The sequence below is a fragment of the Heloderma suspectum genome, chromosome 16 (genome assembly GCF_057233095.1).
Source record: "Heloderma suspectum isolate Gila_16-S chromosome 16, 16-S_ref, whole genome shotgun sequence".
NCBI classification, from domain to species: domain Eukaryota; kingdom Metazoa; phylum Chordata; class Lepidosauria; order Squamata; family Helodermatidae; genus Heloderma; species Heloderma suspectum.
The window spans coordinates 21,097,073-21,234,757 of record NC_139473.1 but is presented as its reverse complement, the minus strand read 5'-3'; the positions used below and the strand labels follow the sequence as shown (position 1 = coordinate 21,234,757).

The window sequence follows — 137,685 nt, the reverse complement described above, 5'->3', positions numbered from 1 at the left end:
GTCTCCCCTCTTTCTTCTCCCGTATTTAGGAGAATGCAGGATCACACCAAGAAGTTGATTGGCAGCAGGTGCGGGACTGGCCCTAAGCATCGAGTGCCGTGAACTTGTGGGATTCACCACCGTGAAGGCTGACATCCGCCCGCTTAGGGGGTCCTTGGAAAGAATTAGATCCATTCGGGGAGGTGCCCTAGCTGACGACAGATAGGAGGCATGGGAGCTAAATGGGCTGTCCATGTGCGGAGGCCTTGCATCAGCCTTCACTAGCCTGGCGCCCTCTGGATGGTTGGACAACAACCCCCAGTATAGTGTAACTGGCCGAGGATGCTGGGAGTTGTAGTCCAACCATCCAGAGGGCGCCAGGTTGGAGGAGACTGCATTATACTATATCTGACTACCAGGGACAAGCCACAAGGGTGCATGGGAAAGGGTGCCACCTTCCGTGTCCTGCTGCTAATCAGCTTCGTGTCGTGTCCCCCCCCCCCCCCCCGTTAGAAACAGAATCCTGGTCCAGTTGATCCAACAAGGCCATTCTTAACGTTCTCAATTTACATGCTTTCAGTTCTGAACCAACGAAGCAATTCTTATTGTTCTTAAACTCGCCTCGCCTCGCCTTATTTCTTTTCACCACCGGCACACAGCCCTTTCTGTTCCCAGGCCCCATGTCAGATTTTTCCCTGGCACCCCTTTCGCCCCAGTCCCTCCTTTCTCAGCTTCTGCCTCCAGCTGTCATTCTGTTGGCCCTTTGCTGTTTCTCCTATTCTTCAGCTGGTGCTTCTTAGACCACTCTCTGCTCTTCTCCCCTTCCCTCAGGTATTCTAGGAACACTGGAACCTGCCTTATACTGAGTTAGTCCCTTGGTCCATCCAGCCCAGTATTGTTGACCCTGTCTGGTAGCAACAGCTCTCCAGGGCTGCAGGCAGGATTCTTTCCTAGCCCTACCTGGAGATGCCGCCAGGGATTGAACCTGGACCTTTTGCATGCAAAGCACGGGCTCTGTGTGCTGAGCTATGGTTCCTCCTATTCTACCTCTGGGCATTTCAGTCTCCTTAATTCCTTGGCCTGCTAGACTCTTTTCTCCCTCGGCTTTCCAGAATCTACATTCTCTCCTTGCCTTGAATTCATTTGGACTTCGTCGAAGCACCAAGGACCTGGTTTCCATTGCATCATTTTGTTTACGTGCAGAGTCGGAGGCCTCTGTTGCCAGTTGGGGGTGTGTTTTGCTGCAGGGCATCTCTTTCAGGACATCCGTCAACGTCTGCCCGCATCCTGTACATGGGAACACCATGGGCCTTTTGTGGATGTTTGCGCTTTTGCATTTGCAAAAGCTGTGCAAAGGAAGGAAAGCGTGGAAAAATAAGCAGAGGTGTGATTTAATGTGGGGTGCGTACTTTGTTTATTCAGGCAGCGATAGGTATTATTGGAAGCACCTTATCAGAACTCGGCAGTTAATGTTTAGGAGCTGCTGGTGCGCGCAAGAGCAATCCCTGAAGCAAAATAATTTCTTAGCCATGTGGAATTCAGTCTCATAATCCCTTCGCCTCCTGGAACGTTCCTGTACGGCTTTTTGTGAAGGTGGAGTTTGCACCTGCAAACTAGCAGAATTTCGCGTGAGGAAGCGCCCCCTGCTTCCAGCTGTGGGGTAGGTATGCACGAATAGCTCCAGGGGCAGAAAGACTCTAGACTACTGCTTCAAATGGGGCCCTTCCCAGCCCACAGAGCAGCTGTAGCCTTCGGTCCGATGTTCTTTATCATCGTACATCCCGTCAAACGTTGTGGGGAAGGAAGCCTCTCTCTGATGAAGGGCCCTCTTTCCCGCAGCCAGATCTGCAGGCCCAGAAGCAGTGTAGAAGACACCAGCTTTTCCTGGGATGTATTCCAGGGAGAAACATCGGTGGGAGCTCTGGTGCAATTGTTCCCGCTTCCTTATGGCTGAGCACGCATCTGTAGCTGAATTAGTTGGACGTGTGCCACTTATACGCCCTCGGAGGTGTCTTGTGTGAATACTGGAATGAGCGCGCACAGAGCCCTCGTAGGTTTCGCCATGTGTCGCTGATCTGAGCACGTCTCCTGATTGAAAGAAGGTGATCCCAGGGCGGGTCGTCATGTATGGATGGAACAGGGAAGCCTCCCCTGAAAGGGGCTGTTTGTGTTGCTTACACGTTACTGATCAAAAACACATCAACTGCAGTAGCACATGATCCCATTCATAAACAACCCAAATGATTCATTTCACTAATACTAACATAGCATTTAAATGAATTACAAAATGAGAAACATCAACAAGTACAGCACAATATCAATTATTATTTATCAGTAATAAATAATAATTGATATTGTGCTGTACTTGTTGATGTTTCTCATTTTGTAATTCATTTAAATGCTATGTTAGTATTAGTGAAATGAATCATTTGGGTTGTTTATGAATGGGATCATGTGCTACTGCAGTTGATGTGTTTTTGTGCATTCCTGTTTATGTATTGCTCTTGTGTTGTGAGCCACTTGGGCGGCTTTTTGTGGAAAGGCGGCCTGCAAATGAAATGAAATGTTGCACTTGAATTGCAAGGGATTGAACAGCCCTACTGCAGCGCCGGGGGATTGACTTATTCAGCCCTAGCAAAGGTGGAGTGGAAGGTGGCAAGCTTAGAGCAGCAAATCATACAGAGAGACAGCAGGTAGCCTCCTCTGAGGGTTTGGGCTTCAGGCTCATGGGAGCTGTTAATTAATTTCTCACGTTGAAGGGCCATAACTCAGCGGCAGAACGTTCTGGTTCCAAACCATCAGCACCTCCAGGTATCTTTCTTTCTTCCAAATCAGGTAGCAGGTGATGGAAGAACACCACTCTGTGTGAGTCCCTGGAGAATTGTTGCCAGTTGAAGTAGACCGGCCTTCCTCAACTTGGGGCCCTCCCTATGTGTTGGACTACAACTCCCAGCATCCCCCAGCCAGCCCTACCAAGGCTGCTTCCTGTCCTCCTAATTACTGCTCCAGTTCCCAATAGGGAACAGAAATAGTGATGCCTCTCAATATATATAGACCCCCCACACTGCACTGCAGAAAGTTTCCCAGGCCCCGCCTCTGGGGATTCTCCCAGGGCCGTTGCTGGATGCTCTGCAGGTGCAGCAGTGGTAATAATACTGGCCAGCAGATCTGTCACCAGGCCCTCCGGGAGCTGTCAGTTAATAGGCCTGACCCTCGACACTTGGCATTGCTTCCCCGTCTCCCCCCACAACTCCTCTTTCCTTTATTCTCCAAGGTTTCCCATTTTTTCCCACCATCTGTCGTTCACTTGCAGATTCCCCCTGGCTGGCCGTGGTTGCCTTAGCTTTTTGAGCATGGATCAAGAGCTGAATTCTCAAGGGGTGATGGATGGTTCACTCCTTTCACCTGTCCTTTTGCTCCCCTTTTTGTAATCCATCACTTTTAAATTTTAAATCGCAGAGCTCCAGGGGTGGGAGTTTTGCATGGGCGGCGAGCCTTCATATTTATTTCTTTGTGAATGTTTGAAAAAGATCACGACTTTCTGTGTCTCCCAAATTGCAACTTTTCAGAGAAATCGCGACTTTTAAAAAAAGCGACTTTCAGAAAAATTGTGACTCTTCAAAAAACAAACACCATCCTGTATTGCCATCCCGTCTGTTTCCACACTATTGGTGTGTTTCCACACTATTGCCGTGTTTCCACACTATCGCCTTCACAATGTTTCCCCAGGCGCATTTTCCTTTTCCTGTTTCCACAGCCCTTAAAGACCCGGCTTATCCTCGCTGTAGCCTGGGGCTCTGTACTACTTCCACTGAGCTCTAATCCAGTTGTTTTCTTGATGGCTGGGTGGCGTCTGGGTTGGGTCGGATGACCTCATCTGTGTTCCCACCTTGGCCGTGTTTCCAGGACAATGGGAGGAGAAGCTAATGGAGGAGTACCGGGGTTTTCAAAAGGAATTAGCTTTGCTGTCAAGGGAGGCTTCCTCCCCCTTTCCCCTGAAAGTCCAGATGCAGCTGCATTTCAGGAGCAAGCCTCATTGAGCACGATGGGAGTTACTTCTGAGTAGACACACATATGCTCGTGCTGGGAAAGTGGGGTGGGGACACAAAGAGGGAAACCAGCCCCCATTTTAACCCAGAGGACCTCATTGTCCACAATGGGAGTTACTTCTGATGAGACAGTAATGGGTTTGTTGTGGGGAAGAGAGCAGTAAACACAAAGACAGAAACCAGCCCCAGTCGAAACCTGCAGGATATCTATAAGAAAGTGTGAAGTACTTACTTCCTAGGGCAATGAACCAGGGCCTCCAGATCGCGCTTAATCGCACTGAAGGAATTGGACTTTAACATGTGCCATTTCAGTTGAGGGGGGAAACTTTTAAGTTCTGATGCGGGCATTCAAAGCCAAGCCTCATTCAGCACAATGGGAGTTACTTCTGAGGAGACACTAATGGGTTTGTTGTGGGGAAGAGAGCAGTAAGCACAAAGACAGAAACAAGCCCCCATTGTAACCCTCAGGATCCCTATAACGAAGCTGTGAAGTTCTTTCTTCCTAAGGCAATTCATTGGAGCGTCAAGATCCTGCTTGGTGGAGACCCTGCTTGGTCACTTAATCGCACTTGAGGAACTGGGCTTTAAATTGTGCCATTTCAATGGAGGGGGAATCTCGGCCTCAAAGGGAGTTACTGCTCAGGAGACACTAATGGGTTTGTTGTGGGGAAGAGACCGAAACCAGCCCCATTTTAACGCACAGGATCTCTGTATGGAAGTTGTGAAGAAGTTACGTCCTGAGACACTGGGCCGAAGCCTCGAGATTGCGCTTAATCGCATTTAAGGAATTGGGCTTTGGTGTGTGCTGTGTCAATTGAGGGGCTTCTCTATTATTTCTGCGGCCGCTGAGAGGGCTCAGCGCAGTGGGAGGGGAAAAAACCTTGACTGGGGTCACGGGCTGCGTTCTGGTGCTTATTTTCAATGATGTTTTAAAAGTTGGTCCCTCGGCATCCAGCCCCAAAACGGCGATGAAACTTCAGGAAAACAGGGAGGGAAAGGGTTGGGGCACTGAGGTCAGAGCGACTTCACACCCACAAAGGCCGGGCTACACGCCCCACGGGCAGGACTGTGATACCGGACCCAGTGCAACTGTGGAAACGAGGCAATAATGGAGCTGGAAAAGTCGGACTACAAGCAGTCTCAGAAGAAGCGGTTTTTCAGCAATAAAACGTTGGGCCGGTGCTGAACGGCCACAACGTCATGGAAACACAGAGACCTCACCACGCAGCCTGGTTGGAGTAAATCGCTGGTGGAAACAGCCTGGCTCAAAGACGCCCAATGAGCTTCATGGCCGAGTGGGGACTTGAACCCAGTTCCCACAAGTCCCAGTCCATTGCTGCAACTGCTATGCCACACTGGCTCTCTCTGATGCTTCCCTTTTGTATCGGTGGCGCCATTTTGGCTAAATAAAGAGTGGTGCTCACCCTGTGACGGTGGGAAATAGAGGGAGGGATGATTGGGCGTAATAACTTTCAGTGTTAAAAATCTCAAGTATTGAGATTGGTGGAGTGCTTTGCATGGGTTTCATCTTAAAGCCCATGTGGTTCAGTTGGCATTCGCTTGATGATTAGTCTGTTCTCTCCATTTTCCTTTTTTAATGCTTTATTTCAGATAATCAGAGAAATAGCTTTTGGGGTGGGAAATAGCTTTTGGGGTGGGCTTTGATGCCTCTGAATCTCCATATGCCACGTTGTTGTGACAAATAACACTTGTCGTTATATTGCCATTTATTTCTTAAGGTATACCTCTTTGGCCAGCCCAATGCTCTGCTGTTTGCTTAACAACCCAGAAGTGATTAACAGTTCAGCTCTGTGCATGTTGACTCAGAAACCAGCCATATTGAGTTCATTGACTCCTTGTGCTAAGTGAGTGAGCATAAGGACTGCGGCTGTAGATATTTTTGTGGGGGGGAAATAATCTGCCGTGTCTTTTCTTGCTTTAGAGCCTCCAAGGCAGCCCGTAACAAGCTAGAACAACCTAAACTGCAACAACAAAACCAGAACATAAAACCACCAGAACATTATAGTTGAATAGTTGGTGTTTTAATTTCAGCAGCAGTAAAATCAGTCATCACAAGCTTGGAATTAAAATGACTAAGGGCACAATCCTATGAATGTTTAGACAGAAAAAAGTCCTACAGTCCTATGCATGTTTAGGCAGAAAAAGTCCTACAATCCTGTGCGAGTTCAGACAAAAAAATCCTACAATCCTAGGCTTGTTTAAACAGGAAAAAAATGTCCTACAACTCCCATACTGGCTGGGGAATGCTGGGAATCTTGGGCCTTTTTCCTGTCCAGATTTGCCTCGGATTGTGCCCTTATATTGTTTCCTAGACAATAAATGTGGCACCATTTGGATCTGTCTGGGAAGGGAATTCCCAAGATGAGGTCCCCAGTTTTGAATGGTGACATTCTGAAACATTGTCTTTTAAAAACATTGTTTTGTAGCGTACTAATGAAAATATACACACTGAGGCCACGTAAATATGAAAAATGGAGACCCCTTCAAGGACACTGTGGGCAAGGCATCATAAATCAATGCACAACAGCAAAAGCATCTACATACAAAGATTTTGGAGATGTAGACAGATGCATTGCTTTGTTGATATCATTGGTTTATTATTAAACTCTCTTTAAAAATTTTGTTTTGCTGTTAGAGAGAGTGCTTCCTATTAGGGCTCCCAGGTTCAGCCATCATAAACCCACTTTCCTGGGAGTACCCCCCCCCCCCGGAACTCAATAGGGCTAACTTCTGAGGAGTTAGTCCCTACTCAGGTGTGTGCTGTTAATCATTAATCCATCTGTCCTAAACTGATTACCTTGACTAAAAAAAATTCCCCCTCTCATTAAGCAGGCGGTAGGTTTTAAATGATTTCCTCCCCTCTAAAGACGAATACGTATAACAAACTGTAAAGTTGAGGCAGGGACCCCGTGGCCATCCAGATGTTGGACAACTTCCACCATTCCTGACTTGGCTGTGTGGGCTGAGGCTGATGGGAGCTGGAATCCAACTAAGGCTGGGTGGCCACTTCTGCTGTAGATAGGATGGGAGGCTCTATTTTGGAAAAGACTTTCCCTTCTGGGTGACAGAACTGGGGACACATGTATGCTTCATCTAAAAATACAGCAAATATGCTTCCCCCCTTTAAAACAATTGCTTTCCCCCTCATATGTAAATGGATGCAGGTTTTATTAATTGATAAATCAATTTAGTGTGCAATCCTGTGCATGTTTATACAGAAAAAACCTCCACATTTCCTAGCATTCCCCAGCCAGAATAGCTAAACATGCTGTCTAAACATGCACAGGATTATGCCCTTAATGTATGTTTTTTTTTTAAAGCTGATTGATTATATGAGCTTTAGGCTACAATTTTATGCGCAATAGTTTGCATAGGAGCAAGTCCCATTGAATGAGGTTTGCTTCTGAGTAAACATATGCAACAGCCTTCCCCGATGCCATGCTGGTTAAGGTTGATGGGAGTTGTAGTCCTGTATTTGTGGAGGCTGCATGGTTGGTGAAACAAGAGCTATAGAAGTGTGCTGTGAGTCAAACAATAAACGAAAACCATATGATTTTTTTTTTTAACGACAGCCCTACTTTTTTTTTTTAATTATGGGTGCATTCTGTGTGTGTTTTTACCCATACTGGCCATTGATCATAACAATAAATGACTGTATTATTTCTGCATCAGTAAAACCACCTTAGATGCCTTTACATATCTTATGCTTCCTCCCGTGTTTAGCCTGGAGAAGTGTAAGGGGAGACGCGATGGCGCTCTCCAAATATCTGAAAGGCTGCCATGCAGAGGAATGAGCAGACTTGTTCTCTATTCCTCTTAAGTGCAGGTCTAGAACCAACAGGTGGAAATTGCAGGGAAGCAGATTTTGGCTAAATATTAGGAGAAACTTTCAGCAAGAGCTGTTCAGCAGATCGCCTCAGGAGGTGGTGGGCTCTCCTTCACTGGAGGTATTTAAGCAGAGGCTGGATGCCCATCTGTCAGTGATGCTGTAGCTGCACCTTGCAGTGCAGAGCCTGCTTTGAGCAGTGGGTGGACTAGATGATCTCTGAGGACCCCTCCAATGCTATGATTTTATTCTTAACACTTTCAGCCCTGAAAACTGGGGAGAAAAAACACAGCAATGGGTAGGAGTTGATCTGAGAATTAAGAGTGTGAGCATGTGCGTGCATGCGTAAGAGAGAGAGAGAGAGAGAGAGATGAGCTCCCCAAGAGGGAGGCCCAGCTGACCAACTGCAAAAGATTCCAAGAAAAATACCAAGGGAGACGCCTGTTTCCTCTGGAAGGTCGCTGAGTGCAAGGATTTGTAAGGCTTAATGGCGTCCAAGTTGGCGATGCCTTAATCAGGTTGGAATTTAGGCGAGGAGTCAAATGCAGCCTCTGTGAAAGATCTGTCTTAATCCCCGTAATAACTGGATCGCATTTGTAGCCTTCACACTTACTGGGAGAAGTCCAGGCTGGACACCAGAAAACTGCTTTTTCAGAGAGCTGAAGGCAGTGCAAAAAGAGAATCATGGCTGTGGGGCCCCAGTGCACCCTCCTATTTTCACCTCACCGCAATAGGTTGCACAAGCTGCTGTGTGAAATATTGCAAAAACCTCTCTGGCCAGAGGACCAGAATGAACAACTAAATCACAATCTACCTTAAGAAGCTGAAACAATTTCTAAGCCTGGTTGAGCATCTTTGTCATATTTTGGTCTGTTTTTAACTTCACTAGGAATAGTGAAGGAATATGGGCTTCTCTACATGAGGCTTTTAGTGTGCGCTTGCGACTGGTCACTCACGGTCCTTTATACAACATTGTCAACCTCTAGGGCCTCTCCCTTGCTTTCTGACCGTTATTGTGGCTTTTTTCTTAACGGGGAAAATGCAGCATTTAATTTAAACATGGACTGATGTGGCTTGCATACTTCTGCTATACCACACCACCATCTAGTGGCTGTATAATGAAACATAGAGAACTTGCAGAGAAAGGAAATCCCTGAAAGAATGCATGTGTAAAGGACCCGATCTTAATCCCTCAAAGAATCTAGAAGCAGAAGCCCCAGTAACGGTGCGGGATAAAAGCCCTATAGCTAGGGGTAGCTCTTCTCTCAGGCTGTAGTTAGAAAGCAGAAATTCATGCTACACTGGGCAGTGATGTTCCAGTGCCAGGTTGTTCCAGCATTTTTTTGGCAGGATATAAAATAAATATCAAAATGAATACGCTTATACGTATCTTCAGTGTTTCCACCAGTTATGTCCAGACATGCATGATCCAGAAACCCATCCCTTCAAAATAATTGGGTGTACGGGTGCACTTCTTCAAATTAAGCATTTAAGGGCACGATCCCATGCATGTTTAGCCAGAAAAAAGCCTTACAATCCCATGCATGTTTACACAGAGCTGGGAACTGCAGGACTTTTTTTCCTGTCTAAACATGCATAGGATTGTGCCCTAAGATGTTTAGGGTGGGGGAAGATGCTAACTATAACCTCACAGCGGTTTCTAGGCAAATGCTTCTCTTGATTTTCCTAAGCTTTGTGTGTCAAACCTTTGGCTGTTCCTCGAAAGCTACTTGCTAAAAATAAAGAGGAGCGAGACAGCACCAGTTGTGCACAGGCCGTTGGCATTTGCTGCTGCCAAGAGAGGTGCCAGGATTAGGAGAATGTCCTGGTGTTCCTGGCTGCCTGTCTACCTGGGTGAGTCTCTCCCATGTTCCAGACACACAGGGCTGGATTTCGGAAATAAGAGGTGCTGCAGCAGAGGCTCAGGTCTTCCTGGATGTCCTGGAATTTTGCAGGCCATCCTTGCAGAAGACGCTTATGTCGAAAGGCACAGTGTATTTCGGCTGGTGGTGGTGGTGGTGGGATGGAATCCCAGAGCCTCCAAGTTACCCGGGGAAATGATCTGTGGGGGACGTCATGCCCGCTCCCACCCTTTGGGGCAAGGTGGTCTGGGGTTTGGAGACAATTGTCTGATTAGGGAACAATTACAGACATTGGTTCATCATCCAAAGGACAGAGGTGTACATAGGTGGCCCTTGGGGCAACAGGGTCTGGGTGTGTGTGACCTCCCCTCATCAGCCGATTTTCAGCACTGGGGCTTTCCTCTTCCTATTAAAACCAATGGATGAATTGCTCCATTGGCTTTAATAAGAAGGTGCGGGGGGGGGGGAGAAAGAGAGAGGGGGGGAAGAGAGGATCTAGAGGGAAGGAAGGAAGAAGGCAGAGAGAAAGAGAGAGAGGAGTTGAAGGAAAGGAAGAAAGAAAGAAAAAAGCCAGAGAGAGAGGGAAGGAAGGAGCAAGCCAGAGAGAAAGAGAAAAGAGCCAGAGAGAAGGAAGAAGCCAGAGAGAGAAGGAAGGAAGGAAGGAGAGAGAGAGAGAGAGAAAGAGCCAGAGAGAAGGAAGAAGCCAGAGAGGGAAGGAAGGAAGGAGCAAGAAAAAGAGAGAAGAGCCAGAGAGAAGGAAGGAAGAAGTCAGAGAGAGAGAAGGAAGGAAAGAGGGAGCAAGAGAGGGAGAGAGGTGTGTGGGGGGGAGAAAGGATCCCAAGATGCACACACATACATTGGGGGTGTTCCCAACATTTTTGTGATTGGCTGCCATAGGGGAGTGGAGGTCCAATTTGTGGTGGTGCCCAGAGCAGTTACTCAAAATGCAAAATGTGCCCACAGGCGGAAAAAAGTTGGAGACTACTAGAGTAGTCTCCAGCTTTCACTAATTGATGTCCCACTTTTCCTGACCATTCAGGGCTGCTAAAATTCATAAAATACAAACACATGGCCATAAGAACAAAAAATTAAAAACCCAAACAATTTCCTTCTTGAAACATTAGAACAGTTAAAAACCAGGGGTGGGGAGATAGAAACCCTTAGAACCAGTCGCGGAAGAAAACCATCCAGTAAAACCAACAGCTAAAAAAGAAACAAAACAGAAGGCCAAAGGTTTTCCTTAAAAGAAGTCCTCTCCATTCAGTGAATGTCCAATCAAACGGAGGGCAAATGAGCCCCTCTCTATAGCCTCGGGGTGAAGGTCGAGAAGCTCCTTTCCCTGGTCTTGGATGCAGATGCATTTGTTATTAGGGCACTCTTGCAACCAGCTATCAGGGCTGGTGCCAAGGGGCGACAGAACTGGGCACCTGCCAAGGGCCCATGCCATGGCAGGGGGCCACTGACAAACACACCTGCAACCTGCTTGCTCCCCTGCTGCCTCTCGCTGTGGCCCAGACAACCGTGGTTGGTGAGGAGAGGCGGCAGCAGGCACAGCTTTCCTGCTCCCTGGCTCTCCGCCTGCCAAGCACGCAAGGAGCAGCTGATGACAAGGCTGGCGAGGAGGGAGAGGGGCTCATTGGGGGTGTCTTGCCCAAGGGCCCTCCAAAGATTGGAGCTGGCACTGTCAAACGTACTTCACTACCTTTATTGATCTCTGCTCGTGTTATCCCCATATCACCCATGGGGGGCTGTGGCTGAGAAAATGCTGCTTGCCTAACGCCTCTCCCACCCTGGTGAGTTTGTGGCTGGAGCCAAATTGAACCCACCCTCACGGGGAGGAGAGTTGCTGAGAGAAACATATGTGAATTACTCTGAGCTCGCTAAGGACGACCCCTCGCTTTCCATCGTTTGGAAACACCTTGGGGCAGGGACCAGGCCCTCTGTTTCTGCCGCGCTGGGCCATGTCCCCAGGCGGTGCTGTGTAAAGCAGATATTAACTCCAGGAGTCCCGAGCCAAAGGCAACTACCACAGCACCTGCCCGGGTCTGCTACGGCTTATTTTCTCCTCATGAGTAAATTGCAGGGAGCAACAGAGACAGACAGGGAGGGGTCACTAAATCTCACCCCTTCAGCTCTTCAAGAAGCTGAGAAAGCACCTGGATTAGTTCTCTTCGAAGTGTGCAAGAGATGAACATCTTAATGAGCTCCCAGGCTGCAAGCAGATGCAAGGGAGGGAGCGGCGGCGGCGGCGGCGGGGGGTGTTTATGTACATGCAGCCGCCTTCCTGATTATAGTTCCTGCAGGCCATAATTACGCTGCAGACTTAAAATCTGGTTCAAAAAGACATTCCTTTTCACCAGGGAATCCTGGGGAAATCATAGCACTGACGCTACAGCGGCACAGAGGGACACACCGCCTAAATGTTCAGTACAAATCAGACGCCGTCAGTGGCCTGATCCCCGATGGGCAAAGCGTGGCATTAGGCACATCAGAAGCTGCTGTATACCGAGTCAGACCCTGGGTCCATCTAGCCCAGCATTGTCGACACTGACTGGCAGCAGCGGTTTTCCAGGGTTTCAGTCAGGAGTCTTTCCTCACCCTACCTGGAGATACCGGGGATCGAACCTGTTGCCTGGGCCAAAGTGAGAGGCAGGAGAACGAGCAGGTTGCAATGGGGAAGAGGAGGAGCCACCCCACGGGGCTCTGGTCAGCGGGCCCCTGCTGGGGGGTGGGCCCTCGGCAGACGCCCGACCAGGCCGACCCTTGATGCTGCCCTCCAGAGCAGGGTCAGCTCTTCGCTTTGCAGCAGGCCACCCTCCCAATTAAAACCGGTTATTCATTTTAATAACATCAAGGATCAGGAGGGCCAGGGAGCCTGATGGGCACCCAGAAAGGTGTCAACAGGTGCCATGCTGGAGACTGCAGTATTGGAGGGTCTGTGTGCTGATTTATTGGCGCCTCTTCAAATCCTGCTGCCCCCGATGCAGCCTGGGCTGTTCCGGCAATTCCGCCAGGCCCAGCTCCACAGAGCTGCTTTTTGGCTTTGTTCTTGTCTGGGCGCTTCCAGATGAGGCTTTTATCGCGCCATCGCTTGCCTCGTTCACGGGATTTTATAGGGGACGCAGACGTCGCCGCCGTCTCCCACTCGTAACCCTCCAATGTTTTCCCATCGCTGCTTCGGTCTTTTTTCTTAACGCAGAAAATCTGTCAAGGAGAAAAAGACGGGATAACTGCACAATTGGAAGCGCTAGGAGCCCTCTGTCTGGAAGCACCCTCTGTATTTGCTCTGCGGGTCTGACGGTCCCATGGAGGAATCAAAAAGAAGGAGCCTGTGCCTAGAGGCGTTGCACAGATGGGGAAGCGATCAGCTTCTGAAAACACAGCTGGAACTTTAAAACGGCTTGCCAGCTGGAATAAACGGACAAGATGCAAAATGATATTTGCAGCCTGTTGTTTCAAGAGGTCGGGAAAGCCAGAAGGGTCATGGAAGCTGTCGGCCTTAACTTGTTCAGGCCTGCATGCCGATAACCAAATGGGAAATGCAAGGAGGCAGCAATTGTGGGAGCAATTAACATCATGAGTCTTCCTTTAGCTGTCTCTTCTGACCCCTTCAGCCTTCTGCATCCATCCCTGTTCCTAGTAGCTCTTCCCACAGCTTGTCTTTCCTCAGCCCCCTTTTGACCCCAAGACCTCTGTCACCCTACCTGCCAACAAGCCCCTCCTGCCCCTGTGGGGGTCTTCCCCTCAGTCAAACTGACCTTGCACTTTTTCGCAGTGGCTGCGCCAGCAGTCAACCTTCTACACCTGAGCCTTTCCTCTCCACAGTTGGAATGCTTGGGAACATTCTATGATGTCACAAACAGCTCAGCCAATGGCTAGAGGAATTTCAGAGCTGGGCAACCATTGTGGGTTAGCCTATCGGCTGCATGCAGTGGGTACCTACACACTTATTTCCCCACAAAGTACTGGGATCCCAAAATGCCTCTATCAGGATTCCACTTATGTCCTGGACACCTGAACAACCCCTTATGGATCTCTTGCCTCCTTCAGAGTCCCAGCTCCCTTCTTTTAAGTTTCCCCTTCCCAGTAACGTGGGGTTTAGGCTGTAGACATGGGGTGACTGACACACTAGGCACAGGGTTGAACCACAACAGTTTACTGGTAAATTTAAAGCAAACAAATCACAACTAAAGATACTTACACAATAGAGCTGAGCGATACAAAAAGTATTAAAAGAAAAGTAAAAGTTGCAAAACGCAAGTTCCTTCACCGTAGCCGTCCTTAGACTTTTCTGGGCTGCTTCTTCCTGCTCACTCTTCAGACTCTGCTCTCACTTCAGGCTCTGGCTGTCTCTGCTCTGACTGGCTCTCTCGCTCTCTTTATATAGCTCCTCCCTCAGAACGGAAAGTACTGCTTCAAACCTGAACAAATGAAACTTAAGCTGAGAAATTAAACTGACACTTAGCTGGAGAAATGAAACTTCTCCTCTCAGGAGTTTCCTCCTCTCCCAACAGAAGACTTGAGGCCTGTAAGCCTGACCTTTTTTCCTTTTGCCTCTGTAGGCCTCAAACCTTCACAGCCTCCCTGTTTGTGTTCAGGAGGTGGGCCATGCATAAGAAACACTTCACTAGAAGTTTGACCTATGGGCTTGCCTCCCATTTTGGTGACAAGTGTTCAGTGCAAGGTGACAACATGGATCACCCAAGATTATCTTTCAGCTGTGCATATCATCTGTCTATCATCTATGTAAACTCTGCTTTAGGCATTCAAGAAGAAACCTTTTCCAGGGTTGTTGTAAACGTGATACATTTTGAATGCCTTTTTTTAAAGCAGATAAACACTAAAAACGATCTGAAAACAGCTGGTGAAGGGGTCTGGAGCAAACACAGCAGATCAGATCTAAGGTGGCTCAATAGAATATTTTTCATGACTGTCATCTGTCCCAAGACAATTGGCAGTAAATAAAATTTGACCCACTCACTAAAATCAGTATACAACGAGGTCTGAGGCTGCTTGTTTTGCCCTACCTGTTCTCTCTAAAGGGAATGCACAGTAACTTTGAAACACTGATGACACGATACATCAGGCACCGAAAATTATGTGTGTTCAACAATTACTGAAAACCTGACTCGTTTACTCTGGCTTTTCTTGATCATTAACCGGTCTAAGGGTGCAATCCTGTGCATGTTTAGACAGAAAAACGTCCTACAGCTCCCAGCAGGCTGGCTGGGACATGCTGAGAACTCTAGGACCTTTTTCTGTCCATCCGTGCACAGGATTGTGCTCTAAATGTTGTTGTTCTTTTATAATGATTTCTTGCTTTATGATTTGTTGTAAACCGCTTTGGGATTTTTTAAATGGGAAGAAGTATATTCATATCCTAAAATATAATACACATTTACTCCACCCACCCCGACCTCTGCTTTGACTGCTAAAGCTGGCCTAGAAGCTGGAAAGCGTGTGCAGGCTTCCTGGGTTCACAGAGCTAATCTCTGCATGCCAGCAAGGCTAAACCTGAGACCGAGGACGTAATCCTCAAAGGGCGCTTCCAGAAGGAAGGTTTAGCCCTGGGTCATGTTGCAAATGTCTCAATTACTGTGAATTAGTAAATGGATTTCAGTCATACTCATGGCCTAGACAGCGGGTCCAGAGAGTGCCTTCTTGTCTGTGCTAGGCCTTCAGCGCCACTCCCAGGATTTTACACATCTGACCAGTAAAACAGTGCTGAGGGAGAAAGCAAGTGGTGAGATCTGAAAGCCAACACATACAGGATGTGTTTGGCTCTGCTCATCACGCCCTGCAGCCTCCCAGACTTCACCTGGGCTACAAGTTCTTGGCTGCCCTGACCTGCACTGGCTGTACACTACAGGGGTCATATTTTTGATAAGAAACACCAGCAGTCCTGTGTTGGCTGCAGCAGACAGCGAAGGGGCTAACCACAGAGCAAAGTAATGAAACAGGCAACAGTCAAAGCACAGGCAAGCTGTCAGATACATGCAGTCAGGCTAAAGCAGGAGCGGTCAAGGCAGCAGACGGAGGTCAAAGCACAGGCAGTCAGAGATGTAACACTCCCCAGTCCAGAAGCAGAGTCACGCGGGAGTCCCGGGTCAGTAGCATGGCAGTTCAATCATGCGGTAGGGGGCCCAAAAACAAAGCAGTCAGACCTTGCTTCCAGCAGTGGCTAGGCAGACACTGCAGGCTTTTATTAGCAGAGCTGGTTGAGCCCCACCCAGGCTCAGCTGCAGTACATTAGGGTTCTCTGGCCAGAGCCCTACTCACAAGGAGTTGCTTTCTCCTGAGGAGGCCTTCTTGGCGAGCAGGCACTCTTTCGCCTGGCCACGGTCTGAGCCTGGACCTTCAGGCACCGGTGTTCTCAGGGGCCAGGTGGTGGCTCAGCATCACCCCTCCCCGGCTCGGAAGCAGAACTTTCCACCTTTCAGGGGGATGGGGCACAGGATGGCCTGAAGTCCTCCCTCCGGAGGGCCCAGGGCCTTCTTGGCCAGTCCCAGGATCCCCTGAAGTGTCTTTTTCCCCAGGGACATTTGGCTCAGAAGGCTCCAGACCGTCATCTGCGGAGGATTCCTCTGGCAGCAGGGGGCTGACAGGTAGCCCTTCCTAATGCTCCTTGCCATTTTGTCTCTATGCCTGGCTGTGGCCCATCAAGCCGGCAAGTGCTAGCCCCTTAAGGCGACGGTGCCGGCTTTGCAAGACCAGCCTCCGCTAAAGGAGGCTGTAGGGGGCAAGCACGCCCGTGTTCCGGAACACCCCACAGTGATGGGGCCTCCAGATGTGCTCAGCCAGGGCCGCAGGGCCGCTTTCAGCTTGAGGGCTGACTTCCACCTCGGAGGCGCTCTCGGGGGCTGCATTCCAGGGGTGGCTGGGCGGGCCAAAGGCAAAAGGGGCAGAGCCAAAATGCTAAAGATTCAAGCCCTTCCTGCCAGTAACTCAGCCCTACGGAGGACATTTCCACCTTTTAGAATGGGGGGGAAATTGCACAACAGTCCAGAAACCACCCAACGGTCGGTGGTTGGGGGAAGGGGGCGTGGCCATCTGGGGAACCCTGGAGGGCCGGATTGGGACCCCGTCAGACTCAGAGGTCCTGCACCCTTGCGCCAAGCCGATCTCGCCTGCACCCGAATGCAGTCGGGGCAACACCCTGCACCTCATCGCATCGGCTGTACCGAGAGCGCTGTGGCCAGGTTGCCTTGTCCCGGCAGGGCCCCCATCGCGAAAGGAGCCTCCCGTCTCTTCCCTTTTGTTCCCCAGGGCAGTTTCTCTACAGCTAGGCTTCCCTGTTTGTGCAAAACCCCGATGGCTGCTTTCGGACTCCTCGGCCTGCTTTCCAGCGCCGCCTTCATGGCCTGCTCCCTAGAAGCGCCTGGCTGGGTGCCCACCTTCGCACCTCCGCCCCCTGCGTCCTTGTCCGGTTGAAGCCCCTTGGCGGCTGCGAACACTGATTCTTCGGGAGTCCTTGTGCTCCTGCCTGGCAGATGCCCCACTGCGGCCTGATTTCCCTGCTTTTTGGCTTTAATCCATGGTTGAGGTTCTTCCCCGTCTGTCTCAGCGGATTAAGGATACATAAAAGCCCCATTTATCTCCCTCCCTCCCTCCTCCAGCTCATCACCCTTTTTCTCATGGTCCCCCTCCGCTGCCTTCAATTCACTGATCTCCTTTTGGGATAGTCTCCCAACTCCTGTTTTGTAACAAGGTATTTCTAAACAGGGTTGTCTTCTTTCCTTTCCTCTTAACTAACACTCTTTTCTTGGGTCACGTCTTGAACTCTCGGCTCTTGTCTTTCATTCCTGGAAACCCGAAATGCTGCAGAGCCTCTTTCAGCCCCAATTCCATTTCAGAGAAACTCTCAGGGGCTGCATTCCGGTGGTGGGCAGGGCCAAAGGCAAAAGAGGCAGGGCTAAAAATCCCCCAAAGAGCCACATGAAAAATCCTCCGAAGAGCCACATGAAAAATCCCCCGAAGAGCTCAGAGCTCTTCCTGCCAGTCACTGAGCCATAGGAGAGCCATTTCAACTTTTAGAATGGGGAAAAAATGGCGTGAAAGCCAGGAAACTACCAAAAGATTGGCGTAAAAGGGGTGTGGCCAGAGGAAGGGGCATGGCAATCTGAGAAACCCTGGAGGGCCGGATTTGCCCACCTGCTGTGCCCATGGACCGGATTTGGCCCTTGTGCCTGATGTTCCGCACTTCTGCTGCATGGGGACGTTCCACACTCTAGAGATCATTGTCCTCGATTACGCACATTCACTCTTGTGGATTTGGCGAAGGGACTAGTTTTCTCAGGCCAGGAACAGAGCCTGGCTCTGCAGAAGGAAATGGTTCCCCTAGTACCAGACCAATTCCCCCATCATCTGTTGCTCCCAAGGTAAGAACTCTCAAGAAGTGGAGTTGGGTCTGGGTGCATGTCAGACACAAGCGTCATCCGCAGGCAGCTGTGGTCGTGCTATCCATCACCAGCTTCCAGGAGATCTTGCAGGCGATCGAAGACCTCTGGGACTTCGAAGATCTCTATCCAAGTCCAGGAGACCTTCTTCGAGACGCTCTTGCAGTGTCCGGGATCACGGCATTTTTTCTGTCTCCATTCTCTCGCTTGGCTTTTCACCTTTGTGACATTTTCATGCTGTTTGCCCACATCGGCAGGCAAACAGGGGCCTGTTTGCGTTGGGAAGTGCCTGACGCCCTTTGGTTCAAGTGGCGTTTTGTGCGGCCAGCGATCTCCTGGGAAGAGCTTAAAGAAATCCTGACCATGTGAGCAAAGGTGAGATGCCTTTTAAAAATTATTCCCCCCACTCCCTGGAGATTAATCCCACACTGGACCCTGTTTGCTTCTCACACCAGTGATGTGTCCACTGCAGCCAACTGATTCTTGATGTGGATTCACATCAGGGACCTTGTTGGGTGTCAGATATGAATAGGGGACACACCTTTTCTCCTGTGCCTTGAACAGCTTGCGTGAGGGAGAAATCCGACAGGTGACAAGTTGCATCTGGGCACTGCACTTTGACAAAGATGCAGACAAGCTGGAGAGGGTTCAGAGGAGGGCAGCAAAGATGATCAGGGGGCTGGAAACAAAGCCCTGTGAGGAGAGACGGAAAGGACTGGGCCTGTGTAGCCTGGAGAAGAGAAGACTGAGGGGAGATAGGATAGCGCTCTTCAAGCCCTTGAAAGGTTGTCCCAGAGAGGAAAAACTTCCGGACCATTAGAACAATATGACAATGGAGCCCATTCCCTAGGGAGGTGGTGGGCTCTCCCACACTGGAGGCGTTCAAGACGAGGCTGGACAGCCACTTGTCAGGGATGCTTTGCCTTAGATTCCTGCACTGAGCAGGGGGTTGGACTCGATGGTCTTGTAGGCCCCTTTCAACCCTACTATTCTATGATTCTATGATCTCCCTGCCAGAAAAGAACTGCTTACCTGCTGAATCCTTTTGATGTCCAACTGGGTACCAGAATTTTTAAAAGATGGCACCCTTGATAGGTCCATATTTAAAACTCTGGGATTGATTTGGGATGAAAGGGAATACTGTGTGTGTGCGTGCGCGTGTATAAATGCTTATCCTAGAACTGACAGTGATCCATATTATTCCATCTGTTTATCGATCTGCCCTGTAATCTTCCAAATCCAGGCAGTTTAATTCTGTGCCATTGCTGACTCATGCCTTTGATTCCGGTCAAATATATAGATTTTTGAGTAGGGTGTGATCCGTCTGCTGTTGTTCTTGGGCGTGCTAGACCCGCTTTTAGGAACACCCACTCACCTCTGTGCTGTGCCATGCCACAGTGTTCAGCCAGGCGCAAAGTTTGGTACCAGCTCTAGCCAGATGCTAATCTGAGCTTGAGCTCATAATCCATTTTAGTTATTTTACGCGTGGCTTAATCCCCCAAGGCAGATGTCTAGGATGGGGAGGGGTTCGGGGGAGAAGCGAAGGAAGGAGGTTGGCCATGCTTATTTTCTAAATATGAGAGAGGAGCAAAGGCCAGGTTTCTTTGGGACTTGAATGTTTTGAATGGTTTCCTGAAGCCTAAATAACTGGCAGTAGCCGGATGCATGGGTGGGGTGGGGGGAGCTTTTCTACACATATCTGGTGGCGTTCTCCTTTCTGGCCAGCCTGCAGTTTTATGGACAAAAATGCCCCGAGTCGATTGCTTGACATAGAAACCTGGAACTCTCATGCACAACCTGAGCCTGGCGCAGTGAGAGTTCAGTTTGTACTGGGTCATGAAGTTTAGCCCCGGAGCGCCTGTGCCTCTGAACATGTGCAGGATGCATTGTGCTTTCCCCGGGAAAACACTAGCTCCAGTACAGATGAAAACCCACATTGTAAAAAAAATAATACGAACCAGGGATATTGCTGAGCACTGAAAAGGGTTGGGACCCAGTCCTGTAGGACAGCGGTCCCCAACCTTTTTGGTGCCAGGGACCAGTCCAATTTTTCCATGGACTGGGGGGGGAGGTTCCACTGGCGGACTTCCGCTGGCGGACTTCCGGCCGCCATTTGCGTCCCTATTCTTTGAAGTAATTGGCTACATAAAGATTTATGTAGCCTATTACTTGTAGAACAGGGACACAAATGGCATCCACATAGCGGACGCCATTTGCGTCCCAGTGGCTGGAAGTCCACCAGCGGTCGGAGCCGGCCGGCAGCTCCGCAGACTTGCTGTGGAGTGGAGCCGGCCGGGGCCGGCAAGGATTCCCCAGGGGGGAGGGACAGATCGCCTCCCCCCCCCGTACCCAAGGTGAGGGGGTTTCGCACACCCCTGCGGCCCGGTTGCTGATAGTCCATGGACTGGTCCCGGTCTGAGGCCCGGAGGTTGGGGACCCCTGCTGTAGGAGACAAATCTGCGTAAAATTGGCATATCCTCATTTATAGTATGCAAATTTAGAAATAGTTCCTAGGGTTTATTTACATTTCACAGGAGGCAAAATCAGTCAATTAATTTCGCATCCAAATGGCTGGCTGGCAAACACTGGAAGTTGTAGGACTTTTCTCTGTCTAAACAAGCATAGGATTGTGCTCTAAATTTTTCAGTTAATTTTCACCCTGATCCATATCATCCCAAACCAATTTCCATCCACCCTCAGAGCTTTATTGCCGTGCAGGCAAAGATGAGGGGGGGGGATGTTGCAACATGTGGGAAAGGAATACGCGGGGCAGGTGAAACGCCTCCTCCCTTCCCAGCTGCAGTTCTCCTTGAAAATTGCCCCCGCATGGCAATTAAGCTGACCCCCCCCCCCATGAAATAGCATCAGGGCCCTGGGAAATAGATTCAGGCCAGGAGCTCCATGGGCCAAGACGTGGCAACGCCCTTGAGAATAACCAAAAAAACATACACCCCCATTAATTAAAAAGTGATAAATGAAACGTTGAGCCATAAAAATAAAGACTGCGATCCCAAATGCTTCCTTGGCAGTACGTTTGGTTCAGTTCACACCTAAGATTGTGTTGCAAACTGTACAAATGCCAGAAATGATCAAATCGGGGTGAAACTAAAAATCTACAGGTGTCTTGTTGAAAACAGACCTGGTGGATTCTCCTTTTAAAGGAGAAACGGGGTGCAGTGGAGCCAGATGTTCAAAGCAGGGTCCAGGGTCAGCACCTGTCCCAAACGACCACTCCCTCCATTCCAGGTGTGCCAAGAATCCATTACTGTGGAGTGTCTTCTCGCTCTGGTTGGGTCTGCCTTTCCCTCGATAGTCTTTCTGTCTGGCCTTTCTGTGTTGGGAGCCCTCTCCCTAGTCTTAATACATTTCTTCCCTTCTCTCTTCCTTTTAAAAAACAAAGCTGCTTCTTCTGTGCTGATTTTTCCCTATAAACTCTGAAGCTCTTTTTGTTTTCAATTCCATTTCCCCATCATTCCTTTTGCTTGCTTCTCTCTGTCTATCCATCTGCCTCACCCTTCTTAATGGAGTTTTAAATTCTGAGTCGCAAGCTGGGAATCTTCTATTTATTAAAAAGGAGCCTATTATTTAAATACAGAGCCTATTTATTTTTATTTGTCATTACATGAATATCCCACTTTTTCCCCTCAAAGGACCCTGAGGCAGTTTACACATTCCACTCCATTTTATTCTCACAACCCCGTGAAGAAGCCTAGTGATTTTAGGTGCGTTATAAATGAAACATAATAATTATTAGCAGTGTTGTGATGCCTAATAGATGACGGTGATAACGGTAATAGTAATAAGTTGGATGTAGTTATGCTTCCAGTAAATCCATTGAAATCAATAGGGACTTTAAGCATGGTGTACTTGTTCCATTGATTTCAATGGGTCTACTCTAAGCATTGAATAAGCCTGGATCCAATCTAACAATAACATAAAGAAGCGTTGCTTGATGAAATAGGGGTTGAAATCCTTTTCACCTCTGCAAGGAAGGAAGTCCAATTGATATCAGTGGGGTGTACTCCCAAGTAAATGTGGGCAAGAATGCATGGCGTGTTATTGGGAGATTGCATCCATATTGCCAGCAAACAAGAACCAAGGATGAAATAAAACTACACCTAGGGAACAAAGAAACAGGTCCTCCATGAGTTTCAAAGCACCTGTGAACCTAACATGCCCATTTTTACAAGCCACAGCATTTGTGGCAATCAGTTTTGTTCTCCGTTTGTGTGAGATAAGGATGGAGAACTCTCTGGGTTTAAACACATCTCTCTTGGTTAGACAGCAGGCAAATTGTGTGAACTTTTGTTATATGGGGTGGCCTATCAATAAAGTCAATATAGAATCAAATAAATAGAAAATTTATTTATTTATTTATTGCATTTATACCCCGCCTTTTTTCCTCTTGCAGGGAACCCAAGGCAGCTTACATTATCCTCCTCCTCTCCATTTTATCCTCACAACAACAACCCTGTGAGGTGGGTTGGGCTAAGAGTGTGTGACTGGCCCGAAGTCACCCAGTGAGCTTCCATGGCCGAGTGGGGACTAGAACCCGGATCTCCCGGCTCCCAGTCCAACACTCTTGCCACTATGAATGAATAAATATTTTGTTATATGAGGCGCCCCATCACTAAAATAAATAAATACATAAGCAAACATTTTAACTAGACTAACTAAATCGCCCTTCCTCGCCCTGGGGCCCTCCAGATGTTTTAGACTGCCACTCCCTTAGCCCCAGCCAGCATGGCCAATGCTCAGGAATGCTGGGAGTTGTAGTCCAAAACATCCAGAGGGCCCCAAGTTGGGGAAGGCTGAACTAAATCATTTATTAATTATTGTTACATTATTAGGACTCAGCCACAATATTCAGCCTGCCTCCCCCAACCTGGCAACTCTCCCCTCTGATGACATCTCAGACTACAGCTCCCACATTCCCCCAACACTATGCTGGCAGAGATAATAGAATCCTAAAATCCTAGAATAGTAGGGTTGGAAGGGGCCCACAAGGCCATCGAGTCCAGCCCCCTGCTCCATGCAGGAATCCAGGTCAGAGCATCCCTGACAGGTGGCTGTCCAGCCTCGTCTTGAGCGCCTCCAGGGTGGGAGAGCCCACTACCTCCCTAGGTCAGTGGTTCCATTGCCGTATTGCTCTAACAGTCAGGACGTTTCTCCTGAAGTTCAGCCAGAATCTGGCTTCCTGTAACTTGAGCCCATTACTCCATGCCCTGCACTCTGGGATGATCGAGAGGAGATCCCAAGAGACTGATGGGAGTTGTAGTCCAACACATCACCTAGAAGGGCCGTGGGTTGGGGGTGGTGCTGGCGTGATTATCGTTTCTAGAGGGGTTCTTATGCAGGAAAGAATCTTGGGAGGCTTAAAGAATCAATGACAATGAGTAATAATTAAATAATAACTTATTAATTATAATTATTATCAATATAATCATTAATAATGATGATGATAGCGACAGCTGCAGGTTAGGTGCCCTGACGGCAACCCAGCCTCCTCCATGCAGATGCGACTTTCTCCCCGCCAGCTGTGCAGCCAGACCCAGATGTGCGCCGCCCACGTGGTGTGGGGGCAGGGGAAGCCCAGCCTTTTCCCCGTGTAAGGAATTGGGGGGGGGGGGAGACCAGGGAAGCCCTTCCCCCTCCCGCCCATCAACCGAGCGCGGCCAATGGGGCGCGGCGACACATCGTCCAATCCGGGGGCGCGTGTGATTTGCATGGCAGCGCCTCTGCGGACAGAGCGGACTAGCAGCCTGGCGAGGCTTGGAGGCGGCGCTGGCGGCGGAGGAGAGCCGGAGCAGGGAGTGCAGGCGGCGGCGGGGCCATGGGGCCCGCGCGGAGACCCCCGGCAGGTGAGGAGGAGCCCCGCTTTCCGCGCCATGCAGAAACCCGCAGCAGCCGGGTCCCCACCCAGCAGAACGCAGAGCCCGCGGACCCCCAGCCGCCGCTCTGCGTGGGTGGCTGCTTCGTGGATCTCCTTTCTCTCCTTCTTTTCGCTCTGGGGTTGGAAGAAAAAGGAAGGCCAGAAGGGAGTGCCTCTGAGCATGCACAGAGGCCCCCCCCCAGTCTGTGGCGTGCGTATGCTTTACATTTGCGCCTGGACAAAAGGGAAATGAATTCTGCATTTGCCCTTACGCCGCTTAGAAAATGTGCTCCTTGTCAGATAGGGAAGGCACTCTGTATGCGCGCAGAGGCACTGCCCTTAATTTAAAATAAAAGCTGCCACCAGCTAGCATTTAGTTTTCTTCTTCCTCTAAGTGCCAGAAGATGAAGAATGTAGAATCAGGAAAATTGAATTCTCTCTCTCTTTCTCTGCTTGTTTGATGTTTTCCTTTCTGTTTATCCACTTTCTTTTAGCTGTGAGTTGGGGGCGGGGAGTGGAAATCGGTGTTCGAAGCGAGAATCTCTTAGCATGCACAGAATTTCCCCATCATTTTTTTTTAATTAAAAAACCTCTTTCTGATCAAAGCGGAAAGGTATCCTGCATATGTACTGTATCCATACACAGATTTTCCTAAGAGTATCTGCTACTTGTCAGATAGGAAAGGTGCTCTGCATGAGCTCAGAGGCACCGTGTTCTTACTTACAAAAAAGAAAAAGTTTTACTTAAGATGCCAACCCCAGAGAAAGGCAGTCAGCCAACCAACTGCAACCCAGAATTTTGGCTGACCACAACCCCACCTGGCTAGAATTGATCTTCCTATCTACTGTCCTGAGCTGGAGGATTGCTAAACCAGAAGAACAAGATTGTGCGTGTGTCTTTGACGTTTTCCTTGCTATTTTCTGTATGTTGTGTGTGTGTAAATGTATGTTGGAACAAAGAGTAACTGAGCTTCCGCAGTTAAACTCCCCAATTGGTTTTTTAAAAAAATTTGGCCCTGCACATGCTCAGATGCACTTTATTCTTTGTTGTTTTTTCATAGTGCAATCTTATGCAGGTCTACTCAGAAGTAAGGCCCATTGAATTCAGTGGGGCTTACTCTCAGGAAAAGTGGTATGGGATTTGCAGCCTACCTGTGCTTGCTAATGGGAAGGAAAGGTGTCTTATTAATTCCCAAATATACTATGTCCATATATATATGTGTGTGTCCTTTTTAAAAAACAAAAATGTGTGTCCTGTTGGAGAGGAGAGATACTCTGCACATGCTTAGATGCACAGTGTCCTTAACTCCATTTTCTTTTTTAAAAATTAGAAGCTGGTTCCCTTTGCCAAAGGAATCTATTCTGCAGATGCTCAAAGACAGTTGACCCCACAAGTAGGACAGGAGGGCAGTAACCCTCCCCTGTTATCTTCCCCTTCCTAGCAACAAGAGTTCAGAGGTAGACTACCTCTGAACATGGGGGTTCTGTTTTACATGCCATACCTAATAGGATGAGATGAAAGCAGCAACTTTCTCCTATGGTCTGTTTCCATTCTCTGGTTCCACAATTCCATGCAAGATCAGTAAAATTGTGGAATGTGTTCCAAGGCACAGAATCTTTTTAAAAAAAGGGAAATAAAGTTGCTAGTCCGTGTGATGATGAAGAGAAGCCTGAAAGGGTATGGGCCCTCCTCATGAAATCTCAGCAGCCAGAGGTGCATTTTTCTATGTATGTGTCTAATCCCCTTTCATGGCTATCAAAACCAGTGGGCCTCACCGCATGTTCTGACAGTGAGTTCCAGTAAGTTAAATTATGCGTAGGCCTGTCCTGAATCTCCCACCCACCAATTTCATAGGGTGAACCTGGGTGGGAGGAGCACAACCCATAATATGCCAGTACCTCTAAACTACTGCTTAATTCGTCCCATGTGGTCAGTGGGACCCTTGACTCAGGCCCAGCCTCAGCCATGGGGTTTTTGCCAAGACAAAAACAAGGTGGCTGCAGGGTGTGTCTGCACTAGAGATAAACCGGGTTTATACCAGTTTGATGCTCGTTGCTTCTCTCAAAGGTTTCAGGGGAAGTGGAATTTGGGGTGGGTACTTGCCATAGTTCCCTAGAACGTTACTTTCAATTTGAGGAAGCAGGCAGGAATCCCTGGTACGTCTCTGGATCAAGAGTCCAGACTGGGGGCAGGCAACTGCAATGGGGTGTGGGGCTCGATGACATCACGAGGTGTGGTCCCGCCCCTGACATTAAAGGGACGTGGTTGTCCCTGACCTCATTTCGTTTCCAGCAACCGTGGAGCAGATGCGGGGCAGGTGAAACGCCTCTTCCCCAGTCCCCTGGGGATTTCCGATCACAGATCGGATGGGGAGTGCTAGCAGCGTGCAGGGAAACCCCCTTGTTATCTCCGATCCAGAGATGACAAGGGGATTATTCTCCCCACCTCTTCCCAAAGCCCCCAGTAGCCTCTTGGCCAGGGGGTGGAGCTTGGGGAAGGGAGTGGGTGGGGCCTGCGGAAGAGCCCAAGCATCTGCGATGTCAGGGTGGACACTGAGCCCATAGAATCCCAGAGGAGTTCTGATTCTGAGGAGGAGCAGTTGCTCCTGGGAGAGGAGCGCGCTCCTTTTTCCCAGGGCCAACAGCTGATGGAGATTCCTCCCACCAGCATTCCTAGCTTAGATAGCAGTCCTGGGAGTGACAGAGCGCGGGAAGCAGACTTGATGGACGCACGACGCTGACACAGAGAGCTGCGCCAAATGGAGGGTGCGGAAAGGAGGCGTAGTGCCCGGTTGGCGCGCAAACAACGGTTGCGCCCAGAGGATCCAAGGGAAAAGGGGAGGGACTCTCCCTAGCCCTTAAGTTCAGGGTCTGCCAGTAATTCCCTTTCAAACGGGGACCAACTGTTCCCACTTAGGGCATAGGTACTCTGCTGCTCATATCTAGTTGCTAACAGTAGAGTTGTTAAGTTGTAAAAGAGGAATAAAGCTTTGAAAGGAATCCCTTTGTCTGTGTCTGGACTTGGCTACTAGATTAGACTGAGAGAGGCCTCCAAGGAGCCCTTGACACGCGGGCCAGATGGGCAGCTTCCATGGTCCGTGTGCGGCCCGTGAGCCGGTGGTTGCCCTCCCCTGGCCTAGATGGTGTGTTGATGCAACAGTCGCTTTAGAGCGGGGAGCTGTCAGCACCTAAGATAAAAGGTGGCGCGGAATGTCTGACGCGTGGATTTCAGGTCTGCCGCTCGTTGGGAAGCTCACCTGTCTTACATCTGTTGAAACTGCGGTCATTTGAGATGCCCGTCTGGCAGCTTGAGCGAGGAAATGGCTCGGAAGCCTGCACGCCTAGCAAGCTGATCGCTTCTTGTCTTTGCGATACAGGAGAAGCTGGTGTTGTGCCCAGGGCTGCAGTCCTCCGCACGCCTCCTTGGCAGGAAGCCCTGTTGCGCTCAGGTTTGTGCTGCGTGTGTGTGAAACGGGACCCAGAGAGTTGAAATCTCACCCCAGCCTTGAACTCCAGGAGATGCTTGACTGTAAGGCAGCGGTAGGCAACCTAGGGCCCTCCAGAGGTTTGTGACTACAATCCCCGTCAGCCACAGGCAGTACGGCCGATGGTCAGGGATTGTGTCCAAAATATCTGGAGGGCACCGCGTTGCCTGCCCCTGCCTTAAGGTCGTATTGCAATCTGCAATATGGGGCCCGAGGCCCTGGCCTACCTCGCAGGATTATTGTAAGAGTTAATAGCACTTTATCATGTGCTGAGTAGAATGCCTCTCTTTAGGAAAGGTTTTCAGGTTTAATAGTTAAGGTGCGACAAGAATTATGCCCCAAGATTTTAACTGCCACAATATATTATGAAAAGAAAACTGTCCAATGCAGGAGCGATTTTTTTCTTTTGTGTGTAACTTATTATTATTATTATTATTTTGGCTGTGATGTATCTTGGGGGTTTCTTGCTCTGCTAGTTTATCTGAAAATGTATCCAGAATTGACAGCAGAACTCCAGAGCAACAACGACATGCTGTTTATGCCGAAACTAGAGATGGATGTCTCAGCGTTCTTGCTCCCTTCGGCTCCAAAGTTATCGGCTCTTTCTTGCTGGGAACCATCAGTGGAAGCTGGTTTTAGCTTTTGAAATTAATTTCTTGGCACTGAGTTGGGCTTTCTGGTGGTCCCAAGTATCTGTCTACGTAGAACTGAGTCTCTTGGCTCTGCATTTGGTGCAGTTTTGCAGACACAGGTGTGTGTGTGTGTGTGTGTGAGTGTGTGGGGCAAGGGGCTAAGATTCAGGTGGTCTGGAGACAGTGGATGGAGAAATCCCAGGTCTGGTTAATAAACCTGGGTCAGTGACAGAACCTTGAAAGTTTCTGCTGCAGGAACAAGCTTTATAAGGTAGCAGTAGCTGTTCAGAACTGGCCTAGATCTTTAGCTGAAAGCAGAGTCTGCATTCCAGAATCTTCTCAAGGGTGTAAGCACGGCATTCTGATCCTGCACCAGAGGAGAACCCACAATTTGGGCAAAAAAAGAGAAGTCGTTTTGGCCAGCTGTTTACATCATGTCTGTTTTTTAAAAACATGGCATATCTTTGGCTTCTTTTGCAAAATTAATTCCATTCCCCATAAATGTGAGGAGGGGCATTTGGGTACATGGGGCCCTTATCCTGACCTATTCTGGTGCACGTTGGGCTTCTGAGATTTCAGCCTGGCATGCCCACGCACTTTCAGGGTCATCTTTACAGGCATAAGGACTAGCAGCTTGCTTTAAAAAAAACTAAACCAATTTCTCCATCAACAGGATCCCGCGCCTTGTAACACCTCCCACAATTCTGCCGCTTTAGTGTGTGGAATTGTGCAATCCCAGATACTGGGAGCAAACTACAGGGGAGCTCCGTTACGTGCACGAATAACTGCTTGTGGAAAATCACAAAGTCATCCACCTAGCCAGGGTGGGAAGGAAGATGTTGGACTATGCAGACCTTTGGTCAGATCCAGCAGCCCTCTTCCTATGTTCTTTTTAAATGGGGTTTAAATGACTTCATGGAGGGCAGATCTGTCCAAGGCTGTTAGCCACAATGGCTTAATAGAACCTCCACTCCCCAAGGCTGTCTACCTGTGATTACCTGACACTGGGGGCAGACTACAGGGGAAGGCCCTTGCTTTCCTTGCTCTCCTGGAGGTGTTGGATGTTGTTGGAAACGGGATGCTTTGCTCGGTGGACCCTCGTTCTGGTTCAGAAAAGTAGCTCTGGCGTGCCCTGTAAAAAACATCGAGCTGCAATTCTTCATCTGAATAGTTGGAATAGCTGAAACTCAGTGATCTGAGGCATCTGTCCCCTGCAGGCCACTCAGCAGCGCTTTTTGCTGCTTCTGCTTGTTCCACCGGCAGGTTCAAACCCATGTGTTCCTGCTCTACCTGGTCCTTTTGTGCAAAGGGGCCTTTGAGCTCTGCGCTCTGCGCTGTAGGCTATTTCCCCCGCTCCTTTGTGGCTTGAGTGTTACTGTGGGCTCAGTGCTGCTCAGTTCCTGTGCTTCAGCACAACTACAGGAAGCCCAAACTGCATGATTCCCCCCCCACCTTTCCCCTGGCCCCACCCCCTTCCACCTTACCACCAATCGTTGCGTGGTTTCCCGGCTTTTGTGAAGCTTCCCCCCCCCCATCTAAAAGGTTAAAATGTCTCTCCTAAGGCTTCGTTTCTTGCAGTACAAGCTTCAAACTACAATATGCTGGTATTTTTGGTGTTTGGCCCCGCCCCTTCTGTCTTTGGCCCCGCCCCCCATGGGAACGCAGACCCTGAGAGCTTCTCTGAAACGGAATTCGGCCTTCAGGTTGAACAAAATTCCGCACCCTTGGTACACTGAGTAAAGAGTCGCGCTTCCTGTGTCATTTTACCTTTAAAAAAAAACACGTTTCTAGCCCTCATGACTGTGGAGAGATCCTTGACAGGATACAGGCATTGGCTGCTGAAATCTTGGAAGACAGCAGGGTGGCTGAATAGAATTTCTAGCGCCCTCCCATTTACTTATTGATTACAGTTACATCCCGCCTTTCTTCCGCTGTGGAACGCAAGGTGGCTACATGTGATTCCCAGGGGGGTCTCCCCTCCAAGCGCTGACCAGACCCAGACCTGCTTAGCTTCAGCACGGTGGCTGCCTCATGCACCTTCAGACCATGTCTTGGGACCATGACAAGTAGAAGCACAATGGGGAATGGGGCTGTTCCACCAGCCCTTCTGAAGGACCATCTCTGAGGGCGCCAGGTTGGAGAAGCTGAACAGAGGCCACAGTGTGAGGAAGGGGGAGCAGATTTCACCTCTGGACAATGTTAGAGCGACAACTAAGACTGCAGCTACTTTGCCCAAATTATGTATGCAGCAAAAGCTGCCGTATCGGATCGGATCATGCGCCCGTCCAGTCCAGTATTGCCCAGTTTGACAGGCAGAGCGTGTCTGGGGTCTTGGGTGGAGAGGGGGCTTTCCCAGCACTGCTACATGAGCTCTCTTAAATGGATATTGAACCTTGGGTCTTCATCTGGTAATGCAGCGGGTGTAGAACCTGCGGCCTTCCTAGGGATGTATGGATTTTGTTGAATCCGTTCCGCCCGTGTTTTTGCGGATGGTCAGGCATCTTTCATTCCGATGCGCGCTCATTGATGGAATCAGATTTTTTGCATGAGAATTTTTTTTCATTTGATAGTGATAATTTGCACTATCGCAAATGCGCACTACCGCAAGTGTGCACTTGCGCAAATCCCTCCAAAAAGTAACCAAAAAACCCTGGCTCACAAGCCCGTGTGACTCGGGAAAATTCGGTCTGCTGTGGAATACGCAGTTTGGATTCATAGAAATCCAAACTCATTTGAATCTGTTGTGGATTTCTTTGACATCTCTAGTCCCTCCAGATATTTTTGGACTCCCAACTCCCATCAGCCAGCATGGCTAGGAGTGATGGGACTTGTAGTCAACAACATCCGGCAGGCCCAGGTTCCTGACTCCTGTTGTAAAGCATGTGCTCTACCTGTGAACTGCGGCCTGTGCCTAATTGTCCACAGTTTCCGAATTTAATCTCTTGCTATGAAATATTTAGGTATTGAATATCTTTTCATTGATGGTCTTGAGAGCACTGTTATTTTGGGCAAGAGAGGTTTCTTTGTAATAGTCCTGACATGGCTCTAATTTATTTTTATTTTTATTATCATTATCATCATCATCATCATTTTGCCCCAACAGGTCTTGATCTTTCGGGACCGGGTTCTCCATGGTGTGAAACACAGGAGCCGATGCGGGCCGGGCGATCCGCTTTGGCCGTGTGAGGCGGGCCTTTTCTCAAAAAGATGGTTGGTAAACTCAAGCAGAACTTGCTGCTGGCCTGCCTGGTGATCAGTTCGGTGACTGTTTTCTATCTGGGGCAACATGCCATGGAATGCCACCACCAGGTCGAGGAACGGGGCCAGCCGGCCCGGCTGGAAGTGGCCCGAGCGACGCCGAGAGCCGGCCCGGGTTGGAAAGAGAACGCCACCTTGGCTTACCACAAGGACATGCCCTTGATCTTTATTGGGGGGGTGCCCCGGAGTGGCACCACCTTGATGAGAGCGATGCTGGACGCCCACCCGGACATCCGTTGCGGGGAAGAGACCCGGGTCATCCCTCGGATTCTGGCCGTCAAGCAGATGTGGGCCCGCTCAAGCAAGGAGAAGATGCGGCTGGACGAGGCCGGGGTGACGGATGAGGTCTTGGACTCGGCCATGCAGGCCTTCTTGCTGGAGATCATCGTCAAGCACGGGGAGCCGGCTCCGTACCTCTGCAACAAGGACCCCTTTGCCCTCAAGTCCTTGACCTACCTGGCCCGGATTTTCCCCAACGCCAAGTTCATCTTGATGGTCCGGGACGGCCGGGCCTCCGTCCATTCCATGATCTCCAGGAAGGTCACCATTGCCGGCTTCGACCTGAACAGCTACAGAGACTGTTTGACCAAGTGGAATCGTGCCATCGAGACCATGTACAACCAGTGTGCGGAAGCCGGCCCGGAGCGCTGCACGATGGTGCGCTACGAACAGCTCGTCCTGCACCCTGAGCGGTGGCTGAGGGCGCTCCTCAAATTCCTCCGCATCCCGTGGGACCCGGCCGTCTTGCACCACGAAGAGATGATCGGGAAAGCTGGCGGCGTCTCCCTCTCAAAGTGAGTCAGCTTCTTCCCTGGGAAACGTCCCATCGGGACAATCTCCCCAGCCGTTTCCTGGGAAAACTCTCCGATGCTCGGAAGTGGCATTGGAGTGGCATCGCCAACGCAGGTGGGCGTTCTGCCAGCAGACCTCGGCCACTGTCTGTGCAGCCCACAGAGCCCTGCCCGCTTTCCCCCCTGCGCAGCTGACCAGCCAGTGGAGGCTGGTGGCCCCAGTGTCAGTGGGGTGGGAAATCCACTCTGGGTTTCAGTCTGAAGCAGTCAGAACGATGAGTCCAAGCCCCTTGAGGTGTCTGACAGCTCCAATTCTGAATCGGAGTTGGAACAGCTAGATCAGAGCCCAGGGGAGGAATCTCTCCCAGTGTCTTGTTTCGGTAGGGAGGGCCTGTCCCCCGGGCTCTGATCTAGCTGTTGCAACTCTGATTTAGAATCAGAGCGATCAGACATCTCAAGGGGCTTGGACGTGCCCCTGACGCTCTGCTGTACACATTGGAGAACTCTGTTAGAGCTCTGACTGAAACCCGGAGCAGAATCACCACCCCACTGACATCGGAGCCACCAGCCTCCACTCCGATCAGCCATCAGTTGAGCGATTGAGGACAGATCGCTATGGCAGTGCTGCTAATAGCAGTGGGAAAACGGCAGTCTCGATGAGGAGAATTATGATGAGTACCACCCCATCAATCTCGATGAGTACCACCCTAGAATAGTATTCATTTCACAGCCAATACAGAACAAACTGGCAATTCTATTTCATAATATATTTTTTTTCTCAAAGGGACATTGAGATCAGAGAATCAGAGAATCATAGAACAGTAGGGTTGGAAGGGGCCTGTAAGACCCTCGAGTCCAACCCCCTGCTCCATGCAGGAATCCAAGCCAGAGCATCCCTGACAGATGGCTGTCCAGCCTCGTCTTGAATGCCTCCAGCGTGGGAGATCCCACTGCCTCCCTAGGTAATGGGTTCCATTGTCGTATTGCTCTAACAGTCAGGAAGTTTGTCCTGATGTTCAGCCGGAATCTGGCTTCCTGTGACTTGAGTCCCTTCTTCCATGTCCTGCACTCTGGCATGATCGAGAAGAGATCCTGGCCTTCCTCTCTGTGACAGACTTTCAAGTCCTTGAAGGGCGCTATCCTATCTTCCCTCAGTCTTCTCAAGGCTAAACAGGCCCAGTTCTCTCAGTCTCTCTGCATAGGGCTTTGTTTCCAGTCCCCTGATCATCTTCGTTGCCCTCCTCTGAACCCTCTCCAGTTTGTCTGCATCCTTCTTCAAGTGTGGTGCCCAGAACTGGACACAGTACTCCAGATGAGGCCTAACCAGTGCTGAGTAGAGGGGAACTAGTACTTCACGGGATTTGGAAGCTATGCTTCTATTAATGCAGCCCCAAATAGCATTTGCCTTTTTTGCAGCCACATCACTTTGTTGGCTCATCTTCAGCTTGTGATCAACAACAATTCCAAGATCCTTCTCGCTTGTAGTGTTGTTGAGCCAAGCATCCCCCATCTTGTAACTGTGTATTTGGTCTCTTTTTCCTGGGTGTGGAACTTGGCATTTATCCCTATTATATTTCATTCTCTTGTTTTCTGCCCTGCGCTCCAGCCTGTGGCAAAAGAGGCGGTGCCGAAACCCCCCCAACACCAGCCTATTGGAGCTTCAAGCCTTAGGAGCGGCTTTTCCAGCCTTTAAAGGGGAGAAAGTGAAAGGGGCGTGGCCATCTGCCCAGGAGGTTTCTGCAGCTACCAGCGCACCCCTCCGCCCCAAAAAGGGTTGCCCAGCCCCTCCCTGGACTAGCTTGGATCTGACTCAGCATGTTTATTTGGTGTTGAGTAAAGAGATGTGTGGTGTTAAATTTTACGTGCTGTATAAATATCTTGACCCACACAGTCTGCTGGGTGTGCATAACCCTGCAGTGCTTCTGCCAGCATGTGGAGCAGATTGCCCATTCTGTGTCTCTGCATGAGTTGCTGTTCTGATTCAGACTCTTCCCAACTGAAAGTCATGCTCAGAGGAGGAACTTCTACTAAAATGTGTGCATGGGAGGGTGGGCGGAGTGGGATCTTCTGTGGGGAGGTAATTCTTATCTCCCCGCCCCCCCATGCTCTAAAAATAGACCTCTCTGGGCCTAAGAGTGAAAATAACTGTCTCCCATTTTAATGTGGGGGGCGGGAAGTGTCACAGCTACTAAAATATGCTGACTTTTAAAGCTTCCAGATGTCCAAAATTTGTATCAGTGTAATATCTTTCCTAGGCCTATGCACACATCCCAAAATTACCGGGCAAGGTTTTGAGCGCTCCAGGACTCTTCATCAGGCACAACGAAGTGAGAAGCGTGGAAGGTGTCTGGGGGGAGAAGAAGAAGGAAAAGAGTTGCTGTTCAAGCCTTGCAGCTTGCTTTTTTGTAACATGTTCCCTGATGTAGAGATCTGGAGATCTTGAAAGCTTGCACATTTTGTTGGGATCTTTGAGGTGGCCTAACAAAGATACTACACCTTATGGCTTTTGCATTTGGTTACAGTCTTAAGGCGGAATGTGGGAGGAGGCTGCAAACATCCATGTTCGGTCCTCCCAGGAATGGAAATGGCATGGACGTGTCTACCGTAATCAATAGTCTTGATGGTGTCACAAGAATCCCGGTTGTTTTTGCTGCAACCGGCCGACACAGCTGCTACCCTGCTGAAACTGAGATTAACCATGGTCAACTCCCCTGTTTTTGAAACTTTTCACAGCTTGCAGCTCCGCTAAGAGTTCTTGACCAGCTTGACCGGCTTAATAAAAAACGTTTGCGAGCTTTCAATGTCTGTGGGAGGTACAGAATCCTAACAGAGAAACGGAGCTCAGTTTGTTCCTTCTCTCATTCCACGGGGTTTCTCCCTCTCCCCTTACAAAACAGGATTGACCTTGAGCCCCGTGGCCCCTGGCGTCTCGGCTCTGCGTAGTTTTTTGGCCTCTGCTTTGGTGTCCTGATAAGCGGCCTCTGTTTACTTTCTTGTCTCGGCTGACCGCGCCCGACCCTCTAGCCATTTTTGGTTATATTCTCTTCTCCGCCACCCCTCCGAGCTTTGTCTCTGTGCCGGGGCAAGGCAGCTGCCGTCCCGCAAAGGCTTCTGGCAGCGCCGCGGGTGGCACGGGACTCTCTGCGGCTTGCAGGCGCTGCCAGCGTGGCTCTTGGGTCCGGTCCTGGCGCATGGAGCCTCGCCAGAAGAGGCACTGAAGTTCGCCTGCTCTTTAATGGGAAACAGCTGTGGATGCCGGAGCGTGCAGGGAAAATGTCGTTTTCCCCCCAGGCAGCGGTTGGGCCAAGTCTCTCGCTTTCTTACTGTGAGCGGAGCCAGCGGGTCGGGAGGATTCAGGGAGGAATGCGCTGTGTGGATGGGGGGCGGCGGCGTTTCTTCACGGCTGCAGCGTGGGACTGCGGGGGCAGCTGAGCCTTTGCAGTTCCTCAAAGAAGACGCTGCTGGATCAGACCGAAGGGTTATCTCGTCCTGTTTCCCACCTTGGCACGCCAGGTGTTAATGCAGTGGTCTCATCAGAGTTCAGATTTGCACCTTTTCAACCCGGTGGGTCAGAGCCTGAACCTCCCGCTGTTGCCTTCCCTCCCCGGGTCTTCAGGGATAGATTGCCACTGAACGTAGAGGTTTGACTGAGCTGCAGTGGCTGGTTGCCACCGCTTGGTCTCCCGTCCCCCGTGAATTTGTCTCCTTTCTCCCTTTCATAGAATCGTAGCATCATAGAATAGTAGGGTTGGAAGGGGCCTATAAGACCATCGGGTCCAACCCCCTGCTCAGTGCAGGAATCCAAGTCAGAGCATCCCCGACAGATGGCTGTCCAGCCTCGTCTTGAATGCCTCCAGTGTGGGGGAGCCCACCGCCTCCCCAGGTAATGGGTTCCATTGTTGTATTACTCTAACTGTCGGGAGGTTTTTCCAGATGTTCAGCCGGAATCTGGCTTCCTGTCACTTGAGCCCATTCTTCCGTGTCCTGCGCTCTGGGATGATGGAGGAGAGATCCTGGCCTTCCTCTCTGGGGCAACCTTTCAAAGACTTGAAGAGCGTTATCCTATTTCCCCTCAGTCTTCTCTTCTCAAGGCTCAACATGCCCAGTTCTTTCAGTGTCTCCTCATAGGGCTTTGTTTCCAGTCCCCTGATCATCTTTGTTGCCCTCCTCTGAACCCTCTCCAGTTTGTCTGCATCCTTCTTAAAGTGTGGCGCCCAGAACTGGACACAGTACTCCAGAGGTGGCCTAACCAGTGCTGAGTAGAGGGGAACTAGTACTTCCTGGGATTTGGAAGCTATGCTTCTATTAATGCAGCCCAAAATAGCATGTGTCTTTTGTGCAACCACATCCCATTGCTGGCTCATCTTCAGCTTGTGATCGACAACAATTCCAAGATCCTTCTCGCTTGTCGTGTTGTTGAGCCACGTATCCCCCATCTTGTAACTGTGCATTTGGTTCAGTCAAACCTCTATGTTCAGTGGCAGTCTATCTCTGAAGACCTGGGGAGGGACAGCAGGAGGTTCAGGCTCTGACCCGCCGAGTTGAAAAGGTGCAAATTTGAACTCTGATGAGACTGCTGCATTCAGTCTTCTGGCAGGGGCTTCCACAAGTGAACGATGCACTGCACAAAGAAGCGGTTTTCTTTTCTCTGTCCTGAATCTACTGCCTACCCATTTCATCAGATCAGGGATCTCCATGCCATGGGGCCAGCCATGCTCCTGCCCCTCCTGATTTCATCAATTCCTTAAGGGGTTGTTTTTAATGGGCGGCTGGGTTGCTGCAAAGAGAAACGTTGTCCTGCAGCCCCACTTTTGTTTGGGTTCAAAAGGATGTTTTTGTGTTTTCGAACTCAGACCCCACCGCTGCCTGGTACTTAGATTCTTGGCCAAGGTTCTTTTCCTTTAGCCTCACCACTTCGTTTTGTGACAGGCCGTGCCTGCTATGGCAGCCATTTTATGAACAGGAAAGCTCTCTCTGTGGCAACCATTTTGTGAGAGTGCTCATGGCACTTTCAAAGTTCCAAATGTGCCCACCGACCCAAAAAGATTGGGGACCCCTGCATTAGCACTGGAGCCTCTTTCCATCTCAGAAGTTCTTGGGAGCGAAGGGAAAAGGGATGGGGGGGGTGCGCTATCAAAAATGCCAGCCTCTTTTAGCGTAAACTTCTTATCCGCAGTAACAAAGCCTGTGGAGAGGCGTTTCAGCCGTTTAGAAGGGGGGGGGGAAGCTGCACAAAAGCTAAGAACCACCAAAGGGCATGTGGTTGTGTGTGTGGGGGGGAAGGGTGTGACCATCTCTGTGAACTCTGGAGGGCTGGATTTGCACCCCAGCTCCACCCCCCTGCATTAGAGGACCCCAGGTTCTGGTAATAAGAACATAAGACCCCTCCTTCAATCCATCTGTCTGTCGTGGCTTTATCCCTGCCTTCCCCAGTCAGGAGCCCTCCAGATGGGTTGGACTTTGAGTCCCATCAGCCTCAGCTAGCATGGCCAATGGTCAGGAATGCTGGGAGTTATAGTCCAAAACATCTGGAGGGCACCAGGTTGGGGAAGGCGGCTCTCTCCTGCCCTTTCTCCAAGGAACTTATGGCGATGTATCTTGGGGGGCGGGGGGGTGTTGCCCAGTTTCCCTCTCAATCATCTGAGGTAGGTTAGGTGTGGGGGGGAGAGGCGCTAGGCAGCCCCCGTGTGCTTTTGTGGCTGAGTGTGGATTGGAACCTGAGTGTGTGGTTTGCCTTGACCTGCTGTGGCTCACCTTGAGCTGACTTCTGCTCGCCCGTGGCATTCTCCAGGACAGATTCAGCTGAGGATTGGAGCCCGGCCTGCTGGGGGAGGCGGCTGAGGCATGGGTGGCGCTGTGCCCCTGGAGGTGCGGCGGCAGATGGCTGTACTGGCGTAGTGTAGTTTTTTTAGGTGCAGGCATGCATCGCAACAGCCCCTATAGCAGGGGTGCAGAACCTCTTTCAGCCCACAGGCCGCATTCCATTTCAGAGAAGCTCTGGGGGGGCCGCGTTCCAGGGGTGGGCGGGGCCAAAGACAAAGGGGGCGGGGCAAAAGACAAAAAATAGCTTCAAGCTCCTCCTGCCAATAACAAAGCCTTAGGAGGAGTGTTTCAACCTTTCAGAATAGGGAAAAACTGCACAAAAGCCGGAAGCCACGATATGACCAGTGTTTGGAAGAACGGAGTGGAGCCAGCAGAAGTGGGTGCGGCCATCTGGGGGACCACAGGATTTGGCCCCCAGGCCCGAGGTCCCTCACCACTGCCCTATAGCCACGGCCCCCAGGAGAGTCCAGAACTGCAGGTGGCTCCGTTGATCCACATCAACAAACCAGTTCTAGCCGTTTCATCTCCCCCAGGAGCAGGACTTTTGGATTGCCGATGGGTCTTACTTGCCCACGCAAGACCCAGCCACCCCGAACTCCTTTGCATTACAACAATATGTTGTTGCTGGGAAAATTGATTTCTCACCCAGCTACTGTGAGGATTGCAGCTAAACTCAGGGAATGGGGAAGTCTGGGGAGGGAGGCAGATGATTTCAGGATCCCTGCTGATAAAAAAAAAGCCCCAGCGCTGTGTCCCTGCAAACCCCTGTGCCACTGTGCTACTGGACTTCTGCGGAAGCCGACCAAGAGAACAGCAGGGGAGAGAGACGCTGCCCGTGTGCGGTGGACCCCGCTTCTCTGGCCTGCGCTGGCTTGACAATCGATTTAGAGAGCATGGCTTCATGAGCATCAAAACTGCACAGCCAATTTTTCTATTTTGGTCATGCTGTGAGGCCTCAGGACCAGAACTTTGGACGGGAACACTGTCTGAAACGGCACTTTACCTTGGCAAACGCACATTCCTGAAGCTGCCTCGGCTGTGTCGTGCACGTCTGCGTGTGTGTTTCTTGGGAAAAATTGGCAGGCCCCATGGAATGTGTGTGTCTCTGGATGCGTAACCCTTTCCAGTCGTGGCACGAGCTGCAGAAGAAATGGTGGGGGGTATGCATGTGTCTGCATGTGCATATGTGCATGGGGGAAAGGTAGTGGTGCAGGGAGGGTCACCCCCCTGACCCAAAATTTCCTCCCCTCCAAATATCCAGCACATTTTGGGACTCCCACGCTTGTTTCTTTAATCGAGACCCTGCCAAAAATGGCACCCGAGGCGGCAGGTGGTAAAAAAATTCAGGTTGAAAACAAAATCTTAATTAAAATATAATGCACAGATCCAAAAACACACAAAGCGCCACAATGAAAGGCACACCAGTCAGGAAATTCCCTCCTAAATGTTATACCTCAGCCTACCTTGACTTGGATGATGTGATTTGTAGTCCAACACACCTGGAGGGCCTGAGTTTGGCAAAGTCTGATATACCTTCTTTGCATTAGTCACTGTTATTTTCAGTTTGATGGAGCAAAAACAAATCTTAGAATTGCGGCATGGACTCGTTCTGGAATGCAAAAGGATCCGATGGCAGAACAGGTTTTCAGCCGGTTTGGGAATGGTGGGTGTTGTAGTCCAAAACAGCTGGCGAGCGCCCGGTTGGGGAAACCTGCCCCTATGGGCTCTGCGTGTCTGTGTGTGTCGGTTCAATGCAAGGGTATCGTTCTACAAATGAATGATATGTATATCTATTTTGCAGAGTTGAAAGATCTACGGACCAGGTCATCAAGCCGGTCAACGTGGAGGCCCTGTCGAAGTGGGTCGGGAAAATACCTGTCGACGTGCTGCATGATATGCCAGTGATTGCGCCAATGCTGGGGAAACTCGGCTACGACCCCTTTGCCAACCCGCCCAACTACGGGAAGCCAGATCAGAAAGTTCTTGAAAACACCAGGAGGGTAAAAGACAGTTCTTATTTAGGAAAGCAGTCTGATATTTATGAATTACAATATCTATCCACCCACCCATCCACCCATCCATCCATCCATCCATCATCTATTGCATTTTTTCCTGATGGCCCCACCCCTTCCCCTTCCCCTGGCCCCACCCTCTCCCCCCAGCCACCAATTGCATGGCGGTTTTCCAGCTGCTGTACAGTTGCCTCCCTGTTCTAAAAGGTTGACCGACCTATGGCTGAGTTACTGGCTGCAAGACCTTTGAGCTACGTGCAGTGTGCTGGTCTATTTGGCCCCACCCCGTTTACCTTTGGTCCTGCCCAGAACTGGAACGCGGCCCCCGAGAGTTTCTTTGAAATGCAATTCGGCCCTCAGGCTGAAAGAGGTTCGACACCGCTGCTGTACAAGGTGAGAGTTTCAAGATGGCGGGGAGGGGCAAAGTCAGGCCGAATTGCTCAGCCCCTCGATCTGAGCCCCTCAGTGGCTCTACCACTGGGAGGTGGCCCCTCCCGGCTTTCTTGTTGTCCCTGCCTTACAGCACCCTGTGGGCACCAATGAGTGGGTAGACTCCTCCCTTGGTGCCCACCAGACTCACTGCCCCTCCTGATTTCGTTTTATTCCGTAAGATTTTTTTTAAAAAAATAAAACTTTTTTTCTTCCCTTCTCACTGGGAGGCTGGCCTGCTGCAAAGTGAAGGGGCACCCTCGGGTGCCATCTTTATTTTGGTTCCCAAACGTGGTTTTGTGTTTTGGAGCCCAGACCCCCACCTCTGCCTGGTATGTAGGTTCTTGAGCGAGTTTCTTTTCTTTTAGTCTCACCACTTTGCCTTCTGGGAAAGGAGTGTTTGTGACTGGCCATACCCAGTACGGCAGCCATTTGATGAATGGATAAGCCCCCCCGGCAGCCATTTTGTGAGTGTGCCCACATCCCTCTCTCAGAATTCTGAATGTGCCCACTGACCCAAAAAAGTTTGGGCACCCTTGCTATACATGGCATTTGGCAGCAGAGGCTGGTGTTGAAGTTGCCTGACTGAGAGGACTGCTTTGATGCTCCTTCAGCTCCCGGTTTTGCTTCCAGGCCTAACTGAAGGTGCCGGGTTATTATTGTTCACGTTGACACTGCCTGGCTGTGCCGTGGAGTCAGGGGCTGTTTTCTTTTTCTTTTTTTTACTTTCAGGGGATTTGTGCAAATGTGCACTGATGCTATTGCGCGTACAGGTAATTCGCACTTTTGCACGCGCAGATTAGTGCATATGCACATTAGCACAAGTGGAATGAAATTCTCGTACATCCCTAAAAAAAATCAGATTCCGTCACTGAGCAGACAGAAGGGAAGAGGCCTGACTGTCTGGGAAACACAGATGGAATTGATGTAATAAAATCTGTACTTCCCTAAGCTGAAGGAGTAGCTCTACCCATACGCTTCTTTTTCATGTGCTCTGCTCTGGAGACAAAGGCCTGCTCCTGGGTACCCTTCGCTGAGAAAGGCTCAATCCGTGTGTTCACAGGACAGGGCGTCCTGCCAGCTGCCTTCATTGTCCTATTTGCCGGAGAGTGAGCCCTTTTTCTTTTTCTTTTAATTCCTGAGAACATGTTCTGGTTTCCAGTACTTCAGACAGGGCTCTTCCTTCTTTCCATTTGCAAATGGTAATGTGAACGGCTTGATGCTTTGTTTTTTTGTCAAAACGTCGTGTGTGTGTCTCAAATATGTTATAGTTTTGTTTGAGTTTTTATTCAGTTGCCTTGAGCATTCTGTCCGTACAGAACGGTGCCTGAGAGACTCCATAAATATATGTAGCTCTAGTTTACGTTTCTAAAGGCTGCTTTTGTTTTTCCAGGTCCATAAAGGTGAATTTCAAATTCCAGAGTTCCTGAAAGGGATGCCACAGGTGAGCCGTCTTGGGGCATCCATCTCACATGTGTCCCAGGGACTTTTTTTTACTCCCCACAGCTCCTGCAATGCAGCCGACTTTCCTTTTGGCTGGGGTGAGGGGAAGTGTGGCCCTTCAGATGTTGTTGGACTGCAGCTCCCATCAGCTGCAGCCAGCATGGCCAGTGGTGAGGGATGATGGGAGGTGTAGCCCAACAACACCTGGAGAGGCCTGCACGTCCCCCATCCCTGTTTATGAGGGCCTGTTGCATCTTAATTGAGTCTGAGCTAATGCAGAATTACGAGCAAGGCCTTTGGCGAGTTTGATTTGTTTTAAGTGAACTTGAAACTTTAATATGTTCTAAGCAATGGAGGGCTCCACTGATTTTAAGTGAGCTGGAATTGAGGCATTAATGTTCGTAATGTATTACACCTATGGTTAATTTGTTTGTTCTGTGAGCCACTTTAAGCACAATATATTCTAGAAAATTGTTGTACCGGGGTGCAGAAATTCACGCCTGGGGCCAAATCCAATCCTCCAGGGTTCTCCAGAAGGCGACACCCCTTTCCCCCTGACCGCCAATCCTTTTGTGGTTTCCTGGCTTTTGTGCAGTTTATTCCCCCATTCTAAAATGTTGAAATGCTGAGTAACTGTGGCAGCAAGAGCTTTAAGCTGAAATAGGCTGGTATTTGTGGTCCCGCCCCTTTTGCCTTTCGCCCCGCCCACTACTGGAATGCAGCCCTCGAGAGCGGCCTTTGGGATGACCGAGGTTCTGCACCCGTGCATTATACAAATAAATTGACTCAGACTCCAATATGATTCTGAGGAGGAACAGTAATCCGTGGGAGAGGATCTCACTCATCCCTCACAAGCACAGCAGCTGACAGAGATTCCTTCTGCCGCATTCCTGGGAGAGAGAGTGACCCTGGCAGCGAGAGAGCACTGGAGGGGGGCTTGCTGGACGCTCGGCGCAGACACAGGGAGCGGCGACAGATGGAGGGTGCCAAAAGGAGGCGTTCTGCTCGTTTGGCACTCAAACAACGTTTGCGCCCCGAGGACCCAAGGGAAAGAGGGAGGATCTCTCCATAGCCCATAAGTTCAGGGTCTTCCTGTGGTTCCCCTTTAAACGGGGACCAAGCTGTCAGGAGCGGCCTAGCTGCCTCTTGCAGTCCCCTCCAGTAGCCAACTCAGGACACAGACGACAAGGATTCTTTCCAAGGCTTTATTCCTTTATTACTTTATGACTCTTTCAGATACTAATCACTAGCGACTAAGCAAGGAACAGCATTGGGGAGAGAGAGCAGAGTAGCCTAAGCTCCAGGTAAGGCAGTTGGTCCCTGTTTGAAGGGGAACCATGGGAAGACTCTGAACTTATAGGCTACGGAGAGATCCTCCCTCTTTCCCTTGGGTCCTTGGGGCGCGACTGTTGTTTGAGCGCCAAACGAGTGGAACGCCTCCTTTCAGTGCCCTCTATCTGTTGTCTCTCCCTGCGTCTTCACCGAGCATCCAGCAAGCCCCCCTCCAGTGCTCTCTCACTGCCAGGGTCACTATCTATCCCAAGAATGCTGGCAGGAGGAATCTCTGCCAGCTGCTGTGCCTGTGATAGATGAGCGAGCTCCTCTCCCACGGATTGCTGTTCCTCCTCAGAATCAGAACTGCTCTGGGGCTCAATGGGCTCAGTTTCCACCCTGACAGAATGATCATTTAAAGAAAAAAAACTTTTTTGTTTTGTTTTATGTGTTTGGTGTGTGAGGCAAAATCAAGATTTGATCAGGAGAAACGTGTGGGCCACATCAGATGGCAAGCGGGGAATTGCTTTGTGGAATGACACCCCCCCCCCCGAAATATAAAGGCTTCCAGATCACTGGCACGTCAGGGGGCAACATCTTAGTCTTGCTGCCCCTGTAGCACTGCGATGGGAAGGTGGTTGACGTTGCTCCATGGCCCGTTCCCAGGGAGGGTGCCTCGAGTGTTCCTCCAGCGTTGCGCCGTCTGCTGGCCCCACTCCCCCAAATTGGTGCCCTCCAAATGACTTCAACTCCCATCAGCCTCAGCCAGCATGGCCAGTGGTCTGGAAGTCTGGGAGTTGTCACCCAAAACATCTGGAGGGCACCATAGGTTGGGGAAGGGTAATTTAGATGTTACCAGGGCAGTGTGGGAATGACCCCACAAAAGTAGTTCCCACATCGCTGTGGTTATGTGCACACTTGGCTCTAAGCGGGATTGATGTTGAGCAGTGACGGCTGTGACCCTCCTCCTCCTCCTCCTGCCAAGAGGATTTTCTTTTTTGAGCCGCTTGGTCAAACTGAACAGGAGAGCAGCTCTCGACGCAAACGAGCAACGGCTTTCTTCTCGTTGCAGCCGAGGAAGACAGTAGAGAGGAAGTCCCGCGTCAAGATAAAATGAACAAGGAGCTGATAAAGTAGAGTAGTGTCTGGTGGTGTCTGTCTTGTGTTTTCAAACTACAACCACCCCACCCGCCCCACGCTTTTTGGCTGCAGGCACCAGAATTCCTCCCGATAAACTCCTCTTGTGCGTGTGTCTGAATATGCACCTCTGGTGCGCAAAGGGGCGGGGCTTTTGCCTGTTCCCTTCTTGCGCTTCGGGCGGCCTGTGCTTTTGGCTTGGCTGGCTGTGCGCAGCTAACCCGCAGCCACGAGGGAGCAGTCCTTGTTTGGCTTGGTGTGCTGCTGCCCCTGGTATACCGCTTGGCTCCCAACTTGTGTGTGTGTGTGTGTGGGTGTGCATCTCACAATCCCAAAAAGTGTTCTGGAAGTCCTGAACTTTCATTAAAGTTGCCAGACAATTAAAGTTGGGGGTTTTCTTGTCAAGTCGATCCATGATTCCCTCTATTGGCAATGTTCTGGAGTGAGTGCCGATCATTACTTAGTTAAATGACATCACCCACCTGCAAGAGGGGAGGTATCAGCAGGTTTGCGGGAACCCTGAGGGTTGCAGAAAAACAAATAATTTTTTGTGGAGGGTGGGAACCTCATTGTGCTCTAGTGAGGTGGTAGGGTTCATTCAATATATTCGTGGAGGATAGGTAGATTTAGCCGTGATAGCTAAATAGAGCCTCCACATTCAGAGGCACTGTACTGCAGATGCTGAGGACCAACAGGGAAGGGCCGTCGCCTTTGTGCCATGTTTGTGGGCCTCTCTTTGTCCATCCCAGTGGTTTTCAGCTTTTAATCCATGACCACCTTACCAAGCATGCAACATTATCGTTGAATGCCCTCCAAAGCCACATTTTTTTTAAAAAAAATAAGGACATAAAAAGCACTTTAGGCAAGGCGATTTTATTCCCAAGGTCAGGTGAGCAGTAGATACACGACAATTCTCCCCTCTTGCAGTGTCGAAAGGCTTTGCAGGTGGGGGAAGGAGCAGCCTGAAATCCCAGATAGCCCCTCGAGTTTTGAATCCCTCCCCACGATTTGTAGATCGTGCCCTGGGGGGGCAGGACTGGGGCTGGGCGTATGGCTCCAGTAACAAATCACTGACCAAATCCAGCCAGGCAATTGTGAAACATTTAAATTTAAGTTGTTTCATTGCCAAAGCCTGGATAGCTCTTGGTGGAGAAGTACTGATACTTCTAGGATACTGTTCCCCAGCCCACCCCATGGCCGTGCTGCTGGGAATGATGGGACTTGCAGTCCAAAACATCGGGAGGGCACCAGGTTGGGGAAAGCAGACACGTTGTGTGACTTCACAGGGTATGCAGCCCCTGAACATGGAGATTCGCTCTAGCATTGGTAGATTCCTCCACCATGAGGTTGCCTCCGCGCTTTAAAAAATAAATTATGCCAGTTATTATCGCCACGTCTTGTCGCAGGGAATTCCATGCACGAATTCGACGTTGTGTGGAAGCGTCCTTCCTTCCCTCTGTCTGTCCTGAATTGGCTGTCAATCAGTTTCATCGGGTGAACCCCAAGTTCTAGTATTAACTTTTTAACGTTTCTTCTTGTTTTGTAACTGAATGTGGCTTGCTTCAGTGGGCAGCGGCTCTTTTAATTTACAAACGATGTTTCTTTCTCTCCCCCCCCCCCCCCCCGCTTCTTCTTCTGATAGACCGACGTGGTGAAATAGAAGATGGGACTTCACGCAGGTGGCTGGTAATGAAATGTACCATCGTGTCTTTTTGACCTCGTTTTTTGTTAGCACGCATGATCAGCGCTGGTTTCCTTGGGAGGAAAGCCGTTGAGAACCCACTAGCTCAGTGGTGGACTGCGTGCTTTGCATGTTGAAGAGCTCTGTTTCGATCAATGGCCTATGCCGTTAGAATGGATTTATTATTTATTTATTATTATGTCTCTATCCTGCCTTTTTTGCTCCAAGGAGCCCAAGTGGCTCACGTGGCCCTCCTCCTCTCCATTTTATCCAGTTTTTCCTCCTCTCCATTTTATCCTCTCACAACAGCCCTGTGAGATAGGTGAGGCTGAGAGTCAATGACTGGCCCAAAGTCACCCAGTGAGTTTCATGGCCGAGTGGGGACTCGAACCCGGATCTCCTGAGTCCCAGTCCAACACCACACTGGCTCTCAAGGAGCTTCTGAGCTGCGGAAGGCCTCTCTCTGCCTAGGTCCATACAGCGAGGGCGGTTCAACTTCAGGCTTGCCGGATCTTCTTTGTTTTTTTACTGGAACCTTGAGATCCAGAACAGGGCTGGGCAAACTGTGGCCTTTGGGATGATGTTGGACTGCAGTTCCCATCATTCCCATCTGTCTAACCCTAACCCATCCCTGATCTAGAGCCGGGTGCAGAACAGTGGCTCAGGCAGTCAGACATGCGCTAAGAGTTAAGGAATGGGATGAGCACGGCCCAGGTGATCAACACCAAGCTCACAAACCTGTCCACGCACAAATCCAGTCCTGGTTTCCCCCCCAGCAGGCGTTCTCCTTCAGCAACCTCATTTATTGGGGAGAGATTTATTATTTTATTTATTCATTACATTTATATCCTGCCTTTAGGCTAAAATAGTACTCAAGGTGGCTAACGATAAAATATTGAAAAAAGTGGCAACGCTATAATGAAAACATTAACATTCATTGATTCAGAACAGACCCAGCCAAAAGGCTTTTTAGTTGTTGCTGTTCTTTTCGAAGTTCAATAACTGGAAGTGAGAAACTCTTGGGGATCTCCTACAAATCTCCAAGACATCCACTGGTAGATCAGGGATGTAGTACCGTAGGCCCAGGGGCCAAATTCGGCTCTCCTGTGGTCCCAGTCTGCCTCTTTGGTGTTCCCCAGATGGCCATGCCCCCTTTCCCCCTACAACTGATTATTTGGTGGTTTTTGGCTTTTGCACAGTTTTTCCCCACTATAAAAAGGTCGAATTGCCTCTCCTAAAGCTTATTTCCTGGCAGTAAGAGCTTTAAGCTAAAATGCGCTGGCATTCTTGGTGTTTTGGCCCACCCCCTTTGCCGTTTGCCCCGCCCACCACTGGAATGCAGCCCCCGAGAGCTACTCTGAAATGGAATATGGCCCTCGGGCTGAAAGAGGTTCTGCACCCGTGAGTGGATCCGGTTCTGACTTCTGCCCACTTTTGGCTCACAAAGCTGCTACTGGTCAGTTTCATAGACTGACTGACTTGGTCAGAGGGGCCCCTGTTTGGGGGGGGGCTATTGAGGTCAGACAGATCTGATTACTGGGGCCAGATCCTGCTCTCCTGAGCAAGGTCCTTGAAATGAACGGGAGCTGCACAAGAGCGGTATCTCCTGTTCTTTTCAACAGGGCTGGTATAGGAGCTGATGGATTCCGCCCAAAATGTCTTGAGCATGTGTGGGAGTTTCTTTTGGAAATCTCCAAATCTTTTGGGCCAGCCCCAGAATAAGGCAGTTCTGCATGTTTGCATGCCACGATCCGGCAACGAGCAGATGGACGGGCCACTTGCGGCCTGCTGGATGTTGTTGGACTACAACTCCCATCAGCCCTCGCCAACATAGCCGATGGCGAGGAATCATGGGAGCTGTAGTCACCACATCATCAGGAGGGTCACAACTTGCCCACTCACATGAAACTGGGAGAGGTGGCTGGAGATGGCCATCCCCTGAGCAGCACGAACTGAAATCTTTTATTTTCTGTTTTGACTAGGAACGTTGGCTGCTCTGTGGCGGAATCGGCAAAAAACCGGCTGGGCTGCCTTTCCAGAATATTTTCCTGTTTCATGCTGTGGTGTTCTTTTTCATTTTTATTTTAATTGTAAGGCTGGATGTTTTTTGTGTCTGAACACATGCAACCCTCTGTGTCTTAGTTCTTGCACCACTGACTCCAGACAGAGCGGCCACACTGAAATACTGGCGCTATTTGGGCTGAGTGATCCCAAGATCAAGGCATTAAAGAGGGGACAGCCCAGTTGGAAGCCTTCCCTCTGCACCCGTCTTTAGGGTCAGCGGGAGGCACTCAAGAAGGCATTGTTGTGCGCCTCCCCTTAATTTCCATGACGCTTGCATTGGGGGGGATGTCTTTGGCAGATTGTGCCCAAAGCATTTTTCACGGGAAAATGCTTAGATTTCTGGCTGGAAATCCAACCCTGTTTTTCCCCGTCCGTTTACACAACTGTTTTTAAAAACCACAGAAGCAGACATTATTCTGGCTGAGCTGGAGCTTGCTGTTCTGCCTCTCTTTTTTCTCTTTGGTTCTTGCACTTTAGTGTTGTTTTTTTTAAAGGGTGGATTTAGAAATGATATCCCTCAATACAGAATTTTGAGCGTCAGATATGTGAAATTCGGCAAAGGCATTTCTACGCTTGCCCTTTGGGGTTTTGCTCTGACCCACTGATCTTCATGTGTGAGCAGCGGGCTGTGAGCACACAGGTCCATGTAGGGGTGTCTGTGCACCCACCTGTCAAGCAAAAGGTTGGCGGTCATTACTAGATGAGGATGGAGGAAGGAAAGGAGGCCTGAACTTCATCCCCACCCTAAGAAAAAGAAAGTTGTGTTTACAGGCCAGGTCCAGCAAAGATTCTTACATATACCTCTCCTGGGTATTGTTTGGGATCTATTTTTCTTGATCCGATATATTACCTTTTGCCTCATATGACCCACATCCATTGGCCAATCCACATGCCAGGGGGTTTGCCTCTGTGCATATATTGCATTTCTTTGATCAGGGCGATTATTATTTTTTTTAATTTGTGGAGAACAGTTTCTGTGCCTGTTCTCCCCCCCCCTCCCCCCGGTTTTATTGACATGTGAAAATGCGCTTTTAATTATTTAAAAAAGATTATTTCTGAGATGTGGAGGAAGGACTTGTATGTTTACAATCCAACAACCTTTTGTATTTTATTTTTCAAAATAAATGCTTTAAATGTGACAGGGTTTGTTTTTTCTTAGCTTGAATTACCCAGGCGAGGTGATCCACAGTCTGGGAAAAAAAAACGGGAAAGGGGTGGTCAGAGAGTTATTCTTCAAACTTCTGTCCTGCAGATCAACAAGGCATTCAAGGCGGAAAACAAGAATAATGTTTAAAACATGGACACTTAACATTAAAACAATACAAGATTACCAAAATATTTTAAAAATTCGAACACTGCTAGGAGGAACAATAAGTGAGCTGTACAAACGGGAGGAAAACAAAGGTATAAGAATTGTTCATTATAAGGCACACGAGAGTAAAATATCATCTTTTTGGCACTGCATAGAGGCAAAGTTGGCAGCACGGAAGTATGTCCAGTGAGGGCATTCCACAACTGCGGTGCCACCGAGTGGAGGCTGGTGCTTCCAATATCGGTGGGGTGATGAATCCACTCTGGGTTTTTGTCAGAATCAGTCAGAACTGTGAAAGAGCTCCTTTAGGGTTCTGACTGAAACCCAGAGTGGATTCACCAGCACACTGACATTGGTGCTACCAGCTTACACTGCTACCTCCACTGAGAAGGCTGTGTTGCTACCTTGCCTCTGAAGATACTGGCACCCAGAGTAGGGCCTCGTGAAGCAGATCCTAAAGAACAGCCATTTCATATGGGAGCAGACTGTCCTTCGGATAGGAGGGGGCGGGGGGCAGATCAAAGCTTCAAAATGTTTTCCTTTTGGGGACTTTGGGGGAAAAAAACACCTCACTTTTTTGCCCAGTTATTAAAAATCCAGGAACTCTAAATCAGAATCATAGAATAGTAGGGCTGGAAGGGGCCTACAAGACCATCAAGTCCAACCCCCTGCTCAATGCAAGTCAGAGCATCCTGGACAGGTGGCTGTCCAGCCTCATCTTGAATGCCTCCCAGTGGGGGAGAGCCCCCCACCTCCCTAGGGAATGGGTTCCATTGTCCTATTGCTCTGACAGGAAGTTTTGTAACTTGAGCCGATTCTTCTGTGTCCTGCACTCTGGGATGATGGAGAAGAGATCCTGGCCTTCCTGTCTGTGAGAACCTTTCAATTACTTGAAGAGTGCTATCATATCTCAACACTTATTCATTTAAAGTATTTTTTATCCCATTTCTTAGCCAAAAAGGCTTCTGGAGTGTCTTATGTGGAATTGGTAAAACAAGAAATTCTCCACCTGCAGGCTTATAGTCTAAAAACACATAACATACAAGGAAAAAAGGATGAGCAGGGAAGAGGAAAGGATGTACTTCCTTGATGCAATGAATAATTTGACATTTATCAGCTTCATCTAGCAAGCGAGTGTGTTAGATTTCAATCAGGGAAGCCTGGGTGCAAAGCCAGGAAACCCAGTAACTATTTTCTAGCTTAGCCTACCCACATGGGTTGTTGTGAGGACACAATATAAACAGCCTTATGTACACGGCCCCTACGCTCCTGGTATAAAATATTACAATTAGTAATAGTATTTTTGTGCCTCTTGCCTAGCACTGCCCTGCTGGATTGCTAAAGGGAAAGTCTGATCTAGAACAGCCTTCCCCAATCTGGTGCCCTCCCAAAGGACTGCAATTCCCATAATCCCCAGCCAGCATGGGAATTGCAGTCCAAGACATCTGGGTTGGGGACAGTGCCAAATAATTTATAAAATTCAGCAAGAAGACTGCCCAGGGCAGCCTCTAGTGGTAGGAAGGAGAAATGTTCTCTTGAAAAAGGTGTGTTGTAGCAACACCATCGGTACAAAATAAATCAGTAATGATGTTGCTTTTTCTTTCTTTCTTTACATTTACAGGATTAATTAATTTAGGTATTTGTAGTCAGCTTTTTAGGCATTCACAATTAAAATACAATTCAATACATAAAATGCACAAACCATCCAATATATAACACCTTGCATCGAAACAGCAGCAATTTAAATGCTTTCCAGACCAACAATTTACTTAAAAGAGGAGCATAATGCTGCTGGACTAAGGCAATTTGTATGTTATTGCAATGTCTCCCAAAGTTGTTGCCAGCTGTTTTTCCCCCTGGCTGGGCTGCTGTACGTTTCCATTGAATTGCCTGATACATCAAAAGTATCCACATGTCTACATGTATAGAGCCTGGGGGAAACCTGCTGGATTTCTTCAAATTAAAAGACTCAGGAGCCCTCCCTCCAGGGGGGGGGGAGTTGGCACCCCTGTTTGTGCACAAGCGTGAAAGGTCCAGAACAGCTTCCAGTCCTCTGTTGCGTCTCGACTTGTCTCCCTCCTTGGTAGGCACTTTCAAGACCAGACCTATATGGCTAAAACTCATCAGAGGAAGTTTCCCACCTTCAGACCATTGCCGTGGAAAGTTTCAGCTGCTCAATATGTTTCTAAGGGTGCAATCCTATGCATGTTTCAACAGAAAAAGCCCTGCAACGCCCAGCATTCCCGAGCAAGGCTTGCTCGGAAATGCTGAGAGTTGTATGACTTTTTCCTGTCAAAACATGCATAGGATTGCGCTTTAAAGTAATTTTACCTCCCTCCTCAGCTGAAAAAGACTCCTGGAGTGGCTTACGTATAACCAGCAAAAAAGGCAGTCTCTGCCCGCAGGCTTACAATCTAAAAAAAAGGACATGACATAGAAGGAAAAAGGGATGAGGAGGGAAGAGAAAAAATTGCGCAGACTTTCGGCAGGGCTGGTGGAATGGCCCTGCTTCCCCTCTCATCTCCTGGGGCTGGGCGGAGGGACGCAGTACAAATGGAGCAGGCCTGATGTTTCTTCAGTTGGGGTTGTTTAGCTTGGAGAAAAGGCGAGTAAGGGGAGACATGATAGAGGTGTACAAAATTATGCAGTGTGTGGAGAAAGTGGATGGAGAGACATTTTTCTCCCTCTGTCATAATACTGGAACCCAACGGGGTCATCCCATGAAGCTGATCTGTGGGAGATTCAGGACAGATAAAAGGAAGGAATTCTTTACACAGCAGAGTTGAACTATGGAATTCGCTTCCACAAGATGTAGTGATGGCCACCAATTTGGATGGCTTTCAAAGGGGATTAGGCAAATTCATGGAGGTTAAGTCTGTCAGTGGTTACTAGTCCTCATGGCTAGATGCCACCTCCAGTATCAGAGGCAGTGAGTCTATGTACACCAGTTGCTGGGGAACATGGGTGGGAGGGCGCTGGTGCACTCGTGTCCTGCTTGTGGGTTTCTTGCGGGCAGCAGGTTGGCCACTCTGTGCACAGAACGCTGGACTAGATGGGCCCTTGGTCTGATCCAGCTGGGCTCTTTATGTTCTTATGCTTCTCCCTCACGCCATCTTCTTTCCCAGGGGGCCGCTGATGAACTTCTGCCTGTCAAGGGCTACCGGTAAAAAAACAATTCGCAGAGGCCTAGCAGCCGTGTTAAGTCTGTTGCTGCAAAGACAACGAAGAGTCTTAGGACACCTTAAGGACTAACAAATTTGTTCTGGCCTTTGGGAATTCCCACAGAACAAAATCCCCTTCATGGATCCCTGCCTTGTTGTGGCGAAGGGGCTTGCGTAACTCAGTGCAGCCATAAGCCATGCCGTGCAGGCATGACCCGTGACCCAAGACGGACAGGTCACGGCGGAGAGTTCTGCCAAAATGTGGTCCACTGGAGAAGGAAGTGGCAACCCACTGCAGTATTCCTGCCAAGAAAACCCCATGGAACGTATCACAAGGCTGAAAGAGATGACGCCGGAAGATGAGCCCCTCAGGTCGGAAGGTGTCCAATATGACAGGAAGGCCTGGCGTGCTCTGGTCCATGGGGTCACGAAGGGTCGGACACGACTGAACGACTGAACAACAACAACAACAAAGAGAACAAAATAAATTTGTTAGGCTTCACGATGTCAAAAGCCTTCGTTGGCTAATAGCCCGCGTACAGGGGCGCAGTCGGGAATCGTGTGTGTGTGTGTGTACACGTGTGTTACTGGGCAACTCTCCATCAGTGCTAAAGGGCCCAGCCAGAAGGAGAGAGGCCTGCTGCATCCCGTTGCCATGGCGACGGCAAAAGCCCTTTTGCCCGGGGAGCCAAGATGGCGCTCGCCCTCCGCAGGCCCCGCCCACGCCTCCCTCTCCATCTCCATGGTAATCAGAAGCAGCAGCAGCAGCAGCAGCCGGGCGGCTGCATCTCGTTGCCATGGGAGACAGGGGGAGGCCTTGAGCCAATTGGAGGGGCCTTAGGAGGAGGCGCTTCTCCACTGGCCCGCCTACTTCCCCCACTCCCCTCCGTCCAAGCCGAAAGTACCCGGATAGGATTGCGGTTACGGTGGCCGAGAGGCCGGGCCTTGCGTGAGGGGCGTTGAACTCAAAGCACCCCCTCCTCAGGCGGGACCGAGCAGAGCGAAGCGTCGCCGTTTCGCCGACGTCGGAGTGAAAGCTAAACAGGTGAGGGCCGGAGAGGCGGGGGACGGTTGCTGCGGCAACTTGGCCCCGCCCCTTGGGCGCGGGGCGACAGGTGAGGCCCCTCCCCCTCCTTGGGGAAGGGCGGGGCCGGAGAGGGAACAGGTGTGTTGGGCCCGCCCCTTTTGCCCCAGCGGGGCCTGTTTTCCATTGGTGGAGGCGGGGAGAATGTGGCTCCTCCCCTTCTGGGTGTGGCCTCAGGCCCTTTGCTGAGGGAGGGCTCGTTCCTTTCCTGGAGGGCGACCCACAGGTGCGGGGAAGGCGCTTTGTCCACTCCTGACGCGGCCTCCCCCCCAGATGTGTTAGAATGATAGACCAGTAGGGTTGGGAGGGGCCTACAAGACCCTCGAGTCCAACCCCCTGCTCAATGCAGGCATCCAAGCCAGAGCATCCCTGACAGGTGGCCGTCCAGCCTCGTCTTGAATGCCTCCAGGGTGGGAGAGCCCACCACCTCCCCAACCCCTGTGTTGGGGCTACAGCTCTCATGGGGGGGGGTGATGGGAGCTGTCCCCTCACACATCTGGAGGGCAGACAGGTTGGGGGCGGGCGGGCGACCTGTTTGCCCTCCAGCTGTGGACTACAATTCCCACAGTCCCCGGCTGTTGGCCATGCTAGCTGGGGATGATAGGAGTTCTAGTCAGGCACGTCTGAAGGGTGAGCAGAGTAGAGGAAGGCTAGCTTGCTGTGAGAGAGCGAGCTATTATGGAGGTGGGGTTGGGAGAGGAAAGGTGAATTATTATTATTATTATTGCTGCTGCTGCTGCTACTTGATGGATTCATTTCTTTATGACATGTCTATACTGCCCAATGTTGTTGTTCAGTCGTGTCCGACTCTTCGTGATCCCATGGACCGTAGCACGCCAGGCCTTCCTGTCCTCCGCTCTCTCCCGGAGCGTGCTCAAGTTCATATTCATTGCGTTGGTGATGCTATCTACCCATCTCATCCTCTGCCGTCCCCATCTCCTTTTGCCTTCAGTGTTCCTATTACATAGTTTTTAGAAACCATTTGTGGGGGAGTAAAGGCTTGGTAACAATATATAAACACCTTGGCTTAAATTCTAAAAGAAAAATTCACCATCCAAAGCTGTTCAATATTTCCAATTTGGTGGGGAAAAAACAAAAACAGTCCATGGAAAACAAAAAACAAGAAACGTGTTTTTTTCCAGAATTTTTCATGTTTTTTTCCAGGCCTTCACATCTCTATGTCTGTAGTATATTATCAAGGGATAAAGCATTTGTAAAACTGGCACTTTTTTCTAGCCTGCCTTTGGAAGACTGGTGAGAAAAAAAATCCACTCATTTTACAGATGGTGTATGCTGATGAAATTTTATTTTCTAAATTATTTATAATGTTTTCTGTTAACCTAACACAAGTAAAAGGCTATATGCTGGGACTCTGTCCCCCAGTATAAGAGCCCTGCTGGATCAGGCCAAGGGTCCATCCAATATTCTGTTCACACAGTGGCCAACCAGCTGCCCACAGGAAACCCACAAGAAGGACATGATCACAAGAGCAGCCTCCTGCCCATGTTTTGTTGTTGTTCAGTCGTTCAGTCGTGTCCGACTCTTCGTGACCCCATGGACCATAGCACGCCAGGCCTTCCTGTCCTGCGCACTCTCCCAGAGCGTGCTCAAGTTCATATTCATTGCATCGGTGATGCTATCTAGCCATCTCATCCTCTGCCGTCCCCTTCTCCTTTTGCCTTCAGTCTTTCCCAGCATCAGGGTCTTTTCCAGAGAGTTTTCTCTTCGCATTAGGTGGCCAAAATATTTGAGCTTCAGCTTCAGTATCTGTCCTTCCAATGAGCAGTCAGGGTTGATTTCCTTTAGGATGGACTGATTTGACCTCCTTGCAGTCCAGGGGACTCGGGGAAAGTCAGGGGAAAACCATAGCTTTGATTATGCGGACCTTTGTCGGCAAGGTGATGTCTCTGCTTCTTACTATGCTGTCTAGGTTTGCCATAGCTTTCCTCCCAAGGAGCAAGCGTCTTTTAATTTCATGGCTACAGTCACCGTCTGCGGTAATTGTGGAGCCCAAGAAAATAAAATCTGTCACTGCTTCCATTTATTCCCCTTCTATATGCCAGGAAGTGATGGGGCCACATGCCATGATCTTCGTTTTTTTAATGTTGAGTTTCAAACCAGCTTTTGCACTCTCCTCTTTCACCCTCAACAAGAGGCTCTTTAGATCCTCTTTGCTTTCTGCCACTAGGGTGGTATCATCTGCGTATCTGAGGTTGTTGATAATTCTCCTGGCAATCTTAATTCCGAGCTGTGATTCATCCAACCCGGCGTTTCTCATGATGTACTCTGCATATAAGTTAAATAAACAGGGCGACAATATGCAGCCTTGTCGTACTCCTTTCCCAATTTTGAACCAATCGGTTGTTCCATGTCTGGTTCTTACTGTTGCTTCTTGACCCTTGTACAGGTTTCTCAGGAGACAGGTAAGGTGGCCTGGTACTCCCATCTCTTTCAGAATTTGCCAGAGTTTGTTGTGATCCACACAGTCAAAGGCTTTAGTGTAGTCAATGAAGCAGAAATAGACGTTTTTCTGGAATTCTCTTGCTTTCTCCATGATCCAGCGAATGTTGGCAATTTGATCTCTAGTTCCCCTGCCTCTTTGAAACCCAGCTTGTACTTTCGGTAGTTCTCGGTTCACATGCTGCTGAAGCCTAGCTTGTAGGATTTTGAGCATCACCTTGCTGGCATGTGAAATGAGCGCAATTGTATGGTAGTTTGAACACTCTTTGGCATTGCCCTTTGGAATTGGGATGTAAACTGACCTTTTCCAGTCTTGTGGCCACTGCTGAGTGTTCCAAATTTGTTGGCATATTGAGTGTAGCACTTTAACAGCATCATCTTTTAGGATCTTAAATAGCTCATCTGGAATACTGTCATCTCCGCTAGCTTTGTTGTTAGTAATGCTTCCTAAGGCCCACTTGACTTCACTCTGTAGGATGTCCGGCTCAAGTTCAGTGACCGCACTATCATGGCTATCAGGGACATTAGGGTCTTTCCTGTACAGTTCTTCTGTGTATTCTTTCCACCTCTTCTTAATCTCATCTGCTTCTGTTAGGTCCCTGCCTTCTTTGTCCTTTATCATGCCCGTCTTTGCACAAAACGTTCCCTTGATATCTCTGATTTTCTTGAAGAGATCGCTAATCTTTCCCATTCTATTGTTTTCCTCGATTTCTTTGCATTGTTCATTTAAGAAGGCCTTCTTGTCTGTCCTTGCTCTTCTCTGGAAATCTGCATTCAGTTGGGTATATCTTCCCCTTTCTCCCTTGCTTTTCACTTCCCTTCTTTCCTCAGCTACTTGTAAAGCCTCATCAGACAGCCACTTTGCTTTCTTGCATTTCTTTTTCTTTGGGATGGATTGAGTTGCTGCCTCCTGACCAGTGTTACAGACCTCCATACATAGTTCCTCAGGCACTCTGTCTATCAGGTCTAATCCCTGAAATCTGTTCCTCACCTCCACTGTATATTCATAAGGGATATGATTTAGGTCATACCTGAATGGTTTAGTGGTTTTCCCTATGTTCTTCAATTTAAGCCGAAATTTTGCGATAAGAAGCTCATGATCTGAGCCACAGTCAGCTCCAGGTCTTGTTTTTACTGACTGTGTAGAGCTTCTCCATTTTTGGCTGCAAAGTACATAATCTGATTTCGATATTGACCATCTGGTGATGTCCATGTGTAGAGCCGCCTCTTGTGCTGTTGGAAAAGAGTGTTTGCTATGATCAGCGTGTTCTCTTGGCAAAACTCTATTAGCCTTTGTCCTGCTTCATTTTGTACACCAAGCCATGCTTGCCTGTTATCCCGGTGATTTCTTGACTTCCTCCTTTAGCATTCCAGTCCCCTATGATGAAGAGGACATCTTTTTTTGGTGTTAGTTCTAGAAGTTGTTGTAGGTCTTCATCTCTTTTAGCCTTGTGATACGTTCTATGGGGTTTTCTTGCAAGAATACTGTAGTGGGTTGCCATTTCCTTCTCCAGTGGACCACATTTTGTCAGAACTCTCCGCCATGACCTTTCTGTCTTGGGTGGGCCTGCACGGTATAGCTTATGGCTTCACTGAGTTACGCAAGCCCCTTCGCCACAACAAGGCAGTGATCTGTGAAGGGGATACTGCCCAATACCCAAAGCTTTATTATTATTATCTCGCACCTCTGTCACAAAAAGGCTCCTGGAGCGGGTTACAATCCACCAGTAAAACAAAACGATATTTCTAAGTTGTTTTCAAAGAAAGGTTAGAATACATCACAGTAAACATGAAGACATTTATTTAAAATATGAATAAAAACATTAAATACTCAATAACACCATAATTAAAAACAGTCCCTCCCAACACCCCCCCCCCCCCAATTGAGTCTTTTTGTGGTCCCTGGGCTTAGGGTGGGGATCAGTCTGTGGCACTCCTGGTCCTTTGAGTGGGATACCCACTGCACTGGAGGTGGAGAGAGGGAAGCTGGTGTGGGCCATTACCTGCTTTGGTGGCCTCTGAGCATTCAGTTTTGGGGAGTGTGTGTGGCCCCCCCTTTCTCTGAGAGTGGTTTAGTGGAAGAGGCTTGCCTTAAAGAGTGGATCTCTGCTTCATTGCTCGAAGGTGTACAGTTCTGAGAGGAAGCCGTGCCACATAGGAAGGGGGCTCAGGGAGAGGTTGCAACCCTCTTGTCATGGGCATGGCCATGGCCTCTGTTGGCATGTAGTTTGTTGGGGGGTGGGCACTATTGGGCTAGCACAAGTTGGGTGGCTTAATCGGCACACCTGTGTATTTGATGTACAGCTGAGCTCAGCCAGCACAATTCAGGAACACAAGTGCAGTGGAACACAACGGGCATCTCTCATCCATGTAAGCAGCACACCTGCACCCAGGCCCTGTGGGCAAAGGGGTGGTGGTGTTGTGATCTATGCTCAGCTCCCCCTGGACAGTGAAGGAGGACACAAACCTGCTCCTCTAGTCTCCTGTGACTGGAGAAAAATATTTTGAGTCTTCTCAGTAGGCCTTGTCGAGTAAGCCATTTTGTGCTAATTCAGTGAGATGGAAGGGCAACAGGTTTCTTTCACAATAGATATTCCAACCTTTTATTTACATATTTAACAATAAGATCAGTAGCCCGTTCCATCTCATGGACTGAGGGTGCGTAACAGCAGGTAGCCAGACAAACAGGGGCCCTCAAAACCATTATGAATGCAACCGATCCAATGGCCGTTTGCAAATTCAGTGTATTCCTCTGCTGTTTGGAAGGAACCAATGCATTGCAATGGCTATTTTAGTGTAATTATTTTTAGTTTGCTTTGACAGACACTCACCCCACCCAAAGGCTCACAATCTAGGGGAGCGGGGCTTCTCACGTTCTTGGATTGTGCTTAAGTGTTAAACAGAATGCACCAGAATTAGGGCTGGAGAAATTCCTAAGCATCAGCATTGCAATTTCAAGCATTGCCAGACACAGTAATGATGGGAATGGTGGGGCACTTATCTTTCTAAGGGCGCAATCCTATGCATGTTTAGACAGAAAATAGTACTACAACTCCCAGCATTCCAGCTGGGGAATGCTGGGACTTCTAGGACTATTTTCAGTGTAAATATGCATGGGATTGCACTGTTCATCAGTTTTTTAAAAAAAAAATACTGTTGGTCTAGTTTGTCTAAGAGTTGAAATCTGAGAAGTTCTTCCATCTGGGCAGCAAGCCTATGGATGGGTCAGCATTCCCACCGCATTAAGGAAACTTTGTAGGAAGAGGAGAAGCAACCAAGAATCCACTAAAACCTCTGCAGCAATAAATGTGTTAGTCGTTAAAGTGCCACACGACTCTTTGTTGTGTTTACTGCAACAGACGGACATAGCTAACCCACTAAAAATTTATTCAGTTATGTGACGAGGTGGCAAAGTGCTCATTAAGGCATTATGAGGAAGTAGTCTAATGGGTAAGCGATTTGTTAAGTGGGAGAGCAGCTTCCCGTGTAATGGAATTGATTGGCGGAGACTTGCCTCACCTGTATTTGTCATGTGAAACCTTTGCCAGTCCTAAACTTGCCATTCAGGATCCAAAATAAGCAAAGTGAGTGGAAATCTGCAAAAAGCAAAACCCAAGCCATGCAAAGATGTTTATTCTGATTGGCTATTTGAGGGTGGGGTTGAGTGGGTGAGAAATATAAAGAGAGTTATTAGTGTGATGAAATGGGATGTGTTAAGTAGGGATGATGCTGGATCAAAACTGTACCAGCGCAATGCGTTGTGCTCACTGCCCTGCAACATTTGGACCCAGCCTCTAAGAGTTGTTGGGTTAGCTGCATGTTTTGCCCATGCTTAGTTCTAGAGCAGGAAGAGCCCATTTCTGTATCGTCCAGTCAGAAGTCCAGGGGTTGGAGGTCTGGCTTCGTCGTAAGGCTGACTGACTTTTATTTTAAATATTTAGGCAAACTCCTAGACTCCAGTGCTGGTTGCTTGCAGTGCTGATGTTCTGGCCCCGTGATGTGCCATGATGTGACCAAGACATGAAATGGTCACAAGAAGCAGCGCCCGCGATCTCTGCATCCGTGTTGGAACCCAGGTTAAACAAATTTTAAAATTGATTCCCTGCCCCCTCCCCACCATTCCTGACTATTACTAAATGAATCAGCAGTTTAAATTTAGCAGCCTAATTTATTTCGAATGCTCACTGTCTATGCTGTTGCCATGCCCCCCCCCCCCTCCATTAGTGTCAGTTGAGCAATTCCACTATTGTTGATAATGTTGGTGCAGCTCCCTGAATGGCCCATTCTCACAGGAATTTTTCCTTTTGTCTGTTTGGAAGCAGCTTGGACATCAGTGTGGTGTTGGGAACCCCCGCCCCCTCCACAGCAGGGGAGTGGCCCAGCACAGGCAGACCAATCAGAGAGTGGCTTTTGGTTGACAACCTTGGGAATTATCAAATGGCTATTGAGCAGCAGGTGTCCCCGGCGGCTAATCGGATTTGAGCAAGCGAATGACAGTCCTGCAGCCCCGCGCAGGCTGAGCCGGTTAAGCAGCCAATGAAAGCCGCCTCCGCGAGGGACTCTCGGGCTGCGAAATCTTGACAGGGAGGTTTCCTGGTGCTGCCGTGCAAATTCGTTCCCTCCTGGCGCGTGTCCCTGACAAACAGCAGATATAATAACCGTCTTGGTTGTGACTCACTTCCCGAGAATAGCCACAACACTCGTAAAGGACCAGCGTGGAGCATCCCTGGGTGGCTGTTGCCCCGCAGTGGCTTGCTTTTGTTAGGGGAAAGGCTCCTGGGGTGAACATGGCCCTTGTCTCCCCGCTAGCCTTGCCACGGCCGGCCGCCCAGCAGACCGGGTGACGAGAGCCAGAGGGATGGTGGTAGTCACGGGGCAGGACAAAGCGAGTGGACACCCGGGCGATGCCATGTCGAGCTCGGATGCAGAGGATGATTTTCAAGAGCCGGCCACCCCGACGGCCACCCAGGCGGAGCACTCCCTGCCCTTACTTCCACAGCAGGTTAGTGATTTAGATAAATATATGCAACACCTTTATAAATTGTTCTACCTGTGCACCAGCGTGGACAGGCAGAGCCCCTGTTTTCCATAGAGAAGATCCCAGGTTTCCCAGCATCTCCAGGTAAGGCTGTGAAAGACCCCCTAGAGAGCCAAAACCAGTCAGTGTAGAGAATACCTGGTTTGAGGGGCCAAGGGTCTGGCTCAGTATAAGGCAGCTTTCTGTGCTCCTATTTCAAACAGCCCTTTTTTCTCCACCATGAGGACTACAATCTTACTTTACTTTTAGGGGAAGAAACATAACTCAGGGGTAGAACACCCGCTCTGCGTACAGAAGGTTCAATCCGCAGTACCTCCAGGAGAAAGACTGAAACCCCAGAGAGCTGCCACCAGTCAGTGTTGAGAATCTCGGCTAGATGGACACATGGTCTGACTCAGTATAAGGCAGCTTCCTATGTTTCCAGGCACTGCCAGCGAAGCTCTTTCCTCCAGGGAGGCTCTCCAAGAGCAGTGTGAGCTTTTTTCAGAAACAATGTTCTGAATTCAGGCTTGTTGGGTATTGGGGTTAAACTGCCCAGAGAATGTTTGTTATTGCCCTGTATATAAGTACAAGGAATCCAGAGAAGCTTACAAAGATTAATAATGATGAGACAGTCCCTGGCCCTCAGGCTTACAATCTAAACGGCATGACACAAAAGGAAGAGGGACGGAGGGAGGAGGAAGAAAAGCAAAACTCAGGCACCAGTACTTAGTTTCAAAGATCTGTACAGATGTTCTTTCTGGCAAGAAAGGTTGAAAAAAGCACCCTGCAGCTGTTTCTTCTCTGACTGATGTATGGGGCTAGCTGGGTCTCCCCCTTGCTGTGATGTTTGTCCTTGGAGGCAGCCTCCCAGTGTCCTCAGATCTTTGTCCGATGGATGAGGCCAGAGGCTGCAGTCCTAGGGAATACTTTCACCACAGACTTTTAAACCTTTTAGCAACTAAGTCCCCCCGCCCGCCGCCTTAGGCCAAACAAATCTGGGTAAGTTAGGAATGTCCACAACTATTTGTCTGCCTGAAGTATCTGAGATGTGGCACAGCTTTCCCCCAACCTGGTGTCCGCCAGAAGTGTTGGACTACAACTCCCAGCATCTGGCTGGGAGATGCTGGGAGTTGTAGTCCAGCACCTCTGGAGGATACCCGGTTGGGGAAGACTGGCGTAGCATGTTTGAAGTGTTAAGTTGGGGGACAAGTGAACATTGCACAAAACGGTGAGCCAAGCAGATTTCAGTCACACATTGTGATCAGGCACATAGTGTGCCTTGCCAGGTGTGTGGGGATGTCTTTGTTCTTGCAGTTGGAGGAAAGCAGCAAAAGCGGGACATTTACTGAGCCTTGCTGGGCCCCCTGTGTGTGGCTGGTGAACTCCCGTTTGCTTGGTGGCCCACCAGCTGTGGTTGCCAGAGATGTTCCAGAGCGGTTGGGAATCCTTAAAGGACCCACATTTGTCTGTGCTTGAGGACAGATCAAGATAACTGATCTCTCGGTAACTGATCCCTTGGCTCCTGTGACTCTGCATGCGCACCCTGGCTGGCCTTCTCTGCAAAGTCATCTGCTGCTGAGTCATTTTTGACTGGTGACATGAACACAAGTTTTGTTACTGTGGCTGTTTTTGCAGTTTGCTAGTTTTGTTATTTTTAAATTTTATTTTTTGAGGATGTTTACCCTTTTAAGCTGCCATGAGCACCTTGCTTACAGCAGAAGGGCAGAATATAAATTATCTTAAGTACAGTATAGCCACCAAGACTCTTAGCCCTTGATAGAGCTCTCCCCCTCCGTGAATTTGTCCAATCCCCTTTTAAAGCCACCTGAGCCAATAGTTGTCATCACCACATCTCCCATAAATTTATTGCACTTGGTGTGAAGAAGGACATCCTTTTGCCTGCCCGAAATCTACTGCCAGCTGTCTTCATTGGGTGACCCCAAGTTCTAGAAGAGCCTTCTCCAACCTAGTGCCCTCCAGATGTGTTGACTACAACTCCCAGCATCCCCAGCCAGCCATGGGAGTTGTAGTCCAACACCTCTGGAAGGCACCCAGTTCAGGAAGGCTGTTTATAGGAACATAGAAATCTGCTTTATACGGAGTTGGGTTCATCTTGTCTAGTACTGTCGACACTAGCAGCAGTGGGTATCCAGGGTCTCTCGAAGGGGCTTTCCAGCCCTACTTGGACACATCAAGGATCAAACCTGAGACCTTCTGCATGCAAAGCCGGGGTTCTACCACTGAGCCACAGTCTTTTCCCTATTCTAGTATTATGAGGGAGGGAGAAAAATATCTCTCCACTTTCTTCACACCATGTCTCATTTTATAAACCCCTTAAGATCTGTTTATTCCTCCCAGTTCCCTGAAGTGGTTCCGCTGAATGTTGGAGGCATCCATTTCACGACCAGGTTGTCAACGCTGAGGCGCCACGACGACACCATGCTGTCGGCCATGTTCAGCGGCCGGCATTACATCCCGACAGATGCTGAGGGCAGATACTTTATTGACCGAGATGGAACGTTCTTTGGGTATGTGTCCGTTGGGTACGTAGAACCTTATCCGCAAAGCACTCTTGAGCCAGATAGGTCATTACATACCCTGGAGCCAGGATAACCCATGTGCCCCTTCCACCTTTGCACCCATTCTCTCTTAGGCGTGATGGGCACATTTTCGGCTGTAGAAAACCGAGGAATAGCAGGTGGTCAAGTGGTCTTAAAATGGCAAGAAGATCTTGGTGTGACTGTTCTGCAAAGCATTTTCCAGTTGGTCATTTTGAATTCCCGGCTGTTTCCAATGAGCTTCACTGTACGAGGTTTCACGTGAGGCATTTGTTCAAAATGCAGCCATATCAGGTTTTACCGATAGGTTCACGTAGCATCCTAGAGTTGGAAGGGCCCATTTAGGCCATTGAGTCCAGCCCCCTGCTCAGTGCAGGAATCCAGTTCAAGCATCCCTGACAGATGGCTGTCCAGTCTCTGCTTGAAGACCTCCAGGGACGGAGAGCCCACTGCCTCCCTAGGCACTTGGCCCCGTTGTCTGACTGTTATGCCTGTTATTTTGTGTCCTACAGTCTTGGATGATGGAGAACAGGTTGCGGCTCTCTTCTGTTTGACAAGTCTTTAGAGACTTGAAATGTGCTATCATATCCTCCCTCAGTCTTCTCAAGGCTAAATGTACCCAGTTTCTTCCATCTTTCCTCGAAAGACTTCGTTTTTAGTCCTGTGATCATCTTGCCCTTCTCTGAACTCATTCCAATTTATCTGAATCCTTCTTAAACTGTGGTGCCCAGAATTGGGCACAGAATTCGAGGTGAGGTCTGACTCCGGTGCATAGTAGAGTGGGACTATTACTTCCCTCGATTTAGAAAATATATGTGTATTGATTCGATCTATAATTGCATTTGCCTTTTTTGCAGCCACATCACACTGCTGACTCATATTCAGCTTGTGATCAACGTGGCTTTACTGGAGATGAGCCTGCCATGAGGCAGGGTGTGGGGCTACCTTGGTAGTGGGTTTTGTGTGTTACGAAGGGCAGTAAGATGGGAACTAAGATTTGGCACCTGGGGCACAATCTCAGCAGAATGTTCCTTTGCACGAGCCCCATTAAAACGAACGAATGTCTCACAAGAGCTCTGCTTGAGAGATCACTGAGGGAGGGCTTGTGGTGTGTCATGTGGATTTTCTGCCTCATGTGCTGAGCATCGGACAGGGTCAAGATGCAGGCGACAGATGCTCTTTTTTATGCTGTAGTAAGAAGCAGAGACATCACCTTGCCGACAAAGGTTCGTATAATCAAAGCTATGGTTTTCCCGGTAGCAACGTATGGCTGTGAGAGCTGGACTCTAAGGAAGGCTGGGCACCGAAGAATCGATGCTTTCGAACTGTGGTGCTGGAGAAGACTCTTACGGGTCCCCTGGACTGCAAGGAGGTCAAATCAGTCCATCCTAAAGGAAATCAACCCTGACTGCTCATTGGAAGGACAGATACTGAAGCTGAAACTCAAATATTTTGGCCACCTAATGCGAAGAGAAAACTCCCTGGAAAAGACCCTGATGCTGGGAAAGATGGAAGGCAAAAGGAGAAGGGGACGGCAGAGGATGAGATGGCTAGATAGCATCACCGATGCAATGGGTATGAACTTGAGCACACTCCGGGAGAGAGCGAAGGACAGGAAGGCCTGGCGTGCTATGGTCCACAGGGTCACGAAGAGTCGGACACAACTGAACGACAACAACAACAACAGATGTGGCCACTAATAGGAGTGATTAGGCAAAACAACTGTTCTGCTTCTGCCACTAGAAACAGGATTGGGTGTCCCAGCAGGCTGGACATTAACCTTCCTTTCGGAATAAACAGGTAGCCTCCTGATCTCGCCAAGCCAGCCATTTTAAATAGACTTTGCCTTGTTCGTTTTAAAATGGCAAGGGACGAAAACTTGGAAGCGCACACAAGGCTTTCTCTCATTGGACATGGAGACTATCCTGCCCTTTCGAGATGGTTCCCTCTTGGGGCTGGCCCTGCATATTTCGCAGCCCCAGGCAGTTGCAGTGCCTGCTCTGGGATGTGCATCCCAGAACCCCTTGCAGTATTGCGGGAGGCGCTGAGGTACTCCTGGATTGCATGTGGCTGTTTCGCTGAAACATGGGTACCCTAAAAAGGCTGCCTGAGTTGCTTACGCACTTGGTCCAGGCTTGCTTCCTCTCGCCATGGGATATTTCTTTGGGGTTCAACTTCTGGAGCATTGCAAATAAACATTGTCCCACCCACTTACCTTTCCTGGGGCTGTCATGTAATTAAAGAAATCTTAGTCGATTGGTCATATTCACTTTGTGGTGCAATCCTATGTATGTCTACTTACAAGTAAGTCCCACTGTGTTCAGTGCAGCTTAACTCCCAGGAAACTGTGCATATACGATTGCTGCTTTAGGGCGCAATCCTCCTATCCGGAGTTGGAGCAGGGGAGGGAGGCCGGATGATGCATAGGAAGCATCCAAAAGGCACTTCTGCTCTCTCTGCCCTGCCCCGCCCCCAGGAATGCCCCGTTTTTGCTGCTCTGCACTGCTCTTATGAGCGCGGAGTGCGAGGCCGATCCGTGGTGCCTGTGAGGCAGCGCGGGAGTGGGTGGAGGTTGGTTCTCAGGGAAGCGACCTATCCTATGGCTGTCTAGCCACTGACTAGCAGTCATAGGATTGCACCCTCAGTCACTTGATTAATCATATTAACTTTGTGTCTGAGTAGACACAATAGTTCTAGGAAAAAAAGCACACCTTCTCTGACGTCAGATGATATCTGGTAGCAAGCATCACCTTCGACATTTCCTTCTGTGTGAGAGAATGCCTTTTTAAAGTTTGTGCTTGCAATCTGCAGTTTTCCTAAGGACTTGTATTTAAAAATGTGAGGTCATGGTATTTTAGTGGAAATTGTTTTTAGCTGTTTTAACTTCTGTATATTTTCAACTTATTCCTAAATCACCTTGAGTCTTTTTTTAAAGACACAGCCAACTAAGAAATACAGTTAACAATAATAATAAAAAATACAACTGCTTCTTCATTAATGTGTTACCTTTTTAGTCAATTAAAAACAACAACAACTTTTTGAGTGTTTGATCTAACCAAGACTTCCTGAACCTGGTGCCCTTGAGATGTTTTGGACTACAACTTCCATCATGCCCAGTGGCCATGCCAGTTTGGAAAGGCTGCACTCCTGTGCATGTTTAGACAGAAAAAAAGTTCTACAATTCCCAGCCAGCCATGCTGACTGGGGAATGCTGGGAGTTGTAGGACTTTTTTCCATCTAAACATGCATAGGATTGTAGGACTTTTTTCTATCTCAATGGGCATAGGATTGCGCCCTAAGTGTTGCAGCCTAATGTTTTCTGCATTTAAATGTATCGCCTGCCACCATGTCCTGAAAAGGGAACGGGAATGGGAAGGGTTAGCAATCACGTAATGACATTTCGCATAGATTTCTTTTTCTTCTTCGTAGAGATGTGCTTAACTTCCTGCGATCCGGTGACTTGCCTCCGAGAGAACGAGTGAGGTCAGTTTACAAGGAAGCTCAGTATTATTCCATAGGACCATTGCTAGACAGTCTAGAAGAGCTCCAGCCCCTTAAAGGAGAGAAAGTCCGGCAGGCTTTCCTGGGCTTAATGCCCTATTACAAAGGTAAATGGAGAGCGCAGTGGGGGTGCGGGGGTGTGATTGCCTTGTGGCAGCCAGTCAGAGGTGCTTTGGAGTTGGGAGTCGGCTTTAACATGGAAAGGTTCGAAAAGGCTCAAAACAAAGAGTAAAATGCAGATTCGGTCACTATGAAATGGGCCAAACTGCCCTGTTGAATGCAGTTTGGCGCATCAACATATTGTTTGTGTGTTTGTTGATTTACAAGCTTTTTCACCCTGCTCCTCAGCCAAAAAAGGCTCCCAGCAGGCTTACTGTCTAAAAAGACATGGCACACAAGAAAAGAGGGTATGGTGAGGGAAGAGGAAAAAATCAAGCAGGCTCTCACCAGAGCTGGTGGAATAGTCCTGCTTCTTTTCTCATCTCCTGGGGGGGGGGGGGGGGAGGAGGGGTGCAGTCCAAGTGGAGCAGGCCCTGATATTCCCTTTGCCTGCTTCCGTCTCTGTCCCTCCTTCTTTCCTACGGGGCAGTTGATGTCACTTAGCACTGGGCAGTGGGGTGGGGGATCCAGCCGATCATTTTACTCTTGTAAAAATGATGTTCTTGTGCAGGTCCTGTTAATTTTAATGGGCTTGTATAGGAGAACTGTCTGGAGGATTGGGCCCCATGTTCAGCTGTATGTATGCCGGGGGACAGGAGGCTTTTCAGTTTTCCACCTCAGGCTTCCAAAAGTCATGAGCAGCTACGAGTTTAGAAGTGGGGCTGATTTAAAAACTAAGAGTGCAATCCTATGCATGTTTAGACAGAAAAAAAGGCCGACAACTCCCAGCATGCCCCAGCTAGCTATGCTGGCTGCGGAGTGCTGGGAGTTGTAGGCCTTTTTTTTTGTCTAAACATGCATAGGATTGCACCCTAAAATACGAGTTTAGCCACACTATTACTTCATCTGCCCCCTCCAACAAAAAAAGAAACATTGGATGAGAGCCAGTATGGTATAGTGGTTAGAGTGTTGACCGGGGAGACCCGGGTTCTAGTCCTCACTTGACCAGCAAGTTCACTGGGTGACTTTGGGCTAGTTCCTGACTCTCAGCCTCACCTGCCTCACAGGGTTGTTGTCAGGATGAAATGGGGAGGAGGAGGAGGATCACGTAAGCCTTCTTGGGTTCCTTGCAAGAGAAAAAAAGGTGGCATAGCAAGGTAATAATAAATAAAAGAATAAATACAATGTCTTTCTTAGGAAGTAAAGTAGCTTGACGATTCCCTAAGCCAGCTTCCGGCTAACGTGGCGCCTTCCAGATGTGTTGGACTGTGACTCCCATCATCCCCAGCCAGCATGCCAGCTGGGAATGATGGGAGTTGCAATCCAACACATCTGGAAGGTGCCAGGTTAGCGGGAAGCTGTCTTGGGGAATCTGCTGACAGGCCCCCTCCCGGCATGTCAACCATGGCATCCCTCTTGCTTTTGCAGAGCACTTGGAGCGGATCGTGGAGATCGCCAAACTGCGGGCCGTGCAGCGGAAAGCCCGCTTTGCCAAGCTGAAGATCTGTGTCTTTAAGGAGGAGATGCCGATCACGCCCTACGAGTGCCCGCTCTTCAACTCCCTGCGCTTTGAGCGGGGCGATGGCGAGGCCACGCTCTTTGAGCACCACTGCGAGGTGGACGTGTCCTTCGGGCCCTGGGAGGCCGTGGCGGACGTCTACGACCTCCTGCACTGCATCGTGACGGACCTCTCCAGCCGGGGCATCACAGTGGACCACCAGTGCATCGGCGTCTGCGACAAGCACCTCGTCAACCACTACTACTGCAAGCGCCCCATCTACGAGTTCAAGATCACGTGGTGGTGATGCTGCCCAGACGAGGGGCGCGGAAAGGAGCAGGGCTGGCTCGCTGCCCTCTCCTCGGCCTCGGCTCCCTTCGTTGCGGGAAGGGTGGCATGGCGCTGATACATGCTGGGCCTGCCCGTGTGGTGGAAGAGCTTTCCCTCCGTTCCTGGCTACGCAGCGGACTGGAACCAGTGAAGGAGGATCCCCCTGGAAGGAAGCGCGTCAGAGCAGGTCCTACATGAGAGTCATGGCATGGCATCACAGTAGAGAAATCTCTTGGTCCGTGTGTACAGACGGTGGTTTTTCTTTTTCTTTGAAGGGCTCTTAGGCACACCTGATCCCTCAGGCCATGACTTCAACCTGCCCTGGGCCCTCGCCTGCCTGCCTGCATGCAGTGGTGGCACATCGCAGTCCCACATTGGGCCGTTTGGCGGCACAGTCTTTCAGAAAGTTCCCCCAGAGCAACCTTTCCCCAACCTGCTGGCTGGGGGGACGCTGGGAGTTGTAGTCCAAGACATCTGGAGGGCACTGGGCTGGGGAAAGACTGCTCCAGAGAGATGCCTGCCTTGTTACGTAGCCACCTGATGTCAGACGTCTACGGCAGCACTTTATTTTGCACAACTTCCTCTCCTGCTGGCATGACGTGTTGTTGTGGTTGTTGTGACTTTCGGAACAGAAGGAGGAAGTACTTTTCAAAGAGGCTGAGCTTATTCAGAAGTATTTTTTTTTAACTTGAGTTCACTCTGTGTACAAATGCCTGAAGTTTCTCCCTCTCTTTGTGTGTGTTAAAACCACCACTCTAATGATGAGTCTGTATTGGTTCATTTTCTTTATGCATTGTCATTTAATTTATTTCCATTTCTCTGACCAGAAAGGGCAATTTTATTCTTTGGATGCCTCACCTTGTATTCAGACTGTATATAGATTACATTCCTTCATGAATTCTGAAATGACTGCTATTTACAAAAATCAATTGTGCCTGCTCTTTGCATCGGGAGCTTTTACAGAATAAAAAAACCCTTCCCTGTAAGGCAGCCTTCAACATCCAGGTGCCCTCCAGAGGTCTTAGACCACAGCTGCCCTCATCCCCAGCCAGCATATCCATTGGGGATGATGGAAGCTGTAGTTTTACACATCTGGAAGGCTCAGGGTTAGGTCACTGTGCAGAGACGAGATTCAGTTCTGGAACTGAGGCAGCCCTAGTGACCTCCCCCAAATCTCAAGGCTAGCAAGGCATGGGTATGGCTATCTCGCCTGTTCCTCCGGAGATCGGAGCCTGCTCCCACGGAAACAGGTGGGATCAGCCAGGCAAGATATTTTATTAGACTGGCTAAAATCAAGGTGGATGACTTAGGGGTCTGCATCCACTTCCCATGCTCTGCATATCCTTTTGCCTGATAAAGGCTTCTGGAAAACGCGAAAAGCTTGCACCATCTTTATGCTGGTGGATTGGGCCATGGTGTTTTGGCCTTGCCATTTCTATGCCTTCCTTTCAGGGCAAGTGGTGGAGGATTGGATGCTGGCTGAAGAGCCTTGAGCCTGTGCTGCTGTCGAAGAGGCTGAGCTGTCATAGGAAAATGGGAAGCTGCCTTAGACTGAGTCAGAGCCTTGGTCGGTCTAGCCCAGTATTGTCAACATGACCTGGCAGCAGGAGCTCTGCAGGGGTTCAGGCAGGATTCTTTCTCAGCACTACTTGGGAGATGCTGCTGGGGACTGAACTGGGGATCTTCTGCATGGAAAGCAGGGGCTCTACCACTGAACATTGTTTCTTCCCCTAAAACTAAAGTAAGATTCTAGTCCTCAAGGTGGTGAATTAAGGACTGATTGAAATAGGAACCTCGGAGGCTGCCTTCTAACCGAGTCAGACCTTTGGTCTATCTAGCCCAGTCGTGTCAATGCTGAGTGCCAGCCATGGCTGTCCAGGGTTTCAGGCAGGATCCTGTCCTAGCTCAACCTGGAAATGCTGCTGGGGTTTGAACTTGGGACCTTCTACATGTAAGGTATATGCTATATCACTGAGCTACAGCCTGAGCCATTTCCCCTCCCTCCTAAGCCCCGATGTTCATCAGAGGCTGGCCTATAATTACACCAGTATCAACCCTGGAGGGCCCTGCATCTACATACGCACCTCGAGTACCTCGGCTTACTGAGCCTATCCCAGCTTCCTCCTGCGGCCCTTGCCTTGCCGCAAGCAGCAGATGCGTGAGACTGCAGGTGAGCATGCCCCAGGCTGCTGGTCAGACTTTCCAAGGCCTTTGCCTCCTTAGCTGAATCAGGGCAGTCAGTGGTGCAACAGCCCAGGCCTGGGGTTGGCTTTGGCCACTGTGACAACCCCGGAGCCCTTCGAACACTTGCACATTAAAGCCCCTCCGGCGCTGGCATTAGAATTGGTGCACCATCAGAAGACTTGGGCTGCAGCCCCAAACACAGTAAGGCAGCCGCCTCCAACCTGGGGCCCCTCAGATGTGTTGGACTGCAACTCTCATCATCCCCAGCCAGCATACTGGCTGGGAATGATGGGAGCTACAGTCGGACACATCTGAAGGGTCCCAGGTTGGAGAAGGCTGCAGTAAGGAGCAAGTTCTCTCGGGCATGCTGGAACGCGCTTCTGAGCACACATGCATAGGATTGCTAGTAGAGTGGTCTTGATTTTGGGAATTCGAAATGTCCTCCCTGCTCTCTCCCCCCTCCCCCTTGTGCAAATAAGCTGGCATTTATTGATGTGGAGAATTAATAAGATTCTTAAGCTATTCTTTACACAGGTTTGGTAAGCGATTTCATGATGACTGTTTAAGGTTTTGTTTTAATTTATCCATTTTTTAGCCAATTTATATATTTTACCTAGATGCAGGAGTGGGCAGCTTGAAGTTGTCCGGATGCTTCAGCCTTCATCTCCCATCATCCCTCACCATTGGCTGTGCTGGTTAGAGCTGATGGGAGTTGAAGGCCAAAATATCTGGGGAGCCCCTTGTTGTCCACCCTGGTCGTGGCATTTTGACCTTTACATTGCAATCCTTTGCATGTCTACTTAGAAGCCAGCCCCCCTGAGTTGAGTGGTGCTTGGCTCACAGCTTAGTGTGCATAGGATTGCAGGCTGCTTACCGTTTGAAAGAACAGATGCAAACGGATTGGAAGGAGGATATTATTCGTTCGTTGTGTCCAAATGGTGGACAGTGGTACTGAAATAAGTCAATTATGTGATTTCACCCCCTCCCCATATAATCTGTATTTTGTATTGGAACATACTGTGTGTCGGTATTGTGCAATAAATTATCTCACTATGATCACTACCTAACCTAGCTCACAATGATATTTTAAAGTCTTGGCAATGCGTCTCTGAAGCAGAGCTGGAATTATTTTCATCTCCCTGGTGTCACGCTCCATTCTTTAGAAGCACTCTGGGGAGAAGGTTTTGTGATGAGTAACTTCTGAAAAACAGATAATGTTTTGCAATTGAATGATATATCTGTCACAGGTTCCAGCCTATGACTTGGTAGCCAGTGTATGTAAAATCTATTGTGTGGGTGGGCGGGGGAGACACAAAGCAAACTTAGGTGCAATCCTATGCATGTTTAGACAGAAAAAAGTCCTACAATTCCCAGCATAGCTGGCTGGGGCATGCTGGGAGTTGTAGGACTTTTTTCTGTCTAAACATGCATAGGATTGCTCCCTTAGTGATTCAGCCAGACATAAGGAAGAACTTTTTCACTTGACAGCATTGTTAAGTTATTCTGAAATCCATATTAGTGTAATACCTTTATTAGGCCAATCAAAAAAGTGCAAGCTTTTGAGATGTTCAGATTTCTTCATCAGAAAAGATGTTACAAAAAGCAGGTTTGGCAGGATGGATGGGGAGAAAAAACACATTCTGACTTGATGGTGAAGTCAGACTTCTGCGATGAAGAGATCTCGAGATCTCGAAAGCTTGCACATTTTTTGTGATCTTTTGGTCAAAAAAGGTATTACACTAAGATGGGTTTGGGGATTTTCCTTATCGTCAGCATGGCTACTTTTGGTTTCTGTTTTGTTAGCTTATGGAATTTGGTGCCAAGAGGAGGATAAGATATATCCATAGGCAGTAAGTCTGTTCATAGCTGTGTGCAGAGGCAGAACATCTCTGGTGGTGCAACCCTTTTTTCTGTCTAAAAAGAGCCAGTGTGGTGTAGTGGCGAGAGTGTTGGACTGGGAGTCAGGAGATCTGGGTTCTAGTCCCCACTCGGCCACGGAAGCTCATTGGGAGACTTTGGGCCAGTGTATGTCACAGACTCTCAGCCCAACCTACCTCACAGGGTTGTTGTGAGGATAAAATGGAGAGGAGGAGGATTGTGTATGCTGCCTTGGGTTCCTTAGGAGGAAAAAAGGCAGGATATAAATAAATAAACAAACAAACAAACAAACTCAGAAGTAAGTCCCCTGAAACCAGTGGGCTTATTCTACAGGTAAGTATGGGATTGTGGTTATTGAGGAGGAACAACCGGGAAGGGCAATTGCTGTCTTACTGCCCTGCTTGTGGGCTTCCTGGAGAAAACAGGCTGCACTTGATGGACATTTTGGTCTGATTCAGCAAGGTGCTTCTTAGCTTTAGAAACTTTAACTTACAGGGTGTGTGGACCTGATCCATGCCCCCTGGAAGTGGAGACCAATGGGAGCCACACGTAAAATCAAAATATAAGTTGAATAAATCAATACTTTTTAAAAAAAGCAAACACTCGGAACACAAGTGAACCTTATTTCCCTTTCAACAGGCTAATCAAGGTGTGTTCCAACAAGAAACTTGGTGTATTTGCCAAGCAAACCTTTGTTGTGTAGCAGCTAGAAATTTAGAGCTGGACCCAGGAGACCTGTGTTCAAGTTTTAGCTTAGCTATGGACAAGTTGTGTGGCCTGGGACATGCCACTGTCCTCAGTTATGGGAATAACTAGAGTTCTGGTTGAGCCGCCCTGCCCTTGTGGCAGGAAACAGGGCCTTACCTAAACCATGCTTCCCTGGGAGCTGTATTGAATGCCAGGGAATTACAGTCTGTGTAGCAATAATTAAGTGCCCCTGAGCGACTGCAGATGGCCTTTCCTTTGGCACGGTGTTAAGCGCACGTCGTTTCCACGCATCTGGAGTCCAAGAGAGCAGGCTTTCCTTATCAGTGTGATTTGGGGTTAGACTTTAGTCCCAGCACCCAGCTTCAGGACAGGGATTCAGCCCTCGAGAAGACATGAATGAATAATAGAGCAGAATCCTTCTGAGCATGTTTAGGGGGCGTTTCCCTCCTTGTCTGTCTCCACAAGCTTCATAATGCCATATTTGATGTATTGGTTGAATGGGAATCAGAAACAAAACAATAACAATTCCATTTCCCTTCCAGAAGAAGGATGCCTCTGTGCTTATACAGAGTGTACAGCCAGGCTCTCTACATTATAGGGCAGGGACAGGGAATGTGTGGATGTTGGACTGCAATTCCCATCATCCCTCACCCTTGGCTCTGCTGGCAGTCCAACAACCATCTAGTGTTGGGTTCCCTTCCAGGGAGTTCCTGCATCCATTTCATTTTTAATAAGGAAATTAAGTGAAACATGACTTAGGGCAGAATTCTCTCCTGCCAATCTGCATGGGATGGGCGTGGCCAAGGACAGCCCCGCCCTTCTATCGCTCCAATTCCTGCAGAAGGCTTCAAACCTCCAAGAGTAAAGAAACAAGACTGACACTGCAGGTTTCCAATTTAAAAGCAGTGAGGACGAGGCAGAGAGAAAGAAACAGGACTACAGTATATTTTATAAAAGTGGCTCCAAATATTTTGCATTATTATGCTACGGCTCATAGAGACAGGAAAATGATATTGCGTTAATATTTTTATGGCTGCTCCTGTAAATTACTGTGGCTTTTATAATGTATTTCTTGTAAAGTATTATTTGGCTTTGCAGGGGTTTCCCTTTTTAAATTTTGCAGCGGCGGGGCATGGCTCTTTAAAATAAACGTTTGTTAATACAAAATAATAAAACTGCATTTCAACATAGGTTCACAGGGCAGTGCATGGAATAACTGATGCCTCCTCTTGTTGTTCAGTCGTTCAGTCGTGTCCGACTCTTCGTGACCCCGTGGACCATAGCACGCCAGGCCTTCCTGTCCTGTGCTCTCTCCCGGAGCATGCTCAAGTCCATATTCATTGCATCGGTGATGCTGTCTAGCCATCTCATCCTCTGCTGTCCCCTTCTCCTTTTGCCTTCAATCCTTCCCAGCATCAGGGTCTTTTCCAGTGACTTTTCGCATTAGGTGGCCAAAATATTTGAGCTTCAGCTTCAATATCTGTCCTTCCAATGAGCAGTCAGGGTTGATTTCCTTTAGAATGGACTGATTGGACCTCCTTGCAGTCCAGGGGACTCGTAAGAGTCTTCTCCAGCACCACAGTTCGAAAGCATCGATTCTTCGGCGCTCAGCCTTCCATATAGTCCAGCTCTCACAGCCATACATTGCTACTGGGAAAACCGTAGCTCTGATTATACGAACCATTGTCGGCAAGGTGATGTCTCTGCTTCTTTCTTACTATGCTGTCTAGGTTTCCCATAGCTTTCCTCCCAAGGAGCAAGCGTCTTTGAATTTCATGGCTACAGTCACCGTCTGTGGTGATCTTGGAGCCCAAGAAAACAAAATCTGTCACTGCTTCCATTTCTTCCCCTTCTATATGCCAGGAAGTGATGGGGCCAGATGCCATAATCTTAGTTTTTTTAATGTTGAGTTTCAAACCAGCTTTTGCACTCTCCACTTTCACCCTCAACAAGAGGCTCTTGAGATCCTCTTCGCTTTCTGCCATTAGAGTGGTATCATCTGCGTATCTGAGCTTGTTGATACTTCTCCCGGCAATCTTAATTCCGACCTGTGATTCCTCCAACCCGGCATTTCCCATGATGTACTCTGCATATAAGTTAAATAAGCAGGGCGACAATATGCAGCCTTGTCGTACTCCTTTCCCAATTTTGAACCAATCGGTTGTTCCATGTCTGGTTCTTACTGTTGCTTCTTGACCCTTGTACAGGTTTCTCAGGAGACAGGTAAGGTGGTCTGCTACTCCCATCTTTTAAAGAATTTGCCAGAGTTTGTTGTGATCCACACCATCAAAGGCTTTAGCGTAGTCAATGAAGCAGAAATAGACATTTTTCTGGAATTCTCTTGCTTTCTCCATCATCCAGCGAATGTTGGCGATTTGATCTCTAGTTCCTCTGCCTCTTCGAAACCCGGCTGGTACTTCCGGTAGTTCTCGGTTCACATGCTGCTGAAGCCTTGCTTGTAGGATTTTGAGCATCACCTTGCTGGCATGTGAAATGAGCGCAATTGTATGGTAGTTTGAACACTCTTTGGCGTTGCCCTTCTTTGGAATTGGGATGTAAACTGACCTTTTCCAGTCTTGTGGCCACTGCTGAGTGTTCCAAATTTGTTGGCATATTGAGTGCAGCACTTTAACAGCATCATCTTTTAGGATCTTAAATAGCTCATCTGGAATACTGTCATCTCCGCTAGCTTTGTTGTTAGTAATGCTTCCTAAGGCCCACTTGACTTCACTCTGTAGGATGTCCGGCTCAAGTTCAGTGACCGCACTATCATGGCTATCAGGGACATTAGGGTCTTTCCTGTACAGTTCTTCTGTGTATTCTTTCCACCTCTTCTTAATCTCATCTGCTTCTGTTAGGTCCCTGCCTTCTTTGTCCTTTATCATGCCCGTCTTTGCACAAAACGTTCCCTTGATATCTCTGATTTTCTTGAAGAGATCGCTAATCTTTCCCATTCTATTGTTTTCCTTGATTTCTTTGCATTGTTCATTTAAGAAGGCCTTCTTGTCTGTCCTTGCTCTTCTCTGGAAATCTGCATTCAGTTGGGTATATCTTCCCCTTTCTCCCTTGCTTTTCACTTCCCTTCTTTCCTCAGCTACTTGTAAAGCCTCATCAGACAGCCACTTTGCTTTCTTGCATTTCTTTTTCTTTGGGATGGATTGAGTTGCTGCCTCCTGAACAATGTTACGGACCTCCGTCCATAGTTCCTCAGGCACTCTGTCTATCAGGTCTAATCCCTGAAATCTGTTCCTCACCTCCACTGTATATTCATAAGGGATATGATTTAGGTCATACCTGAATGGTTTAGTGGTTTTCCCTACGTTCCTCAATTTAAGCTGAAATTTTGCAAGAAGCAGCTCATGATCTGAGCCACAGTCAGCTCCAGGTCTTGTTTTTACTCACTGTATAGAGCTTCTCCATCTTTGGCTGCAAAGGACATAATCTGATTTTGATATTGACCATCTGGTGATGTCCATGTGTAGCCTCTTGTGCTGTTGGAAAGGAGTGTTTGCTATGATCAGTGTGTTCTCTTGGCAAAACTCGATTAGCCTTTGTCTTGCTTCATTTTGTACACCAAGGCCATGCTTGCCTGTTATCCCGGTGATTTCTGGACTTCCTCCTTTAGCATTCCAATCCCCTGTGATGAAGAGGACATCTTTTTTTGGTGTTAGTTCTAGAAGGTGTTGTAGGTCTTCATAGAACCGATCAACCTCAGCTTCTTCGGCCTCAGTGGTTGGGGCATAGACTTGAATTACTGTGATGTTGGAATGGTTTGCCTTGGATTCGTACTGAGATCATTCTATTGTTTTTGAGATTGCACTCCAGTACTGCTTTTCCCACCCTTTTGTTGACTATGAGTGCTACTCCATTTCTTCTAAGGGATTCTTGCCCACAGCAGTAGATATGATGGTCACCTGAATTAAATTCGCCCATGCCTGTCCATTTTAGTTCGCTGATTTCCAAGATGTCGATGTTCAATCTTGCCATCTCATGTTTGACCACCTCCAGCTTACCTTGATTCATTGATCTGACATTCCAGGTTCCTAAACAATATTGTTCTTTACAGCACTCTTTCTGGCGCTACTTGGAAATTCCCTCTGCTCTTCCCCAGTAGTATATTGGACACCTTCCGACCTGAGGGGCTCATCTTCCGGCGTCATATCTTTTAGCCTTGTGATACGTTCCATGGGGTTTTCTTGGCAAGAATACTGGAGTGGGTTGCCATTTCCTTCTCCAGTGGACCACATTTTGTCAGAACTCTCTGCCATGACCTGTCCATCTTGGGTGGCCCTGCATGGCATGGCTTATGGCTTCGCTGAGTTACGCAAGCCCCTTCGCCACAACAAGGCAGTGATCCATGAAGGGGGATGCCTCCTACTGTTCCATGAATACCGGAGACTGCAGCGTCTTAACAACTATTGTATTAACTACGAATTAGAGAACAGTTCCATCAAACTCACTCGTGCAGACTTCTCTTTCTTGTGCTTCAGTCCTTCTGCTCTTAGTTCCAGTTTTCCATATCAGCCATTGGCTCTCAGTCTCCATTGAGGAACACATTTCAAGACGCTCATCTCTCTATAAAGAAAAATGCATTTTTTAAAAAATTACTCAAATCTGCATGGAGTCATAGAGGGGACCCACTGGAATTAGTGGGACTTCAGTTAGCCTGGCCATGAGTAATTTACGTGCCATCTCTAGCCCAGCCTTCTCCAAGCTGGTGCCCTCCAGATGTTTTAGACTGCATCTCCCACCAGCCCCAGCGAACATGACCAATGGTTAGGGATGACGGAACTTGTAGTCTGAAACCTGTGGAGGGCACCAGGTTAGGGAAGAGCCTGATGAAGAGCTGTGGAGAACTTGAACGCTTGCGCACTCTTTTGTGGCATATGCTTGCACCTAAGAAAACCACCTGCTGCTGGCATCTTAGGGTGCAATTCTATGTATTTTTAAACAGAAGCTTTTGGACCTTTTCTGTCTAAACCTTTTTCTGTCTAAACACGCATGGGGTTGTAGGACTTTTTCTGTGTAAACACGCATGGGGTTGTAGGACTTTTTCTGTGTAAACACGCATGGGGTTGCACCCTTAAGGACAACACATTTATCATGGCACCATAAAAGAGTACTGTGGCACCTTAAGGATGAACAAGTTGATGCCAGCCAGCCTTCCCCAAGTCGCCGGCCTCCAGATGTGTTGAACTACAGCTTCCGCCATCCCAGTGGCCATGCTGGCTTGGGGATGATGGGAGTTGTAGTCCAACACACTCGGAAGGCGGCGGATTGTACATGGCTGGCATAAGCTCTTAGGACTATGTAGTCCACTTCAGTTGCATGATGGGTTAGTGAGTGTTTCAGGTATATATATATATATATATATATAAACACATGGCTGGGCAGGCAGGGGATTGGGGCAGGGGGAAATTAAATGCAGAAAGAACAGACAGTGATAATTACCTTATTTACAGGGGCTGTTCAGGAAACCCTGGCACTAGGCAACCCAATTAGAGGAGGCCCATTGAAAGCAGCAGGATCTGAGCGAGTCCTGAAGAAACTTTCCCCAACCTTGAGGCTCCAGAGTTTTTTTTTACTCCGCTGCCCATCAGCCCCAGCCAGTGTAGCGACTGGTTGGGGAAGGTGGGACTTGCAGTCCAAAACAACCGGAGGGCGTCAGGTTGCGGGAAAGCAGGCTCTTTACGCCCTGCCGAGTTCAACTGGCCTGCTCCAGCTTTCCCCGACGTGGAGCCCGCAGATGTGTTGGATTACAACTCCCAGCATTCCCAGCCATTGGCCAGGCTGGCGGGGACTGAGGGGCGTCGCGCCAAGCCCTTCGGGGAAGGCTAGTCCACGCCAAGCCGTGACTCCCTGCACGCCTACTCAGAAGCGAGCCCCGCTGGGCTCCACGGAACCTCCTCCCGTGCGTGGGGGGCCGGCCGGGGCCGGGGCCTCCTCACCACCCCCCGCTCCGTCCAGGCGGCTGTCCAGCGGGACCCGGGAGTGGCGGGGGGCGGCTCAGCTCTACCCTTTTCCTCTCTCTAGGTCGCGCCCGGGCGCTGCCGCTCTGCGTCCCGGCCGGCGCGAGGGCGCTCTGGCGACGCCCGCCCCCTTTTGCGGAAGTGACGCGAGCGCGCCGAGGGGCGGGGGGAGGAGGAGAAAGGCGCCGGCGGAGCGGCGGAGGGGAAGCGGCGCGTCTGAGGCGGCGGCGCGGGAAGGCGAGGCGGCAGGGGCCCTCGGGCGGCCCGGCGGAGGCCCTGGTGAGGCGGCCGGGGGGGCCCGCGGGAGGGGGGGCCCGCGGGAGGGGGGGCCCGCGGGAGGGGGGGCCCGCGGGAGGGGGGCCCGCGGGAGGGGGGGCCCGCGGGAGGGGGGGCCCGCGGGAGGGGGGGCCCGCGGGAGGGGGGGCCCGCGGGAGGGGGGGCCCGCGGGAGGGGGGGCCCGCGGGAGGGGGGGCCCTCCCCCTCCCCCTCCCCCTCCCCCTCCCCCTCCCCCTCCCATGACCCAGGACTCCCAGATCCTATTCTAATTAATACCTTAATTAACACTTTTAATTAGTGTTTCATGTATTCATTTACTAATTTATTATGTTTCCCATCCGCCCTGTTTTCTGGGCGGGTGAGAAAGACCCTGGACACGGATAAACATACGAAGGGCAGTGGAAATATTTAAAAGGATACAGTGCCACGTATGTCCCGTCGATAATATTTTTTGCTAGCAGTAATGTTGTGTCAACAACCTTTCTTCTCTCTCGCCCCCTCCCCCGGAAACAGCCTGATGCATTCTAGATGTGTTGGACTACAACTCCCATCATCCCTTCTTGGGGGAGTGGGAGAGAAAGGCTGCTCCTGTAGCAGCACTAGAGTTCAGAAGGAGGAGGCGGGAATGGGAAAGGAGGACGGTGTTCGCCCTCCAGATGTGTTGGCTGGCTGGGGCATGCTGGGAGTTGCAGTCTGACACATCTGGAGGGTGCTAGGTTGGGCAAGGCTTGTGTATGTCATCTTGGGTTTCTTGGAGGAAGACAAGGGGCTAGGAGGAATGATGGTTCAGCAGTCCTACAGCAATATTAGCGTTCGTTGCTCTTTGTGGTGGGCAAGAGGGCAGGTCCCACTCGGAGGAGCCTACAGTCTGATATTCAACGCTGGGGAAATAGCTGGCAAACCCACAACTTGGCAACACCTTTATTAGGACTAACAGAAAAGTATGTGCATGCTTTTGACTTTTTCAGAACTTTTTATCAGGAGAGGGCTTTTTTTTTTTTAAGGAACAGGATGGAGGAAGAATTGAAAAGTCCAAGCATTAGGACAGCTGTTGCGACTGTGAGGTCTGCAGTTTAGACCTAGTCTCAAAATGGGGATTAATTTTTTATGGACTAGCACGGCTGCCTTTGTTTTTTATATGCCGGGGGGGGGGGGGAGTGATAAAGCCTTACTGCCTCTGCCACCATATTTGTATCCTAGCATAGGAGCTCAGGGTAGCGTAACTTGTTTTCTCTGCCTCCTTCCCACCCACTTACTTTATTAATACTTAGATTTATACTCTGCTTAGATTTGATCCTCCTTACATTTATTCCCTGCTTTTCTCCAATGTCCAAAACAGCTAACATTGGTTAAACTAACAAACCGGCAGTAAGTTGTCAGTAATTGCATCAAAAACAACAAAAGGAAGCGCGTTGTTAAGATATCGAAAACCAAATAACCAACAGAAAGCTAGACTGAATGTAAAAATCTATCATAATTGAAGCAGCAGGGAAATTGACTTGCTGACATGAAAAAGTTCTTAAGTGATGGCAGAACACCAGCAAAGAGCGAGCCAACCTTACTTCCCCTGGCAGGGAGTTCCACATCCTGTATGGACCTCCTGAGAATACCCCTCACTAGCATGTTGCCCTCTTCCCTACACTCATAAGGCAGTAGCTTCATTAAGGGTGCAATTGTATGCATATTTAGACAGAAAAAAGGCCTACAACTCCCAGCAGTCTGAAGCTATTAATGCTGGCTAGGGAATGCTGGGAATTGTAGGACTTCTTTCCATCTAAACATGCATAGGATTGCACCCTTAATGATCTTAGAGAACATGCTGACTTATTCAAAGAGAAGTGGTCCTTTTTAGGTATATTTATGTACTCAGAACAACCTTGGTGGGTCGGTAGGTTAGGCTGAAAGTGTAGCTGTCCTTCCCCCAAAGTCATCTTTGTAGCTGAACAGGAATTTGAACGTGGGTCTGCAAATCCCATGCTCTGTCGATGCGTACGCCACACTCTCTTTCTGTAGAAAGTTAGCTTTGGCCAACCTTAAAGTCTTGTGACAGTGAACAGCTTGACTGAATGGAGCCCTGTCTCGAAAGCTCACCATCTCAAGGGAGGCAGAGTGGTGGTGTGTAAATTTATTTATTTATTTATTGCATTTATATCCCGCCTTTTTTCCTCTTGCAAGGAACCCAAGGCAGCTTACATTATCCTCCTCCTCCTCCTCTCCATTTTATCCTCACAACAACAACCCTGTGAGGTAGGTTGGGCTGAGAGTCTGTGACTGGCCCAAAGTCACCCAGTGAGCTTCCATGGCTGAGTGGGGACTAGAACCCGGATCTCCTGGCTCCCAGTCCAGTACTCTAGCCACTACACCACACTGACTCTTTCTGGGTTTACATGTGTCCATGTTTAATGTAGAGCTGCATGCAAGGGGCTGGATATGCTTCTGTCCCACAGGAAGACTTTAAAATTGACATGCTTATGCACACCCTGAAGTATGTAAGGGGAGCATATGAAGCTGTCTTACCTTGAGTCAGACACTTGGTCATGGCGCCCAATATTGTCTCCTCTGACTGGTGGTGAATCTCTAGGGTCTCGTGTGGAAAGGAGCCTCTCCCCTCCCTGCTGCTGAGAGTAGGGGCTGCAGCTCAGTGCTAGACTTTGTCGAAGAGGTTTCAGGTTCAGTCATTGGCATTTCCAGGCAGGACTGGGAAAGGCTGCTGTCCGAAACCCAGGTAACTGCTGCCACTCGGTGCAGACCAGCCCGCCCTAACCTGGTGCCCTTTGGATGTACTGGATTACAATGCCCAGCATGGCCAGTGGGAGTTGTAGTCCAGCACATCTGGAAGGCACCTGTTTGGGGAAGCCTGATTTAGACAGTGCTGCGCTGTGCAGACCAGTGGCGTGACTTTGTATCCGGTAGCTGCCTGGATTTTTACCCTTAACTGGAGATTATACCAGGGGATTGAGCCCGGTGCCTTTTGCACGCTGAGTGTGTGCAGTTTTGGAGAGTCTCTGCAGTGATCTCACCCTCTGGAGGATGATCCTTTGGGACTGGCATCCCACCTAGGCGTTCTGCGTGCCCCAGGTAGGCTTTGATTTCGGAATGGAAATGCCAGTTGTACTTCTAAAACTGGTGGGGACCTCCAGCAGCTTTTCTTCCTCACTCTGTGATGCTGCAGCAGTATGAGCCCCCAGGCAGCCCTATCTGGACCCCTACTAGAGATGTGAAGGTCTGGAAAACCCCTGGAAAAAACTTTTTTTTCTGACGACTGTTTTTGTCATTTTCTGAAAAACTGAACAGCTTTGGATTATGACATTTCTCTTAGAATTTAAGATGAAGTATTTATATTTTGTTACCCAACCTTTACTCGCCCCAAAATATTTTCTAAAAACTATATAATAAGAACATTTCTGTAGAAAAACAGATATAAACTGTCTGGAAACAATGAAGCCGTGGGGAAAAATATTTTTTAATCCTCTCTCTAAGATTCCCATCATAGTTAGTTCTTTCATTCCTTATTAAAATTATTGATCTAAAGAATATTTTACTGATAGACATCTGTGCTCAGTTTCCCAACATGTGAGTAGAATCACCATTGTGCATTCTTGACAGCTTGGGTTTTGTTCTATAGAGTCCTGTGTTTCTAATGCTGTAGCAGTCATTTAATGTAGTTCCAATCTATTCAGACAATAATTACAAATTTACTAATGGAATTTACTTTTACAAGTTTTAAAATATAATGATAATTTTATGAGCAAACCAAGTCATACATAAAATAACTTTAGGAACAGAAAGGCTGCTTTATATTCCTAAAGCAGTCCTCCCCAACCTGGTGCCCTCCAGATGTTTTGGACTAGAGTGCCCAGCATACCTGACCATTGGTCATGCTGCCTGAGGCTGATGGGAGCTGAAGTCCAAAATATCCGGAGGGCATGCGGTTGGGGAAGGGTGTCTTAAAGCAACAAAGTGAATTTAGATCTGTAAAGATCTCTAGAAAAAGTATTGCTTATTTTTCAATTTTTCCAAAATTTCCAATTTTTTCGAAACCCCCTGAAAAAAACCTGTGTTTCTTCCATAGCCTGAAAATTTCCAGAAATGTTACATCTCTAACTGCTACCCTCACTCAGACCTGCATGCAACCATTAATCAGTTTATTCTGTAGACTAATCAGCTTAAAGCTTTAACTGGGAGCAGAAGGTGAGAGCAAACATTCGTGGGGGAGAGCAGGTTCGGAGATTTGGATGGTCTGTGTTCTGAATCTATATTAATGTTGGTGTGTTATTACAAGACAGAATGAAAATGAAACCGTTACAGATTGGTTTCTTTTTCTCTTTCCCCTCCCATCGTGATATCTAAAGTGTGGTAGGTTTTGTTCATGAAAATTATCCAGGCAATTAATGTGGTATCTTTTCCATCTTAAAGTGTAACTCCAAGGAATTCAGGGCAGTGTATACAGGTGTCTGTCCCCTTCTGTCATAACAACTGCCCTGCGAGGTAGGTTAGGCTGAGACAGGGATTTGACCAAGGCCACCCAGAGCACTTCTGGGCTGAGCAGGGGATTAAGCTTGGGTCTTCCTAGTCAAATCCTCTTCTGCTACACTGCACGGGCTCCCAGTGTGGTTTTCTTGATGCGATCCACCCAGGTAGAAACACTAGTTGAGTGGTGCCGGGTGGTTGAGAAAGCCAAGTCTGAGTAGTGAGGTTGGGGTCCTAGGCAGCCTACCTTGAGTAGCTAAAGTAAATGAGGCGCATATTCCCCTGGAGTTGAATGACAGCTGTTCACTTAGGTCCCAAGAGTCTTGCAGGTTGCATCCTGTTGAGTGGAGGTATTATACCCAGTATGCTGCCCTGAGATCTTAATGATGTAGGGCGGGATACAAATGTTTTAAGCAAACAAATAAATACCCTGGTCTTTCTGATCCAAGTGGAATGCCCTATCTACTATATTTGTGATCAGAAACAGGAGGCCAAGGGCCAAATCCAGCCCCTTGTTGAGTACCCATTCTGTCACCCTGACCCCTGCATTGCCAAGTTTAAGAGGAGAGAATTGGATTGGTGACTGTGGCAATAGGACTTTCTGGGAATCTACTTTGTTTGTACCCCCTGGCTCTTGTCCTCTCCTATAAAATAGATTCCTGTGGCAGCTTAAAGGCAAAGAGTTCTTGCCCCATAAGCTTTTGTGGGCTATGTTCTGAGGTGCTGCAAGGCTCTTTCTCTTTGTGCAGCAACAGTCTGACATGGCCACCCCTCAGGAACCTTTAAAGCAAGTCCCTGGCCAGTGTGCGGTCACCCTGTATGTCTTCCTAGCCCTGGCTGCCATCTGACTTGCAAGGAGCCCAAATCCTCCCCATGGTCCTCTGAAGAACTCTGGCTTGGGCTTCCTTTCAAAATGCCTCCTGGAGGTTGGGTCATCAGCCTCTCTGCGAGCACCTTTCTGGATTAAATCGGTGAAGGGCAAACTATTCTCCTTTGAGCTGAGGCTCCTGTCCAGTCACTTCCTGGATTTTGTGGAGGACTCATGGAAAATGCTGGTGATGAAGTCATCCCAGGCCTTTCTGCTTCCTTTATTGGGAGCGGAGACGTCTTGAATGCCAGAGACATTCTTGAGTGCCTCTGTGTGTGGAAACCCGTGACTCATCAGAGGCAAACATTGGCTCGGCCCTGGGAGACTCCCTCGCTGCAAACGGGCCGGCCGGGGCTGCCTGGTTGGCTTTCAATCTTCCAGTTAGAGAAAGGTGAGGGGTGCTTTGCTCCATCCCTAATTTTAGGGCCTGCACCAGGTAGTTTCTCCAGCTTGGCTAACACAAGGGCTAGCATGTCTGTCTTTCCTTCTGTTTCCTGCCTTGCAGAGCATCCGTGTCTCTTGCTTGCCTAGTGCTGGAGACAAATCCGAGCAGTCGCTGGCCTTGATATTTTGGCAGGGGAAATGTGGATCGCATCGCTTCTCTGTCCCGTAGCTGTAGGTGGAACGAGATCGCTTTATCACCCTAGCATCTTCAGCCAGCATGGCCACCCTGATGTCAGCTGGGGGTGATAGGAGTTGCAGCCCCTCCCATCTTTAGGGCACCAGGTTGGGGAAGCCTGTACGATGCTGCGCCCTCTTGCAGTCTGCTTGGGGGCTTTCCATGTTTCACGCTGCTATTCTTTTCTGTTTACCCCCTCTTTTTCATGGTAAGACAACAACAACAAACCCCAGCCTGAAGAAGAGTTCTGGGGAGCCTGAAAGCTTGACCACTTACTTCACCCTAATGTTAGCTGGATGGTGCTTTTGGATTTTTTTCTATTGGACTGACACACGTTTCTAAAAACCACTGTGTGCGTTTCATCCATCTGCCTGCTTGAACCTCTGTGTGAAAGGGCCGCTTCCCTTGCCTGTGGCAGAAGCCTCTTAAGCTAGCACAGTGTGGTGCAGGGTTCATTTACAAGAGCCTCCTGCCACACCCGGCCCCTCCTTGCTGGCCTGTTTATCTTGATTATTGGAGGAGTGACAACCTGTCCTTGCAGTGCATTTTGGGTCAGCCACTGCTGACCAGCCACTGGGTGGGGCACCATTTGGTTATCCAGCCCTTGCAGTGCATTTTGGGTCAGTTGCGTGGAGGCGTCTACGTTGCATTCTAAATCTTAACAGCATCCGTTCCCTCTCCTTGCTTCTGCCGATTAAATTAATGGCCACCGCAATGTCTTATGTTGCTTTTTCTGTGTGCTGTCTGGAGCTTTCTGCGTAAAGGCCCTCCCAGCTGACCTCAGCTCTGTTTTGAGAGACAGCCATTATTCTGCAGTGGAACTGGTGTGAACTCAGATTTTCCTAAGTGAAAAAGACATCAGGGCTGCTCATCTCCCAGGGGTGGTGTGTGTGTGTGTGTGACTGGCTGTATTTATGAGTCTAGGAGTGAGTGATCTTTCTGCCCTCTGGATGGAGGCAATTCTGGAATTAAAGGATCGTCTTGTGTTCTGTGTATTTTCTGCCAGTGAACACAGAGCATCATTCTGCTGGCTGGGGGATGCTGGGAGTTGTAGTCCAACACCTCTGGAGGGCACCAGGTTGAGGAAGCCTTCCCTAGAGTGATGCACACCTGAGCTTCTGGCACTGAACTGACAGTTTGTCAGTCAGTGATGCTCTGTGGACACTGTCATTCTACAATTACATCTTAATGGTGGCAAGAGCCCCTTTTCCCTGCCATTGCTGAGTGAGTGTGAGACCCAGTGTGGTGTAGTGGCTAGCGTGTTGGACTGGGAGTTGGGAGATCCGGGTTCTAGTCCCCACTCGGCCATGGAAGCTCACTGGGTGACTTTGGGCCAGTCACAGACTCTCAGCCCAACCCACCTCACAGGGTTGTTGTTGTGAGGATAAAATGGAGGAGGAGGAGGACTATGTACGCCACCTTGGGTTCCTTAAGGATGAAAAAAAGCGGGATAGAAATGTAATAAATGAAAATGGAATGAATGAGTGCCAGCTCTGCTAAGTTTTGTACCAGATTGGGATCCCTTGGATGAATGAATGGATAACATTTATTGCATTAGTCCCTAGACCATAGCAGCACAAAATCAGGTACCAAACTCACAGAAACCTGCATAAAATACAGTAATCATTAATTACAATGAATAGTTAAAATTATCAAAATTAAAAATATATTCTTAAAATAACAAGCTTTATATATAGAAGACATGACAGTAGACATTTATGTAAGAATGCATTTTTCATATTTTCAAATCTCCCAGACAACTCACAGCAATGGAATCTACATGTATTTCCCTACGTTTAGCAGACTTTGCTGAAAAAGAAGTAACCCTCCAGACAGTGTACTGGTTAGCTGCTTGTAGCAGCAAACCCAGTTTCCTTTTTACATCTCAATTTAATTTTCTTTGAGAAGGGATCAATTTTGTACCAGGGTTAACTGTGTCAAGAGCGTGTTATGCTGGACAAACTGTTATCTACCGAGAGTCCTTGGTCTTCACCAGACCCTCTCTCCGGGAGACCAAGGTTGCTGAGTGCATGTACTGGAGGTTGGGCCCGAAGGGCAGTCTGGGGATTCTGCTCGTGTACCGTCCACCCCGCTGCACGACTGACTCCCTGGCCGAGGTGCTTGAGGTGGTCTCTGATGTGCGTGTACAGTCCCCTAACTTACTGGTGTTGGGGGACTTCAACGTACATTCGGAGGCCATCCTCACAGGAGCACCTCGGGACTTCATGGAGACCATGGCCTCCTGGGAGCTGCACCATATTCTAACTGGGCCCACCCATGTAGCCGGTCATGCACTAGACCTTGTGTTTGTTTCTGGAGAAGCGGGGAGTGATCTGGAAGTCGGGGGTATATCCACCACCCCCTTGTCATGGTCAGATCACTGTCTGGTGATGTTGGACTTCTCGGTTCCACAACCCCTCCGCAGGAGTGGAGGACCCATTAAAATGGTCCACCCCAGGCATCTTATGGATCCAAATGGATTCCTGAACGCGCTTGGGGATTCTCTGGGGCATGCCAACGGCCACTCGGTGGAGACCCTGGTGGGTGGCTGGAATGCCGCAATCACTGGGGCATTAGATCGGGTGGCTCCGAAACGCCCTCTCCCCCTGAACAGGGCTCGGACTGCACCATGGTTCAATCTGCGGTTACGAGCTCTGAAACAGGAGGTGAGACGGCTAGAGCGCCGGTGGCGGAAGTCTCGCTCCAAAGATGATCAGACACGGGCTAGAGCTGTATCTTCAGCCTATCACGTGGCAGTGAAGGCAGCAAAAAAGGAATATTATGCTGCCTCCATCGCGTCTGCAGAGTGCTGTCCCAGGAGGCTGTTCCAAGTGGTCCGGAGCCTGGTCGGTCCTGTGGCTCCGGAACCACTGGAGCATTCTAAGGCCTCCTGTGAGGCTTTGGCAAGGCACTTTGCAGATAAAATTGATCAGATTAGGTGTGTTACTCTGCACACTGTGGATACAGTTAGTGAGCAAGAGGCGGCCTGTGGCAAACCGGTTTTGTGGGATCGGTTCCAGCTTCTTCCTCCTGATGAAGTGGACAAGGTGCTTTCATCTGTAAGGCTGACCACCTGCTTACTTGATCCTTGCCCATCTTGGCTCATTATGAGCTGCAGAGAGAGACTGGGTGAGGGGATCAAGGCGGTGGTGAATGCCTCCCTTGAGGAGGGAGTGATGCCATCAGCCCTCAAGGAGGCAGTGATAAGACCGCTCTTAAAGAAGCCTTCCTTGGATCCTCAAGTTCTGAACAACTTTCTCCCAGTCTCAAATCTGCCATTTTTGGGCAAGGTGATTGAGCGGGTGGTGGCGGTACAGTTGAAGGCACACTTGGAAGAAACTGATTATCTAGACCCATTTCAGTTGGGCTTCAGGCATGGGACAGAAACGGCCTTGGTCGCCTTGGTGGATGATATGAGGAGGGCTCTGGATAGGGGTGAATGCTCCTTCCTTGTTCTCCTCGACCTCTCAGCGGCTTTTGATACCGTTGACCACGGTATCCTCCTGGACCGCCTGGAGGGGTTGGGCATTGGAGACAGTGTATTGCGGTGGTTCCGGTCCTTCCTCTCCGGCAGGTACCAGAGGGTAGCACTGGGAGAGGAGGTTTCGGACCCGTGGCCACTTACTTGTGGTGTGCCACAGGGTTCCATCCTCTCCCCGATGCTATTTAACATCTATGTGAAGCCGCTGGGGGCTATCATCAGGAGGTTTGGGGTGCAGTGTCATCAATATGCGGATGACACGCAGCTCTACCTCTCATTCAAATCTTCACCAAGGTTGGCCGTAGAATCCCTGTCCAAATGTCTGGAGACAGTGAGTGGCTGGATGGGGAGGAATAAGCTGAAGCTGAACCCTGACAAGACCGAGGTACTTTTAGTGGGAGACAAGAGGAGGCTGGGGGATGTTGACCTGGTGTTGAACGGGGTATGGCTACCCTTGAAAGACCAGGTCCGCGGCCTGTCCATGGAGGCTCAGGTGTCAGCTGTGAGCCGGACAGCGCTATATCAACTCCATCTAATACGGCGGCTGCGCCCCTTCCTTCCCGACCATCTGCTCCCATCGGTAGTACATGCCCTGGTCTCCTCTCGTTTAGACTACTGTAATGCGCTCTACGTGGGGTTACCCTTGAAGACGGTTCGGAAGCTGCAGCTGGTACAGAACGTGGTTGCTCGCCTGATTAAAGGCAGCCGCTGGAGAGATCACATCACTCCAGTGCTGAAGGAGTTGCACTGGTTACCAGTTGTTTTCCGGGCCAAATTCAAGGTGTTGGTTTTGACCTTTAAAACCCTATATGGTTCCGGCCCAGCCTATCTTAAGGAGCGCCTCCAGCAACACCAGACAGGCCGCTTAACAAGATCAGCCTCGGATGGCCTTCTGTCTGTCCCATCAGCCAGGACAGCTAGACTGGTGGGGACGAGGGAGAGGGCCTTTTCTGTGGTGGCCCCCACTCTGTGGAACTCCCTCCCTAGGGAACTCCGTCATGCCCCCTCTTTAATGAGCTTCCGTCGTGCATTAAAAACGTGGTTGTTCAGGCAGGCATTTGGGGTGGGTTAGGGTATTTTAATTTTTTTTTTATGGTAGAATTTTATTGTTTTAATTGTTTTATGGTGTGTTGTACGTCGCCCAGAGTGGCTGGGTGACCAGCCAGATGGGCGATTAATAAATTTAATAAATAAATAAAATAAAAAATAAGAAGCATCTGGCGAGAGCCACCCTTCGTCAGTGACTAAAGGTGTGAGTGGCAAGGAACCTGTTGGGTGGCTTTGGGCAAAACCCTCTTCTCTCAGCCACAGTCTCCCATATGTAGTATGGGGATAATGCTTCCAAAGGCAAAGGCTGATCCCTCAGGATGCTGACCCGTTGGGACATGCAGCTAGGTTTGGGAGGTGGGCAACGGAATGGAGAGCTTCATGGCGTGGGTTGTCCTGAATTGATTACATAATGGTGGAGGAGGGATACTTGTTTAGAGTCCTCCAGATAAGCTGTTTTGAGGGCCCAGTGGTCGAAAAGGGAGAGATGATTAATAACTAAATGCTGGCTTGCCTTGCAGTGCTGTTTGTAAGGATTGCCGAGTGTGTGAGAAGTGCTTTGAGTGGTGCTCAGTCACAGACCATGCCTAGCCCTATGTATAATTCTGTTATTAATTCTAGCCACTGCATTGATAAGAGGTATCAATGCAGTATGTAAATAAATACAGTAAATACATAAATTATGTATTTACATACATAATTTATGTATGTAAATTTTGGAAGAAATTTGTTTTCCTAACTGCCTGTCCTTGTGGAAAGTGCCTCAGCCCTTTCTGAGGTTGCTCTCTCCTGCCTTGAGGCACTCATGCCGCAGAGGAAGTGCAATTTCTGGTGCTTATGCCAAAAGCAGCCAATGATTAGCGGCTTCCTCCATGGTCTCCTTACCTCCGCAAGCTCCCTATCACTCAACGTTGGTGTTGGGAGTGGGGGCTGTTAGACAGTTCCCCTTCCACCCTGTCCACCTCTGGGTGTTTAGGTTAGTGAATACAGATCTGGTGCTCACTTTATGCCAAAACTGCCCTGTCCTGATAGGCTGGTCATCCTGATAGGCTGGTCATCTTCCAGACCATTATTTAGCTTGGCTTTGAATCTTGTTTTCTGGTGTCATTCTGGGTTTACAGCTCTGGCACTGGACCTTGCTAGCTTGCTGGGGGGGGGCGGGGGGAGGAATCCTCTTGCTGCTAAATCATATAGGCCATCTTGAAAGCTACAGAAATTCATGCTAATCGAGACTAGTTACAATGCCCCAGGATTGCATAACAAGTGCCCTACATCTTGAAAATGTTCTTACCTTGGTTACCTTTATTATGATCTCACTTGATCTTTTGATAAATGGGGGATGGACTGTGACTCTTTCTCCTGGCAGAATGCAAGTGCCTCATTTAAAAAAGCTTTCTTTGATCTGTATGGGAGTGTCGCTTTGCGTGTCTTTGCGTGTCTTTAAAAACAAAACAAATTGCTCGCTTGCCCCTCTGCAGCAGGAGCAAGATGAACCTGAAGTCAGAACGCCGAGGCATCCACGTTGACCAGTCAGAGTTGCTCTGCAAGAAAGGATGTGGTTACTATGGCAATCTAGCCTGGCAGGGCTACTGCTCCAAGTGCTGGAGGGAGGAGTACCAGAAAGCCAGGCAGAAGCAAATCCAGGAAGACTGGGAGCTTGCGGAGAGGTAAGGAGATGGGGGAAGCCGCTAATTGTTGGCTGCTTTTGGCATAAGCACCAGAAATTGCACTTCCTCTGCAGCATGAGTGCCTCAAGGCAGGAGAGGGCAACCTCTTGCCCATCTGGCCTGGAGGCTACTAGGGGTGGAGGTTGGCATTGGGCTTAAAACGATTAAGACTTAAAACGATTGGAACTCCCAAGAGGGCCTTCTTTGGCTCCTGGGCCTGAGATTCTGCACCCCTATTTCACTTGTATGGGGAGCATTCAGAATGGGCATGCCCCAGCTAGAGTCTGTGGTGGTGCTGTCCCCACTCTGAAGCCTCATTCTGCTGCATGACATAGAGCAGGACTTGGCGTCTGGCTGACCCGTGGTTGCCTCTCGTGTGACTGAGTGTAACGTGTGGCCAGGATTTAACTCTAGATGGAGCTGGAAAGAATGCTTGTCATGGAGAGACTTTGCAGTGTGTGTTGTTGCACCTAACCAAGACCCCACTATTTCTTGTCTGGCCGCTAGGCTCCAGCGCGAGGAGGAAGAGGCCTATGCCAACACTCAGCACCCTCAGGGGGCTCAGTCGCTCACTTTCACAAAGTTTGAGGAGAAGAAAACGAATGAGAAGTCGCGCAAGGTGACGACCGTGAAGAAGTTTTTTGGGGCGTCTTCTCGACCTGGAGCTAAGAAGGGTAAGGCGGTAGGGTGGAGAGCAGCTTTTGCTTCCTAAAACCATTGTTGGGCAGCGGATTTCTAGAAGCACTGACTTGTTTCTCTAGTCTTCTGGATTTCTAGAGAGCAGCTGTTGGCCCTTCCAGGATTGAAGTCATTGCCTTCCCTCAGAAGTATTTAGTATGTACTCGCTGCCCTTCTAGAAACCAGATGATGCTTTACCTAAGTGCTCAGAGCCTCACATTTACCTTGATCATGAAGGAAACAGGACAGCTAATGAAAGACACAAGACCCCAACGGCTGGCGAGAGCGGGGCTTTTTTCACGCTATGCAAAACTATATATTATGGAGAAGACCCTGCCCTAAAGTCTGGAAAGCCCTGTATCTTTAGTAGAAGGAACCTGAAAAGCCCTCTTCTGAAGGCCTTAATATCTGAGGTTGCTCAAATGGTGGGGATTAGTCAGTGGTTGTGAGCGAACCGCTGACTAATCACACTTCTTGGTTGTGGTGCTGGTGGTGTTCCCCATGAACATCAGTTGCCAGAAACTGCTGGAGAGGAGAGTTCCCCTCTGCGAGTTGTCTCATCAGGAGCTGTGAGATCATTGCAACCTTGTGGCCTGCTGTTGTACAAATATTCCTAAGTGCAGCTTTGAAATCTTGAAGAATTTTCATTCCAAGGCTCCTTAGGGAAACCAAAATCCATGCACCTGAACCCTCCAGACAGAAAGCTCTGTATTCCTGAGATAATTTCAGGACTAGCGTAGCCCATTGCTGAAAAAGCATAGAAACATCGGAAGCTATCTTATACTGAGTCAGCATTGATCCATCTGGCTCAGTATTGTTAACACTGAGTGGCAGCAGCTCTCTAGGGTTTCAGGCAGGATTCATTCCTGGAGATGTTAGGGATCGAACCTGGGACCTTCTGAATGTAAAGCAGGAGCTCTACCACTGAGCTACGGCCCCTCCCCAAATAGGAGGGCCCAGACTTAAAACGAGATGGCTAGATAGCATCACCGATGCAATGAATATGAACTTGAGGACACTCCAGGAGAGAGTGGAGGACAGGAAGGCCTGACGTGCTATGGTCCACGGGGTCACGAAGAGTCGGACACGACTGAACAACTGAACAACAACAACAAAGACTTAAAACAGTAGTTGCGTGTGATGGTCTTGTCCTGGGAGTAAGTAGGCAGAAGGTTTCTTAAAACAGAGAAGCTTAGCCTAGCTAGGAAATCTCCTCCTGAAACCCTTCAGTACATTTCCAAGGTCACCCCCAAGGCCTTTGCACCTACACAGGGGGAAGGAATAAAGAGAAGCAAGAAGACCTAGGGAGCATGCTTACATTTCTTGTCTGCGTCTCTTCCAGAATTGCCCGAGCATAGGCTGATGTGAAAAAGCACTTCAATTAAAGGTTTAAGTACAAAAATAATAAACTAAAAATTGGCATACACAATACTACGGGTAATTACAAAATACACTAAAACACCAGATGTGTTGCAAATTTAAAGTGGGTTTCTGAACAAAAGGTTCTTGCCATCTGGTGAAAGTTATATAGTTCTGTGTTTATGACGAGACCCTGCAAACCAGTGTCTTCCTGTGTTGGCATTTCAGGAAGGGTTTTTTTTTTTTGGCATTCCTTATCTTACTAAAATCAGCAGGAATTAGTAGCAGTCCAGTTCAGATGTTGCTCCAGCTGTTGCTTTTGTAAGACTGTATAGATCTGAGGCTGATCTTAAGCCCTGGTACTGGACTTTTCTAACCCTTTTAACCCACCTTTCTTTAACAGCAATCTAGGCATTCAACAATTCAAAAATGGCAAACAATAACAGTCAATCTAAAAGGAGGAGTGGTTAAATCTTGGTTTAAAACCCAGTATCTAGAATAAAATGGAATAAAATGGACTTTGCTGCCTTTTGAACTGAGCAGCAATGGAATCAGGCAAACTACTCTTGGGAACCTGTTCCAAATTCCAAATTCTAGGTGCCACCCTGTCTCTTGTGCCACCTGGCCACACATCTGACTGTGTGTGTGTGTGTGTGTGTGTGTGTAGAATGAGATGGGATCGGATCTGCAAAGGGTCTTGGAGGTAGAATGTAGTGCCAGGACAGACTCGTGGGGTGGGTGCTGATTCTTGAGATACTGGTCTGCAGGTCTCGTTGGCATGCTTGAATTCCTTGCATTCCAGGGCCCTGGGCCTTTTTATTGGCTGCTTGTGTTGGCTACTGGTGCCCCAGTCCTAGCTTTCTTTTGCGCATGTGCCACTCTTAATTTTAAGCTACATTGGAATTGGTCATATATTTCCCTCGAAGTGATATTTCAGTGTTCTCAAACCGCATGTTCTCTTTCTAAAAACGTGATCAAACATGCTGTCTTCCACTAGGCATCTCGGCCTCGCAGCATGTGACAGCCACCTAACTATGTCCCGTTGCTAGATGCCTCTCTTCCTAGCCCTGACCGGAACTGTACGACCCATTACTTCCCTTCGTCTTTGTTGTCTCCTCTCCTTCCTCTCTGACTGTGTTGCCCTTGGGTGTCCTGCTTGCTGTTTTACATTTGTTCCAGCCTCTCGGGAGTCCAGCATTCAGCCCAGACAGCTTGGGAAGGAGCTCAGTGCTGATAACCTTCTCAGGGACTTGAAGGAGATTTTTACTCCCCACTGGGAGCTTGCTTCTCCTACCCTGAAGGTACCGCAGCGCAGTGAGGCCAAGCCATGTCTGCTTGTTTTAGTGGCTTTGCAGAATCGCAGCTAGGGCTGTGCCAGGAGGAGCTTGCCATATGATCTTAATTGTACAGTAGGCCTGTATGCATGTTTAGACAGAAGAAAGTCCTACAACTCCCAGCATTCCCCAGCCAGCCATGCTGGCTGGGGAATGCTGGTGGTTGTACAACAAAAAATCAACAAAACATGAAGCTGTTTGAAATCTGAATACTTCATTTCAACATTAAGAAGGGTGGGATTCATAGGAGATGAATCTTCTTGGGATGAAAGCTATTTGATCAAAACTGTTGCTCTGGGCCATAACCGTGAAAATTGGAAATTAGTTGCCATGTGTGTTTCATTTTGTGGGGCCACAAAGGAAATGAAGTTAGACTTCCTTTAAAGTCTACTAGTAGTGTTTCTTTTTTAAAAATTGTAAGTGAGTCTTTGAATGTGGGTAGGGAACTCGGCTGAGTATCCCCTGCACTTTCTCTTTGTGTCCAGACAGTCAACAAGCTTTTCTTTGCCAAGAACAGCTGAGTTCTGTGACCTACATATCTTTGCAGCCATGAGGACTAGAAACCTGCTTTTTTAAAAAGCTGTCTCTCCACTGTCACGTCCTGTGCTTTTTCTACACTCTGAGGGAATCCTGGCACACACATTGCCCTGAAGTTGATTCTATGCTTAAGTCAGCGTTCCAAATCAACCTGAGCTCTGCCCTCAGCAGTGATTCTTGTTGCAGTTCCTTTGCCTTTCCAGGGTTCTGTGGGATCCAAGTGAACTGGAAAGACCTCCCTGTTGTGCACTTTTCATGCTCTTCTCATTCACTGGAAGGTCCATGTCTCACTTCCCCGAGTGCCGTACTTTTGGCTCTCTTGCCGAGACATTTTTATGAGCCATTCTGATTGGATCTTTGGACAGTCCATACAAAGGATTGTTTTAATGAAAGGAAGGGGGATATAATCTTTGAATTAAAGCATAAAAATAAATTTGCTGAATTTCTAACAGCAGCTCGCAGAATTATGCTGGAGGCGTCCAAGCAGGGCATGAAATAGATGGTGACCCCCTCCCCAACTCCCCCCACTGGTGTGACCCCAGCATCCAGTGCCGAACTTGCTCCTGCCACTGAACATGACCAGAATTTGTCCTCCTATGTGTCATCACATTTCTATGTTTGATGTTCCCAGCCTAATTCCTGGCAAAGAATGTGCAGTTCAAAAACTCACTTAAAATGTTTTGCTGTCCAGCTGGTCAACCAAGTTTCTTTTCCCCCTCCTCTTCAGAAACTTAAAAAAACAGGAATGTAATGACTGAGAAGGTGTATTTTGCACCTTCTCCGTTCTTTCTCTGTATTTCGCATCTAGCTCTGTTCTTAATGAACTATGACATGCTCAGCAATTTTGGCAGTGCCTTGTGCATGCCATTTGAGAGAGATTCCCCCCCCCCCCCGCCCCCAGGTCTCAAATGGATAGCTTGGAACAGAAACACACATTTCCAATAGTTCTAGAAAATGCAGTCCTCTGGCACTTCTCTGTCGCTTGCTCAGTGAAAGAAATGGCACAACAGTAGAGCAAGCATCTTGTCGGTTCAAAATCTACTCTGGAAGATCCTCTATATGCCTGCTTTGACTGATGCTTTGCCTGCCTTGTAGAAGGTTATCATTTGTATAACCTGTGTGCTTGTGTGTCTTGCGGCGAGACTCCACCTTCCCATGCCCTGCATACCTGTTCAGGCGGAGGCTTTTTTGAGTAGACCGCTCCCATCAGGCAGGCCCACCTGCTAGCTAGGCTCAGCCATGGAGACAGTGCTCCAGTAAAGTCAGGAACGAAGAAGACGTGGCAGGGGTTGCTATTGCTTTGTGTTCAAGACCTAGCATAGAAGATCCTTGCAAGAAAATGCCAGGGTGCATGTCCTTCCTGGGTGAAATACTCTTTTCTCAACACCCTCTGTCTTCACTGTGTGCTCGGTGCTTGTTCTGCCTTGCCATGGTTTCCTAATCTGTTCAGCTGCTCTTCCTTTTTTGCACACAAATAAGGTGTGCTTTTGTGTGTTTAAAACAGGAGTGGGCAACATGTAGACTTCGCAGTTCCCCAGTGTGGCCCCCGAATCCCCCCTTTTTGTGAACAAAATGGTGTCCGGAGCTGCTACATAGCGCCAAAAGGGTCAAATTAGCTTGTTTTACCTAAATGGTAAAAATGAGCTTGCAAACAAGCTAATTTTGATCCTTTTGGTGCTCTATAGCAGCGTCAGATGCTATTTGGTTTTTAAAGAAATGTTTCCTTTGTTTTTGGCACTTGTGAAAGGGGGTGGGGGGCGAAAATGCCCCCCGGGCCTCCTGAAGTTGCTCACCTCTGGATTAAAAGAAATGTCAGGGCCTCTCTCGGGCTCACCCTGACTGTGCTCTCAGGGATGGCGGCCTCCTCTGTCAGTTGCCTGAGGACCAGCGGAGAATCCTTGTGGATCAGACCAGGGTCCATCTCTAGCGCAGCATCCTGTTTCCTATTGTGGTGAGCCAGATGTTTCTGGAAAGGAGAATGTTGCGTGGGAACATTGTGGCTTTCCCGGTAGTGTTGGACTCCAACTCCCATCATTGGCCATGTTGGTTGGGCTGATGGGAGTTGGAGTCCAACCCCATCTCAGGAGCCACGGGTCACCCACCCCTGAAGTAGGGCATGAAGGCCTTGCGTCTCCCTGGCTGTATGTTTTCAGCATCTGGCGACCAAGGAGCATTCTGTCTCTGGAGTTTCCATCCTTTGCCCTTATGACTGCTGATCTGCATCTGCGGCATGAATTTATCTGACCCTTTGTGAGAAGGGCCTTCCTGGGCCGAGGGTCCACCTGGCCGAACATCTGGCTCCCGGCAGTGGGCCATCCAGATGCCCCTGGCAGACTCACGAGCGGAATGCAGTGGCGATGTGCCCTCCTTTCTGTCTCTCCCACCGTCTGGCACTTGGAGGTGCACCTCCCTCTAATGACGGAGGCGCCATGTAGCCAGGAGTGGGGAATGTGTGACCCTCCGGCTGTTGTTGGACTGTATTTCCCATCAGCCCTGGCCAGCATAACCAATGGTGAGGCATGCTGGGAATTGCTGTCCAAGAACATCAGGAAGGTGGCACGTTCCCATAGCTGTTGACAGACGCCCTCCTCTGTGCATTTGTCTAAGCCAGACTTCCTTCAGCTTGGTGCTTTCTAGAAATGTTGGGCTACAGCTCCCATCCTCTCTGGCCAGCAATGATAGGAGTTGTAGTCCAATGTATCTAGAGAGCACCAGGTTGGGGAGGGGTGGTCTAAGCCACCGCCTGTCTCCACATCTTGTGTTGCGCCATGTCACTCTTCGGCTGTGATTCGCAGAGCCATGGAGTCATGCATCCAGAGGGTGACCTTCAGGATTTCTTTTTGCTGGCCAGCCTTGCCCCTAGACTTGAAGCTATGGGGCATATGGAAAGCACTCCGTGGTGTGTTCTGCTGGGCTCCTCTCTGGATGGAGGCCTCTCTCTGGTTGTTGCTGCTCTAGGATGGTAATGATTCTGGGAATTTGTTCTCGCTGTAGGAAATCATGGGAAAATAACAGCATATCCTCCATGTTCTGGTGGAACTATGCAGCCCCCCCCCAACCTGTTGCCCTCCAAAGGTGTTGGTCTGCAACTCCCACAATTCCCAGCCAGCATGGCCAATGGCTGGGAATTATGGGAGTTGTGGTCCAACTTCCTCCAGAGGGCAACAGGTTGGGGGGGCTGGTTTAGGGGCTCAAGCTAGTTGAGGACCCTTGCTCCCCCTTTGGAGTGGAGATGTGCAGATGTGTCTCCCCACGATTGCAGACAGAGGCAGGTTTGGAAGGCGACATGTTCTCATCCCTGGCATAAAAGATGTGCCTTAGCCAAAAGCCACTTAACTCTCTGCACTGTTTAATGGAAGCTCTGTAAACGTGCAGATAGCCAGGGGAGGCCGGGACGGTCATAAAATCCCAGTGTTCTGCAGTGCTGTTCTCAGAGCATGGATTCAGGCGGAACCCCCTGGTAGCCATGGAAGGGACTGCAGCCCCGTCCTGAGCTCCAGGCCGCTGGAAGTCTTTGGCCCTGTTGCTCTGGTGTTGGTGTTGACTCCCCATGGGACACGCAAATGCTGCATGAGGAGCTTTGGGAGGAGCTGGGATCCCTGAGCCCCAGTCAGAGTGTTGAGACAGCAGCTGTTGGTGCTGGCTGGGAGCTGTAGTGTGGGGTTCCTCGCGCTGCTGGAGGCAAGCAAGCTGGGGCCCTCTGAGACAGTCCCTGCTGCTGTTACACATGGTGCATTCTTTTCTTTATTTATTCCCTTTCTATACTGCCCATTAGCCTAAGCTCTCCGGGCGGTTCACGAAACAAAACTTAAACCGTAAAATGCAATAAAATTGTAAAACATCATATCAGAACCATAAGTTTAAAATAGAATTAAACCAAACTAAAAACCAAGATAAAAGCCAGCAGCAATGCAAAGTTCTAAAAATGCAGGAAGGACTAAAAAGCCCAAGAGAATAAAGAGGTCTTCACCTGGCATCCAAAAGACCACAACAAGTTTTGTGGTTTTCATTGTTGTGAACCACCCAGAGAGCCTTGGCTGTTGGGTGGTATAGAAATGTAATAAGTAAACAGATGCTAGGCGAGCCTCTCTGGGGAGGCATTTCACAACTCGTGTGCCACCACTGAGAAGGTCCTCTCCTTAGTAGCCACCTGCCTCACCAGATTTGGTGGGGGCACCTGGAGGAGGCCTCTGAAAGTGATCTCAGGGCCTGGGCAGGTATATATGGGAGGAGACGATCCTTCAGGTAACCTGGCCCCAAGCCGTTTAGGGCTTTGTAGGTCAATACCAGCACTCTGAACTGGGCTTAGAAATGGACTGGCAGCCAGTGCAGATCACAGAGCACTGGCATAATGTGATCATATCGACCAGTTGCTGTTTGCAAACTCGCTGCCCTAGTTTGGGCCAGCTGAAATCCCCAGCCATTTTCAAAGCAGCCCCACGTGTGATGCACGGCAGCAGTCCAAACGCGAGGTTACCAGACCACAGATAACTGTAGCTGGACTTACAAACTGAGAGGGCTCCAGGGGCTCACGATCGGGCAGTCCACACAAGTCAAGACAGTGGAGGAAGGGGAGGGAGATGGAGGCGGGGGAAATGGGGGAAGAGCATGGGTTTTTTCTCAGCTACATGAACTCGGGCTGTGCTCCTGGCCTTGAGATTTGCTCCAGCAGACAGAGTCAGCTTAGAAGTAGAGCAGCCTGCCCCACCCTTAGGGCTAAAGCATTGGAATATGCCAACACTCCCCCCCCCCCCCCCGGGTCACTTGTGATTTCCACAAAAGGTGGCTGTATTGTGAGTGGAGACTACTTGTTTTTAAACTAGCCCAGCTGTCCCTTAGTTCATCCAGCGGCTCTGTAGGAGTAGCTGGCAGTGGCCGTATACATTCCGACGTCGGTCAGGACCTGAAGTGCAGAGCTGTGTTTTCATTGTCCAAGGCTTTCAGCATCCCACACTCCCTGTTCTTGCAACCCTGCGTCAAATCGTGTTGTGTTCTGCACTAGCTGCATTTGGCCTTGGCTCAGCGTTGCCTTTGTGAGACGCTGACTGAGACTGTTCTGTGTTTTCGTCTCTCTTTTTCTCCCCATCGCTTCTTAACACTCCACCCTACTCCATTTGCATCTCCTTGTGCTCCATTCTTCATTCTACACAGTGCTGGTTGGCAAGCTGAGAGGTGGGTGATCTGGCACAGCTCTTTAGCGGAAACGGACACATTTTTGTCTCACTTGGTTTTGGGGGTGACGTACCAAATGCCATGGATGTATTTAAATTAAACACTGGAAGTAAAACACAGATTTTTGGCTATCCTTGCAGCCAGCCTAAATTTGTGGCTGTCCCCAACCCTGCCCCTGTTCTTACCTGTGATGTCATACTGAATGTCAGGGGCTGCAAGGCTCCCGCCTTCCTCTGCACCCCCAGCCCAGCTCTAAGTTGTAAGGCCTGAGCTGTGGAGAGACTTACAAAGGAAGGAGACATCTTGCTTTTCAAGCCTCTTTTCAGCACAAGGTCTGGCAGATTCTGGGGGTAGGGGTCTTCCTGGTTGGTGAGTGTATTTGTGATCTTGTGATGTAAGCCAGGCATGGGCAGAAGGTGGATCTCAAGATGTTTTGGACTTCAACTCCCAGTATTCCTTACTATTGGCCATGGAAGTTGAAGCTGAAAACATCCAGACTCAAAATTTTCTGCCCACCCCTGATGTAAGCTGATCTTGGGGCCGGGTGGAAGGTAGGCAAATACCGGACCAGGCCATGGTGCCCGGGGTCCAAATTTCTTCCTGACTTGCCACTTCCAGGGTACTCCCTTGGGACATTCTAACCCAGGAGTGGGCACCTCGTGGCCCTCCAGATCTTTTGGCCTACAAGTTGCCCACCTCTGTTCTAACCCCTCCTGCTCCAACCTGGTGGCCTCCAGATGTTGCTGGATTTCAGCTCCCGTCAGCCCCAGCCAGCATGGCCAGTGGTCAGGAGTTCTGGGAGTTGTGGCCCCAAAGATCTGGAGGGCACCAGGCTGGGGAAGGCAGCTCCAGCCCTTCCCATTGCCACATCTTCAAGGGAAGAGCAACCTCTGAAAAGCACGGCATGCGATCGGCAAGATAAAGTGACGGGTTGGAGATAGATGGCATAAAACCAAACCTATGCTTGCTTCAGCCATGGCCCTGAAGAGGGTGGCATCCCCAGCAAGCCGTCTTTCCAGAAAACACTCCTCCTCGCACTTTCACAAGCTGGTAGGTCGAGGGAATTTCACACAGGTGCGGTTGGTGGCTTCCTTGCTTCTCTCTGTGCCCTTGGGTCAGCATGCGGGTTGTGTTCCGCCTAAGATCTGCCGGGAATGCCTGATGAACTCCAGTGAAGGATGCAGGAGGAAGCAGCCTGACTGGCCGCTTGCAGACATCATCCCCTAGAAAGGCGTGATGGTCCAGGGTTGTTGCCAATTATATTGACCCTTTTTGGTGGAGGCGAGGCACACGCCCCTGTGAAACATCCTGATTATCATGGGAGGACCCAAGACCCAGTGGAGGTCATGTGGTTCGCATGCAGGAGCTGATGGGAGCCCTCTCGGCTGAGGGCTGAGCCCCGGCCCTTCCATGTACAGAGGATGTGTGTCTCCAGGAAGGCATGGTTCCCCGCCCGCGGCCCCCTTTTCCTTTGCAGCTCATAACAGAAACCTGGCCAGTAGACTCAACAGACTTCCTTCCTGACGGTTGCGCTCTCCCTTCTCCTGCAGAGGTCCCAGAAGCCAAGGCTCCCAGTCCGTCCATCAGCAGGCAGGTGAGCATCGAAACGGACCGGGTGTCCAAGGACTTCATCGAGTTCCTGAAGACCTACCACAAGCCCGGCCAGGAGATCTACAAGCAGTGCAAGCACTTCCTGGAGGCCATGCATCGCAAGCGGGTAGGCCCACCCACAAGCTGGAGCGTGGGGCGCATACCCTTGGGCACTGTGTTGTGCTTTTCCCTAGAGCAGCCTTCCCCCACCTGGTGCCCTCCGCGTCTTCTCGACCTTCAGCTCCCATCCGCCCAGGGTTGTTGAACCTCTTTTAGCCCGGGGGCCAAATTCTGTTCTGGAGGTGCCCTCGGGGGCCACATTCCTGTGGTGGGCAGGGCCAGAAACACCAACCTGTTTTAGCTTAAAGCTCTCACTGCCAGTTACTAAGAGAGGCATTTCAACCTTTTGGAATTGGGGGGAAGACCTGTGTACAATCTGGGAAGCCACCAAATGATAGGTGACTGGTGGAAAGGGGCATGGCCATTTGGGGAACCCCGGAGGCAGTGGAGGCTGGTGGCTGCGATGTCAGTGGGGCGGTGAATCTGCTCTGGGTTTCAGACAGAACTCTAAAGGAGGTCTCCAAAGTGCAGAGCACCTTGGAGACCTCCTTTAGAGTCCGCACCTTGGAGACCTCCTTTAGAGTTCTGACTGAAACCCGGAGCAGATTCACTGCCCCACTGACATTGCAGCCACCAGCCTCCACTGCTCAGAGGGCTGCATGGGGACCCCAGGCGGGCCAGATTTGTTCCCCAGCCTGAGATTGGACACCCCTGCATCGGCCTTAGCCAGCACAGTCAGTGGTCCGGAATGCTGGGAGTCATCATCCCAAACGTCTGATGGGGATCAGATCGGGAAGGCTGGGCTAGAGACACGAGACTCGGGGAATGAGCCACGGGGAGCCCAAAGCCCCTTTCGTGTTGCGGGGAGAGGATGGATATTGTGGGTGGGGGTCTGCGTTGAAGGACATCCAGTACGGATTGACTTGTGAAACAAAAATCTAAATGTGCCACTTAAAGAACGAGAAAAGTGCTGTGATACTCTTGACGCAGCGATTGTCTGGAAACAGAGTATGCTTTCTTATATTTAGGGAGAAGTATGCATATGCACTTTTAATCAAACAAGAGCTTACAGCTTTGCCCAGATGGGGCTGCAAGCTGCCATACCTTAAGTTACCTTAGCAGATTTTATTTTGCTAGTTGCAAAAGACACACACACATGCATATTATATATACACACACATATATTATATATATACACCCACCCACACAGAATAAAGATATAAAAAGTAGAAATCACCAGTGTCAGAAGGAGACATTGGAACATAAGAAGAATGTTAAGTTAGAGCATAGGAATCACGTGTGGACATAAATCTTACCACAAAACACCTGCTTGTTGCGCGGAAGGGGAAAAGGCATCCTCCCACCCTGAATCTTTTAACTTCTTTCCTGCCCCTTCACAGCTCTACGCTCCCCTGAGGTGTCCTGAAGAAAACTGTTGGGTGTGGCCTGCTATGGGTGGCAAAACCTGGAAAAGGGGCTGGCCTTGTTGCCTCTTTGTGGGTGGTGTGTTGTGGCGTCTGAGATACAGAGCTGGGGGTAGGAGCCCACAGAAATGGCAGGGAACGGAGGGAAAACAGAGGACGGTCCTTCTCTTCTCCCTTCCGATCTGCTGCCCCAGGGTGGGGAACATGTGACCCTCCAGATGCTGTTGGGTTGCAACTCCTACCAACCCCAGCCAGCATAGCCAGCATATTTTATTTATTTAGTTAGTTACAATATTTATATACCACTCCACATCAGAAGAATTCGGAGCGGTGAACAACATGGTAAAAGAATAAAACAGGTTAAAAGAGTTAAAACATTTTTTAAAAAGACAAACCCTAACAAAGTGGAATTTGACAAACTACGGCTGGTCATGCAAGAAAGGCCTCTTGAAATAACAATGTCTTCAGGAGGCGCCAGAAGGAACATAATGTTGGTGCCTGCCTGACCTCTAAAGGCAGGGAATTCCACAGGAAGGGGGCCACCACAATGAAGGCTCTTTTCCTGGTGGACTCCAATCGGGCCATGGGTCCATGTGGAACCACCAGGAACATGTCCTCTGATGACCTCAGTGACTGGGCAGGTTGGTAAGGAAGGAGGCACTCTCTCAGCTATCCTGGTCCCAAGTTGTTTAGGGCTTTGTGCACTAGTGCCAATACCTTAAACCTGGCCTGGTAGCGAATAGGCAGCCAGTGCAATTCCCTCAGCAGAGGAGTCACACGCTGAAAAGGGGCAGCTTCCGACAACAGCCGAGCTGCTGCATTCTGCACTAGGTCCAGCTTCCGGGCCAGCCTTAAGGGCAGCCCCACATAGAGTGCATTGCAGTAATCCAGTCTTGAGGATACTGCTGCCTATACCACTGTGGCCAAGCTATCCCTCTCCAGGAGAGGCTGTAGCTGGCTAACCAGCGGAAGCTGGTAAAAGGCACTCCAAGCTGCCGTGACCACTTGAGCCTCCAGTGACAATGATGGATCTAGGAGTCCCCCCAAACCACGGACCTGATCTTTCAGAGGGAGTGCAACCCCATCCAGAACAGGCAATGAGCCTATCTCCCGGACCCGGGAACTACTCACCCACAGGGCTTCCGTCTTGCCAGGATAATCGCTAAGGCTTTCCTCTGTTAGGAGGTAATTCATTCTCTGAGTGTAAGCTGCTGGGGACCATTGCCTTCGTGACCTGCCTGTCTGTCTTGGAAAGGAGCATTCTGGACTAGATGGGTCTGTTAGGCTAAACTAGCAGGGCTGCAAGACACACCGTCTTGAGGGCTTCCCACGTTCCAGGCAGCCATTGCTCCTTTTGGATGGAGAGACTGCTAGTGCTTCTCCAGAAAAGGTGGCTAGTTTTCACATGCATGTCTGGTTCTCTCTTGCAGGAGCTGAGCATCGAGGAACAATCTGAATATGCCCAGGACTTCTACCAGAACGTGGCAGATAAGCTGCAGTCTCGCTGGAAAGGTATTTCCCTTTATGGCCTTTGTCGTTTTTGTAGTGTGGCTCCGTGGGGAGGCAACCATCCCTTTCAGGGGCAGCCTGTGTGTGCCTTTCCATGTCTAAATGTCTGCTTGTGCTCAGAGAAACCAACCTTTTCCCCAGAAGAGATGGGGGCAGGGGAAGGATTGGTCCCTGTTTTATGTGGAAGGACAAACCCAGGATTGAAACACGAGCGTGATCTTTCCCTGGTGACATCCAGCTTGCACTGTGTAGGCCAAAGCCACAATTTACAGTCCTGGGCGCTATTTATTTATTTATTTATTTATTTCATTTCTTTATTTCATTTCTGTATTGCCCAATAGCCGAAGCTCTCTGGGCTATTCATAGATGGTGTGATGTGTCCATTTTCTACTTGGAATTTGGCAGTGTATCCCTTGAGTTCTAGATTCTGGGGGCAAACTGTGCAGGGTGGTGGTGTTGCTGTTACTTTCTTGCCCTTCCCAGAATCCTCTCAGAAACGTGTTTCTGTACTAGATGGGCCCATCTTGGTCTTATTCAGCAGGGCTGTTTTTGGAAAGCCCACAGCCCTCACTGGAACTGGTGTTGTCCACCCAAGCTGCCAGCACTGGCTCAGATCAAGGCAGAAGCCAGACATACTACAGCTCTGTGTGTGTGTGTTTCGTCTTCAGTGTCTCCGGAAAAAGTGGAGAAAGCGATGGACCAGATTGAGAAGTACCTCATGACACGGCTGTATAAGTACGTTTTCTGCCCAGAAACCACTGAGGACGAGAAGAAGGATCTTGCTGTCCAGAGGAGGATCAGGTGTGGCTTCAGGAATGCGGGGGTCTTCCTGGGAGGTGGCAGAGGCCGCTGGGGATTATGTGGGTTGTAGTTCAGCACATCTAGAGGGTGCCGGGTTCAGGAAAGCTGACATAGTCGCTGCAGCATTTGGTACCCCACCCTCCCGGCTGGAAAGAGCCCTGACCTCGCTGCCTGTTAGTCTTCTGTAACAACTGGCAAAGCTGCATTTTATCTCTCCCCACCTCGAAGGAATACCACCTGTGTGTGGCAAATGGGGTGCTGCCCACGCAGTTCTCTGGCTGAAGGGACGTGCCTCACTGAAGAAGCCGTTGCCTGGGTGGGTTGTGTGAGGTGCAGGTTCCAGCACTGTTTTTGGTTTTTGTTTCATTTTTAAGTTTCTAATCCTCATGGATAAGAAGATAGAATTGACTGTGCCTGGTGAGTCTCCGAATAAGGCTGGTCAGGGGTGCGTGGTTTCACTGTCCTGCATGGCCCCTCCCGCCATTACAAATAGAAGCAGGTTAATTATGCAGATGTGTGTGGATTTGCTCTGCATTTATGTGTGTCAACTGAATTCTGCTTTCCTTGGTGCGGAGTTTTGCCCGCCCTTAAGCAGAGTTTATCTCTCTCTTAAGCAGAGATAGCAGGATGGTTTTGCTATCTTACCCAGCCTTGGATATTAACGGCTCTCTTACTCAGCTCTTCCAAAGGTAACGATGGTTATCTTACGTTTCCCTCTCCCCTCATTTGCCTGCAGGGCTTTGCACTGGGTTACTCCACAGATGCTTTGTGTTCCTGTCGATGAAGAAATCCCTGAAGTCTCCGATGTAGTTGTCAAAGCAATCACAGGTATGCCAAGGGTTGATGGGCCAGCTCTCCTTCAGGTGTGGAGCAGGGAATGACTTGGAAGCTGGCTTAAATTCCCCGTGCAACCAAGGAAGTCATCCCTCCTCGCGGCAGGTGGCCCTGAAGATCGGCCTTCCCCACCATGGTGCCCTCCAGATGTGTTGGACTGCAACTCCCATCATTCCCAGCCATGTGGAGGGAAGGCTGATTAAGAACATGGACACTCAGCCGGGTCTGCAGCACTGAAGATTTGCTGGGTCTGGAGCAAAGCACTTGCTGGCACTCGCTGAGTCTGGGGGCCAGAGCACTAGTTACACCACCAGTTCTTATAACTGTGTTAAAAAAAAGAAGAAAGATTGTGTGCAGGCTGTGGCAAAAAGCGCCAGAGTTCGGTGTGTGGGCTGGTGGGGCAGGTGTTGCCTTTGCTGGGATCCCTGCAGGAGCGAAGAGCCCAGCTGGGCGAAGGCATCCCTGCCTCACCCCCTCCGGGGTTCTTCCTTTCTCGCAGACATCATTGAGATGGACTCCAAGCGCGTCCCGCGGGACAAGCTGGCCTGCATCACCAGCTGCAGCAAGCACATCTTCACTGCCATCCGGACCACGAAGGACGAGCCGGCTTCGGCTGACGACTTCCTGCCCACCCTCATCTACATCGTCCTGAAGGGCAACCCGCCCCGCCTGCAGTCCAACATCCAGTATATCACTCGGTTCTGCAATCCCAGCAGGCTGATGACCGGGGAGGACGGGTACTACTTTACAAACCTGGTCAGTACAGCTGCATGCACTGAGGGTGTGTGTGTGTGTGTCTGTCTTTCTGGGCGCATTGGTGGCTGGAGAGGGGGGGACTGCCACATTTTTCAAACTCTGTCCTTCAGTGTTTTGGGAAGCCCCACACTCTCTATGGGGAGGGAGAGGTTTCAGATATGTTGCACATCTTAAGGTGGCTGAATTGAACTCTTGGCCCATGTGACACAGTTGGGCTGTTCACACAACATGCTAACCCACACTCAGTGATTGAGCGTGGGTTGTTGTTGGGCCGTGGGTTAGCATGCTGTCTGAACATAGGACATTTTCCGCAGAGTGGCTTGTGAACCTTGCAGCATGGCGTATTTTTCTTGAACAAGCCACCTTGAGAACCCATGGTTATTTGTTGGGTTGTTCAAGGTTGTTAACAAGCCATGCTGCGGGAAAAGTCCTGGGTTCAGACAACATGCCAACCCACAGTTCAATGAACGACTAGTGATGTACGAAAGTCACTTACCTGGTCCCGCAGCTTGCTTCGCGGTGGGGGGGAGGCGCTTCGGTTCTCCCCCTGAAATTCAGGCGGGGGGGGAGGCGCCCCGCCTCGCCCGGCCGAAATTCAGGCCGGGGGGGGAGGCGCCCCGCCTTGCCCAGCTGAAATTCAGGCCGGGGAGAAGCGCCCCGTCTCCCCGGCCGCGAAATACAAAGTGGAAAAAAACAAAAACAAAACACACCCGTGATAGGCTGCGTAAATCGTTACGTAGCCTATCACGGGTGTGTTTTTTTTTACTTTATTTTGTAATGGCGGCGGTGGCGGCAGCCGGTCGGAAGACCAGCCGCCGCCCCCGCCGAACTGCTGCCGAATCGCCACCGGGACCCGCCGCTGGGACCCGCCGCCGGGAGGGACATTCACAGGAGGTAAGTCCCATCCCGGGGGGGGGGTGGCAGGGGGGGTGGCGGAGAATTTCACCAACAATTTCGGGGGGCCGAATGTGTTGGCATTCGGCCTCCCGGAGATTCGGGGAGAAATTCTCCGCCATCCCTACGAATGACCCACACTCAACCACTGAGTGTGGGCTAGCGTGTTGTGTGAACAGCCCCAGTATTGTTAGTACGTATTCCTGATCACACATGCATGTAAGTACAGACTGACACATCTACTGGACTGACACGGTGTGGTCCTCCCTCTCCCCTCCAGCAACTGGAACCCAGAGTCGTGGCGCTTCACAGGGAGGTTATGATGTGCCCTCATATCAAGGGGAAAATAGCCACAAACTAAGGCTTAGGTCAGCCGTTCCTAGCCTGGCAACTTCAAGATTTGTGTAGGACTAAAGCTTCCATCACCCCCACCTGGCTGGGGATGATGGGGTTGTAGTCCCACACATCTGTTGGGCATCAGGTTGGGGAGGGCTGGCTCAGATCAAAGAATATATGCTTGATCGCAACACTTAGAAATATTGGCCAGGGCAATTTAGCCCGCCTACAAATAAATACAAGGCTATGAGCGCCTGGGGCCTTGGACAAAGCAGAGAAAGAGCAGGGAATCGCCCCGTGACTTTTTGTTCTCGGAGTTTTCCAAAAACCCATTTGAATCTCCCAAGCCCACCTTTTTGAAAATACTTTTTATTCTATTTTTTATCTTTATAAGTGAAATAAACAGTACCAACAACCTAATCAGTAACTACAATTTCCCAACAATACAGTATTCTTTTGCCTTTTACCAAGTCCACCTTTTTGATAGACAAAGCGAGTATGATAAGAAGAGGCCCATTCTGGGCCGCTTCTGGTAGGGGCCCAGCCTTTACAAGCCCATCAGAAATAATGCAGCTCTCCCTCTGCAGGGTCAGATGCTGTGAGGCGCTGATGCACTTGCAGATCCTGCAACATCATCTGCCAAGACATTGGAAACTTTTTTTTAGCCACTTGCAGGTCGCTTGTGCTACTACTTAAAAGAACGAAGGGGAGGAAGAATTTAGCAGATGTCTGGAAGGGAGGCGGGTTTTGATTCCAATGGGGACTTGGATGTGTGTGTTCTGCGCATCTCTGAGAAAACAAGCCAAGGCCAATGTGGGGGTTTTAGGCCTCCAGGATGGGGCTGGTCAGGTGAGTTGAGGGAACTTCAAAAATACGGGCCGCTTCCTTCAAAGTTTTCCTTTGTTAAGAGGGGTGATTTTGGCCCCCCGTGTTTCAAGAGTAGGGATGGGTGGATTCCCTATGTGCTGCTCCGGGGGGGAATCCGCCTGCGGGGGTCGCAATTTGGTCCTCCCTCCGGAATCCTCTTCGGCCGGCTCCGCTCCGTGGTGATTCCACAGAGCTGCTGGCCGGCTCCATAGCGCCAGTGATACGGCCGCCATTCCCATGCTGTACCACTGACTGAGGGCTCACTCTGGATGCAAATGGCGCCCGCTACGCCATTTGCGGCTGTAAAGCCTTTAGCTTAATCTAAGAGCTTTACGGCTGCAAATGGCATAGCGGATGCCATTTGTGTCTGGAGTGAGTCCTCAGCCAGCGATACGGCATGGGAATGGTGGCCGTATTGCTGACGCTACAGAACTGGCTGGTGGCTCCGCAGAATCGCTGCGAGGAGGATCTGGCCCCAGACGGTTCTGGAGGGAGGCGGAGGCGAGTTGTGCCGTTCCACCATGGACTCCAGAGGCAGGATTCTTTAGAATCCAGCCTCATTGGGGTCCGTGGCGGATTTCTCTGACATCCCTGTTCAAGAGTAACATCCCATAGGCGTGATGAAAATAACGGTTGGGAGAGTCCTTTGCTGCTGGGCTTGTGTGTATGCCTGGATCTTGTCTCTGGGTTATGTGCGGCCTGCAAGTCACATAACGCTTTTTGCAGTGCTGTGCTGTCGCCTTTATCGAGAAGCTGGATGCTCAGTCCCTCAATCTGAGCCAGGAAGACTTTGACCGCTACATGTCCGGCCAGACCTCTCCGAAGAAGCAGGAACCTGAGAGCTGGCCGGCCGATGTGTGCGTGGGCGTCCGGCAGATGTACAGGAACCTTGACCTCCTGTCTCAGCTCAACGAGCGGCAGGAGAGGATTGCAAGCGAGGTCAAAAAGCTCGAGCAGGACCTCATTGACTGGACCGATGGGATCACAAAGGAAGTCCAAGAGATTGTCGAGAAGTTTCCCTTGGAGATAGCCCCCCCGACCCCTGCCCTGGCGGCCATTGACTCCGAAAACGTCGAGAACGACAAACTGCCCCCTCCGTTGCAGCCACAGGTGTACGCTGGATGATCTCCGCTTTTGGGGCTTGTAGATGTTCCTTCCCTTGGCTTTCTTCTGCTGGGAAGGTGGGTGCAGGGGAAAGTCAAATGAGTTTAAAACTGGCACATTTTAAAGGTACTGTTTGCTGGCAGGCACATTTCCTGATATTTATTTTAGCCAGAGTAGTGTACTATGAAGGCTGTGTTTCTGCGTGTCCTTGAACTGAATTTAACTTTTTTCTTTTTACACAAATCCAATATAATTTTTAAGAAACACTTTGATGATATTTTTTTTCCTTTCAGGCATGCACTAGTGTGTGTGTGTGTGTGTGTGTGTGTTTAAATAATCAGTGGAAGCTTTTTGGTGGGCTTTTCCTCCCATTGTCAGCACTTTGCAAAGAATGCCAAGTTGGAGGTAGATATGTGAAAGGTACTTAATCTCCTGTTTTCCAAAAAGAAGGACCTTTGATGTAAAATCAATATTTAAAATTGTAAATAGGTTTGCAACTTGGGGCAGTGTCTTACCTGCATGGCATCTTGTAAGGAATGATAAATGCTTGTTTTTATTTCTTCAGTGTCAAGTGGGGCAAGTTCACTGCATAATAGTTTTTCTTCCAGGAACTGGGAGTATGGAGTGGGGATGTGAGGACAGGAAGAAAGCATCACGTCATAGGAAACCACTTGCACTGCCTCAGCTGTGATTTTGTAAAGGTTGTCTCCTGACAAAGTTTCTCATCTAAATACGCCAGAAGAGAGAGAGTCTGAAACAACCCTTCCTTTTGTGTGTGCTGGACTATACCAGCTGCCCAACTGGGTTTGTTTGAAGGCAAGAGTGGGAGAGGGTGGAGTTCCCGTGTTTGTGTTTTGCTGGAGCCTTTGTTCCTCTCGCTAAAAGTGACAGGAATTGGCCCCCAGTGAACAGGCTGTTTGACCCTGCACTCAAAAAGTGCTTTTTAAAATCTTGAAGATGTTCTGTTGTGCCACTGCAAAGTAGGGAACTGGTGCAGTCTGCCACAGTGCCCCCTTGCGCTGAGAAAAAAACAGGACCCCAGGGCATGGAGCAGTGATCCCCTGATCACCTTTCCCAGCCCACATTTCTGCCTCTTTCTTCATCTGGTGTGTGAGCCGGCCCTGTACGTTACAGGCTGACAGGTAGTACATTTGTACAGAACACCAAAGGGTATAAAGCAGCCTTCCTCAACCTGGGGCCCTCCAGATGTGCTGGACGGCAACTCCCATAATGGCCATCTGGCTGGGAATCATGGGAGTCGCCATCCAACGCATCTGCAGGGCCTAAGGTTGGAGCAGGATACTCTACTCACTGTCTGGTATGCATCTTGTATGTTCGAATAGTCCTAGAGTTTGGCAGGTGTGTGGTGGAGCAATCCCACCTCTGATGTCCCCAGCATCCCCTGCAGGAACTCATCCGAAGGATCTATAGCACTGTGAGTGCCTCCCCCCCCAACTTTCAGGGTTCCTAGTAGCCTCATTCACGCCGCTGATTGAATCCTCCCCCTTTTGCCGAGGAACCAGCGAGAACTCGCAGCCACGAGGCTCCGCCAACCTGCTCGATGAATGCGCTCAGCCATTCCCTTCCGACCTGGTGCCCTCCAGACTGTAACTTCCATCGTCCCTGGCCATTGGCCATGCTTGCTGGGGCTGATGGGAGCTGCAGTCCAAAACAATGAGAGGGTGCCAGGTTCAGGAAGGGCTGAGCTGGTAAGTTTTCCTTTTGCCTGTGTGAACTTGGTGGAGTTGGGGCTGTTTGTGGCACTCACTGTGAGTCGCGTGGAAGCTATATTGGAAGGTCTGCAAAGTTTACGCTTCTTCCCGCCCTGGTTAAATTCATCTTAAGTGTCTGTGACTTCTTTTTTTAGATGCCAAGTCAGCCAGGAAAGGTTTGGTCATCCAGCTTAGCATTAAATCTCTCACACGCTTCACAGTTCCAGTCAAAAGCTACTTGGCCCGTCACTCCATTGTGTGATGAAAAAAATATCCTCTTTACAGTGTTAACCATTTTTATACTGCATTGCAACACTTTTCAGATATAGTGTTAACATTTTTTTTCTGAAGCTCCTGTGATCTAGCTGAGTCCCACTTGTCCGTCTGGTCATCTTGCAGTGAAACCATTTATTTATTTTGGAGTAGGTTTCCAAGCATCTCATTTTGGGCTGTATTTCCAGGCAATGTTGCAAAATAGCATCTCTGCAGCCTTATGGCTCTGCAGGTGTCTCTCTATTTTTGCAATAAGTTCAGACCAAGACTGATCAGTTCTGCGTCAGCTTCAAAAAGCACTCTTGATTTCAGCCTTTTGAGGTACATCTTTTGGGTTTCTCAAGAGGTAAGTATTTATGATGTTCCCCTCCTCCCGTTAAATTGTGCAGCAGAAGTGAACCAGTTAGTCAGTGGACTACAGAGAGCCCATGTTTGTTGGCTTCTTAGAGGGTTCCATTCTAGATCAGGGCTTCCTTTCTTTGCCTCTTTCTGCGTGACAACACACTAGGTGCTAACTCTGGTTTCCGGGTACACATTTTCACTCCTAAAAGATGTATAATAGCTGCTGTCAGTAAACTGCTGTCAAATAAAATAAAACCTGTACAACATGACTCTTTTGTTAGTCAGCTGAACTCTTGGTTTAAATTACGTTTTGTTTACACAGTTGTTGCCTTGGTTTTTAACCGTGGATATGTTTAACTTTACGGAATTTTTGCTCTATCCTCGAGAAGGGACATGGCCTAAGGTAGTGGGGAGGCTGTATTGCTTTCTTCAGTTGTGCAGCTGAATTGTGGAGCTTTGTATAGAACAGGGGAGGGGAACCTCTGGCCCTGGGGGCCAAATCCAGCCCTCCAGAGTTTTCCAGCAGGCCACATCTCTTTTCCCCCTGACTGGCGATTGTTTGGTGGTTTCTGGCTTTCGTGCGGTTTTTTCCCCATTCTATAAGGTTGAAATGCTTCTCCTAAAGCTTAGTTGCTGGCAGTGAGAGCTTAAATCTAAAAAATGCTGGGATTTTTCTGGTATTTTGGGCCATGCCCCTTTGTGTTTAGTCCTGCCCAGGGCTGGAGTGCGGCCCCCGAGAGCTTCTCCGAAATTGAATCTGGCCCTTGGTCTGAACGAGATTCCTCACCCCTGGTGTTGAAAGTTGGAGGGGCCTACTCAGTGTGGCCCCGTGCATCTTCAGCATAAAATCTCCCCCATGTCGTGTTGCAAGTGGTCTTGGGCCTACAACTGAGCAGCAAATGGACTTGGGTTCCCTTTCCATGCATTTTTCCTTTGTGGTGGGGACTTGGGGCAGCAGTTCTGACAAATCCAAGCCATTCACTTTGAGCCGGGGGTAAGCCAAGCGCAAGGCTGTCCTAGGGAGGCTGCAGAGCCTTTCTTGTTATTTTGTACAAAATGATGCCTGGTGTGGAGAAAGTGGATAGGGAGACTTTTTTCTCCCTCTCGCATAATACTAGAACCTAGTGGGGTCCTCCTGTGAAGCACATTGGTGGGAGGTTCAGGACAGACAAAAGGAAGGACGTCTTCACACAGCGCAGAGTCAAACTATGGAATTTGCTATCACAAGATGCAGTGATGGCCACCCATTTGGATAACTTTAAAAGGGGATTGGAGAAATTGGTGGAGGAGAAGGCTTGATGGCCATGTCCTACCTCTAGGATCAGAGGCAGTGAGCCTATGTGCCCCAGATGCTGGGGAACATGGGCGGGAGGGTGCTGTTGCGCTCGTATCCTGCTTGTGGCTTCCTGGTCGACAGCTGGCTGGCCACTGTGTGAACAGAATGCTGGACTAGATGGACCCTTGATCTGATCCAGGAGGGCTCTTCATATGTTATGTGTGAGCATTTCTTTCAGGGTGTCCTACGAGGGCAGCCTCTTCAATGGACAGCTCCTGCCTGAACCGGCCCTTGTGCCCTCAGTGAGTCCTTAGCTGTGGCACGGGGAGTGGGGTGGGTGTTGGGACAGCTGCCCCAAGGCAGGGATGATGGAAGGAGGGTCCTTCCTCCTTCTGGGGAGACGACTTTCCTACAATCCACTCCTTTCAAAAGCCTTCGTTCTAACCTGATGCTGTGGAATCTCCCCATTTCTGCATACCAACCTGGCAGTACATTCTTCCGAGCCAAAAGCTGTTCTGTCTTCCCTTTCTCCCATACCCAAATCACCAGGCACATGGAAGCTGGCGGCAGTGGCAAAGAGAGCACTCTGCCTGTGCTCAGAGGCCCCTTTATTTAGTATTGTGTAGTGTGGGAGACAGGTCTCTGTTCAGCTTGGATGTCTGTTTTGCACTCACTGGATGGAGGCCTTTTGCTCCACTTCCTGCTGCACTGTGTGGCAATTGGAGGATGAACTTGGCCGAGAGGACTCACTTGGGGTTGTTTGGTCGTCCAGGCTGCCTGTAGCCCTGGGCAATCCTGTCTGGCTCTTTAGAATTGTGATTACGCGTCGTAATTGTCTTTTGGCCAAAGTAGGCTAAAAACAAAATCCAAATTAAAAACGAGTAAGTGAAGCCGCCCTCTTATCGCAAGTACTTATTACAAATGAAAAAAGAAGAGGCCCGCCTCGAGTCCTTCAAGTGGGTCCAAGGCTGATCCAATTGAGCAGATCAATTAATGAAGTGAGGTGAGTGCACATACATGCATGCCATCACCATCCACGTGGTGCAAACTCACATCATCTCCGGGAAGCATCTGTGAATTGAGCATCTGACCTCTGAGCCGGGCCCGCCATGTCTGCTGGGAAGAGCTTAGCTGTCTGCATCGCCCATCCCTCCCCAGTGGAAAGAAGGATTTCCTCACCCATCGGGTGGATGGGTGGTAAAAGGGTGGCCCAGTGTGGGAGCCGTCGTAACCTACCCTCCATCCCTTTTCATTCCTGGCAACCTTGCTGGAAGAGAGACGTGTGCTTGGGTAGGCGGCCTTATTTGGGGATATATAGATAGCAAGGCAAAGTTGGGGGGAAATTCTTTAGAAAATGAGTATTGTGAGCATCCTCCCCCCTGCATTTTATTAAGACAATTACCCATCAGTCCTTGTGTTAAAAGTTCTCTGCAGAATTTCTTAGGTTTTTTTTGTTTTGTTTTGGCCAGGAAATATTTAAAGGAGCAGAGTTTGAGGCTAAACTTTTACACTGTTTGCCTACTTTGGCTCCCAGATGGTTCAAAAAGGCTAGGAGATAGAATCGTAGAGTTGGTGGGGACCTCAAAGGGCATCGAGTCCACCCTCCACTCGGCTGGTGCAGGAACTCCACTGCTACAGCATCCCTGATAGGTGGGCCTCCACAATGTACTGCAATAATTTGTGGGCACATCATGGAAAAGATGTGGAATAGGTGGCGCAAAATGTGTAAACGTGCATGGAATAAACTTGGTTTTTCAGATTGCACTTTCAGGAAAAATTGCTCCTAGAGCTCTGAGGCTGTATTTCAACTGTGTATTATACACCAAAATGTTCATTTGGCCTGCTATCAGAAACGATGCAACAATCGGACCATGCACTATTGGGGTATAACTGCTACAACAAAACATCACTTTTTCTACTGGCAACCACACTGGCAGTACCTTACAGCTATGCATGCGCCCTATTTCCACTCCATGTAACATAACTGAAGAGTCAACGACTGGACATTTTGGAATAATTTCTTTACAATTGATGTGCACAGTATTTCATGGGGAAATCATAATATTCTCATCTGCCAGCAGTAAACATTTTCATACACAAAGCTAATTAAAATAGTTAATATGCTTTCAATAAAGATAAATGACCCAGGCAGTCACTATCCTAGCAATATATATCCTTGTTTACATTTTTGCTTACGTTTTAGTAGCTGGTTTCTACAAGAAAATCTCTTTTCATTTCCCAGTTTCAGAACCACAGGAAACCATTCAAAGTCACTCTCTGTCTTTGATCTCCATGGAAGGGTTAGACCACTTTTTTCTCATTGTTTTCACAGTTTGGACATGGATGCCTACGGTGGGCACTTCTACATTGCCAAAAAAAAGCAAAAAGGATTGGTTTGCATAAAATGTGTGTTTGTGCTAATTCAGATGGATAGATGCAGAAGTAGAAATAATGGGTCAGATCCAGACTTGGTCATACTTGGAAGAGACTCATTGAAATCCATGGGACTTAAGCTAGTCACAACTAACTTAAGTACCATTGATTTCACTGGGTCTACTCTAAATATGACTAAGTCTGGATCCAGCCCAGTGACTATAATGTAAACAAATACACTACACCTCCCTCTGCTCTCCCTTCTTATGGTTCTTTATCTTGAACCTGGACTTGGGCTGGAGCAAAGCAGTGAGCAAGGAAGGTGGGTGGGTACTACGTAGAGGGCCTTTCCTGCGGTGGCACCCCGGCTGTGGAATGAGTTTCCCAGAAAGGCTCGCCTGGTGCCTACGTTGTGCTCTATTTGGGGCCAGGTGAAGACCTTATTTCCCCAGGCGTTTTAGTCTTTCTGTTTTAAATCTGTCACTGCATTTTAGATCTTTGCCTTGCTGCTAGGATTTTTGTTTTCTTTTTCTTTTATCCTGTCATTTTAAACCGTTATATTGTATTTTATATTGTTGTATTTATGGTTGTAATAGTTGTGAACCACCCAGAGACCTTTGGCTACTGGGCAGTGTATAAATGTAATAAATACAGAAATAAATAATAAAAGCAACGTTCCCCAACCTGGTGCCCTCCTGATGTTTTGGACTACAACTCCTATCCCCAGCAGTCAGTGGTTGGGGATGATAGAGCCTGTAGTCCAGACATCTGGAGGACACTGTGCTGAGGAAGGCTGAAATAGTGGATGGTTCGAACAGAGGGCTGTATTCTGCAGGTGGGGAGAAAGCAGCTCTCCAGATGTGTTGGACTTCAGCACTCAGCATTCGTGACTGTTGTTTATCCTGGCAAGGCTTCCGGGAGGTGAAGTCCCAAACATCTGGAGATCTTTCTGCCCACCACTGACATAGGACATGTTGTCCACCTTCTCTATGCTACTCACCACAGGACAGCAGACTGCAGGCACCCCCTCCCTTCTTGACCTTTTGGATGCTTGCAACATCTGTGTACAGCCTCCAGTATTCTGCGGTGCAGGGCTTCATGTTGTCCAGGAGATGGCAAGCCCCTTGCCCCCCAGAGGTGAAGGAGCTCAGTTCATGCAAAACACATGTTACCGTTGCATCACATCTAGGTCTGTGCAGGGCTTGAAATGCCGATCAGTCCAGATTGTAGCAGCTGGGGGCCCTGTCTTTTGGCACATGTGACTCCCTTTTTGAAACAACTGCTTCAATTTGTGTGTGAGCCCCTCAAAAGCCCTTCATGGGCTGGAATCGCCTCCTGTGTTTTGAGATCCTGCACTGATTTCCCTTTTTACATTCTCATCCGAGCTGTTTTTCTCGCTGGAAAAGTCTGGTATTGATGGCCGCCTGTTATCTTCTTGTGTTCTGCTGCTTTTAGCAATTTTCTAGTCCTGGGTTGCACATGTGGTTTTTTTGTTTAATCTTGTTTTTGTTTGCCCCCTTGTGCCTTTTAAAGAAAACATGCTAAAGAAAATAAAGCAGCACTTCCTTACGGAAGCTTGATCCGACATCCTTCTGCTGTGCTGGGGCAGAGGATCATTGCGCAGGTGAACATATTCTGCTCAAAAGATGAGGAAGGGGCTATGCAGAGCACTGGGCATTGCTAACATTTGGTGGCAAAGCTTGGCCCCATATATGAAAATACAGTTATGTTTATGCACAAGATAAGCTGATGCCTTTGTGTGAAGTCCTTCCCCAAATCAGCCAAGACATCTGGAAATGCTTCATTTTCATATGCCATCGCAACTGCCTTTTTCTTTCCTCTACCATAGAGCAGTGGTGGGGAGCATGCTGTGGGATTGCAACTCCCATCATCCTTCACCACAGGCTGTGCTGTCTAGGGCTGATGGGAGTGTCCCATTCAACAACATCTGGCAGGCCACATGTTCTCCACCCTTGCCACAGAAGGTCTGGAATCCAATTAGAGTAGTGCAGCCGTTGTGCCCAAAAGCTATGGTGACATTCTGCAGATCTATCGGCCTCATTGAAACAAAGGTCTGCTTCCACTCAGCCATGATATCTCCTCCATTGTAAGTTAAAAGCAAGAAGGAGAGGAACCCCCAGTATGAGAAACCAACCGACCAAATCAGTGGACCCACCGATAAGCGGGTGAGATAAAAATACATAATTTACGTACACCCAAATGTACCCCCAACTGAACTTGCTATTACAAGTCAATGCACAAAGTCTCAAGTTAACATAGGACCAATTGTTCCTTGAAATATCCAAGCATGTTCCCAGTAAGGTCTTACTCCTAATTGAAGAAAATAAACATGTGCGTGTGGGAGGTTATCTGTGGCTTGTATTATTTGTTGAAAAGAGAAATTCTTGTACACATTTTTGTATGGTTGACATTATACCCTTTTGCATTCCTGAGATAGCTAATTTCACATTATTTGAGACTCAATGTCTGCAGTATTGCTATATCTGTAATCAAACCATCCTTGTTTCACAGTGATTCTTGAATTTATTTGTATTGGTTGTTACTACACCTTGTATTCTCAAGGGACGATTGGTCCTATGTTAACTTGAGACCTTGTGCATTGTAATAGCAAGTTCAGTTGGGTATACATGTACCTTATATTTTCAGTACATAAATTATGTATTTTTAAACTTTGAGTGTCACCCGCTTCTTGCCATATCTGTGGGTCCATTGATTTGATTGGTTGGTGTCTCATATTGAGGGTTTCCCTCGTTGCTTTAGACATTTTGCAAATAGGCAATATTGGCTTCATGGATCAACCTCAGAAGAAGAAAAGAAATTGACTGGCAACTGTAACTTGGGACTAATGGTTATGATAACAGCATCTGTAGCTCAGCTGAGAAAGTGCAAAAGCTGGGTTGCAGTTAAACCTCAAAAAAACCAAGATTATGGCAACCAGCTTGATTGATAACTGGCAAATAGAGGGAGAAAACGTGGAGGCAGTGACAGACTGTCATTCTAGGCGCAAAGATTACTGCAGACGCTGACTGCAGCCAGGAAATCAGAAGATGTTTACTTCTTGGGAGGAGAGCAATGACAAACCTTGATAAAATAGTGAAGAGCAGAGACATCACACTGACAACAAAGGTCCGCATAGTTCAAGCAATGGTCTTCCCCGTAGTAACCTATGGCTGCGAGAGCTGGACCATAAGGAAGGCTGAGCGAAGGAAGATAGATGCTTTTGAACTGTGGTGCTGGAGGAAAATCCTGAGAGTGCCTTGGACTGCAAGAAGATCAAACCAGTCCATCCTCCAGGAAATAAAGCCAGACTGCTCACTTGAGGGAATGATAATAAAGGCAAAACTGAAGTACTTTGGCCACATAACGAGAAGACAGGATACCCTGGAGAAGATGCTGATGCTAGGGAAAGTGGAAGGCAAAAGGAAGAGGGGCCGACCAAGGGCAAGATGGATGGATGATATTCTGGAGGTGACGGACTCAACCTTGGGGGAGATGGGGGTGGCGACAGCCGACAGGAAGCTCTGGCGTGGGCTGGTCCATGAAGTCACGAAGAGTCGGAAGCGACTGAATGAATAAACAACAAGCTCGGCCGAGTGCGACATCACAGATGTGGATAGTCTGGCCACAGTTGTTCATGCTTTGGTAACCACCCGGATAGATTACTGAATTGTGTTGTATGTGGGGCTGCCCTTGAAATGCCTTGGAAGCTTCAGCTAATACGGAATGCAGTGACCAGGATTGTAACCACTACAGGCAGATGGAGTCCCTGTTTCGAAAAGAGCCACGCCTCTCCTAATGCTTTAAGATCACCTCTTTTCCAAGTATCATTGAGGCATTATGCGACGACAAAACAGAGAAGAGAGCCTGTGGAACCTCGACTGCAGGGCATACTCTGTATGAAGGTGTGACTGGCACCGAAATTAAATTATTTTCTTAGTTTATTTGCTTTCCCAGCCATTTTAAACTGATTTATTAAGCTGCTTAATTTATTAAGCTTATATATTTCCTGACTTTTTCGTGCTATAGTTGATGCTGTTTTATTGTATTTATTATACTGGGATTTTTAAAATTACATTTTGTATACTGCCCTGGGATGGTAAGATGAAGGGCAGGATAAAGATAATTTGAAATAAATATACCTACATATATACATATATTCTGATAGTATTTGACAGCATTTTGCATACGAAGGAATATTTTTGGGTCACATTCTTCTGCATCACAACTTAAATAATCATTCTGCCTGTGATTGAGCCATCCTGAACACTTAGGCAGCGTGGATCCTTTTTCTGCGTTATCAAAATCAGTGTGGTTCTCACCTGCCACTTGCAAAAGTTCACCTCTTCACACTCAGCACATGAATTTTGAAAGGGCATCCTTTTTTGTTTCCATTGGAAAGACATTTTTTTCTAAGCAGTAGAGTTTTTCCCTTCCCTACCCAAGGCTCTTTTTTATAGATGGTGAACTATATGCTGCTTATTGGAACCATTCCACATTCTTTATACCAGTTTTCCCCCAACAGGTTGGCCTCCAGATGTGTTGGACTGCAATGCCCATCATCCACAGCTAGTATGATGGAGTTGCAGTCCAACACAGCTGGAGGGCATCAGGTTGGGGGAAGATGGCTGCCTGCTCACACATGGATACTGATCTGCGAGAAAATCCAAATGGATATGTTCGTAGTCTGTTACCAATTTAGCCATGTGCAATAAAATGGTATTTGCAAACTTACAATCTCTTCTTGATCATCCCAGAGTGCAAGACACGGAATAATGGGCTCCAGTGACAGGAAGCCAGATTCCAGCTGAACATCAGGAAAAACTTCCTGACTGTTAGAGCAATACGACAATGGAACCAATTACCTGGGGAGGTGGTGGGCTCTCCCACCCTGGAGGCATTCAAGACGAGGCTGGACAGCCATCTGTCAGGGATGCTCTGACTTGGATTCCTGCATTGAGCAGGGGGTTGGACTTGATGGCCTCGTAGGCCCCTTCCAACCCTACTATTCTATGATTCTATGAATCTGTTGAGGGAACAGCAGTTTTTGGGTGACAGCCCCTTTGTCAAATATTATTGCACCATTGCCTGGAACTTGGTCAAGGAGGCAGTCTTTATATATAGACAGGCCAAGAGTGAGAAGTGTTGATCTGCTCTTCTTTCTTTTGCCAAACGTCCACCAATACTAGCAAGTGGATATAAAACTGCTCCCAGAGAGTGTGACAATTTTTTCTTCTCAGATCTGGACTCTTTCTAAAATTCTTGAGAGATGGGATAATTTTTTTCTAGATGGAACTTGTCAAGCAAAAGGCGTGCTTTGCAGAGCTGGAGAAAAGGGGAGTTGATGTGACGAGACAGCATCCCCTCAATGGAAAAACCAGTCCAAGTTAGAGCAAGGGTGCAGAAATTCCAGACATGGAGCCCCCAAAATCTGGTCATGCTTCAACCTGCTGATGCCTTGTGTTGCCAGCCTCTTGGTCAGTGTCTCTGTCACTTTTGTTCTCCTAAGAGAGATGGAGATGCTGACCAGGAGACAGTCAAATATGCAAATGCAGGAAAGCTGACCATGGAACATGCCCCCTCGAGCATCTAAAGATGCTCTAGTCGTCTCCTCCCTCAACTGTCTTCACCAGCAGTCATTCCAGCAGGCTGTACTGAGGGAGATGAGAAGAGGAGAAAGGGCTGTTCCACCAGCCCTGCTGAAAGAATTTTTTTCGTCTTCCCTTTTCGTCGTTTTCCCCTTGTGTGTCATTTCTTTTTTAAATTGTAATCCTGAAGCCAGGGATTGTCTTTTTTTCTTTTTTTTTTACTGATTGCATGCAAGTGGCTCTGGGAGCCTTTTTGGCTGTGGAGCAGGATTAAAAAATACAATGAATGAATGAAAGAATTATTTATTTATTACGTTTCTATACTGCTCCACATCCAAAGCTCTTGGATGGTTTACAAAGATTAAAAATATTAAAAATGCAATATGCAAGAAATTTAAAAAACAGAGAAAAGGCAGTATACACAGAGAAAAGTTGTATCTAAAAACAACTTTGAGCAAACAGACAAACCATACAACAAATCCAGGATCAATTAAAACTCATCACATGCTGCCAAATGCCTGGGAAAAGAAAAGTCTTGAAAAGGCTGAAAAAATAACCATTTTATCCTCTCCTGCCCCCCTGAGAGAGACAGAGATGTTGACCAGGAGGCAGGCCAGATGGCTTTGTTTCCCTGCTGTGCACTGAGAAAGGGAGCTCCCTTTCCAGCATCCTGCAGGGAAGCAAGAGAAGTTGCCCATGGAGGACATAATGAACACTTCCTTCAGGGGCAGCTTGCTTTGCTTCCTTGCTGAGCACTAAAAAGCCCCCTCACCCTGCACCATGGAAACCAATTGAGGTGTGTGTGTGTATATTGAAAGACTGAAATCTTAAAGCAAAGATTTAAGTATGCTGCCTGGGAATGATGGGAGTTGCAGTCCAACACATCTGGAGGGCAACAAGTTGGGGAAAACTGGTATAAAGAATGTGGAATGGTTCCAATAAGTACTTAAAGTATAAAGAAAAATTGAAATCTTAAAGCAAAGTGTTTTGGCTTCTGCCGCCTTCAGCTTCTTCATTCTTCAGATATGAATTAGTGTTTTTTTAGTTATGGTGGCAGTTATGGGATGGGATGTTCCAAGGTTTGACAAAAGTGGAGTGCTAACCATTCAGGAAGGACAGCCAGTGGCATGCACCCCCCCATCATTGGTGGCTCATAAGTAATGGAACGAATGGCTGGCAAGCAGCTGCATGGCCAGCTGTGGCCTGTTTCCTGGGTACCCCCTGACCAAGCAAGCAGATGAAAGGCCTGGAGGTGGTTCTGAGTGTTACATGTGCATTTGGTAGCTGTCCACTGGAACTCCCAACACGAGGTCCAAAGAGGTGTCCATGCGAGTGAAGGAGGCCATCATTAGGCTGAGGAAACAAAATAAACCCATCAGAGAGACAGCAAAAACAGTGGGAGTGGCCAACACAACAGTTTGGAGCATCCTGAAAAAGAAGGAATTAACTGGCAAGCTCAGCAACATCAAAAGGCCTGGCAGACCACGGAGGACAACTAAAGTGGATGACCGCAGAATGCTGCTCATGGTGAAGAGGAACCCTTTCACAACATCTAGCCAGGTCAAGAATGCTCTTGTGGAGGTAGGCATGTCATTGTCAACATCTACAGTCAAGAGACGGCTTTATGAATGTAAATACAGAGGCTTCACAACAAGGTGCAAACCCCTGGTAACGCTCAAGAACTGAAAGGCCGGATTAGCCTTTGCCAGCAAACACCTAAAAAAGCCTGCCCAGTTCTGGAATAAGATTCTTTGGACTGATGAGACCAAGATTAACTTGTCCCAGTGTAGCAGCCATATCGGGGGTCAGACTAAGTAGCCTCATGCAGTCTCATGCTTCATGTTCTTGCTGAGCTCTTTCTCCCTCGAATATATTGTTGTAAGCTGACAAGACACAGGAATTCCTTATCTTGTCAAAGGTCATACAATTGTATATCTTGTTCTCTGCTGTTCTCTTCTGTTCTCTCCTTATCATGGCTACCCTATAACCCAGTTCTTGTATTATAAACAATGGTGCTAGGAGAAGAAATGTTGAGGACTGCAACCCCACGCGGGAGGGGGAGGAGGAGCCGTTTCCTATGTGCACAATGTCTATAAAAACAATGTGCTGATGTATTTTGGGGCTTCTGGCTCTTTGGAAATGATTCCAGCCTTAAGCCTGCGCGTTAAATAAAGAATCCCTTTTTCCTTCACTCCGTGGTCTCTCTGACTCTGGGTTCTGCAACATAAATGGTGCTGTGACTCGGATGTGGCAGGCTCTGAGCCAGACAGGTGGCATTTGCCTGCTCTTGATCGCCGCACCGGGAAGACGAGCTCGGCGCATGCCTCCCTTTCTTGGCGCCACCGACCTTTTTGTCGAGTGAATGGGAGAAAGCCTGCACCGGGATCGCCCAAATGGCAGCGAGCAGCAAGAGAACCTTGGGAAGCGGAGGAAGGAACTTGAGCCCTGCCTGTATCGCAGCTGCAATTGAGTTGAAACCCACATTGGAAGCCTTCAGGAGAAAGGCAAGTATATGGGGAAAAGACGCCAGTACTCAGTAGGAAGCTGAGGAAGCTGGGGAAGCCGCTTTCCGCTCTGGTAAAAAGTGGGAAAAGTGGGTGGCAGGGACATATGGATGCAGTGGAGAGATTGATGATTGTGTGAGTGGCTACTGCGGTTTCTGACGCATACTGTTGACCGTCCGGGTGCCCAGGCCAGTAGCAAAGTGCGTGGTGTGTAAAATCCTCTTGTGTCGGCCAGTGAGACCCCTTACTCACTGACCAATTCCCATTCCCTAATTGTGTCTGTCTTCAATTTAGGAGGGAGGCTATGGGTGGTGGGGGAAGCAAACCTTGCACCCCCTTGAGATGTATGCTAGCAAATTTTAAGAAAGGTTTTAGTGAAGATTATGGGGACCCCCCCATGAATCCTCAACGGTTGCAGACTTTGTGTGAAATAGAGTGGCCGTCTTTTGGTGTAGGATGGCCTACTAAAGGCTCTTTAGAGCCCAGCAAAATCAGCCGTGTATATGCCATTGTGGTTGGGAGACCTGGGCACCCCAACCAATTTCCCTACATAAACTCGTGAGATTCCATAGTCCGCGCTTCTCCTCCACGGCTAAAGAAATGCCTAGAATCCCAGGCAAAAGTTTTGGTGCTCAGAAAAGAAAAATTGGCCAAGAAATTACAATCAGTGTTAGAAGCCCCGTGTGAAGATCTGGCAGAGCTAACGGCGTTTCCACCTGCTTATGCCCTGCTTCCACCACGGGCCCATGTTACTGTGAGACCGCCCCGTCGAGATCCAGATCCTGTGGCTCCTGAGCCCCTGCCATCCCCCCTACACAGGCATTGCCCCTCGCTTTGACTTAGAACTGTCGCCATCAGTTTCAAGCCCCACCGGCAGTAATTCGCCGATTTCAGCTACCGTCCTCACCTCCCGGATATCGTCTGCCAAGACTTTCATCTCTACGGGATCGGGAGGTTCCCCTCTTACACCTCAATCAGCATTAATAAAAGAAACTGAAGAATTGAAGTGTGGGGCAGAAGATTTAATAAAATCGGCGGTGACCCTTAAAAAGATGTGTTCTCACAAAAAAGGGGAGGCGAGCTCGTCTACTGCTCAAGACTTGCACCCCCTTGAGATGTATGTCAAACAAAGAAGGAAAAAGGTTTTTTTAAAAAAGATTCAGAATAGAGAGAGAAAACAGCAAAAAGCTCAAGGTCGAGCTGAGAGGAAAAAAAGAACAAGATCTGAGGCTGTTAATTAGAAAAATGTTGCAGGACAGTCTGGCTTTTAACAAAGCGTGGGAGCGTGAGAGTGTAAGGCTGAAGAAGTAGCTGTTAGCCTAGCGCGCCGAGAGAGGGGGGGCAGGAAAATTGCCCACAACGTTCTGAGTTGCGCAACATCATCACCTTGCCTAATTGAGATGAAATCCCTAAGAAATGGAAACTGAAAATTAAGACCCAAAAAATGAAGGCAAAATAGAAAATAAAGGTGAAGAATCAGCCCCCAGAGCACAGGCTAGACCCCTCTTCGAGTGAAAAGTGTGCCATAAGACTGTCCCAAGGCAGAATGAAGTGGAAAGACCACGTTGAAGATCTCTGTCAAGGTAACCGTGTTTAGCTTTGAACTGTGTTAGAATTGCATAGAGCCTGTAGCTACTGACCATCGGCTATATGATTTCTGAAGAGCGTAACCAGTAAGCTTTTGCCATGGGATACCCTGCAATGAAGAAATCTCACTGGTTTAAGTGTCCAGTGTTACACTGCCTAAGTGTGTGTGCTGAAGAGACCGAGAAACCAGACAGCATGTTCCTGGCCAAGCCAAAATCACGCTACTACCATGCTCCTGAAAGCTGCAATAAACTGTGTAAGCTGGGAGACCCAACCTGATTGAGAAGAAAAGAAGATATTGGAGCAGCTGTCTTAAAAAACAATGAGATCTGTGTAGCTGGCTGGCTGACGCTGTCAGTGATGTTACAACTTTAAATTAAGACTGTTTCCCTGTTTGAGACCCCAGCGAAAAAAGCTGACCCAAGTTATTTGTTGCCTGTGCCAAAGCAAGAATTTGGCTGCCCTGTACCTCATCCTGTCCTGTTTTAAGCTTGGGATTTACAAATACAGACAAACTGAGAAGCTTGCCTTTGAAGTCCTGCAAATCACCCCACCGCCTCCCCGAAGATTAATGGCTGCCTGAAAAATGCAAGTATAAGGCGATGCCCATCATCCCCAGCGTCCTGAGTTTCGGCACTCAGTGTTTCAGTGCTTTCGTGTACCAGGTTAGAAGAGAAAAAAAAAAAGAGTAAGTTTTTAAAATGTCTGTGAGAACCTGACAGAAGTAAAATAAAATTTACAGAGGAGTTGCCCAAGTTAAAGCGTCACGGCTAGAGAGCTGGGCTGTGCCGCTCTGTTTAGACAGAGGCCTTGCTAAAAAGTTGAAGGCCCTTGTCTGTCAGAAGGGGTGTAGGGCCACACTTTCCCTTTTTAAACTGATGCAAGAGTGGAGAGCCTTTGCTGGAAACATCTCATCTTCATTGCCCAGAGCCTTCTCTGCTTGCCTCCATCATCATCTAGGCTTTTTAGAGACACTCTGCACATAGACTAAAATTTTAAATTGTCAAAGACTTGCCATGGACAGTGCTGTGAAGCTTTTGATAAACTTGAACTCTCATCGCTGTGGACCGTGTGTCTGTGTTTGTAGTCAGCTCAGTGTACAGCAGGCTGAGTTTGATCTATGACTTTTAGATTTCCTTCTGCCAGAACTCATGCAGCATAGAGTTGCCGATGCAAAAATGGTGACCTAGAACTCTTTGCGTGTGTGGATATGCCCGTCCCTTGATTTTAATGGGCCCTGAGCTTTCAGCCAGAAGAGCAGTATGATTGCTGGATCTGCTCCATCATGCCTTACCATGCAAAAAGTGTTTTCCATTCATTGTGTTAAATTGCAGAAAAAGTTTGTTGTGTATATTTTATGATTTCTTAGATATCATAAAATATATGTGATATTTGCAGATTAGTGTTAGTTGCAACTCCAAATGATACTAAGTGTGGTTCCCGATGGATGACAAGGAGAAAAGACAAAGGCAAGTAGAAAAGAAGGAAATAGAGAAAGTAGAAGACAGATAGAGAAGAGAGAAAAAAGAAAAGGCAAGAGGCAAAGAAAAAAAACATTTGTAGAAAAGAAGCGTGGCCATAGTTGCCCCCAGGGTAAATTAAAAGCAGCTGATTGTGCCTGGGGTAAAGTAGCCACAATAATGTAATAGTTCTTTAAGATGAAGAAAATGTAACTAGAAGGAGAAGAAGAGCCTATCCCAAATGTGTGTCATTGGGACTAATGTAAGGCAGAAAGGTTTAAGTAAGTGAGTTTAACTTGAAAAAGACAAATAAAGAGACAAAGCTGGTGCATGGAGCAGAAAGTTTTATGTAAAAAGTTTGAAACATGATCGGCAATACAGGCAGATCAGCAAAGAAAAAGAAAGCAAAAGAAAGAGAAAAAAATTGTCTTCCCATACTAATGAATAAAAGTGTTATCAAGCACTTTGGGAAGCGAAGTTGTTTACAGGAAGCTGTGCCTGAGAACCAAACACTTCTAGCCTATGCTGAAAATGCTTGCTAGTGTTGTGCTGCCTCATGGGTAACATGTATGGTATAAAACCCATTTAGCCCAATAGCTCGTGGTTCAGAGAAGCTGTCTGATCCAACCATTAAGTACGCCTGTGTGCTGTAAGTTACCCAATAAAGTCTCCTTGTAAGTAACCCCCCCCCCCCGCTAGAATCCCAAAACACAAGTGGGGCTAGAGCGCCTCACCCGGTATCAAACCCTGCTGTTAAAAGCTGTAAAGGCAGGTATAAAGAAGTCAATTAATATGACCAAAGTGTCTAAAGTGCTGCAAAGTGCCACCGAGGCCCCAGAGTATACTTGGAGCGTCTTTCAGATGCCTATCGCCAGTACACCCCCCTCGACCCAGAGGCCCAAGAAGACGTAAACGAAAAAAGAAAAGAAGAAGACCCGGCAGAGGCAGAAGATTCTTAAAAAAGAACCAGTGTGCTCAGTGTGGACAAGATGGACATTAGTGGCATGAATGCCCAAATAAAATAAATCAAATACACAAAGGAGAAAACCAAAGGGGCCAGAATGGGCGAAGAGGGAGACAGCTTGAGAGGGGCCGTGACATTGACTTCATGACTGACATTGGAGTGGCATCAAGAGCAAGCAAACGTTAGCCTTAAACAAGAAGTCCAAACACTGAGCAAAGTTCTTCAAGCCCAGCGTCGCTTTGTCTTAAAAAATAAGCCATTCCCATCACAGGCTAGACCTTACTGTGGACACACCGGGAGACTGTCCCCCTGCGTACGGTCAGACCTGCAACTGGAGAATTGAAGAAGGGGACTAGACCCTACTGCAGCTTGCCAGGTGAATAGCTGCCCGGCCTACGGTCAGATCCCAAAGAAGATCAAACATGCGTGTTGTAGTGTTAGTAGTGTTGCATTGTGTCTCCTTAATAAGGTGCAAAAAGGGGGGTCTGCCCCTGGAAGGGAAAGTTTGTCCCAGCGATTTGCTGATAATTACTGGCTTCACCTGGCTAACATCACGAAAGTAAAACATTTTTGTTTGCCAAGAGGTATACCTGCAAACAGGCTTATTAGCTCTTGCCTAATACCTGTCTGTAGACATCCTAGGAAAATTCAAAAAGATACCATGTTAAGAGTTTATGGTGTAAGTTTAACTTATTCCCAAAATGCTAATTGGGGCGTGGTTGCAAAGATCCTACCCCCTACAGAGTTCACTCTACGCACCCCCATCGTTGCTGAAACAAATGCTACGTGTGCACGAATGCTTAATTGTCAAAAATTTTCCAGAAAATATAAAGCTATCCCTGGCCCCCTTCCACTGTAATAAAATTCAAAACATATCTTTTAATGATGCCCACATACTTTTGCCTCATGGATGGTTTTAGACATGTAGTTCCCGCACTTGGTCATTCATTCCTGCCAACTTGTCTAATAACCACCCATGTTGCCTCAGCCGCCAATTGAACTGGTGCCAATTCTTCCCCTGTAGCCCGAGAAAATCCGTCGACGGCAGCCTCGAGCACTCCAACTAACTAAAAATTGTAATAGTCATGTGCAGTTATATTCTGACTCAGAAAAATTGGCCTTAGCAATGTCACTGGTTGGGGTTCCAGGTTTAGCCTTGGCTGATGGTCTAGAGATCAACCGGTTAGCTTGCAGCTTAGCCAAAAGCATAAATGCCACTTCACGAGCATTGTCATTGTTAAATAAAGAGTTGCGTGATCTAAGAGGTGCAGTTCTAGAAAACAGAGCTGGTATAGATTACCTCTTCCTTCTTCATCATTTAAGTTGTGAGACACACCAAAAGCTCTGTTGTTTTAACTTAACTGATAATGGCAATGCTGTAGATGAACAGATCAACAAGCTGCACAATATAGTAGCTAACAAAACAATTAGCTAAATTAGTTGACCCCTTGGCTTCCAGATCTTAGCTGGCTTGAAGCATTGTTCATCCTAATTCTACCAGTGTTGTTCATAAAAGTTCTGTTATGTCTCTGCGTTCCTTGTCTTATGCGCTGTTTAACCAATCTGTTTTATGTCTCAGATAGTAAAACTGCTGCCCTCTACGCTCTAATAGCCCAACAAGAGGCTAAGTAATATGTATGTCACAAAAAGCTTTGTATAGTTATCAGAAATGCTATAATTGTAATGAAATTATGCATTTAAGGGGGGAATGTAGCAGCCATATCGGGGGTCAGACTAAGTAGCCTCATGCAGTCTCATGCTTCATGTTCTTGCTGAGCTCTTTCTCCCTTGAATATATTGTTGTAAGCTGACGAGATACAGGAATTCCTTATCTTGTCAAAGGTCATACAATTGTATATCTTGTTCTCTGCTGTTCTCTTCTGTTCTCTCCTTATCATGGCTACCCTATAACACAGTTCTTGTATTATAAACAATGGTGCTAAGAGAAGAAATGTTGAGGACTGCAACCCCACGCGGGAGGGAGAAGAGGAGCCGTTTCATATGTGTCACAATGTCTATAAAACCAATGTGCTGATGTATTTCGGGGCTTCTGGCTCTTTGGAAATGATTCCAGCCTTAAGCCCGCGCGTTAAATAAAGAATCTCGTTTTCCTTCACTCCGTGGTCTCTCTGACTCTGGGTTCTGCAACACCAGAATGATGGGAAGAGAAAAGTCTGGAGAAGGAAAGGAACAGCTCATGATCCAAAGCATACCACATCATCTGTCAAACATGGTGGAGGCAGTGTTATGGCATGGGCATGTATGGCCGCCAATGGAACCGGGTCACTGGTATTTATTGATGACCTGATTGCTGATGAAAGCAGCAGGATGAATTCTGAAGCGTATAGGGCTATACTTTCTGCTCTGATCCAGCCGAATGCTGCCAAACTGATAGGATGCCACTTTATATTGCAGATGGATAATGACCCAAACCCCTTCATGGATCACTGCCTTGTTGTGGCGAAGGGGCTTGCGTAACTCAGTGAAGCCATAAGCTATGCCGTGCAGGGCCACCCAAGACGGACAGGTCATGGCAGAGAGTTCTGACAAAATGTGGTCCACTGGAGAAGGAAATGGCAACCCACTCCAGTATTCTTGCCAAGAAAACCCCATGGAACGTATCACAAGGCTAAAAGAGATGACGCCGGAAGATGAGCCCCTCAGGTCGGAAGGTGTCCAATATGATACTGGGGAAGAGCAGAGGGTATTTCCAAGTAGCGCCAGAAAGAGTGAAGCGGCTGGGCCAAACCCGAAAGGACACTCAGCTGTGGATGTGTCTGGTGGTGAAAAGAAAATCCGATGCTGTAAAGAACAATATTGTTTAGGAACCTGGAATGTCAGATCAATGAATCAAGGTAAACTGGAGGTGGTCAAACATGAGATGGCAAGATTGAACATCGACATCTTGGGAATCAGCGAACTCAAATGGACAGGCATGGGCGAATTTAATTCAGGTGACCATCATATCTACTATTGTGGGCAAGAATCCCTTAGAAGAAATGGAGTAGCACTCATAGTCAACAAAAGGGTGGGAAAAGCAGTCCTGGGGTACAATCTTAAAAACGATAGAATGATCTCAGTACGAATCCAAGGCAAACCATTCAACATCACAGTAATTCAAGTCTATGCCCCAACCACTGAGGCCGAAGAAGCTGAGGTTGATCGGTTCTATGAAGACCTACAACACCTTCTAGAACTAACACCAAAAAAAGATGTCCTCTTCATCATAGGGGATTGGAATGCTAAAGGAGGAAGTCAAGAAATCACCGGGATAACAGGCAGGCATGGCCTTGGTGTACAAAATGAAGCAGGACAAAAGCTAATAGAGTTTTGCCAAGAGAACATGCTGATCATAGCAAACACTCTTTTCCAACAGCACAAGAGGCGACTCTACACATGGACGTCACCAGATGGTCAATATCGAAATCAGATGGATTATGTCCTTTGCAGCCAAAGATGGAGAAGCTCCATACAGTCAGTAAAAACAAGACCTGGAGCTGACTGTGGCTCAGATCATGAGCTGCTTCTTGCAAAATTTTGGCTTAAATTGAAGAACGTCGGGAAAACCACTAAACCGTTCAGGTATGACCTAAATCATATCCCTGATGAATATACAGTGGAGGTGAGGATTAGATTTCAGGGATTAGACCTGATAGACAGAGTGCCTGAGGAACTATGGACGGAGGTCCGTAACATTGTTCAGGAGGCAGCAACGAAATCCATCCCAAAGAAAAAGAAATGCAAGAAAGCCAAGGGGCTGTCTGATGAGGCTTTACAAGTAGCTGAAGAAAGAAGGCAAGCGAAAAGCAAGGGAGAAAGGGGAACATATACACAACTGAATGCAGAGTTCCGGAGAATAGCAAGGAGGGACAAGAAGGCCTTCTTAAATGAACAATGCAAAGAAATCGAGGAAAACAACAGAATGGGAAAGACGAGAGATCTCTTCAAGAAAATTGGAGATCTCAAGGGAACGTTTTGTGCAAAGACGGGCATGATAAAGGACAAAGAAGGCAGGGACCTAACAGAAGCAGATGAGATTAAGAAGAGGTGGAAAGAATACACAGAAGAACTATACAGGAAAGATCTGAATGTCCCTGATAGCCATGATAGTGCGGTCACTGAACTTGAGCTGGACATCCTACAGAGTGAAGTCAAGTGGGCCTTAGGAAGCATTAGTAACAACAAAGCTAGCGGAGATGACAGTATTCCAGCCGAGTTATTTAAAATCCTAAAAGATGATGCTGTTAAAGTGCTGCATTCAATATGCCAACAAATCTGGAACACTCAACAGTGGCCACAAGACTGGAAAAGGTCAGTTTACATTCCAATTCCAAAGAAGGGCAACGCCAAAGAGTGTTCAAACTACCGCACAATTGCGCTCATTTCACATGCCAGCAAGGTGATGCTCAAAATCCTACAAGCTAGGCTTCAGCAGTATGCGAACCGAGAACTACCAGAAGTACAAGCTGGGTTTCGAAGAGGCAGAGGAACTAGAGATCAAATTGCCAACATTCGCTGCATGATGGAGAAAGCAAGAGAATTCCAGAAAAACGTCTATTTCTGCTTCATTGACTACGCTAAAGCCTTTGATTGTGTGGATCACAACAAACTGTGGCAAATTCTTAAAGTGATGGGAGTACCAGACCACCTTACCTGTCTCCTGAGAAACCTGTACGACGGTCAAGAAGCAACAGTAAGAACCAGACATGGAACAACCGATTGGTTCAAAATTGGGAAAGGAGTACGACAAGGCTGCATATTGTCACCCTGCTTATTTAACTTATATGCAGAGTACATCATGAGAAATGCCGGGTTGGATGAATCAGAGGTTGGAATTAAGATTGCCGGGAGAATTATCAACAACCTCCGATATGCAGACGATACCACCCTAATGGCAGAAAGCGAAGAGGATCTCAAGAGCCTCTTGTTGAGGGTGAAAGAGGAGAGTGCAAAAGCTGATTTGAAACTCAACATTAAAAAAACTAAGATCATGGCATCTGGCCCCATCACTTCCTGGCATATCGAAGGGGAAGAAATGGAAGCAGTGACAGATTTTACTTTCTTGGGCTCCAAGATCACCGCAGACGGTGACTGTAGCCATGAAATTAAAAGACGCTTGCTCCTTGGGAGGAAAGCTGTGGCAAACCTAGACAGCATAGTAAGAAGCAGAGACATCACCTTGCCGACAAAGGTCCGTCTAATCAAAGCTATGGTTTTCCCAGTAGTAATGTATGGCTGTGAGAGCTGGACTATAAGGAAGGCTGAGCGCCGAAGAATTGATGCTTTCGAACTGTGGTGCTGGAGAAGACTCTTACGAGTCCCCTGGACTGCAAGGAGGTCCAATCAGTCCATCCTAAAGGAAATCAACCCTGAGTGCTCATTGGAAGGACAGATACTGAAGCTGAAGCTCAAATATTTTGGCCACCTAATGCGAAGAGAAAACTCCCTGGAAAAGACCCTGATGCTGGGAAAGACTGAAGGCAAAAGGAGAAGGGGACGGCAGAGGATGAGATGGCTAGATGGCATCACGGATGCAATGAATATGAACTTGAGCACGCTCCGGGAGAGAGCGCAGGACAGGAAGGCCTGGCGTGCTATGGTCCATGGGGTCACGAAGAGTCGGACACGACTGAACGACTGAACAACAACAACAATGACCCAAAACATACAGCAAAAGCTACCCGAGAGTTTCTAAGGCAAAGAAGTGGGATGTTCTGCAATGGCCAAGTCAGTCACCTGGTCTCAACCCAATAGAGCATGCTTCTCACTTACTGAAGACAAGACTGAGGGCAGAAAGACCCACAAACAAGCAGCAGCTGAAGGCAGCTGCAGTGAAGGCCTGGCAAAGCATCTCGAGGGAGGAAACTCAGCGTTTAGTCATGTCCATGGGTTCCAGACTTCAGGCAGTCATTGACTGCAAAGGATTTTCATCCAGGTATTAAAGGCGATTCTCAAGTTAGAAATGATGTTGGTTTGTTCCATTACTACTTATGAGCCCACAATGATGGGTGTGTGTGTATGCCACTGGCTGTACTTCCTGAATGGTCAGTGCCCCACTTTTGTCAAGCCCCTTGAATTACAGCTGAAAGTCCAGACTTCGCTCCCATCTGGGTGTCTTTCCTTTCAACTTCAATGTGGTGGTGTACAGAGGCCAACTGCCAAAACAGTTATCCTTGTTCCAATATTTCTGGCCCTGACTGTACAGTATGGCTCCTTCCAAGGGAAGCTTCCACTTAAACTGTGGAGGGGCAGAGGAAACGCCTCTTGGGGAGAAACTCATTCTCATTAATAGGGATTAGCATTCAAGGAATTCACACCCTTACTACAGGTCGGCTCACAGCAAGTGTTAATATATTTCCAAGGGTATTTTCTGAAGAATTGGGAGAATACAAAGGGAAGCCAGTGTCACTCCATCTGGATCCATCTATTGCACCAATTTGCATGAAAACCAGGAATGTGCCTTTTGCAATGCGGGGAAAAATGGAAGAAGAGCTTGAGCATCTCATCAAGCAAGGTGTGCTAGAACCAGTTACACAGACCCAGCGGGCTACATCCATTGTACCAGTATTAAATCCTAATGGGGAGGTAAGGCTGTGTGGGGATTACAAGTGCACTGTGAATAAGGGACTTAAGCAGCATCCACAGCAGATGCCCAAACAATAATTCTACAATAATTTTACATCTGGTTCTACAGCAGATGCCCAAACAATAATCACTCATCGAGGGACATTCCAAGTAAAGTGTCTGCAATTTGGAATTTCTGTGGAATTTCTGGACTGTTCCAACAATTCATGCAAACTGGAATTCCAGGTGTTGTACTATATTTTGATGATGTCCTGCTCATGCCATCAACAGAGGAAGAAACTTGCTGAAAGACTTCAAGAAGTCCTACATCATTTTGACACATCCGGCATTCATGTAAAAAAGGAAAAATGTGAAATTGGAACCTCCAGCATAACATTTTTGGGCTGCCATATTGATGCTTCTGGCATTCACCCTACGGATGAAAAAATACGTGCCATTCACGATGTACCTGCCCTCAAAACAAAGCAGGAATTTCAAGCCTTCTTGAGGCTTCTCAGTTTTTACCACATCTTTCTTCCACAGAAAGCTACCATTGCTCAGCCTCTGCATCACTTGCTGGGAAAAGGAGTTCCATGGAAATGGACCAGCCAGCATGAGAAGGCTTTCCAGAATGTCAAACACTTGTTGAGTTCAACTTCTGTGCTTGTACATTGTGATGAACCCCCCCCCCCCACCGCTATTCCTTACTACTGATGCTTCTTCCTTTTGGGGTTGGTGCTGTGCTAACCACACATTTCCAGATGGGACAGAGGCACAAACTGCTTATTATTTGAGGACTACGTCATCCACGGAAAGGAACTTTACACATATTGACAGAGAAGCCTTGGCTGTTATTGCAGGCATCAAAAAGTTACACAACTATCCTTATGGCCATGCTTTTGAAATACGCACAGACCACAAGCCTCTTCTAGGAATCTTCTCTCCTGGTTAGCCTACTCCCTGCATACTATCACCCTGAATGTAGCGTTGGAGCATTCTACATAGTGCTTATGATTATACGCTTGTTAGGTAAGGCAATAGTGAATGCTGATGGAATGAGTTGGGTACCACTTCAAATTCCAGATTTTGTTGTACCTTTTCCACCAGAAGTCCTGATGCTTGAAGCCCTTCATGACCCACTTCTTCAGGCTGATCCAATTGCTGGGCTGACTGTTCGAGATCATGTATTGGCTTGTGTTTTAAACTGGGTATGGAGGGGATGGCCGGATAAGGAACTGCCACGTCAGCATGAGATGTCTGCTCATAAGGGATGTCGGCTATGTGGAAACCGCATTGTTATTCCAGATAAGCGTTGTCAAACCATCTTGACCACACTGCTTGCAGCTCATCCAGGGATTGTTTGCATGAAAGCATTGGCCAGGAGCTATGTCTGGTGGCCCAGTATTGACTCATAGAATCATCGAATAGTAGGGTGGGAAGGGGCCTACAAGACCCTCGCGTCCAACCCCCTGCCCAATGCAGGAATCCATGTCAGAGCATCCCTGATGGATGGCTGTCCAGCTTCACCTTGAATGACTCCAGTGTGGG

At 48.7% G+C, this 137,685-nt stretch overlaps 3 protein-coding genes across 7 annotated transcripts; all 3 read left to right on the top strand.

Annotated features, from left to right (window-relative positions):
* The first annotated feature begins 23,879 nt into the window (after positions 1-23,879).
* Positions 23,880-49,171, top strand: TPST1 (tyrosylprotein sulfotransferase 1). 4 transcript variants are annotated; one of them, XR_014786125.1, is made up of 7 exons: positions 23,880-23,994; positions 31,225-32,173; positions 39,795-39,993; positions 41,828-41,878; positions 44,222-44,282; positions 45,929-45,972; positions 47,950-49,169. XR_014786125.1 is itself a non-coding variant. In XM_084822644.1 (7 exons), the coding sequence occupies exons 3-6, from the start codon at positions 31,329-31,331 to the stop codon at positions 45,944-45,946; spliced, it is 1,113 nt and encodes a 370-aa protein (XP_084678770.1). In that variant the 5' UTR covers positions 23,880-23,994; positions 27,382-27,453; positions 31,225-31,328; the 3' UTR covers positions 45,947-45,972; positions 47,950-49,171. The 4 variants fall into 4 exon arrangements, 3 of the variants coding, with proteins under 3 accessions (XP_084678770.1, XP_084678769.1, XP_084678771.1); XM_084822644.1 differs by lacking the exon at positions 44,222-44,282 and adding an exon at positions 27,382-27,453 and having other exon boundaries at positions 47,950-49,171; XM_084822643.1 differs by lacking the exon at positions 44,222-44,282 and having other exon boundaries at positions 47,950-49,171.
* A 4,229-nt stretch (positions 49,172-53,400) lies between these two features.
* On the top strand, positions 53,401-72,373 carry KCTD7 (potassium channel tetramerization domain containing 7). Its single transcript, XM_084823418.1, has 6 exons — positions 53,401-53,549; positions 59,990-60,124; positions 60,858-61,050; positions 63,427-63,596; positions 67,056-67,234; positions 68,655-72,373. Exons 2-6 carry the CDS (start codon positions 60,069-60,071, stop codon positions 69,029-69,031), a joined length of 975 nt encoding a protein of 324 aa, XP_084679544.1. The 5' UTR covers positions 53,401-53,549; positions 59,990-60,068; the 3' UTR covers positions 69,032-72,373.
* Positions 72,374-79,964: 7,591 nt separating this feature from the next.
* RABGEF1 (RAB guanine nucleotide exchange factor 1) lies at positions 79,965-114,085 on the top strand. 2 transcript variants are annotated; one of them, XM_084823023.1, is made up of 10 exons: positions 79,965-80,072; positions 92,033-92,221; positions 92,729-92,895; positions 95,438-95,559; positions 102,854-103,018; positions 105,806-105,887; positions 106,553-106,685; positions 107,422-107,513; positions 108,019-108,275; positions 111,099-114,085. In XM_084823023.1, exons 2-10 carry the CDS (start codon positions 92,043-92,045, stop codon positions 111,495-111,497), a joined length of 1,596 nt encoding a protein of 531 aa, XP_084679149.1. In that variant the 5' UTR covers positions 79,965-80,072; positions 92,033-92,042; the 3' UTR covers positions 111,498-114,085. The 2 variants fall into 2 exon arrangements, with proteins under 2 accessions (XP_084679149.1, XP_084679148.1); XM_084823022.1 differs by lacking the exon at positions 95,438-95,559 and having other exon boundaries at positions 102,852-103,018.
* The last annotated feature ends 23,600 nt before the right edge of the window (positions 114,086-137,685 follow it).

Bases quoted from the DNA above. Each gene is read 5' to 3' on its own strand.
- TPST1 (XM_084822643.1), top strand. From the start codon at position 31,329: ATGGTTGGTAAACTCAAGCAGAACTTGCTGCTGGCCTGCCTGGTGATC. The intron at 32,174-39,794 runs GTGAGTCAGCTT...TCTATTTTGCAG, and splicing joins GGCGGCGTCTCCCTCTCAAA to AGTTGAAAGATCTACGGACC. The intron at 39,994-41,827 runs GTAAAAGACAGT...TTGTTTTTCCAG, and splicing joins TTCTTGAAAACACCAGGAGG to GTCCATAAAGGTGAATTTCA.
- KCTD7 (XM_084823418.1), top strand. From the start codon at position 60,069: ATGAAATGGTCACAAGAAGCAGCGCCCGCGATCTCTGCATCCGTGTTG. The intron at 60,125-60,857 runs GTTAAACAAATT...TCTCCCCGCTAG, and splicing joins GCATCCGTGTTGGAACCCAG to CCTTGCCACGGCCGGCCGCC. The intron at 63,597-67,055 runs GTATGTGTCCGT...TCTTCTTCGTAG, and splicing joins CGAGATGGAACGTTCTTTGG to AGATGTGCTTAACTTCCTGC.
- RABGEF1 (XM_084823023.1), top strand. From the start codon at position 92,043: ATGAACCTGAAGTCAGAACGCCGAGGCATCCACGTTGACCAGTCAGAG. The intron at 103,019-105,805 runs GTAGGCCCACCC...TCTCTCTTGCAG, and splicing joins AGGCCATGCATCGCAAGCGG to GAGCTGAGCATCGAGGAACA. The intron at 108,276-111,098 runs GTCAGTACAGCT...CGCTTTTTGCAG, and splicing joins GGTACTACTTTACAAACCTG to TGCTGTGCTGTCGCCTTTAT.